The 144,179-nt window shown below is 43.9% G+C and overlaps 2 protein-coding genes and 7 pseudogenes across 6 annotated transcripts; 8 read left to right on the plus strand and 1 right to left on the minus strand.

Moving 5' to 3' along the window:
* The first annotated feature begins 7,931 nt into the window (after positions 1 to 7,931).
* Positions 7,932 to 12,835, plus strand: LOC147354571 (cationic amino acid transporter 3-like; annotated as a pseudogene).
* Positions 12,836 to 18,975: 6,140 nt separating this feature from the next.
* On the plus strand, positions 18,976 to 20,379 carry LOC147354572 (solute carrier family 2, facilitated glucose transporter member 3 pseudogene; annotated as a pseudogene). The gene has a single exon (XR_015145172.1). The product of XR_015145172.1 is annotated as a solute carrier family 2, facilitated glucose transporter member 3 pseudogene (transcript).
* An 11,171-nt stretch (positions 20,380 to 31,550) lies between these two features.
* On the plus strand, positions 31,551 to 40,960 carry LOC147354573 (cationic amino acid transporter 3-like; annotated as a pseudogene).
* Positions 40,961 to 55,269: 14,309 nt separating this feature from the next.
* LOC147354574 (cationic amino acid transporter 3-like) lies at positions 55,270 to 60,576 on the plus strand. 3 transcript variants are annotated; one of them, XM_086355155.1, is made up of 11 exons: positions 55,270 to 55,648; positions 56,165 to 56,323; positions 57,705 to 57,903; positions 58,106 to 58,195; positions 58,331 to 58,597; positions 58,765 to 58,904; positions 59,014 to 59,116; positions 59,317 to 59,513; positions 59,744 to 59,910; positions 60,168 to 60,276; positions 60,444 to 60,576. In XM_086355155.1, the coding sequence occupies exons 1-11, from the start codon at positions 55,270 to 55,272 to the stop codon at positions 60,563 to 60,565; spliced, it is 1,932 nt and encodes a 643-aa protein (XP_086211281.1). In that variant the 3' UTR covers positions 60,566 to 60,576. The 3 variants fall into 3 exon arrangements, with proteins under 3 accessions (XP_086211281.1, XP_086211282.1, XP_086211283.1); XM_086355156.1 differs by having other exon boundaries at positions 58,352 to 58,597; XM_086355157.1 differs by having other exon boundaries at positions 57,705 to 57,878; positions 58,102 to 58,195; positions 58,352 to 58,597.
* A 13,537-nt stretch (positions 60,577 to 74,113) lies between these two features.
* On the plus strand, positions 74,114 to 83,888 carry LOC147354575 (cationic amino acid transporter 3-like; annotated as a pseudogene).
* An 11,294-nt stretch (positions 83,889 to 95,182) lies between these two features.
* On the plus strand, positions 95,183 to 116,968 carry LOC147354576 (cationic amino acid transporter 3-like; annotated as a pseudogene).
* On the minus strand, positions 105,566 to 106,793 carry LOC147354577 (ATP synthase peripheral stalk subunit b, mitochondrial pseudogene; annotated as a pseudogene). Its single transcript, XR_015145173.1, has one exon. The product of XR_015145173.1 is annotated as an ATP synthase peripheral stalk subunit b, mitochondrial pseudogene (transcript).
* LOC147354578 (solute carrier family 2, facilitated glucose transporter member 3 pseudogene) lies at positions 108,944 to 110,509 on the plus strand (annotated as a pseudogene).
* Positions 116,969 to 123,269: 6,301 nt separating the features above from the next.
* LOC147354579 (cationic amino acid transporter 3-like) lies at positions 123,270 to 131,631 on the plus strand. The gene is given in 11 exon segments (XM_086349747.1): positions 123,270 to 124,372; positions 124,949 to 125,107; positions 126,329 to 126,515; positions 126,924 to 127,036; positions 127,207 to 127,429; positions 127,600 to 127,739; positions 127,840 to 127,942; positions 128,131 to 128,336; positions 128,522 to 128,688; positions 128,959 to 129,067; positions 129,232 to 131,631. Coding segments are annotated over 11 exon segments (1,908 nt in total). The 5' UTR covers positions 123,270 to 123,993; the 3' UTR covers positions 129,354 to 131,631.
* Positions 131,632 to 144,179: the final 12,548 nt, after the last annotated feature.

Genomic DNA, 144,179 nt, shown 5'->3' on the forward strand with positions numbered 1-144,179 from the left:
ACTCTATCTAGGTGTCTTTTAATTCTATTTGCTAAATCTCTCACCCCTGTTCTCTGCTTATGCTCTCTGCATTCTTATCTCTTCTTGTAACATTAGTGACACAAGGTAGGACCCCCTCTAATGGCCTTCTTTAAGCTTAATTATGTCTTTAAGGTGCTATCACCAAATACAGTCATATTCTAAGGTCCTCAGAGTCCGGACATCACATATGAATTTGAGAGCAAGGAGACACAGTCAGCCCACAAAATATTTGACTACCATTTTCTTCCCAGTAGCCAAACCAGTGTCTTGAAAACAGTGAGTGTCAGTATTATTAGATGACATATACAATGAAAGAATGTCATGTATATGTAATGTTTCAAGTATCCCAAGATGGAGAAAATTTTATTTACAAGATGCTATCAAAGGGAGTGTGCAATATTTGCTTGGGAAAAAATATTTAGTTAAACTACTTGGGATGGAAAATGAGTCTTTAAAGCCACGTCTAATCTATGAGTGGTTCTGGCCAGATCATTTTGCAGGAGAAACAAAATACAGGGAAAAATTGGGAAGGGGAAAGGAAGGTGGTGAAGGGGTTCTGTAAGGTGAGAATGTCTTCCCTTGATCTGGTCTCTCACTTTTGTATGAAAATCATGAAGTGACGGGTGTAGGTCTCATGGTAAGTTATAAAGGAGTTTTTTAAATTATTCTTATTGGCTGAATTGGTTAGCGCTGCAGTCCCTAACCTTTTTGGCACCCGGGACCAGTTTCATGGAAGACAGTTTTCCCTTGGGAGAGGATGGTTTGGAGATGACTCAAGCGGATTACACTAACTATGCACTTTATTTCTGTTATTATTACATTGCGATATACAAGGAAATAATTACACAATTTGCCATAAGGCAGAATCAGTGGGAGTCCTGAGCTTGTCTTCCTGCAACTAGACGGTCCCATCTAGGGCTGATGGGAGACAGTGACACCCTAAGTGTGTTGCTTATGTCCGGCTACTCCATAATCTCATTTTGATTGTTGTCACTGCTGAAAACTCTGCTTCCCAAAGATAGGATGTTGGAAATGGAAGCAGACTTTTCTCGGTGCGTTTGCAGCAATCTCAGGATATTCCACTTTGACTTTAACCCAGAACATATGGAAATTTGAAGTTGTCTCAAACATACTTTTAAGGGCACCATCATCTGTGATCTCAAGCAGTTGATCCTCTTCTAGCATGGACAAAGTCGATTCACCTGGCTTACTCACAGATGAGTCACAGATCCATTCCTTCCCGGTTCAGAGGTCTTCTGTGGTTGGGAGATAATGCTCAAACTCTTGAAAGCTGACATGGGTGATCGTGCACCAGCTGGAAGAAAGAAGGTCCTGGCTCAGTCTCTTTCAAAACCTCTGCTAATGTTTGAAACATGTCAAAAACCCCAATGCTCACTAGTCTCCCCTGTAATTCCAGTTTGGCTTTGAATGCAGCCACTTTACCTGCCTACTTCAACACACTTGTCATTCTCAGAAGTGACAGATTGAGTTTATTAAGCAGGTTGAGTATGTGACACAAGTAAGGAAGTTTTGCGACCCATTCTGTGACACTGAAATGTGTTAGCAGTGGTGACTGATTTTCTTAAAAAAATCTCTGGAGCAGCTCTCATAACTCAGAAATGCTGGCCTGTGATCTACCTTTAGCTTTCTCACTTCTGTGTATAAAAGAAGACGTGTGCTCTGTATGCATCTCCTCACAGAACCGTGTGAATAGATGTGAGTTAAGGGCATGAACATCAATTCGTTGATAATTTTAATCACATCCTGCAATACGTTAAGTTCAGGTGACGTTCTTTGGCTCGTCAGCATTTCTCTATGGAGGATACAGTGCAAAGATCTACATTCAGAAGCGACCTCTTTGACCCAAGTAATGAAACCAGAAATCGGTCCAGTCATGGCAGCTGCTCTGCCTGTGCATATATTAATACAAAATGACCAATTCAGTTTTCCTGATCTGTAAACATTCAAAGATTTGAGTAATTCTGCAACCATGGAGTTGGTTGGCAACAAAAGTGCACATAACATATCCTCATGCACATCTTCCTGAAAAATAAATTGCCCATAAACAAGCGTTTTGCCTTGTTATCAACATCGGTAGACTTGTCAACCAGGACTGCGTACCACAGCGACTTATTAATCCTCTCTAACAATTGTGCCTTGATAGTCTCTGCTGTTTCATCCATTCATCTTCTTATGGTGCCAGCCAAAAGAGGAACATGTGCCACCTTTTGAACTGCAGCCTCTCCTAAAAGTTCACAACAAATGCCCTTAACAGCTTGTGCTTGTGCTCAATTGTGTCCTACTCTTTTGCCACCCCATGGACCATAGCCCTCCGGGCTCCTCTGTCCATGGAATTTGCCAGGCAAGAAACCTGGAGTGGGTTGCCATTTCCTTCTCCAAGGGATCTTCCTGACCCAGGGATCAAACCCTTATCTCCTGCATTAACGGGTGGATTCTTTACCGCTGAGCCATCAGAGAAGCTCCATCCTTAGCAGCAGACAGGATCAACTCTTCACCATTGCTTAAGGGCTTCTTAGCTTTAGCAATGCAGTTAGCCACCAACAATGATGCTCTCAGTGTGGACATATTTAATGAAGTGGTGGGCTTCAATAATTGCTTTTGTTGTTCATGGTTGTTTTTTTTTTTTCTTTTGAAAAACTCCAAAGGCTTATCTTTTAATGTAGAGTGCTTAGTTTCCATGTGGTGAAGCAGTTTTGAAGCTTTCATGGCTTTGTTGGAGAGGACTATTATACAAAAAGGACTTGGAGAATGTGAATCACCTGTTGCAATAAACCCATAATTTGAGTAGGACTCTTGGCATTTTATCTTAAATGCAGCTTTCTTTTTGTTGGCAGTCTTATCATGCTGTCCCATCATTGGGTCATTCTCCCTTTTCAAAGAAGCTCTCCAGCAATGTTTGTTTATAACTCATTTTGGCTAGTGTTAGCTTGTGGACTTACCTAAACTGTGACAACTGTAAAACAAGTGCATAGTTCAGGAAAGAGGCATGGATGGAAGTGGTAAATAAAATAATGGGCAGGCCATGTGCAGACTAAAGTAAGTGTTGAGATCTGACTTAAAGCCTGCCACCAGATGCAGGTTAATTGTTACTTGCTACTGTCTGACAGAGTTTCGAGATGAGTCTGCAAGCAATTGATTTATTACATTATCTGTGCAGTCAGGCCTCTCTACTAATGATAAACTGTATTTACAGCCGCTCCCCAGTGCTAGGATCACCACCTCAGCTCCACCTCAGGTGATCAGCCATTAGATTCTCATAAGTAGCATGCAACCTAGGTCCCTCACAAGCACAGCTCACGGTAGTATTTGTGCTCCTATAAGAACCTAATGCTGCTGCTAATCTGACAGGAGGTGGAGCTCAGGCAGCAATTTGAGTGGTGGGGAGCAGCTGTAAATACAGACAATGCCTTGCTTGCTGGCCTGCCACTCACCTCCTGTTGTGCTCCTCAATTCCAAACAGGCTGTTAGTGATCTATGGCCAGGGGTATGGGGACTCCTGTCCTAAATGATTAAAGTTACAGGCTTGTTGGAAAAAACAAATGGGTTTCTTTAGGAAAGAAAGACAGGTTGAGACAACAAACAGGAGATGAAAAACCTTGTAATAATGTTGGTCTTTGCGGATGTCAATAGTCTTTCCCCCTTCTTCAGGCTATGAAACTCCAGGAGAGGGGAATTAGCGTCATAGGTTTACTCACCTTTATCTTCTTAGGAGTGGCCCTTCCCCAAGCAGGGAGTTTCTTACAGCCTGATTTTCCAGAATTTTCTGCTTTCAGTCAGATAAAGAAAGTTAAGAGAAGGCTTCTTTCTGTAACTGTTGCACCTCAGACATTTTCCTTTAAAATACTCTTCCCACCAACTCTAGGGATTTGAGTGGGTCCCCACACAGCCAACTAAAACTTTTCAGAATAGGTTAAGTCTTCCCTGGTGGCTCAGACAGTAGAGAATCAGCCTACAATGCCAGAGACCCGGGTTTGACCCCTGAATGGAGATGATCCCGTGAAGCAGCAAAGAGCGACCCACTCCAGTATTCTTGACTGGAGAATCCCATGGGCAGAGCAGCCTGGTGGGCTACAGTCTACAGGGTCATGAAGAGTCAGACTCGACTGAATGACTAAGTCACTTCATTCCATCTTGTGTGCTTGGTTTTTCAAAAGCTAATGAGCCAATTAGTACATTTAGATCCCATGTTGCTGGTTTGTGTCCACTAATTTTGCATTTGGGTCATTTGATACACATCATAATTTTGTCAACCCTTCACCAGTGGCCCCTTCACTGCACAACTCCCCTTCCCATTCCTGGGTTTTTCTTTCCTTGGGAAAAGCAGTGCTCCTTATTTCTAACATCCAGTTTCCCTTCCCTGTCTTCGTGATCAGCTCTTCCAGCAAACAGAGAACCTTGAGGAAGAGGATCAAGTCCCACTCCCCTTTATCTTCCTTCTTCCGTCCTTTAGTACAAGGCTGGATGCAGGCACCATGCTTGTTAAATGCTTTCATTGCTTGAATTAACACCAGAGATTTTAAGCTCCCCTTCTCCTGGCACCCAGCAGGGCTTAGGGATTCCCCACACTGGAGTGTCTCAGGCCACAGGCAGACTGTGCAAAGTCAAGTAGAAACACTGGAAGGGAGGAGGGTTGTGAGTGGGGTCCCTGGTTTTACAGCCCCTAGTTTTCAGGTTTTTTTTTTTTTTTTTGATGGTTCTTCTTGTTCATTTTTTTTTATTTATTATTTTATTGAAGAATAATTGCTTTACAGAATTTTGCTACTTTCTGCCAAACCTCAACATGAATCAGCCATAGGTATACATATTTCCCCTCCCTCTTGACTTTCCCTCCCATCTCCCTCCCCATCTCACCCCTTTAGGTTGACACAGAGCCCCTGTTTGAGTTTCCTGAGCCGTACAGCAAATTCCCGTTGACTGTCTGTTTTACATATGGTAATGTAGGTTTCCATGTTACTCTCTCCATACATCTCACCCTCTCCTCCCCTCTCCCCATGTCCATAAGTCTATTCTCTATGTCTGTTTCTCCATTGCTGCCCTGTAAATAAATTCTTCAGTACTGTTTTTCTAGATTCCATATATATGTGTTAGAATACAGTATTTATCTTTCTCTTTCTGACTCACTTCACTCTTTATAATAGGTTCTAGGTTCATCCACCTCATGAGAACTGATTCAAATGTGTTCCTTTTTGTGGCTGAGTAATATTCCATTGTGTATATGTACCACAACTTCTTTATCCATTCATCTGTGGATGGGCATCTAGGTTGCTTCCATGTTCTAGTTATTGTAAATTGTGCTGCAATGAACAATGGGATACATGTATCTTTTTCAACCCTGGTTTCCTCAGGGTAATATGCCTAGCAGTGGGAGTGCTGGTTCATATGGTGGTTTTGGAGAAGGTAATGGCACCCCACTCCAGTACTCTCGCCTAGAAAATCCCATGGACCGAGGAGCCTGGTGGGCTGCAGTCCATGGGGTCACGAAGAATCGGACATGACTGAGCAACTTCACTTTTACTTTTCACTTTCATGCACTGGAGAAGGAAATGACAATCCACTCCAGTGTTCTTGCCTGGAGAATCCCAGGGATGGGAGAGCCTGGTGGGCTGCCGTCTATGGGGTCACACAGAGTCAGACATGACTGAAGTGACTTAACAGCATGGTGGTTTTACTCCTAGTTTTTTAAGGAATCTCCACACCGTCTTCCACAGTAGCTGTATCAATTTACATTCCCACCAACAGTGCAAGAGCATTCCCTTTTCTCCACAACAGAGTTCTTGATGATCGAATAAACTTGTGTTCACGGAAACAATCAATAAAAAAAAAAATCTACTTAGAAATAGAAAAAGTTTTATTTGAGCCAAACTGAGCACTACAGTGAGGCAGGCAGCCTCTCTGAGAGCTCTGAGGAACTGCTCTGCTGAAGCGTGGTTTCCAGCACAGTCTTATGCCTCACGCAAACAGAGCTCACACATCAACATGACAGGGTACATTCCTCCTAAGTTTCAAAAGAGACAGACTTAGCACATAGACATCGAGACAGCAGGACCCTGGTGTCTGGGAAGGGAACATTATCTCCCAGGGAGTGTTAACATGGATGCCATGAGAAGGGAGTTACCCATCCTTATCTTCAAAACAGACGTTCTTTACCTCATTGGTTAAAGCAGATGAGCTGTGAGGGTTAGACAGGCTGTCTTAGTTTACACAAAGTTCAAGATGAACCATGTATAAGCCAAAATGACTTCCCCATACCTCAATATGTGAATGTTTTCTCTGTCACAAACAGGTAAAAACCTTAGAATCGTGTTATCTGGCATTCTACTTCTGAAGATATACCCAGAAGAATTGAAAGCACACTCTGGCAGAGATATTTGTACATTCATATTCACAGCAGAATTATTCATAATAACTAAAGCCTGAGAGCAACTCAAGTGCCCATTGATCAAGAAATAGTTAAGCCAATGTGGTATGTATAAATAACAGAGTATTATTCAGCATTACTAAAGGAGGGAATTCCAACACATGCTATAACATGGATGAAACTTGTGGACATTTTGCTAAGTGAAATAAGCCTGGCAAGAAATAACAAGTATTGAGTGCTTCCATTTAAATGAAGTACCTAGAGTGTTCAGATTCATAGAGACAGAAAGTAGAATGGTGATTGCCAGGAACTGTGGAGGAGAAAGGGAGAATTGTTGAATGAGTACAGAGTTGAAGTTTTGCAAGATGAAAAAGTTCTGGAGTTTGATTGTACTGTGCCTAACATTACTGAACTGGACACTTAAAAATGGTTAATTTTGTAAATTTTATAGCAATAGAAAAACCTCTCAGAACCTCCCCTGAGGGTAACCACAGAAGAGTAAGGGCTGATAGCTACACCGCAGATGCCCCCCGCCCGCCCAGCCCCATCTCCACCCCCACAACCCAGGGGTGAGGACTGACTTCTGTGCTCAGGACTCCCCACTTCAGTATTTAGAGATGTCTCAGCCCCAGCCCTGCACGCCTTAACCTCAGCCTCACTGACTGACCCAGTGCTCCAGGCTCTGCTCCAAGGATCCAGTAAGTCTCAGGTCACCCTGTTCTGTAGGAGACTGGGCGCTGAGTTCACATCCTCCCAAAGAGACCTCTGCAACCTCAGAGTTCAGGGGAGTCAGCCTGGCTTCAGCCTGAGGGTGGAGAGACCCATTTTCCAGATGAAAGCAGGAGCTGGGACCTCTTGTGTTTGTGAGAGAAGAGGTTGGGGTGGGAGAGACTGGATCAAATCTGGAGGTTGAGACTCATTTCAGACCAGCTTTAAAACAATATTAAAGATTCCCCTTATACAGGGTTTATGATATGTAGACCATTGATGTCAGTCTCCTGTATATTGTTGGCCTCCGTATCTGTAGGCTCCTCCTCTGTGGATGTGGGGACAATGTAAGGGACTCAAGAATCCTCAGATTTTGATTACCACAGAGATGATTGTATGGGGATTTATATTAAATTATCATGAGGCTTTCTACAACCAGCAACTCTGTGAAGCTGGCTCTATTATTTATCATTGTCAGCAATTTTTTTTAATAGTGGTAAAGTACACATGACATAAAATTTGCCATCTTAAGCATTTTTAAGTGTCCAATTCTGTAATGTGGAACATTTTGATATGACATCTTTTGCTCCCCTCAATCCTCTTACACTTTCAGTAAATTTAAAAGACGTTAATGATTTTATTCATGTTTGTAGAAACCAAAGCTCAGAGATCAGAACTTACTTGATGTGTTATTTTGCCTCCTGCTTCCTATAACTCCATTACTCCAAGAATTATACTTTCATGGCCAAGGAGAGATAGATATTATTTATGGCTTTGTGGCTTGTTTTCTCTGCGGACTGTAACCTCCTCAACTATGTCTAGGATGCTGCATCAGTATGTTGATCAATTTGGTGAAAAGCTGGTCCGCAGGCGTCCACTGGAGCTCAGGGCAGAAAGACCCAGAGCTTATCTTAACACCCTTGACCTAGTGGCCTTGGGTGTGGGCAGCACCCCTGGAGCTGGCGTGTACATCCTGACTGGTTAATTGGCCAAAGTGAGAGCTGGACCAGCGACTGTCATCTGCTTCCTGGTAGCTGCCCTGTCCTGTGTGATGTCTAGTCTCTGCTTTGCTGAGTTTGGAGCCCGGGTACCATGCTCTGGTACTGCGTATCTCTACATCTACATCACTGTGGGACATTGTGTGCCTTCATCATTGGCTGGACCCTCATCCTGTCCTATGTCTTGGTGAGATGGTGGGGAGGGGGAAGGTGCGTAGCTTAAGATCAGGAGATAGGAGGTGGGGTTTAGGTCTTCACTCATTCGTGAGAACTTTACTATTGACCTTGTGGGGTGAAGTGGATAATAATGGCAGGAAAATTCCAAAATGTCATTCTACTGAGCTCTATCTTGTTTTTCTTAAATGATGGACCAGGAACCCAGAGGAAAGAGAACTGTAGGGAGTGGGTGAGAAGGGAGGCGTGTCCAACAAGCTCATCCCTTTACCGTATTGAAGTCTTTGCTCAGCTGCTGGATTCATGGGATTTTCCTTTACATGTGGATTTAAAATTTCAACCCTCACCTTCCAGCCCTTCTGACCCCAAATTTCTGTTACATTTTTCCATGTGACATTGATCTCCTAGAATATTAATTAGTTGACTTATTTTGTGGATCATCTGGCTCTGCCCTCCCCAACCCATGAAAAGAGACTCTTTGAGATTAAGTATTTTGCTTGGAGTCCCCTCCCCTCAAAATATATCCTGTATTAGAAACCGATTTATGTTTGTCAATGAATATTCCTTCTTCTGTTGCTGCAGCCACCGCCTGTGTGTCCAGGGCCTGGAGCTATGTCTTTGACAACCTGATTGGGAACCACATCTCTCAGGTGTTACAGGAAACTTTCTCCCTGCAAGTGCCCTACTTCTTGGCCAGGTATCCAGATTTTTTTGCCCTGGGCCTAGTACTGCTGTTAATAGGTGAGAAGGAGTCCATGATAGGATGTGGAAAGTGGGGTATTGAGGGGAAGCTGTGGTGGGAAAGCCTTGGGATGGAAGAATGGTGGGGGATTAGGACTGAAAAGAAGCATCTGGGATATGAGAAACAGGAAGGCAAGACACAGACCATTCTTTCCCATTCTTGGTATTATTGACAATTTGGACTAGATTATTCATAGATTTAGAGGTGTGCATTTCAGATTTTTAAAATAATCTTTGTTGGGTATTTAGTAGCATCTCTGGGAACATTAGAATATTTCCAGACATTGCCACATGTCATATGGTGGACAAATCACCCCAACTGAGAATCATTTACTTAGACCATAATTTTATTCTCTGTACTGATACCAAAGATGTGATTGTTGTTGTTTTTTTAAATAAAAATATCTATTAAATTTTTATTTATTTATTCGGCTGCAATGGTAATTAGTTGTGGCACACAGACTCTCTGTGGCACACGGGCTCACAAAGTGCATGGGCTCAGTAGTTGGGACTCGAAGGCTTGGCTGCTTCCAGGCATGTGGGATATCAGTTCCCTGACAAGGGACTGAACCCACGGATTGCATTGCAAGGCGAATTCTTAAACACTAGGCCAAAAGAGAAGTCCCCAAAGATGTGTTTTTAATTGAGAGGAGATTAAAATAACATAAAATAAAACATTTTATTATTTTCCCCAGCTTTATTGAGATGCAAATACAACACAGTATAAATTTAAGGTGTACATGAGATGCTTTGGTAGGGTTGCCACAGTCAGAAATTGACCATCTGAAAGTGTACAATTCAGCGGGAGTTAGTACATTCATAATGCTGTGTAACCATCACCTCCATCTGGTTCCAAACATTTTCACCACCCCAAAGGACACATTGCACCCACTGAGCAGTCACTGTCCATCGGCCCATCACCACCAGTGCCCTAACTCCCAGATACCACTAGTCTGCCTTCTGTATCTATGGGTTTAGTATTTTATATGCTTCATGTTCCATCTTTCCTGCAGGAATGCAGGTTCTGGGAGCTCGTGAGTCAGCCCTGGTTAATAAAGTGTTCACCGGCATCAACATTCTGGTTCTCATCTTCATCATCGTCTCTGGCTTCATTAAGGGAGACCTGCACAACTGGAAGCTCACAGAACAGGACTACACATTGAACACGTCTGGATCCAGTGACACCTCCGGGTTAGGAGGGTTCTCTTGGTCATAGTAACGCTTGTGGGAGTGCTGATATGGGAATATGGTGGGGACTAGAGATAAATGGGCTGATGGATCCAGGTGACAAGGGTACTGGGGCCTGGGACTTGTGGTACTAAGGGAGGAGTCCAGTAGAGATGGCTGAACTCACCTCACCCACCTTCTCCTTCATTCCTTATTTCACTGTAGCTTGGGTCCTCTGGGTTCTGGAGGGTTTGTACCCTTTGATTATGAAGGGATTCTCCACGGAGCAGCTACATGTTTCTATGCATTTCTTGGCTTTGATTCCGTTGCTACTAGAGGTAACATGGTCATTGTGTGTCTCATCAGGGGTGTGGGCACAGTTTGGGCTGCCCTTGGGTGTAAGGGTCGGTAGAAGGTTAGACTATATTTGTATGTCAAGAGGGAATTTGATTCTGTGATTTCACCTCAGTGTGTTTTCCTGACCCAGAACTTCCACTCTCCCTGCAGGGGAAGAAGCTCTAAATTCTGATCGTTCCATCCCCTCGGGCATCATGATCACGCTCTTCATCTGTTTTTTGGCATATTTTGGTGTCTTGGCATCACTCACCCTCATGGTGCCCTACTACCTGATTCATCCTGACAGCCCCTTTCCACAGGCTTTTCTCCACGTTGGCTGGGATGCTGCCAGATATGTTGTAATCATTGGCGCCCTCTGTGCTCTTACATCCAGGTCAGTGTCTTGGTTTTCTCCCCGTCTACTGTCAGATGCTCCAGTATCCCAGCCCTTGGGATTGAGAGACAAGAGGGAAGGGCACCTTGCCCCATGTAGACTAGGGAGCAGATGCCCTGGTCTCTCCTGTTTCTTCATGTCCTCACATGTGTCCCCATTTCCTCTCCCAGCCTCCTGGGTATCATGTTCACCATGCCTTGACTGATCTGTGCAGTGGCAGAGGACGGGCTCCTTTTCCGGGGACTTGCCTGGATCCATGATTGCACAGGCACCCCTGTCATGGCCATCATGGCTTCTGGGAAACTTGCAGGTGAATAAACAAAACCCACTCCATCTTTGGTCAACTTCCTTACCTTGCATATGTCTAGTGGTTTCTCACTGTCTCTCCCACCTTGTTCCTGCCCTCATTCTAGGGATCCTGGCATTACTTTTTGAGTTCAGGGATCTTGTGGACCTTGTGTCAATCGGGACCCTGCTTGTTTACTCCCTAGTGGCTCTTTCTGGTCTTGTCCTCAGGTGAGACTCCACTACATCTTGACTGGGGGCCATGGACTCATGGGGATTGATGGGGAGGTAATCTTCTGCCTTCATGCTGTCTTCTAAATGTCCTGCTCTGCTTAATGCAAGACAGATGTGGAATAGGCTGTGTGATGTTGGATGAATAGGGGCTGCTGTTAATATTGCTTTAATACCTCTAATTAAGATACCAGCAAGATCAGAATTTAAGCAAGCAAGAGAAAACAGAGGAGAAAATTGAGATGAAGCCTGTTATTGAAGGAAGTCCTTTGGAATCCGTACCTGAAGGAGGAACCTCAAACATTCTGAAGAGTCTGTGTGACCCTATCAACACCATCCCCACCCAGAAATCTGGCCAGATTGTCTATGGATGTGCCTTCCTACTTGGTGAGCAGTGGGATTTCTCTCTGGTTATACTCTGAAACTGACAAGATAGAGTGGGATTCTGTGTCTTTGTTAGCTGAGGAGGAATCTTGGAGATATGATGGCTCTTCCTGCTGTGGGCAACCTGGGGAGGGGTGTGACCTGAGGTCCTGACGTCTTTGTCTTCTGGGTCCAACCTGTTCTTCTCCTTGACCCTTGCAGTTCTCCTGCTGATCATTCTGAGCCTGATCCTGGCCCAGTGGCCCAGCCAGGTGTTCTCTGGAGACCCTGTGCTCACAACAGTGGCTGTGCTGCTGCTGCTGCTCATCACTGGGGTCACGGTCATCATCTGGAGGCAGCCCCAGAGCCCTATTCACCTTTATTTTAAGGTAAGTGACCTTATGTGCCCAACTATCCACCTCGAGTGAATGAAGTCTGCATGCTTCATGGCCTAAACATCATTTGCTGGACCAGGGAAGAAGCGAAGTTGCTAAAACAAACAGACCCTTCCCTGATCCACACTCAGTGCTTTACATACACAATCTCAGTAAGCACTGAATGCACAGCCTGAGTAGGACTGGAGTCTTCCCACAACCATGGGGTAGGGTTTCCCTTTCAGATGTCTGTGGTGTGTTCAGGGATGAACTGACTCTGCCCACAGGTCCCTGTTCTGCCTGTCCTCCCACTGGTGAGCGTCTTTCTGAACATTTATCTGATGATGCAGTTGACCTCTGGAGCCTGGGCCCAGTTTGGTATCTGGATGGTGATTGGTAAGTGACTTTCTGGGATAAAGAGTGATTGAACCCAAATTGAACTCCCCCAAACTGTCTTTGATACCATGATAGAAGCACTGTTGGGCACTTGTAATTGGGGAGAGCACCTACTTTTCCTTCTCATTGTCTCATTTCCCTCCTAGGATTTGCCATATACTTTGGATATGGGATCCGACACAGCTTGGAGGAGAACGATGAGCCACAGCCACCAGCCTCCACCTCCCAGACTCTTGATAAAAACATATCAGGTCATGAATCATCTTAGCCACAGGAAGTAGATGCTGTGTGGAATCCCTCCATGCACTGGAGGATCTGCTGGTTCAAGGACACTGTGGGTCTCTATGGCCTGTGAAGATGAAATGCACTTACTGCTGTGTATTTATTGCTAGTGGACAAAATGACTTGAATGTTTTACAATTTCTAAGCAAGCTTTTAAAAGCATAATATACATCTTAAAAAGTGCATGCTTTGTTAGTGAGCAACAAGATGACTTTTCGCAAAGAAAGTATACCAGTATAACCAGCAACTAGAGGAGGAAATAAAATATTAACCTTCACATACAAAGCATGTTCCTATGCCTAATTTCAGCAAAAACACAGAGATTGAAACTTGGAAAGGAAATACAGGCAACTTATGCATTTTGTCAAGAGTTACACTTTACGTGTTAAGACAAAAAGAGGTTGGAAGTAAAAGCAAGGGAACAGATATATTGTGCAAACAGTAATACTAGGAAGCCAAGGTAGCTATGTTAATACCAAACAAAGTAGACTTTAAGAAAAAGAGAATAAGTACTTATAAATTAGATCATTTCATACTGATAAAAGGAAATGGTCATTTTTATCTCTTTCCCCAACTTTATTGAGTTATAGTGTAGTGTGGTGGTTTAGTTGCTAAGTCGCATTGGACTTGTGTGACCTCATGGACTGTAGCCCACCAGGCTTCTCTGTTCATGGGGATGCTTCAAGGCAATAATACTGGAATGGGTTGCCATTTCCACCTTCAAGGAATCCTCCTGCCCCAAGGATAGAACTCATGTCTCCTGCACTGCAGGTGGATTCTTAACTGACTGAGCCACCAGGGAAGCCAGTCACATGCTCTTAGAGTTACACAATAGAGTAGATGGGGGAAAGTTCTTTATTGAAAAAACTACTCCTATTTTGCCAGAGGAGAGGGAAGTGGATGGGAAGTAACGGTTGGTTGATAAAGGGTGACAGTTGCATAGAACTAAAAGGAACTGAAATTGGAGAAAGAAAATTAAAAGGTGCTGCTGCAGAATTAATGTTTAAATTGGGCTTACGGACATTGAGGACATTGGTAATAATGAAGTAGAGGACTGTTGGTGGGGATGAATAGCTGATGTAGAGTGAACGAGGGATGGAGGTCAAGATATTGAGTACAAGTTATTGGGGCTTCCCTGGTGGCTTAGAGGTTAAAAGCGTCTGACTGCAATGCAGGAGACCTGGGTTCGATCCCTGGGTTGGGAAGATCCCCTGGAGAAGGAAATGGCAACCCACTCCAGTACTCTTGCCTGGAGAATCCCATGGACGGAGGAGCCTGGTGGGCTACAGTCCACGGGGTCGCAAAGAGTCAGACACGACTGAGCGACTTCACTCAACAAGTTATTAGGTTAATTTAAAAACAGATGAGGGTGAACAGAATTAGTACTGCAGTATCTTACAAGTTCTGAGATAACAGGCTTAGAAAGCAGTTCATGGAGACTGATTCTTTTGAGCAAAGCTTTGATGGAAGAGGCTGACATCACCTGATTGCTGTTCTTCCCTTACTGCTGGGGGACAACCAGATATCCCGTGCTACCCAATGTGCTGTAACAGGCAACACAGAATACTGTCCATGAAAGAGTCTTGATGAGAAGTTGAATCAGAATGTACTCAAGTTTCTAGATCAACTGCTAGTTCATAGAAGACCTAACAGTTTCAGCCAAAAACATTATTAGCCAAAACCAGAATGTGGGCAATTTTCCAACAAGGAAAAATGATGCACTTTCTGTAACAATTAAATGATATGACCCAAAGTGGAGAGTTAATGTAGACATACCTTGGAGATTTGGTTCCAAACCACTGCAATAAGGAGAATTGGCAATAAAGAGAGTCACACAATTCTTTGTTTTTCCAGTGCATATAAGCTATTTTATACTACACTGTAGTCTGTTCAGTGTGCTATAGCACTGTCTAATTAAACAATGTATAGACCTTATTTTTAAAGATGTTATCGCTAAGAAATGCTTACCATCATCTGATGACTCAAGGTTGCCACAAAGCTTCAATTGTAAAGAAGTAAAAAATACAGTATTTGCAAAACACAACAAAGAAACTTATATCTGTAAATATGTATGTATCTTTATATTCAATTTATATGTAATTAATACATATAAGTATTAATATTCATAAAATGTGTATTTATGTAAAGTATTTGTATTAAAACAGTACAGAACTTTATAATTGGGTAAATTAATTAAAATGCAGTAAACGTGTACACTGATGGAGAAATGTTTTATAGATGTGTGTGGGTGTGGGTGTGGGTGTGGGTACATTCACTAAGTTGTGTCTGACTCTTTGAAACATGGACTGTAGCCCGCCAGGTTCCTCTGTCCATGGGATTCTCCAGGCAAGAACACTGGAGTGGGTTGCCATTCCCTTCTCCAGGGGATATTCCCAACCCAGCGATCAAACACACATCTCCTGGACTGGCGAGCGGATTCTTTACCACAGACACACATGGGAAGCCATTTTATAGATTATACATTTGATCCATCATCTCAGTTTCCTGTACAATCATTTGTATGTGTGGTTTGGGCAGCAGACTTTAAGCAGATGGGGATATATGTCATGAGTAACTTGATAGCTAGGGAAAGGATAATAATATTAAAACAATAATCATCTATAAAGCAGTGTGGAAAATTTGCCCAGTCCCAAGGGAAACCAACTAATCAGGTCATTGAAAGGATCAGTCTGTGTTACCTTCTGCAACCATTTTGCCCCTTGGAAAATTTTTTCTGTGTGTGTCTCAATGTCTTCTGAGGTAGTAATGTAAGTCAAAGAAGTCATGTGAGTAATAGTATAATGCCTTCTTATTTGGCCAGTAGAAAAATCTAGGGCAATTCTATTCTCTAAAACCTACTTTGGCTGAGGGTTTTAGCTATATCTGTTGTGCTACAATTCTTTCTGTGGTTTCTTCAGTTATTTGAGCAATGGTGGCTTATAGATTTCTAAGTATATTTCTGTTTACACATACCCTTGGGCTAGGAACCAAGATTCCCAAAGACTTTGCCACCACCTATCTCAGTATCCTGCTAACATGGATCTCTTGACTCTGTAATGGGGAGGTAACATAATGACCCAATTCCATATACCTACTTGCCAGTTATTGAGACATACCTTGGTTAGATGGATTAGTTCCAGTACTGCATATGAAGACAAAACCCAGGACAGCAGAAGGCAGATTTGGACAGATGGGGACCCTCATACACTCTTGTTGGGAATGTAAATTTGTGCAAACACTATAAAACACAATGTGGAGGTTTCTCAAAAAACTAAAAATAGAACTACCATCTGACCCAGCAAGTCCACTCCTGGGTATATATCCAATAAAAACAAAAACACTAATTTGAAAAGAGGCATGCCCTTCTATGTTCATAGCAGCGTTATTCACAATTGCCAACAAATGGAAGCAACCTAAGTATCCATCAACAGATGAATGGATAGGCCTTCCCAGGTGGTCCATTCACCTTCCAATGCAGGGTACACAGATATATGATGCCTAGTCCAGGAAAATCCTACATGCCATGGGGAAACTAAGCCTGTGAACCACAGCTACTGAACCCACATCCTGCAAATACTGAGGCCCTTGCAGCTAGAAACCATGCTCTGCAACAAGAAAAACCCCTGCAATGAGAAGCTTGTTCACTGCAACTAGAGAGTAGCCCCCACATGTTAAAACTAGAAAAAGCCCACGTGCAACAAGAAGACCCAGCGCAGCCAAAAGTAATATAAGTAAATAATTTTTAAAAAAGAAATCAGATGAATGGATAAAGAAGATGTCATATAAATATTTATATGTGTGTGTGTGTGTGTGTGTGTATATATGCATATGATGGTGTACTACACAGCCAAAAAAAGAACTAAAACTCTCCACAATAGCTTAATCTACTTCACTCCGTCTTGTGTGGTTGGCTTTAAAAAACAAAATGACAATAATGTAAATCAACTATACCTCAATTTTTAAAGAAGTTAATGTAAGAGTCAACCACTTATATTTAAGACCCATGTTGCTGATTTGTGCTCAGTGTTTTAGCATGTGGGTCACTTGATGGAGGTCAGAATCTAGTCAACCCTTTACCAGTACCAGCATCACCCCCTCACCACTCCACTTCCTGCTCCCGGCTTTTCCTTCTTGAGGAGCAGAGCTCCTGACCTCTCACATCAAGTATCACTTCTCTGTCTCTGTGCTCGGCTCTCCCAGCGACAGAACTCCTTCAGGAAGACCAAGTCACATCCCCTTTATCCTCTCCCATTAACTGTTCAAGACTCAACAAAGCGCAGTGCTTGTTCAATGTTTGTGTTGCTTGAATTCACATCAGACATGTTAAGCTGGGGTATAGCTGAGCTTGAAGGTCCCCACACTGGGGTGTCTCAGGTCAGGTGCAGACTGTGGGGAGTCGAGTCATGTAAGAGGACTGGGAGGGAGCAGGGTTGAGTGGGATCTCAAGTCTTATAGCTTGTATTTCTCAAGGTCCTTGATCTCAAGTGTCCACAGAAATGATCAATGAAAAGTACATAGCTGAAATAGGAAAGAGTTTTCTTTGAGCCAAACTGTGGCCCTCAAGGGAGACAGTGTCCCTAGAGCTCTGAGGAAATGCTCTGCTGAAGTGTGGTGTCCAGCACAGTCTTCTACTTCATCCAAGCAAAGGACATACATCAACATGACAGGGTGTATTCCTTCAAGGTTTCAGAAGAGACAGACTTCATACACGGACAGCAAGACGGTAGCTCCCTGGTGACTGGGAAGGGAGCCTTATCTCCCAGAGAGTGCTAACACTCATGCTATGAGGAGGGAGTTACTCATCCTTATCTTCAAAACAGTTGCTGTTTACCTGACTTGTTAAAGAAGACATTCTGTGAGGGTTTCATTCACACAGAGTTTAGGCTGAACCATGTATTATAAGTCAAAACGATGTCCCTATACCTCAATATATGAACATCTTCTCAATCACAAGCAGATAAAAATCTTAGAACTGTTTGATTCAGTGATTCTACTTTTGATGATGTAAGCAGAAGGATTGAATGCACACTCTGGAAGAGATATGTGCAAATTCCTGTTCACAGCATGTTTCACAACAACTAAAGCATGAGAGCAACACAAGTTTTCCATTGATCAAGAATGTATAAGCCAATATGGTAGGTACCCACAATAGACTATTGTTCACCATTAAAAAGAAAGGGAATTCTAACACAAGATACAATAGGGATGACCTTGCAGACATTTTACTAGGTAAAATAAACCTGACAGGAAAGGAGAGATATGGAATGACTCCACTTACAATGAAGTACCTGGAGTGGTCAGATTCATAGAGACAGAATGTAGAAGGGTAATTGCCAGGAAATGTGAAAGGGAAATGGGAATTACTATTGAATGGAACAGAACTGATGTTTTTGCAAGATGAAAAACTTCTGAAGTTCGCACAAAATTTGAAGGTACTTAACACAACTGACCTGCAGACTTAAAAATGGCTAAAATGGTCAATTTTGTGTTATGGGTATTTTACCACATGTAAAAAAACCTCTCAGAAACACCCCGCCGACCGCAGAAGAGTCAGGGCTGATAGTAACACTGCTCCCCGCCCACCCAGCCCCATCTCCACCCCAACAGCTCAGGGGTGAGGACTGTTTTCTGTGCTCAGGACTCCCTGCTTCAGTTCTTGGAGATGTCTCAGCTCCAGCCCTGCCTGGCTTAACCTCAGCCTCCCTGACTGATCCAGTGCTCCAGGCTCTGCTCCAAGGATCCAGTAAGTCTCAGGTCACCCTCTTCTGTGGGAGACTGGGCGTTGAGTTCACATCCTTCCAAAGAGACCCCTGCAATCCCAGAGCGCAGGAGGGTCAGCCTGGCTCCAGCCTGAGGGTGAAGAGACCCATTTTCCAGATGAAAGCAGAAGAAACTGAGAGCTGTTGTGTTTGTGTGAGAAGAGGTGGGGAGAGGGGAATTGGATCAAGTCTAGAGGTTGTGAGACTCTTCTTAGACTCTTTAATATAGAAATAATAGACTGAGGACCTGAAGGAAAACTTGCCGCCCAGAGAGGACATTTTGGAGGTTTTGCTGCCTGGAAGAGGGGTCTCTGGAGTCCCACTCTTAGATCTTAATCGAAGATTTGAAAAGAATTAAATTAGGGCCATGGGGACTGCAAAGGTCACCGCACCTCTGATCTTCACCATTTCAGTTGCTACCATAGGCTCGTTCCAGTTTGGCTACAACACTGGAGTCATCAACGCTCCTGAGGAGATCATAAAGGACTTTCTCAATTATGCTTTGGAAAAGCGGTCAGGAATCCCCCCGTCCAGCATGCTCCTCATATTCCTATGGTCCTTGTCCGTGGCCATTTTCTCCATGGGTGGTATGATCGGTTCCTTCTCCATCGGACTCTTTGTCAACCGATTTGGCAGGCGCAATTCAATGTTTATTGTCAACCTGTTGGCCATAGCTGGCGGCTGCCTTATGGGATTCTGCAAAATGGCAGAGTCGGTTGAAATGCTGATCGTGGGCCGACTGGTTATTGGCCTCTTCTGCGGACTCTGCACAGGATTCGTGCCCATGTACATTGACGAGATCTCACCTACTGCCCTGCGGGGCGCCTTTGGTACTCTCAACCAGCTGGGCATCGTTATTGGAATTCTGGTGGCCCAGATCTTTGGTCTAAACGTCATCTTGGGGACTAAAGATCTCTGGCCTCTGCTCCTGGGCTTCAGCATCATACCAACCATCATCCAGTGCGCTGCCCTTCCATTTTGCCCTGAAAGTCCTAGATTCTTGCTCATTAACAGAAAGCAGGAAGAGAAGGCAAAGGAGGTCCTCCAGAGATTATGGGGCACTGAGGATGTGGCTCAGGACATCCAGGAGATGCAGGAAGAGAGTGTGCGGATGTCGCGGGAGAAGCAAGTCGCAGTGCTAGAGCTCTTGCGTGCCCCCAACTACCGGAAACGCATCATTGTCTCCATCATGCTCCAGCTCTCCCAGCAGCTCTCTGGGATCAATGCAGTGATCTACTACTCGACAGGAATCTTCAAAGAGGCAGGTGTCCAGGAGCCAGTCCATGCCACTATCGGCACAGGTGTGGTCAACACCATCTTCACCGTGCTGTCTTTGTTCTTGGTGGAAAGGGCTGGGAGGAAGACTCTACACCTGATTGGCCTTGGAGGGATGGCTTTTTGTTCCATCTTCATTATGATTTCTTTGTTACTAAAGAATGATTATAGCTGGATGGACTGTATCTGTATTGGGGCCATCCTGATCTTCGTGGCCTTCTTTGAAATTGGCCCAGGTCCCATTCCCTGGTTTATTGTGGCTGAACTCTTCAGCCAGGGACCCCGCCCAGCTGCCATGGCAGTGGCTGGTTGTTCCAACTGGACCTTCAACTTTTTGGTTGGACTGCTCTTCCCCTTGGCCGCATTCTACTTAGGCGGCCACGTTTTCATCTTCTTCACCATCTTTCTCATTATCTTCTGGGTCTTCACCTTCTTCAAAGTTCCTGAGACCCATGGCAGGACTTTTGAGGAAATTACACGAGCCTTTGAAGGGTAGGTGCAGACAGGAACCCGTGGTGAGAAAGGCCCCATCATGGGGCATCCAGCCCATGAGGGACACCAATGCCTAAGACGTGCCTCCTACCCACCTCCCTCCCGTCACAAAAAGCAGCCTTGACCTCATCAGGTTGTAACCCAGGACCATTTCTGAATGCTGCTACTCAATTCCTTTCTCATCCACACACTCGATGGGTGCTCAGAGGATCCCAAGGCTGGGGTTAGTTGTTGTCATCAATGGCTTTTGAAAATTTCATTTCTTGGACATTCTCTTCAGCTCAGGAGAGACCAAGTAAACCTGCCTTCATTTCAGGAGGGATTGGCCACTTGGTATGTTGCAACCTGGCCAGCTCCTGCTCCCTTAGGTTCTAAAATTGCCTCAGGGCATTTTGGGGAGTGGGCTAGAAGGTACCATTCCTCCAACCTCAGACTCACCAGGAAGCAGGTACACTCAAGAGTAGGGGGCAGAGAGGGGTTCCATAAGAGCTCCTTCTTCTCTTCCACATAGCTCTACTGAGCAAATTAACTTGAGTTTTATTTATCTTCTGGTTTGATTTGCATAAATATTTATTTTTTTAATATAAAGTAATTTTACCAAATAATGAAAGCATAAGGAAATTGAGGTTAGAGGGAGGTGCTTCAGGAGAGGTTACAGGGTGGAAGACTTTATACTGAAGAGGTTAAGGTGTAATAAGAAGGGAAGGATTTAGGGAGAAAGGTCATGCATAATTGGAGGATGCATGATGGGGTGTGTGAAGTTTGCACGTTGCCTCTTAACAATTTCTATCCTCCCAATAAAAACTCTCAACTTTCTCAGAAAAGTCATGTGCCTGTATAAAGAAGCTATTGGTTTCCTTTGGAACTTTTTTCTTCATTTAAGATTATATGTAGTATTACTTGAAATCTAGGATTATTGCTAAGGTGGGCATTGTAGTTAATAGGGGTTTGTGGGTTCTAATTTTGGATGGAGTCCAGAGAAGGGATGGTTATTTCTACAAAGCCTCTCTCCCTTCACTGGACCAAGCAGCTTCCTTCTCTGTAGTGAACTCACTTTTAAAAAAAAAATATTCCTATCATCCATCTGGTGGGAGAGCCTCCCAAGTGAGTAACCAAAAATCTTGGTTCTTGGTAGAGGTTCATTATTTCTTCAGTTTGTTGTTTAGAGGATTTTAGATGTTGATTTTTATTTTGCTTTAAGCCATAGCTTTGAAAGAACTTAGAGATGTTTATAGCTAACTTGGAATTTGCAACCTCAGCGCCGAAGACGATTTTTTTTCCTGAACAATTATTATCCAGTTGACGTGTGTTATTACATGAGGGTCATCTCATGCTTGTTTATGTCAGCTTACCATGTGAAGTTACCCTTGTTACCACATTACATGGTGTTATGTCAGGTGCCCCCTGAGGGACTTGAACTTTCCTGTAGACCACATGTGACAGTCTGTGTGGATGTGCGGCAAGGCCCACACATGAGCGTGAACATTTGTGCACCATCACGAAGCAGTTGCTGGTTATCTTGTTAGGTTCCTAAGTCCCCTATTGGGTATAATGTGTTCAGACTCATCCGTGTATATGTAAACAACACTGCCTCTGCTGGGTGGAATCTGCATCAACGGTTTTCTTTGAAACTTCAGAGTTCCATCCCATCTGGCTGCCTTTCCTTGTTGGAGAGGACAGAGAGAACTCCCTAAATGTTGAGACTGAGAGTGGAGGACTCACTCTCCACTCAGACAGCAGGAGAAGACAGGAAAGAGTGTTAGACCAGGACATGATGCCTCCTGGGTACGCTGGAAGGGCGTCATGGGGGAGAGGGGGGCATTCTTAAGGGGACAATAAGCTTCTAGATCTGGGGTGGCCAGAGGGTTTGCTGAGATGGAGGGATTACATTTACCACAGCCCACGGCCACTTCCAGGATCATCCAGTATTTTTAGAAGTGGAGACTGGGCTCTTCATCCCTCCTTCATATGTTGTTTGATCTCCCTTAGCTTCTTTGGTGCTTACATATTTCAAGCCCTTCAGTCAAACCCTCGCCTATGACAGTATTTGGGTTCTAAGTTCTCACCATTCCCTCTGGTTGCTGAGGCTTTGGGTACAAAACTTGCAGTGCCTTGGGACAGGGCTTTGCCATGGCCGGGGACTGTCCTCCAGCTGCACCTCTGCTCCGACTCCTCAGACCAGCAGGTTGGCAGTGGTGCAGCATGGAATGTTTCCCAGTTCTCAGTGACCAGGTTGTGAATAATTTCCAAATGGACTTTTTATATTATTGTTGCTACAGTTCTTTGTTTTGAAATAAAATTCTGAATGTACATATATTACATCCCAGGCTTGGCTTTGTGTGCAGGGGTGGGGTTGGGGGGAACCTTCCTCTGTAACAATAAATCAGCTTTAAACGCCGTGTGGCTGCTCAGTTCTTGTTGTAACCTAAGTAAGTTTCTTATACGAGAGTTTTGTACAAATGAAAATAGCCATACTCGTTTATTATGCACAGATGAAATGGAAAAGCCTTAGTGCGTTGCCTTGCGTACTTAATAAATTATGTTGCTTGCTTTCAAAAAAAGAAAGAAAGAAAAAATAGTAACGATTCCCCTTATCCAGGGTTTGTGATGTAAATACTGATGTCAGTCTCCTGTATACTGTTGACCCTCTGTATCTGTGGACTCCTTCTCTGTGGACACGGGGATGATGTAAGGGACTTGAGGACCCCCAGATTGTTATACCTCAGAGATGACTGTATGGTGATTTATACTAAATTACAATCACGTTTGTTCCAACCCACAACTCTGTGAAGCTGGCTCTATTGTTTACCATGGCAGCAATTTAGGAAATAGTAGTAACATACCACAGAGCATAAAGTTTGCCCTCTTAAAAATGTTTGTGTCCATTTCAGTAATGTTGCACTCTTTAATGCAACATGTTTTGCCCCCCTCAATCCTCTTACACTTCCAATAACTTTGAAATGTATTAAAAGTTTCATTTGTGTTTGTAGAAACCAAAGCTTGGAGATGGAGAGCTTGCCCCGTATGTCCTTTTATCACCTGCCCCTCACAACTCCATTGTGCTATGGACTTGGACTCCAGGGCTGAGGGCAGATGACGTTCTTGATGGCTTTGTGCCTTGTTTCTTCTGCAGAACATAACCTCCTCATCTATGTCTGCTGCTGCTGCTGCTGCTAAGTCGCTTCAGCCATGTCCAACTCTGTTCGACCCCATAGGCGGCAGCCCACCAGGCTCCCCCGTCCCTGGGATTCTCCAGGCAAGAACACTGGAGTGGGTTGCCATTTCCTTCTCCAATGCATGAAAGTGAAAAGTGAAAGTGAAGTTGCTCAGTCGTGTCTGACTCTTAGCAACCCCATGGACTGCAGCCTACCAGGCTCCTCCGTCCATGGGATTTTCCAGGGAAGAGTACCAGAGTGGGGTGCCATTGCCTTCTCTGCATCTATGTCTAGGATGCTGCATTAATATGTTTGACAGTTTGCTCAGAAGCTGGTCGGCAGGCGGCCACTGGAACCCATAGAGGAGTCTGAGAGTCCCGAAGCTCATTTGAACACCCTTGACCTGGTGGCCTTGGGTGTAAGCAGAACCCTGGGAGCCAGCGTGTACATCCTCACTGGTGCAGTGGCCCTGTCTGTCACTGGACCAGCGACTGTCATCTCCTTCTTGGTGGCTGGCCTGTCTTGTGTGATGTCTGGGCTCTGCTATGCTGAGTTTGGGGCCCGGGTACTATGCTCTAGTACTGTGTATCTCTACAGCTATGTCACCGTGGGACAACTGTGTGCCTTCACCACTGACTGGAACCTCATACTGTCCTTAGCCATCGGTGGATCAGGGGAAGTTGTGGGTTTAAGATCAGGAAACAAGGAGGCAGGATTTAGTTCTTCACTCTTCACTCATTCATGAGAATCTTGTTATCCACCTTGTGGGGTAAAGAGGATAACAGTGGCAGGAAACTCCCACAATGTCATTCTATTCATCTCTATCCTGCTTTCTTTAAATGATGGGCCAATAACCCAGGGGTCAGGGAACTGTAGGGAGTGTGTGAGAAGGAGGCATGTCCCATGGGCTCATCCCTTCACCATTTTGAAGTCTTTGCTCGACAGCTGCCTTCGTGGAATTTTCCCTTATATCTGGTTTCAAAATTTCTAGTCTCACTTTCCAGCTCTCCTGGTCCCAATTTCCTGTGATATTTTCTTGCATAACATTGATCTCCTCCTCGCATATTAAATAGCTGACCTATTTTGTGAAGGCTTTCCAGGTGGTGCAATGGTAAAGAATCTGCCTGCCAATGCAGAAGACGAGACGTGGGTTCCATCCCTGGGTGGGAAGATTCCCTGGATTAGCAAATGGCAACCCACTCCAGCATTCTTGCCTGGGAAATCCCATGGACTGAGAAGCCTGGAGGGCTACAGTCCATGGGGTCGCAATGAATCAGACAAGACTGAGTGCGTGCACTCTCACACTCACACACACAATTTTGTGAATCATCTGGGTTTTCCCATCACAGCCCTTGAAAAGAATCTCTTTGCGATTAAGTATTTTGTTTGGGTTCCCTCCCCCAAAAAAGTATAGCCCATGGCCGTGTTAGGAATCTACTTATGTTTGTCAATGAATATTCCTTCTGCCACTGCAGGCACCACCACTGTAGCCCAGGCCTGGAGCTACACCTTTGACAGCCTCATTGGGAACCACATCTCTCAGGCATTACAGGAAACTTTCTCTCCATATATGCCCTCTTTCCTGGTCACGTACCCAGACTTTTTTACCCTGGGCCTTGTGCTGCTGATCACCAGTGAGTCAGGGGTCAGAGAAGAATGGGAAGAGCAGAGTGTTGAGGGGGAGCTGGGGTGGGAAAGGCTTGGGTGGCAGAATGGTGGGGGATTAGGGCTGGAATGGTCTCTGATGTGAGAGCAAGAGAGGCAAGACATAGACCATTGTTTCCCATTCTTGGCATCATTGCCAGTTTGGGTTGGATCATTCATAGGTATAGGGGTGTACGTTTCAACTTTTTTAGAAAATCATTGTTGGATGTTGAGTAGCATTTCTGACATTTACCCACTAGATACCAGTGATACCCACCTCCTAAACTGTGAAAATCATAATATCTGGAGACACTGTCAAATGTTCCTTAGAGGACAAAATCATTCCCAGGCTGAGATTCATTTACTTAGACCTATTAGTATCTCTTCTGTATTGAGACCAAATTGTGGTTTTAACTGAGGAGAAATTAGCATAGCACAAAATTAAATATTTTATTATTTTTCCCAGGTTTATTGAGATATGAATACAACACTGTACAAATTTAATGTATACAGGTAATGATTTGGTAGATGTATATATTGTGAGATGATTGTCATGTAAGAAATTAACCATCTGAAAGTGTACAATTCAGTGGTACTTAGTATATTCACAATGTTGGGCAACCACCTCCATTGAGTTCCAAATATATTTTTAAATAAAAACATTTGATTTCAAGGCCAAGCATGTTTCAAATCTGTAAGCAAGATCACCCAACTCAAAATAGCAAAAGAGTACCCCTATCAAGTGAGTTTCCAAACATTTTTATCACCTTAAAAGGAAATCCCATACCCACTGAGCAGACAGTTTCATCTGTCCAGCACCAATCCCTCAGCTCTTGGCAACTGTCTATGGATTTAGTTACCTTGGATGTCTCATATTACATCTTTCCCACAGGCATACTGGCTCTGGGAACTGGTGAGTCAGCCTGGGTTTACAAAGTGTTCACGGGCATCAACATTTTGGTTCTCAGCCTCATCATTGTCTCTGGCTTCATTAAGGGAGACCTGCACAACTAGAAGCTCACAGAAAAATATTAGCTTGCTCATTGCAAACAGCTACTCAGCCACAAAAAAAGAACCAAACTCTGCACACAGCTTCAGCCACTCCTTTACATCTTGTGTGGTTGAATTTTTTTTTTTAATTTTGACTATTTTAAACGGATTATACTTCCATTTTTTTGTCAGTTAGTGTAAAAGTCAAGTGGAACGTCCCAGGTAGCTCAGTGGTAGAGTTCATCTGCCAATGCAGGAGATGTTGATTCAATCCCTGGGCCAGGAAGATCCCCTAGAGAAGGAAATGGCAACCCATTTCAGTATTCCTGCCTGGAAAATTCCATGAACAGAGGAGCCTGGTGGGCTACAGTCCATTGGGTCACCAAGAGTCGGACACGACATAGCTACTAAACATCAACAACAAAGAGCCAACTACTACATTTAAGCCCCATTTTGAAGGTCTGTGCCCAGTGTTTTAGCACGTTTGATGCACGCCAGAATCTAGTAAACCCTTCAGCAGTACCCCATCCGCCCTTCACCCCGCCACTTCCTGCTCCAGGTTTTCCTTCGTGAGGAGCAGAGCTCCTGACCTCTGACATCACGTATCACTTCCCTGCCTGCGAGCTCAGCTCTCCCAGCAAACAAGGAGCTCTCCAAGAGCTCCTTGGAGAAAGGACAAAGTCACATCCTTTTTACCCCCTTCCATCCATTTGTGCAAGACTGGACACAGGCACCTTGCTTATCCAATGCTTATGTAGCTTGAATTAACATCGGAGACTTTAAGCCCCTCTTCTCCTGCTTGGGGTCCTGCTGGGTTGGGGGCCCCAACACTGGAGAGTGTGTGTGTGCTCAGTTGCTTCAGTCGTGCTCAGCTCTCAGTGATCCCATGAACTGTAGCCCACCAGGCTCCTTTGTCCGTGAGATTCTCCAAGCAAGAACACTGGAGTGGGTTGCCATGCCCTCTGTAGTTTCACCTTCAGTTCAGTTGCTCAGTCGTGTCCGACTCTCTGAGACCCCATGAACCACAGCACGCCAGGCCTCCCTGTCCGTCACCAACTTCCAGAGTTTACCCAAACTCATGTCCATTGAGTCAGTGATGCCATCCAACCATCTCATCCTCAGTCATCTCCTTCTCCTCCTGTCCTCAATCTTTCCCAGCATCAGGGTCTTTTCAAATGAGTCAGCTCTTCGCATCAAGTGGCCAAAGATTTGGAGTTTCAGCTTCAACATCAGTCCCTCCAATGAACACCCAGGATTGATCTCCTTTAGGATGGACTGGTTGGATCTCCTTGCAGTCCAAGAAATCTCAAGAGTCTTCTCCAACACCACAGTTCAAAAGCATCAATTCTTCGGTGCTCAGTTTTCTTTATAGTCCAACTCTTACATCCATACATGACCACTGGAAAAACCATAGCCTTGACTAGACAGACCTTTGTTGGCAAAGTAATGTCTCTGCTTTTGAATATGCTATCTAGGTTGGTCATAACTGTCCTTCCAAGGAGTAAGCGTCTTTTAATTTCATGGCTGCAATCACCATCTGCAGTGATTTCATCATGTGAAATGCCAGGCTAGATGAAGCACAAGCTGGACTCAAGACTTCCAGGAAAAAATATCAATAACCTCAAATACGCAGATGACACCACTCTTATGGCAGAAAGCAAAGAGGAACTAAAGAGCCTCTTGATGAAAGTGAAAGAGGAGAGTGAAAAAGTTGGCTTCAAATTCAACATTCAAAAAACTAAGATCATGGCATCCTGTCCCATCACTTCATGGGAAATAGATGGGGAAACAATGGAAACAGTGACAGACTTTATTTTCTTGGCCTTCAAATCTTGGCAGATGGTGACTGCAGCCATGAAATTAAAAGACGCTTGCTCCTTGGAAGAGAGGCTATGACCAACCTAGATGGCATATTCAAAAGCAAAGACATTACTTTGCCATAAAGGTCTGTCTAGTCAAAGTTATGGTTTTTCCAGTAGTCATGTATAGATGTGAGAGCTGGGCCACAAAGAAAGCTCAGTGTTGAAGAACTGGTGCTTTTGAACTGTGGTGTTAAAGAAGACTCTTGAGAGTCCCTTGGGCTGCAAGGAGATCCAACCAGTTCATCCTAAAGGAGATCAGTCCTGAATATTCATTAGAAGAACTGATGCTGAAGCTGAAGCTCCAATGCTTTGGCCACCTCATGCGAAGAACTGACTCACTGGGAAAGACTCTGATGCTGGGAAAAATTGAAGGCAGGAGGAGAAGGGGACAACAGAGGATGAGATGGTTGGATGGCATCACTGACTCAATGGACATGAGCTTGAGTAAACTCTGGGAGTTGGTGATGGACAGGGAGGCCTGGCATGCTGCAGTTCATGGGGTCTCAAAGAGTTGGACACAACTGAGCGACTGAACTGAACAGCTGAGATCATTTATAGTACTTATATGCATCATGACGTAGTCAGCTGGTCATGGGCTACTGTGTGCAGGACACCTGTAAGAGCTTCACCATGAAAGTCCTGGTTGCTGCTGCATGAGGGCCACATTGCAGCAACATTATGGTCATGTTATATGAGGTTACGTTATGGCTCCATTTACCAACGTTACTGTTATGGCTGCTGCATCAGCCAAGAGAGGGGCTGTGTCATGGCTGCCATGCCAGCCAGGAGAGAATAAATATGTCTGTAGTTTCTATGACTCCTCGCATCTCCTTCCAGCTTCTTAGCTTGTGCCTTACCTACCCTGGGTTCAGCGAAGAGTGTGAACAGTGAGACAACTGGTGTCATGAATAGGATCAGATAGACACCCTCCTCCAGGAGATCTTGCCGACCCAGGAAACAAACCCGAGTCTTTTGCCTCTCCTGCATTGCAGGCAGATTACCACTGAGCCACCAGGGAAGACCCCCACACACACTGGAGTGTTCTCAGGTCATGTGCAGACTGTGGGAAGCTGACTGGTATAAGAGGACTGGGAGGGAGCATGGTTTGAGTGGCATATCCCCAGATTTACAGTCCTTTATTCCTAATGTCTGTGATGATCAAAAGAATTCAAGTATGCATGAAAATAAACAATCTCTAATGAGAATACGAAAGTTTTATTTGAACCAAAATGAGTATTAAAGTCTGGGGGACAAACTCGGAAATAGCTCTGACTAACTGCTCCATTAAAGCATGGATTTCAGCACATTCTTATCCTCATCCAAACAAAGAACATACATCAATATAACAGGGCACATTCCTTCAAGGTTTCAAGAGACAGACTTAGTACATAGGGAGACTATAGGACCCTGGTGTCTGGGCAGGGAATCTTAGCTTTCAGGAGGCGTTAACATGAATGCCATAAAGGGAATTATCATCCTTATCTTCAAAACAGATGCTCTCTGCTTCAGTGGTTAAAGAAGATGTGCTGTGAGGGACTGACAGGCTGTCTTAGTTCACACACAGTTCAGACTGAACCATGTATAAGACAAATTGAATTCCCCATACCTCAATATGTGAACATTTTCTCTAGCACAAGCAGATAAAAATCCTAGAACTATATGATCCAGCAATTCTACTTCTGAGGCTATACCCAAGAGAATTGAAGACACACTGTGGAAGAGATATTTTTACACTCCTGTTCATAGTGGCATTTTTCACAATAAATAAGGCATGAAAGCAACCCAAGTGTTCATTGATCAAAAAAAAAAAATGGAAAAGCCAATGTGGTATGTGCCCACAATAGAGTATTCTTCAGCATTGAAAAAGAAGGGGATTCTAACACATGCTACAACATGCATGAACCTAGTAAACATTCTACCAAGTAAAATAAACCTTCCAGGAAAGGACAAATATTGATTGATTCTACTGAAATGAAGCCCCTAGAGTGGTCATAATCATAGAGACAGAAGGTAGAATAGTAATTACCAGGAACTGGGAAAGGAGAAAGGGGGGTTGTTGTTGAATGGGTAGAATTTCAGTTTTGCCAGAAGAAAAAGTCCTGGTTTGTTTGCACAAAAAGAGAATGTATTTAACTTGACTGAAAAGTGAAAGTCGCTCAGTCATGTCTGACTCTCAGCTATCCCATGGACTATACAGGCCAGATTCTCCAGGCCAGAATACTGGAGTGGGTAGCTATTCCCTTCCCAGGGAATCTTCCCAACCCAGGGATTGAACCCAGGTCTCCTGCATTGAAGGCATATTCTTTACCAGCTGAGCCATCAGGGAAGCCCTACGTGATTGATCCACACACTTAAAATGATTAAACTACTCAATTTTATATTATGTGGCTTTTAACACACACACATACACACACACACACACACACACACGCACACACACACACACAAACTATCTTGGAACCACCCCCTGAGGATAACCACAGAAGAGTCAGGGCTGATAGCCACACAGCAGATGCTCCCCGCCCACCCAGCCCCATCTCCACCCCAACAACCCAGGGGTAAGGACTGTCTTCTGTGCTCAGGACTCCCTGCTTCGGTTCTTGGAGATGTCTCAGCTCCAGCCCTGCATGGCTTAACCTCAGCCTCCCTGACTGACCCAGTGCTCCAGGCTCTGCCTCAAGGATCCAGTAAGTCTCGGATCACCCTCTTCTGTAGGAGACTGGGAGCTGAGTTCATATCCTCCCAAAGAGACCTCTGCAACCCCAGAGTGCAGGGGTCAGCCCAGTTCCAGCCTGAGGGTGGAGAGACCCCATTTTCTAGATGAAAACAGGAGCTGGGACCTGTCTGTGTTTGTGTGAGAAGAGGTGGGATTTGGGGGGTTAAATCAAGTCTGCAGGCTGTGACTCTTTTTTGACTGGCGCTCAAACAATAGTGAAGATTCCCCTTATACATGGTTTGTGATGTGAATATTGATGTTAGCCTCCTGTATACTGTTGACCCTCCATATCTGTGGGTTCCTCCTCTGTGGATACAGGGACGACATAAATGACTTGACAATCCTCAGGTTTTGGTGACTGTAGAGATGACTGTATGGTGATTTATACTAAGTTACCATGAGGTTTTCTACAACCCTCTGTGAAGCAACTCTGTGAAGTTGGCTCTATTATTTACCATGGCAGCAATTTAGGAAAACAGAAGTAAATACCACAAAGCATAAAATTTGCCATCTTAAAATATTTTAAGCATCCAGTTCAGTACTGTGGCACATTTTGCTGCAACATGTTTTCTTCTCCTAAATCCTCTTACACTTCCAGTAACTTTGAAACATATTAAAAGTCTTCCCTGAGTTTAACAATCCAAAGCTCAGACACAGAAGACTTGCTCAATGTGTCTTTTGACCAACTGCTCCTAATCACTCCATTGCTCTGTGGAATTGGACACCCAGGGCCAGTGGCAGATGGACCTTCTTGATGGCTTTGTGTCTTACTTTCTCAGCAGATTGTAACCTGTCAGCTACGTCTAGAATGCTGCATCAGTGTGTTCGCCAATTTAGTCAGAAGCTGGTCCACAGGCGGCCGCTGGAGGCCGGAGCAGAGTCTGAGAGTCCCGAAGCTCATCTGAACACCCTCAACCTGGTGGCCCTGGGTGTGGGAAGAACCCTGGGAGCTGGCGTGTACATCCTGGTTGCTGCAGTGGCCAAAGTGAGAGCTGGACCAGCGACTGTCATCTGCTTCCTGGTGGCCGGCCTGTCCTGTGTGTTGTCTGGGCTCTGCTATGCAGAGTTTGGGGCCCGGGTACCAGGCTCCAGTTCTGCATATCTCTACAGCTACATTACCATGGGACAACTCTGCGCCTTCATCACTGGCTGGAACCTCATCCTGTCCTTGGTCATCGGTGAGTGGATGGATCAGAGGAGAGTGTGGGGCTTAAGATCAGGTTCTAGGTGGTGGGGTTTAGGTCTTCACTCTTTCATGAGAATTTGATTATCCACCTTGTAGGGGGAAGTGGATAATTGTGGCAGGAAAACTCCACAACTTCATTGTTCTCAGCTCTCCCCTGCTTTCCTTAACTGATGGACCAAGAGCCCACAAGGAAAGGGGACTCTAGGCAGTGGCCAAGAGGGAGCCATGACCCACGGGCTCATCCCCTCACCATACTGAAGTCTCTGCTCAACTGTTTCTTTCATGAAATTTTCCTTTACATCCAGCTTTCAAATTTCAGTCCACACCTTCCAGCCCTCCTGGTCCCAACTTCCTGTTACGTTTTCTTACATAACATTAATCTCCTCCTAGCATATTAAATAGTTGATTTATTTTATGAATCGTCTGGGTCTTCCCATGCCAACTCATGAAAAGAAACTCTTTGAGGTCACGTATTTTGTTTGGGTTCCTCCAAAACAAAATATAGCCCATGGCCCATACTAGGAATTGGTTTATGTTTGTCAGTGAATGTTCCTTCTTCTGCCACTGCAGGCACCGCCTGTATAGCCTGGGGCTGGAGCTCCGCCTTGGACAGCCTGACTGGGAACCACATCTCTCAGGGGTTACAGGGAACTCTCTCTCTGCATGTGCCTTACTTCCTGCCCACCTATGCAGACTTTGTCGCCCTGGGCCTGGTGTTGCTGCTCACAGGTGAGAGAGGATGATGGGATGGGAAGAGTGGGGTGCAGAGCAGAAGCTGAGGTGAGAAAGGCTTGGGGTGGCAAAATGATGGAGAATGAGGACTGGAAAATAGGGTCTGTGATATGAAAGACAAGAAGGCAAGACATTCCCATTGTTGGTACCTCTGACTGTTGGGGATTGATCATTCATAGGTGTTCAGTTCAGTTCAGTTGCTCAGTCGTGTCCGACTCTTTGCGACCCCATGAATCGCAGCATGCTAGGCCTCCCTGTCCATCACCAACTCCCGGAGTTCACACAGACTCACGTCCATCGAGTCAGTGATGCCATCCAGCCATCTCATCCTCTGTCGTCCCCTTCTCTTCCTGCCCCCAATCCCTCCCAGCATCAGAGTCTTTTCCAATGAGTCAACTCTTCGTATGAGGTGCCCAAAGTACTGGAGTTTCAGCTTTAGCATCATTCCTTCCAAAGAAATCCCAGGGCTGACCTCTTTCAGAATGGACTGATTGGATCTCCTTGCAGTCCAAGGGACTCTCAAGAGTCTTCTCCAACACCATAGTTCAAAAGCATCAATTCCTCGGCGCTCAGCCTATTTCACAGTCCAACTCTCACATCCATATATGACCACAGGAAAAACCATAGCCTTGACTAGACAGACCTTTGTTGGCAAAGTAATGTCTCTGCTTTTGAATATGCTATCTAGGTTGTTCATAACTTTCCTTCCAAGGAGTAAGCATCTTTTAATTTCATGGCTGCAGTCACCATCTGCAGTGATTTTGGAGCCCAAAAAAATAAAGTCTGACACTGTTTCCACTGTTTCCCCATCTATTTCCCATGAAGTGATGGGACCAGATGCCATGATCTTCGTTTTCTGAATGTTGAGCTTTAAGCCAACTTTTTCACTCTCCACTTTCACTTTCATCAAGAGGCTTTTGAGTTCCTCTTCACTTTCTGGAATTTAGAAAGATGATAATGATAACCCTATATGTGAGACAGCAAAAGAGACACAGATGTATAGAACAGTCTTTTGGACTCTGTGGGAGAAGGCGAGGGTGGGATGATCTGAGAGAATAGCATTGAAACATATATATTATCATATGTGAAACAGATCGCCAGTCCAAGTTTGATGCATGAGACAGGGTACTCCAGGCTGGTGCACTGGGATGACCCAGAGGGATGAGATGGGGAGGGAGTGAGAAGGGGAGTTCAGGATAGAGAAAACATGTAAACCCATGGCTGATTCATATCAGTGTATGGCAAAAACCACTGCAATATTACAAAGTAATTAGCCTCCAACTAAAATAAATAATTTTTTTTTTAAAACCATAAACAGTATGAAAAGGCAAAAAGATAAGACACTGAAAGATGAACTCCCCGGGTCAGGAGATCAGTGGATAAATAAATCCAGAAAGAATGAAGGGACAGAGCCAAAGCAAAAACAACACCCAGTTGTGGATGTGACTGGTGATAGAAGCAAGATCCGATGCTGTAAACAGCAATATTGCACAGGAACCTGGAATGTTATGTCCGTGAATCAAGACAAATTGGAAGTCGTCAAACAGGAGATGGCAAGAGTGAACATCGACATTTTAGGAACCAGCGAACTAAAATGGACTGGAATGGGTGAATTTAACTCAGGTAACCATTATATCTAGTACTGTGGGCAAGAACCCCTTAGAAGAAATGAAGTAGCCATCATAGTCAACAAGAGTCTGAAATGCAGTACTTGGGTGAAATTTCAAAAACGACAGAATGATCTCTGCTCATTTCCAAGGCAAACCATTCCATATCATAGTAATCCAACTCTATGCCCCGACCAGTAATGCTGAAAAAGCTGAAGTCGAAAGGTTCTATGAAGTCTACAGGCCTTTTAGAAATAACACGCAAAAAAGATGTCCTTTTCATTATAGGGGACTGGAATGCAAAAGTAGGAAGTCAAGAAACACCTGGAGTAACAGGCAAATTTGGCCTTGGAGTACAGAATGAAGCAGGGCAAAGGCTAATAGAGTTTTGCCAAGAGAACTCACTGCTGGTCATAGCAAACACCATTTTCCAACAATACAAGTGAAGACTCCACATGGACATCACCAGGTAACCAACACCAAAATCAGATTGATTATATTCTTTGCAGCCAAAGATGGAGAAGCTCTATACAGTCAGCAAAAGCAAGACTGGGAACTGACTGTGGCTCAGATCATGAACTCCTTATTGCCAAATTTAGACTGAAATTGAAGAAAGTAGGGAAAAACCACTAGACCATTCAGGTATGACCTAAATTAATCCCTTACAATCATACAGTGGAAGTGAGAAATAGATTCAAGGTATTAGAACTGATAGACAGAGTGCCTGATGAACTATGGATGAAGGTTCATGACATTGTACAGGAGACAGGGATCAAGACCATCCCCAAGAAAAAGAAATGCAAAAAGGCAAAATGGCTGTCTGAGGAGGCCTTACAAATAGCTATGAAAAGAAGAGACATGAAAAGCAAAGGAGAAAAGGAGAGATATACCCATTTGAATGCAGAGTTCCAAAGAATAGCAAGGAGAGATAAGAAAGCCTTCCTCAGCTATCAATGCAAAGACATAGAGGAAAACAATAGAATGGGAAATATAGAGATCTCTTCAAGAAAATTAGAGATACCAAAGGAACATTTCATGATACCACACAGTATCTATAAAAATACTAAATCACCATGCTGTCCACCTGAAACTATTATGATATTATAAACCAACTACATTTCAATCATCAAACAACAAACTAGGCATCTATTTTCAGTGAGAAGCTCGTGAACTGCAACTAGAGAGTAGCTCTTGCTTGCAGCAGCTAGAGAAAGCCTTCATGCAGCAAGGAAGACCCAGTAGAGCCAACAATTAGTTAATTAATTAAACATTTAAGAAGAATTCTCCCACAAGAGGGAGCAGGAAGAGTGGAAAGTGCGTACTGACACAAAGAGAGAAAACCCCAGATTATACCACCACCATGGAACAGAATGCCCCAGCTGAAAGGAACCACCAAAGGTTTGAGGAGGTGTCTAATACTTCAACTGGGGCTTCCCTGATGGCTCAGCAGTAAAGAGTCTGTCTGCAATGCAAGAGGCCTGGATTCAATCCCTGGGTTGGGAAGATCTTCTGGAGAAGGAAATGACAACTCACTCCAGTATTCTGGCCTGGGAAATCCTATGAACTGAGGAGCCTGGTGGGCTGCAGTCTGTGGGGTTGCAAAACATCAAACACAACTGAATGACTTACACTCACTAGTAACATGTCACAGGGCATAAAATTTGCCATCTGAAAATTTTTTTGTGTGCCCAGTTCAGTAATGTGGCACATTTTTATGCAGCATGTTTTGCTTTCCTCAATCCTCTTAAACTTCCATTAACTTTGAAACATATTAAAAGTCTTTGTGTTTAAGAAATCAAAGCTCAGGGACTTCCCTGGTGGTTCACTGGTTAAGACTCTGCACTTTCATTGCAAGGGATGCAGGTTTGATCCCTGGTCAGGGAACTAAGATCCCACATGCCATGTAGTCAAAAAAATAATAATAATAAAAATAAATCAAAGCTCAGAGATGAAGAATGTGCCCAATGCATCACTTTGCCTCCTCCTCCCCATCACTCCATTGGTGGGTGAAATTGGATTCCCAGGGCCAAGGGGAGATGACACTCTTGATGGCTTTGTGTCTTGTTTCTTCTGCAGAACGTAACCTCCTCAACTGTGTCCTGGATGCTGCATCAGTATGTTCATCAATTTGTTCCAAAACTGGTCAGCAAGTGGATGCAGGACACCAGGGCAGAGGTTGAGAGACCTAGAGCCGATCTGAACACGCTTGATCTGGTGGTCTTGGGTGTGGGCAGAACCCTGGGAGCTGGCATGTACATCCTGGCTGGTGCAGTGGCCAGAGTGAGAGCTGGACCAACAACTGTCATCTCCTTCTTGGCGGCCAGCCTGTATGTGTGTTGTCTGGGATCTCTACTATGCAGAGTTTGGGGTCAGGTACCAGGCTCTGGTTATGAGTATCTCTACAGCTACATCAACCATGGGACAACTCTGTGCCTTCATCACTGGCTGGAACCTCATACTGTCCTTAGTCATCAGTGAGATGATGGGGTGGGGAAAGGTGTAGGGCTTAAGAACAGGTTCTAGGAAGTGGGGGTTAGGTCTTCAGTCATTCATGAGCACTTTTTCATTGACCTTCATTGTGGGGTTAAGTGGATAATAGTGGCAGAAAAACCCCACAAGTTTATTGTTCTCGGGTTTATATTGCTTTCCTTAAATGATGGACAGAGAACCCAGAGGAAAGGGAGCTGTAGGGAGCGGGAAAGAGGGAGGCATGACCCACAGGCTCATCCCCTCACTATACTGAAGTCTTTGTTCAGCTGTTACCTTCATGGAATTTTCCTTTACATCTGGACTTAAAATTTCAGTCCTCACCTTCCAGCCCTCCTGGTCCCAACTTCCTGTTATATTTTCTTGCATAACATTGATCTCCTCCTAGCATATTAAATAGTTGACCTATTTTGTGAATCATCTGAGTCTTTCCACCCTAACCCATGAAAAGAAACTCTGAGAATATTTTGTTTGGGTTCCCCTCTCCCCAAAATATATTCCACATTAGAAATCAATTTATGTTTATCAATGAATGTTCTTCTTCTGCCACTGCACTTATCACCTGTATAGCCAGGGCCTGGAGCTACAACTTTGACAGCCTGATTGGGAAACAACTCTCTCAGGCATTACAGGGAACTTTCTTTCCATATTCCCTCTTTTCTGGCCATGTACCCAGACTTTTTTGCCCTGGGCCTGGTGCTGTTCTTCACAGGTGAGACAGTGATAGGATGGGAAGAGTGGGGTGTGAAGGGGGAGATGGGATGGGAAAGGCTTGGGGTGGCAGAACAGTAGATGATTAAGCCATTAAAAAGAATACGTTTGAATCAGTTCTAATGAGGTGGATGAAACTGGAGCCTATTATACAGAGTGAAGTAAGCCAGAAAGAAAAACACCAATACAGTATACTAGCGCATATATATGGAATTTAGAAAGATGGTAACGATAACCCTGTATGCAAGACAGCAAAAGAGACACAGAGGTATAGAACAGTCTTTTGGACTCTGTGGGAGAGGGAGAGGGAGAGTGTGGGATGATTTGGGAGAATGGCATTGAAACATGTATAATATATAAGAAACGAATCGCCAGTCCAGGTTCGATGCAGGATGCAGGATGCTTGGGGCTGGTGCACTGGGATGACCCAGAGGGATGGTACGGGGAGGGAGGTGGGAGGGGGGTTCAGGATGTGGAGCACGTGTACACCCGTGGCGGGTTCATGTTGATGTATGGCAAAACCAATACAATGTTGTAAAGTAATTAACCTCCAAGTAAAATAAATAAATTTAAATTAAAAAAAAAAAAAGACCAGAAAGAAAGATCTGTGATATTAGAGACAGGAAGGCAAGAGAGAGGCCATTATTTCCCTTTCTTGGCATTACTGACAATTTGGGCTGGATCGTTCATAGTTGTAGAGGTGTGCATTTCAGGTTTAAAAAAAATAATTGTTGGATGTCGGGTAGCATCTCTGACATTTACTCACTAGATATCAGTGACATCCACCCACACTGTGAAAATCAGGATTCCTCAAGACATTGCCAAATGTCCCTTGGGGGGATGAAATCATTCCTAGCTGAGATTCACTTACTTAGATCTATTGGTTTCTTCTCGGTACGGAGACCAAAGATGTGTTTTCAAATGAGAGGAATTGGTTGGATAACATCACCGACTCAATGAACATGAGTTTGGGTAGGCTCCAGGAGTTGGTGATAGACAAGGAGGCCTGGTGTGCTGCAGTTCATGGGGTCACAAAGAGTCGGACACGACTGAGCAACTGAACTGAACATCACATAAAATTAAACATTTTCCCCAGCTTTACTGAGATACAAAAACAACACTGTCCAAATTTAAGGAGTACCCATGATTTAGTTGATGTATATGTTGTGAGATTATTGTCAGAGTAAGACATTAACCATCTTACAGTGTGTGACTCAGTGGGACTTAATACATTCACAATGGTGTGTAACCATTACCTCTGTCTAGTTTCAAACATGGTCATCACCCCAAAAGGAAACCCCGCACCCACTGAGCAGACACTGTCTGTCCATTGGCCATACCCCCACAACCCTCAGCCCCTGGCAACCACTGGTCTGCCTTCTGTGTCTATGGATTTAGTTATTTTGGGTGTCTCATATTCCATCTTTCCCACAGGAGTACTGGTTCTGAGAGCTTGTGAGTCGACCCTGCTTTACAAAGTGTTCACAGACATCAACATTTTGCTTCTCAGTTTCCTCATCCTCTCTGGCTTCATTAAGGGAGACCTACACATCTAGAAGCCCACAGGATAGGACTACAAATGGAACACATCTGAATCCACAGACACCTCTAGGTTAGGAGGGTTCTCTTGGCCATTGTAATGCCTGTGCGGTATGGTGCAGAGCTGGGAACATGGTGGGGACTAAAGACACCTGGGCTGATGGATCCTGGTGTCAGGGGTCTTGGAGCCCAGGACTTGTGGTATTAAGGGAGGAGTCCAATAGAGATGGCTGAACTCACCTCACCCACATTCTTCTTCATTCCTTCTCTCACCATAGGTTGGATGATCTTGGTTCTGAAGGGTTTGTGCCCTTTGGTTTTGATGGGATTCTTCAAGGAGCAGCAATGTCTTTATATGCGTTTCTTGGTTTTGATTCCATTGCCACTAGAGGTAACATGGTCATGGTGTGTCTTATCAGGGATTTGGGCACAGTTTTGGCTGCCCTTGGGCTTAGGGGTTGGGAGAAGGTTAGCTAGCTTTTGGACATAGAAGAGGAAATTTGACTTTGTGATTTCACCTCAGTATGTTTTCCTGACCCAATACTTCCTCCCACCTCACAGTGGGGGAAGCCCTGAATCCTCAGCATTCTATCCCCTTCAGCATCATGATAATGATCTTCATCTGCTTTTTGGCTTATTTTGGTGTCTGGGCAGCACTCACCCTCATGGAGCCCTAATACCAGATTCATCCTGAGAGTCCCTTTCCTCAGGCTTTTCTCCATGTTGGCTGGGGCCCTGCCAGATGTTTTGTGGCTGTTGGTACCCTCTGTGCTCTTACATCCAAGTCAGTGTCATGGTTTTCTCTCCATCAACTGTCAGATGCTGAGGTATCCCAGCCCTTGAGATTGAGAGACAAGAAAGAAGGACACCTTACCCCATGTGGGAGTGTGTGTCTTTTTTCAGTAGAGGAGACTTGTAGCTATGATGGCCTTTCCTGATGTGGGCAGCCTGGGGAGGAGTGTGACCCAAGATCCTGACATCTTTGTCTTCTGGGTCCAGACTGTTCTCCTCCACCTTGACCCTTGCAGTTCTCCTGCTGATCATCCTGAGCCTGATCCTGGCCCAGTGGCCAAGCCAGGTGTTCTCTGGAGACCCCATGCTCACAACAGTGGCTGTGCTGCTGCTGCTGCTCATCATTGGGGTCACGGCCATCATCTGGAGGCAGCCCCAGGACCCCTCTCCTCTTTATTTTAAGGTAAGTGACCTTATGTGCCCAAAATATCCACCTTGAGTGAAGAAGGTCTGTGTGCTTTTAGGTTTAAACATTCTTTGCTGGACCAGGGAAGAAGAGGAGTTACTAAAACCAATGGATGCACCCCTGATCTACACTCAGTGCTTTATATATCCAACCTCAGTAGGCACTGAAGGCAGAGCCTAAATAGAATGAAAGTCTTCCCACCCACGTAGGGTAAGGTCTCCCTCTCAGACATCTGCAGTGTGCTCAGGGATGAAATGACTTTGCCCACAGGTCCCTGCTTTGCCTGTCCTCCCACTGGTGAGCATCTTTGTGAATATTTACTTGATGATGCTGATGACTCCTAGGACCTGGACCCTATTTGGTATCTGGACAGCCATTGGTAAGAGGCTTCCTTGGAAAATAAGACCACCTGAATGATTGGAAAAAAAAAAAAAACATCACCCTACTACCTCTCCCCTAAACTGTGTGAGACACCATAATAGGAGTTCTATTGGCCATTTATAAGTGGGAAGAGGACCTACTTTCCCTTCTCATCATCTCATTTCCCTACTAGGATCTGTCATATACTTTGGATATGCGATCCGACACAGCTTGGAGGAGACCAATTAGCAACAACCACCAGCCTCCACCTCCCAGACTTGACAAAAACATCTGGTGCTGAATCATCTTAACCACAGGACATAGATGCTCTGTGGCATTCCTCCAAGCACTGGAGGGTCTGCTGGTTCAAGGACACTCTGAGCCTCTATGGAGTGTGAATATGGGGTGCATTTATAGCCATGAATTTTTTGCCAGTGGACAAAGTGACTTTGAAAGAGAAAGTCGCTGAGTCATGTCCAACTCTTTGCAACCCCATGGCATGGACTATATAGTTCATGGAATTATCAAGGCCAGAATACTGGAGTGGGTAGCCTTTCTCTTCTCCAGGAGATCTTCCAAACCAAGGAATCAAATGGAGGTCTCCTGCATTGCAGGTGGATTGACCATGAAGCCTCCTCTTGTAATTTTCCATCCACTCACTCACCTTTACTCTGCTGTTGGCTATGACTCCCTGATTTTGAGCCCAATCTCAATCCCCATAGGGCTTCCCTTGTGGCTCAGCTGGAAAAGAATATGCCTGCAATGCAGACTGGATTCAATCCCTGGGTTGGAAGATCCCCTGGAGAAAAGAAAGGCTACCCATTCCAGTATTCTGGCCTGGATAATTCCGTGGACTGACTTTAATGTTGTGCCTTTTTTTTTTTTTTTTTTTTTTTGGCCACAGCGAATGGCTTTTGGGAACTTAGTTCACCAACCAGAGAATGAACCCCAAGGCCACAACAATGAAATCTCCAAGTCCTAACTACTGGACCTCTAGGGAACTCCTAATGTTGTCCAATTTTTATGTAAACTTTCAAAAATATAGTATGTATACAGAAAAGTGCATGCTTCATAAGTGTGCAGTAAGATAAGTTTTCACCAAGAAAGTACCACAATGTAATCAGCAACCAGAAAAAGAAGTAAAGATATTAACCTGCACATTGGAAAACAACTCAGTTCAGTTCAGTCGCTCAGTTGTGTCCGACTCTCTGCAACCCTATGGCCTGCAGCACGCCAAGCCTCCCTGTCCATCACCAACTCTGGGAGTTTACTAAAACTCATGTCCATTGAGTCAGTGATGCCATCCAACCATCTCATCCTCTGTCATCCCCTTCTCCTCCTGCCCTCAATCTTTCCCAGCATCAGGGTCTTTTCAAATGAGTCAGCTCTTTGCATCAGGTGGCCAAAGTATTGAAGTTTCAGCTTCAGCATGAGTCCTTCCAATTAATATTCGGGACTGATTTCCTTTAGAATGGACTGGTTGGATCTCCTTGCTGTACAAGGAACTCTGAAGAGTCTTCTTAAACACCACAGTTCAAAAGCATCAATGCTTTGGCACTCAGCTTTCTTTATGGTCCAAGTCTCACATCAATACATGACTACTGGAAAAACCATAACTTTGACTAGACAGACCTTTGTGGATAAAGTAACATCTCTGCTTTTTAATATGCTGCCTAGGTTGGTCGTAACTTTTCTTCCAAGGAGCAAGCATATTTTAATTTCATGGCTGCAGTCATCTGACACGGGTGTACATGTGTTCCCCATCCTGAACCCCCGTCCCACCTGCCTCCCCATCCCCTCCCTCAGGGTCATCCCAGTGCACCAGTCCTGAACACCCTGTCACATGCATCAAACCTGGATTGATGATCTATTTCATCTATGATAATACACATATTTCAATGCTATCCTCTCAAATCATCCCACCCTCATCTTCTCCCACAGAGTCCAAAATCTGTTCTTTATATCTGTCTCTTTTGTTGTCTCACATATAGGGTCATTGTTACCATCTTTCTAAATTCCACACACAGAAATCCCTTGCATTCCTATACACTAATAATGAGAAAACAGAAAGAGAAATTAAGGAAACAATTCCATTCACCATTGCAATGGAAAGAATAAAATACTTAGGAATATATCTACCTAAAGAAACTAAAGACCTATATATAGAAAACTATAAAACACTGGTGAAAGAAATCAAAGAGGACACTAATAGATGGAGAAATATACCATGTTCATGGATTGGAAAAATCAATATAGTGAAAATGAGTATACTACCCAAAGCAATTTATAGATTCAATGCAATCCCTGTCAAGCTACCAATGGTATTCTTCACAGAGTTAAAGTTTAAAAATAAAATAAAAAAATAAATAAATTCCATATATATGCGTTAATATACTGTATTGGTGTTTTTCTTTCTGACTTACTTCACTCTGTATAATAGAATACAGTTTCATCCACCTCATTAGAACTGACTCATATGCATTCTTTTTAACAGCTGAGTAATATTCCATTGTGTATATGTGCCACAGCTTTCTTATCCATTTGTCTGCCAATGGATATCTAGCACCTGAGATTGCTTCCATGTCCTGGCTATTGTAAACAGTACTGTGATGAACACTGGGGTACACGTGTCTCTTTCAGTTCTGGTTTCCTCGGTGTGTTTGCCCAGGAGTGGGATTGCTGGGTCAAATGGCAGTTGTATTTCCAGGTTGTTAAGGAATCTCCACACTGTTCTCCAGAGTGGCTGTACTAGTTTGCATGCCCACCAATAGTGTAAAAGGGTTCTTTTTTTTCCACATCCTCTCCAGCATTTATTGTTTGTAGATTTTTTGATAGCAGCCATTCTGACCAGCATGAGATGGTACCTCATTGTGGTTTTGATTTGAATTTCTCTTATAATGAGTGATGTTGAGCATCTTTTCATGTGATCATTAGCCATCTGTATGTCTTCTTTGGAGAAATGTCTGCTTAGTTCTTTGGCCCATTTTTTGATTGGGTCCTTTATTCTTCTGGAATTGAGCTACAGGAGCTTCTTGTATATTTTTGAGATTAACTCTTTGTCAGTTGCTTCATTTGCTATTATTTTCTCCCTGAAGGCTTCTCTCTTCACTCTATTTTCTCCCTTCAGTCTGAAGGCTGTTTTTTCACCTTGCTTATAGTTTCCTTCGATGTGCAAAAGCTTTTAAGTTTAATTAGGTCCTGTTTGTTTATTTTTGCTTTTATTTCCATTACTCTGAGATGTGGGTCATAGCGGATCTTGCTGTGATTTATGTCAGAGAGTGTTTTGCCTATGTTTTCCTCTAGGAGTTTTATAGTTTCTGGTCTTATATTTAGATCTTTAATCCATTTTGAGTTTGTTTTTGTGTATTGAGCAGTTTCCCCAGCACCATTTGTTAAAGAGATTATCTTTTCTCCATTGTATATTCTTGCCTCCTGTGTCAAAGATCAGGTGTCCATAGGTGCGAGGATTTATATCTGGGCTTTTTATTTTGTTCCATTGATCTATATTTCTGACTTTGTGCCAGTACCATACTGTCTTGATAACTGTTGCTTTGTAGTATAGCCTGAAGTCAGGCAGGTTGATTCCTCCAGTTCCATTCTTCTTTCTCAAGATTGCCTTGGCTATTTGAGGTTTTTTGTATTTCCATACAAATTGTGAAATTATTTGTTTCAGTTCTCTGAAAAATACTGTTGGTAGCTTGATAGGGATTGAATTGAATCTATAGATTGCTTTGGGTAGTATGCTCATTTTCACTACATTAATTTTTCCAATCCATGAACATGGTATATTTCTCCATCTATTTGTGTCCTCCTTGATTTCTTTCATCAGTTTTTTATAGTTTTCTATTTATAGGTCTTTTGTTTCCTTAGGTAGATTTATTCCTAAGTATTTTATTCTTTTTATTGCAATGGTGAATGGAATTGTTTCCTTAATTTCACTTTCTGTTTTCTCATTGTTAGTGTATAGGAATACAAAGGATTTCTATATCCTGCAACTTTACTATATTCATTGATTAGCTCTACTAATTTTCTGGTGGAGTCTTAAGGGTTTTTTTCTATGTAGAGGATCATGTCATCTGCAAACAGTGAGAGTTTTACTTCTTTTCCAACCTGGATTCCTTTTATTTCTTTTTCTTCTGATTGCCGTGGCTAAAACTTCCAAAACAAGGCAAGAGCACCCTTGCCTTGTTCCTGACTTTAGGGGAAATGCTTTCAAATTTTCACCATTGAGGATAATGTTTGCTGTGAATTTATCATATATGGTTTTTATTATGTTGAGGTATGTTCCTTCTATGCCTGCTTTCTGGAGGGTTTTTATCATAAATGGATGTTGAATTTTGTCAAAGGTTTTCTATGCCTCTATTGAGATAATTCTGTGATTTTTATCTTTCCATTTGTTAATGTGGTGTATCACATTGATTGATTTGCAGTTATTGAAGAATCCTTGCATCCCTGGGATAAAGCCCACTTGGTCATGATGTATGATCTTTTTAATATGTTGTTGGATTCTGTTTGCTAGAATTTTGTTAACTTTTGCATCTATGTTCATCAGTAATATTGGCCTGTAGTTTTCTTTTCTTTCTTTCTTTTCTCTCTTTCTTTCTTTCTTTTTTTATTGCATCTTTGTCTGGTTTTGGTATTAGGGTGATGGTGGCCTCATAGAATGAGTTTGGAAGTTTACCTTCCTCTGCAATTTTCCAGAAGAGTTTGAGTAGGATAGGTGTTAGCTCTTTACTAAGGTTTTGGTAGAATTCAGCTGTGAAGCCGTCTGGCCCTGGGCTTTTGTTTACTGGCAGATTTCTGATTACAGTTTCAATTTCCATGCTTGTGATGGGTCTGTTAAGATTTTCTATTTCTTCTTGGTTCAGTTTTGGAAAGTTATACTTTTCTAAGAATTTGTCAATTTCTTGCAAGTTGTCCATTTTATTGGCATATAGTCGCTGATAGTAGTCTCTTATGATCTTTTGTATTTCTGTGTTGTCTGTTGTGATTTCTCCATTTTCATTTCTAATTTTGTTGATTTGATTCTTCTCCCTTTGTTTCTCGATGAGTCTGGCTAATGGTTTGTCTATTTTATTTATCTTCTCAAAGAACCAGATTTTAGCTTTGTTGATCTTTGCTATGTTCTCCTTTGTTTCTTTCTTCATTTATTTCTGCCCTAATTTTTAAGATTTCTTTCCTTCTACTAACCCTGGGGTTCTCCATTTCTTCCTTTTCTAGTTGCTTTAGGTGTAGAGTTAGATTATTTATTTGAATTTTCTCTTGTTTCTTGAGGTAAGCTTGTATTGCTATGAACCTTCCCCTTAGCACTGCTTTTACTGAATCCCATAGGTTTTGATTTGTTGTGTTTTCATTTTTGTTCATTTCTATGCATATTTTATTTCTTTTTTGATTTCTTCTATGATTTGCAGGTTATTCAGAAGCATGTTGTTTAGCCTCCATATGTCTGTATTTTTAATAGTTTGGTTTTTTTTTTTTTTCCTGTAGTTAACATCTAATCTTACCACATTGTGATCAGAAAAGATGCTTGGAACGATTTCAATTTTTTTGAATTTACCAAGGCTAGATTTATAGCCCAGAATGTGATCTATCCTGGAGAAAGTTCCATATGCACTTGAGAAAAAGGTGAAATTCATTATTTTGGGGTGAAATGTCCTATAGATACCAATTAGGTCTAACTGGTCCATTGTATCATTTAAAGTTTGTGTTTGCTTGCTAATTTTCTGTTTAATTGATCTATCCATAGCTGTGAGTGGGGTATTAAAGTCTCCCACTATTATTGTGTACTATTAATTTCCCCTTTCATACTTGTTAGCATTTGTCTTACATATTGAGGTGCTCCTATGTTGGCTGCATATATATTTATAATTGTTATATCTTCTTGGATTGATCCTTTGATCATTACGTAGTGTCCTTCTTTGTCTCTTTTCACAGCCTTTATTTCAAAGTCTATTTTATCTGATATGAGTATTGCTACTCCTGCTTTTTTTTTTTTTTTTTGGTCTCCATTTGCGTGAAATATCTTTTTGCCACCCTTCACTTTCAGTCTGTATGTGTCCCTTTGTTTGAGGTGGGTCTCTTGTAGACAGCATATATAGGGGTCTTCTTTTTGTATCCATTCAGCCAGTCTTTGTCTTTTGGTTGGGGCATTCGACCCATTTAAATTTGGGTAAATATTAATAAGTATGAGCCCATTGCCATTTTCTTTGTTGTTTTGGGTTCGAATTTATACATCCTTTCTGTGTTTCCTGTCCTGAGAAGATCCTTTAGCATTTGTTGGAGAGCTGGTTTGGTGGTGCTGAATTCTCTCAGCTTTTGCTTGTCTGTAAAGCTTTTGATTTCTCCTTCATATTTGAATGAGATCCTTGCTGGGTACAGTCATCTGGGTTGTAGGTTTTTCTCTTTTATCACTTTAATTATGTCTTGCCATTCCATTCTGGCCTGAAGAGTTTCTATTGAAAGACCAGCTGTTATCCTTATGGGAATCCCCTTGTGTGTTATTTGTTGTTTTTCCCTTGATGTTTTTAATATTTGGTCTTTGTGTTTGATCTTTGTTAATTTGATTTATATCTTTCTTGGGGTGTTTTGCCTTGGGTTTATCCTGTTTGGGACTCTCTCAGTTTCTTGGACTTGAGTGGCTATCTCCTTCCCCATTTTAGGGAAGTTTTCAACTATTATCTCCTCAAATATTTTCTCATGGCCTTTCTTTTTGTCTTCTTCTTCTGGGACTCCTATGATGTGAATGATGGGGTGTTTAACATTGTCCCAGAGGTCTCTGAGATTGTCCTCATTTCTTTTAATTCTTTTTTCTTTTTTCCTCTCAGCTTCATTTATTTCTACCATTCTGTCTTCCACTTCACTTATCCTATCTTCTTCCTCAGTTATTCTACTGTTGGTTCCCTCCAGAGTACTTTTGATCTCAGTTGTTACATTATTCGTTATTGATTGACTCTTTTTTATTTCTTCTAGGTCCTTGTTAAACATTTCTTGCATCTTCTCAATCCTTGTCTCCAGACTATTTATCTGTATCTCCATTTTGTTTTCAAATTTTTTGATCATTTTTACTATCATTATTCTGAATTCTTTTTCAAGTAGACTCCCTATCTCCTCCTCTTTTGTTTAGTTTGGTGGGCATTTATCATGTTCCTTTACCTGCTGAGAATTTCTCTGCCTTTTCATCTTGCTTAGATTGCTGTGTTTGGGGTGGCCTTTCTGTATGCTGGAAGTTTGTGGTTCCTTTTTGTTGTGGAGATTCCTTCCTGTGGGTGGGGTTGGATGAGTTGCTTGACAAGGTTTCCTGGTTAGGGAAGCTTGCGTCAGTGTTCTGGTGGGTGGAGCTGGATCTCTTCTCTCTGGAGTACAATGAAGTGTCCAGTAGTGAGTTTTGAGGTGTCTGTCAGTTTGGTGTGATTTTTGGCCACCTGTATTTTAATGCTTAATGTTATGTTCCTGTGTTGTTGGAGAATTAGCTTGATATGTCTTGCTCTGAAACTTTTTGGCTCTTGGGTAGAGCTTGGTTTCAGTGTAGGTATGGAGGCTTTTGGATGAGCTCTTGTCAATTAATGTTCCCTGGAGTCAGGAGTTTTCTGGTGTTCTCAAATTTTAGATTTAAGCCTCCTGCCTCTGGCTTTCAGTCTTATTCTTTCAGTAGCCTCAAGACTTCTCCATCCATATAGCATTGATGATAAACCATTTAGGTTAATGGTGAAAAGATTCTCCACAGTGAGGGACACCCAGAGAGGTTCACAGAGTTACATGGAGAAGAGACGAGGGAGGAGGGAGATAGAGGTGACCAGGAGGAGAAGAGGGGGAATCAAAGGTGGGGAGAGCAATCCAGCCAGTAATCACTTCCCTATGTGCTCTCCACAGTCTGTAACACCCAGAAAGGTTCACGGAGTTACCTAGAGAAGAGAAGAGGGAGGAAGATGATAAAGGTGACCAGGAGGAGAAGAGGGGGAGTCAAAAGGATAGAGACATATCTAGCCAGTAATCTATTTCCTAAGTGTTCTCCACAGCCCAGTACATCCAAAGAGTTTCACAGATTGGGTAGAGAACAGAAGGGTAGAGAACAGAAGGGTAGAGAACAGAAGGGGGAGGAAGGAGATAGAGGCGGCCTCCTTTCAAAGAGAATGAGCTGTCTTTCTGGGTGCCTGGTGTCCTCCGCCAGCGTTCAGAAGTTGTTTAGTGGAATTTGCTCAGCATTCAAATGATCTTTCGATGAATTTGTGGGGAAGAAAGTGGTCTCCCCGTTCTATTCCCCCACCATCTTAGGACCACTCCCTTCAATCTTAATTTGTAGTGAGATCTAAGAAGTAAGCAAGAGTGAACTATTTGTTATGTCAGTATTTCTTAAAACTGAAGTATAGTTGCTTTTCAATATTATGTTAGTTTCAGATTTACAGCATAGTGCTTTAGTATTTTCACAGATTAGACTCCATTAAAAGTTATTACAAGATAAGGGCTATAATTCCTGTGCTCTACAGTCTATCCTTCTTGCTTTTCTGCTATGTACACAGTATAATAGTTTATATCTCTGAAGCCTATATCCCTAATTTTATCCTTCCCACTTCCCTCTCATCACTGATACCCACCTGTTTGTTTTCAGAATCTTTGAGTTTGTTTCTCTTTTGCTGTATACATTCGTTTGTATTATTTTTTAGATTCCATATATAAGCAATACATGTAAAAATACTGAATTACCATGCTGTACACCTAAAATTAATATATTATAAATCAACTACACTTTAATCAGCAATCAATAAATTAGACATCTGTTCAGGAGTAAAAGCACCTTTGTGGGGGTGGGGGGCAAAGCTCCATGTGCCCAAGGAGCCCTGGAGGAGTCTTGTCCTTTTGTGCATATGGATCACAGGCCGACAGACCTCACTATGGGCTGCAGAACCTGCCCAGACCCCTCTTAGGGTTGTCGTAATGGTGGTGGTGTAACCTGAAGAGTAGTGACCTGGGAAGATTCTCATGCCTGAGAGAATTTGCAGAAGGTCCACTTTCCTGCAGGGAGGTTAAGAGGTTAACAGAATTTCTCCCCTTCCCCCTGCAGGGAAACATCCCCCCCACAGAAAAGGGAAATGATGAGTGAGTGCTCAGCTACCCTAGTTCTGCAGGATACCTGTTTCTCCACAGCAGCACTGCAGACCTGAAGCTGAACCTCCATGAGGAGGGAGAGGGAAAATATTTGGAAAGACGCAGATAAACATTTCAAAGGGCATGAAAAGGATTGCTTTTCTTAGGGAGTCCAGTTGCATGCCTCTGGGAGTTTCACAGCCGGGAATCTCCCTCCTGCGTCCATGAACACCCTCAATGCCCCAAGTGCTGGACTCACACCTCCTCCAGCCCTCCGGGGGCTCCTTATGGAACCCTTCCCCTGCCACACCCAGGGGAGCTCGGTACACAAGAAGCAACCTCAGCAACTGCGCCCCCGCCCCCGCCCCGCTCTGGGTGAGGGCGCCCGCAGACTGGAGCCGTAGCGCCACCTTCTGGAAATCCAGAGACAGGTTTCCAGGAGGCAGCCTGGTGAGTTGTCAGAGCAGAGAGACAGAAAAGCTTAAGAATTCTCCCACAAGGCCTTCCTCGTGGTTCGGTTTTGTGGGAGAGGGAGAGGGTGGGAAGAATTGGGAGAATGGCATTGAAACATGTAAAATATCATGTATGAAACGAGATGCCAGTCCAGGTTCAATGCACGATACTGGATGCTTGGGGCTAGTGCACTGGGACGACCCAGAGGGATGGTATGGGGAGGGAGGAGGGAGGAGGGTTCAGGATGGGGAACACATGTATACCTGTGGTGGATTCATTTTGATGTTTGGCAAAGCTAATACAATTATGTGGAGTTTGAAAATAAAATAAAATTAATAAAAAAAAAAAAAAAAGAATCCACCTGCCCAGGCAGGGGGCACGACTGTCTGGGACGATCCCACAGGATGTGGGGCAACTAAGCACAAGCCACAAGTACTGAGCCCTCGGGTGACAGTTACTGAAGTTCGTGCTCCCTAGATCCTGTGGTCCATAAGAGAAGCCGCCACAATGAGAAACCCGTGCCTGCAACTAGAGAGTAGCCCTCACTGGCTGCGATTGGAGAAAGCCAGCACAGAGCGACAAAGACCTACTGTGACCAAAAATAAATCAACTGATTTAAAAAAAGAAGAAGAAGACTGAGAAGGAGGAGGGTTGTGAGCTGGATCCCCTAGTTTTACGCTCCTTCTACTTCGGTGTCCTTGCTGATCAATGAATTCAACTGTCCAGGGAAATAATCAAGAAACACAACAGCAATGGAATAGTTTCATTTGACCCAAACTGAGGGCTATAGCTTGGGGGAAACCTCTCAGATAGCTCTGGGGAACTGCTCCACTGAAGCATGTTTTCCAGCAGTCTTACACCTCATCCAAACAAAGCTCACACAACGCAACAGGGTGCATTCCTTCAAGGTTTCAAAAGAGACAGACTTAGTGCCTAGATAGCGAGACACCAGCTCCCTGGTGTCTGGAAAGAGAACCTTATCTTCCAGGGAGTGTTAACATATTAACCATGAGAAGGGAGTTATTCATTCTTATCTTCAAAAAAGACGTTCTTTACCTCAGTGGTTAAAGCAGATGAGCTCTGAAAGTTGGACAGGCTGTCTTAGTTCACACACAGTTCAGGCTGAGCCATGGATAAACCAAAATGACATCCCCATTCCTCAATATGTGAACATCTCCATCACAGGATATAAAAATGTTAGAACCATGTGATCCAGCAATTCTGCTTCTAAGAATGTATGCAGAAGAATAGAAAGCACACACGGGAAGAGATATTTCTACATCCTTGTTCACAGGAGCATTATTCACAATAGCTAAAACATGCAAGCAGCCCAAGTACCCACTGATCAAAGAATCGCTAAATCCATGTGCTATGTGCATATACTAGAGTATTATTCAGCATTAAAAATGAGAGGAATATAACCCATGCTACAACATGGAGGAACCGAGTACACACTCTACTAAGCAAAATAAGCCTGACAGGAAGGGATAAAAATGTTTGATTCCACCGAAATGAGGTACCTGCAGTGTTCAGATTTAGAAAGAGAAAGTAGAAGAACAATCACCAGGAACTCAGAAAGGAGAAAGGAGGGATTGTTGTTGAATGGGTACAAAGTTGATATTTTGCAAGGGGAAAAAAGTTTTGGAGTTTGGTTCCAAAAATGCAAATGTACTTAATACTACTGAAATGGACACTTAAAGATCGTTAAAATACTCAATTTTATGAGTAATAACATAAAATTAAAAAAAAAAAAACCTCTCTGAACCACTCCTTGAGGGTAAACAGAAGATTCAAGGCTGATAGCTACACTGCAGAAGGTCCCCACCCGCCCAGCCCCATCTCCACCCCCAACAACCCAGGGGTGAGAACTGTCTTCTTTGCTCAGGACTCCCCACTTCGGTTCTTGCAGATGTCTCAGCTCCAGCCCCACATGACTTAACCTCAGCCTCCCTGACTGACCCAGTGCTCCAGGCTCTGCTCCAAGGATCCAGTAAGTCTCGGGTCACCCTCTTCTGTAGGAGACTGGGCACTGAGTCCACATCCTCCCAAAGAGACCTCTGCAATCCCAGAGTGCAGGGGGGTCAGCCCGGCTCCAGCCTGAGGGTGGAGAGACTCACTTGCCAGATGAAAACAGGATCTGGGAGCTGATTTGTTTACATAGAAGAGGTAGAGGGTTTGGATCAGTGCCTGGAGATTCCAAGGCTCATTTTCTTGACTGGTGCTCAAACAATATCAAAGATTTCCCTTGAACAGGGTTTATGCTGTGAGGACCACTGATGTCAGTCTCCTGTGTAGTGTTGACCCCTGAATCTGCAGGTTTCTCCTCTGTGGATAGCCAAGCGACTATAACGGTCTTGAGCATCCATGGATTTTGCTGACCTCAGAGGAGGGCTGTGTGAGGATTTGTGTTAAGTCACCATTGGTTTGCTAAGCCGGCAATTCTGTGAAATTGGCTCTATTATTTGATATTGACAGCAATTTTAAAATTTGGTGGTAAATTAAATATAGCTTAAAATTTGCCATCTTAACCATTTTTAAATATACAGTTCAGGGCTGTTATGTATATTTATATTGTGCAATCGATCTCCAGAACTCTTTTCATCCTAGAAAACTGAAACTGTCGCCATTTAACAATAACTCCCAGCTTTATTCTTCATCCCAGCTCCTGGCAAACCACCATTCTGCATTGTCTCTATGAAGTTGACTCTTCTCAATGCTTCATAGACATGGAATCATAGCATCTTTTTTTGTGACTGGCTTATGTCCCTTTGGAGAAGGAAATGGCAACCCACTCCAGTATTCTTGCCTGGAGAATCCCATGGACAGAGGAGCCTGGTGGGCTACAGTCCATTCGATCGCAAAGATTTAGACATGACTGAGCGATTGTCACTTGGCATAATGTCCTCAGTGTTCCTCCACACTATAGCATGCATCAGAATTTCCTGTCTCTTTTAGAGAACAGACTTGTGGACACAGAGGGGAAGGGAGAACGTGGGATGCATTCAAAGAGTAGCATTGAAACATATACATTACCATATGTAAAATAGATAGCTGGTTGGAATTTGCTGTGTGATGCAGGGAGCTCAACCTGGTGCTCTGTGACAACCTAGAGGGGTGGGATGGAGTAGGGGGATGGGAGGGAGGTTCAAGAGGGAGGGGACATATGTATACCTATGGCTGATTCATGTTGGTGTATGGCAGAAACCAAAACAACAATGCAAAGCAATTATCCTCCAATTAAAAATAAATTTAAAAAAAAGAATTCCCTGTCTAATCAAGGCTGAATAATACTCCACTGCATGTATAGACCACATTGTGTTTATCTGTCCCTTCATGGATGAACATCTGGGTTGCTTCCAACTTTCAGGTATTGTGAATAATGCTGCTAAGGAACACAGGTGTACAAATATTTTCAATTCTTTGGAGCATATACACAAAGTAGCATTACTGGATCATATGGTAAATATATTTTTAATTTTTGAGGAACCACATACTGCATCCATAGCTGTTGCCCCGCTTTTACATTCCTACTCACAGTGCAGAAGGGCTCAGCAGCAGCATTTGAGCAAGAACAAAACACAGTCCAGAGAAGTATATGACTAGTTCAAGAGTGCTAGAGTGTTGGCAGAACCAAGATCTTATTCACAGTTTCCTGGCTTTTTGAATGCTTGCTCTTAACCATAATGTAAACTTGGACTTTGGAGTATCAGGGATGGAAGACCCATGGCAGTAACTCGTATTCACTGGGTCAGCCTAGCCCTGCAGAGCCATGTATGCAGGAGACATTTCATGTCCCAAAGCAGCAGGCAGCAGTCCTGTCATTTCTGATTCAGAATGAAGGCTAGTCCCCCCCCCCCCGCCTCACCACCCCCCCCCCAGGCAGTTGGGAGGCCACTGTAGTTTGATGCTTTGACTGAGCTGGGCTAGAGTGTGTGCCTCCTGTCACATGTCATCTCATTCTGCCCCAGGTCAGAGAACAAAGATGGAATGCAGTTTGTGAAAATCAGAAAAGGAGAGCTGATAGATCTCAATTTAAAAATCAGTATTCTTATCTGTTCAACTCATACCAATTAAGCACCCACAGTGCGCCAGCTGTGTTGAAAGCTTTTGCTCTGTAGGGGCAGAAGACTTGGCTTTCTAGATTTATTGACTGCTCTAATAATTCATTTGCCATAAAACAAATGAACAAATTTAGTTTGGTATGTACAGGAGCCCCGTAAAAAACGTGAAGGCTCAAGGACACTCAGGCAATTGAAGCTTATATGCCCCCCTGAGCTAAGGAGAAAGGAGTGGGGATCTGGAGCTTCAAATGGGAAGAAGAGAACCCACAGGAGAATGAGAAGAGCAAGTGCTTGAGAAACAAATGTTTGCTGCTCCAGGCAGGTAAGTCTTTCTGAGATAAAAAGTTCTCTCTGGCAATGGCTTTCTTCCTGACATAGATCTCCATAATCTACATTATTTTGAGCAGTTAAGGGAGAGGCAAGGAGATTCTCCTGAGTCTACTAGGTCTTAACTGTCTTCAGCTCAAAACAGTCAACCCGTCAAAGGGGCATATTTGGGGAGACATAAGGAAACGGCACGGAGAAGGCAATGGCACCCCACTCCAGTACTCTTGCCTGGAAAATCCCATGGATGGAGGAGCCTGGTAAGCTGCAGTCCATGGAATCGCTAAGAGTCGGACACGACTGAGCGACTTCACTTTCACTTTCACTTTTCAATCCACTTCATGTCACTTCCCTTCAAGCAAACTTTCCAGTAATTTTGAATCATATTAAGAGTCTTCTTTATGGGCTTTCCTGGTGACTCAAATGGTACAGAATCCACCTACAGTTCAAGAGACCCAGGTTCAATCCCTAGGTCAGGAAGATTCTCTGGAGGAGGGAATGGCCACCCACTCTAGTATTCTTGCCTGGAGAATCCCATGGACAGAGGAGCCTGGCGGGCTACAGTCCATGGGGTTGCAAAGAGGTGGACATGACTGACTGACTAACACTTTCATGTATGTTTGAGAAACCAAAGCTCAGAGATGGAAAACTTGCCCAAAAGTGTCCTTTACCACCTGCCCCTCATCACTTCTATTCTCCATAGAACTGGACTCCCATGGTCAAGGGTAGATGGACATTCTTAATGCCTTTTTGTCTTGTTTTCTCAGCAGATCATAGTGTCCTCAACTATGTCTTGGATACTATGTCAGAAAGTTCGCCAATTTGGTCAGAAGCTAGTCCGCAAGCGTCCACTGAAAACTATAGAGGAGTCTGAGAGACCTGTGTCTCATCTGAACATCTTAAACCTGGTGATCTTGGGTGTAAGCAGGATGTTGAAAGCTGGCGTGTACATCCTGATTGGTGCAGTGGCCAAATACATAGCTGGACCAGGAACCATCATTTCATTCTTGGTGGTTGCCCTCTTCTCTATGTTGTCTGCTTTCTGCTATGCTGAATTTGGGGCCCTGGTCCCGCTCTCTGGTTCTGTATATCTCTACAGCTATGTCACCATGGGTCAACTCTATGCCTTCATCATTGGCTGGAACCTTATACTTCGCTTAGTCACTGGTGAGATGATGGGCCAGCGAATGGTGTGGGGTGTAAGATTGGGAAACTATGTAGAAGGATTGGGTTCTCAGTCATTCATGAGCACTTTATTATTGAGCTTGTGGAGAGAAGTTTGTAATAGTGTCAGGAAAACCCCACAACTTCATTCTACTCAGTTTTATCCTGTTTCTTTAAATGATGGACCATGAACCCAGAAGGAAAGACAACATTCTCTCATCATATTGAAGTCTTTGCTCAGTTTTTACCTTACTGGGACTTTCCTTTACCACTTGACTTAAAATTTCCTCCCCATCCTAGCCCTCCCAATCTCACTTACTGCTTTTCTTTCTTGCATAAATTACATTGATCTCCTCCTAACATATTAAAACAGTTGATATTTTGGTGAATCATTTGGGTCTGTTCTCCCCAAGTCATGAAAAGAAACTCTTTGAGATCGGGTATTTCATCTGTGTTTTTACATCCCACAGCACAGCAATTTATATTTATCCATGAACATTCCTTCTTCCGCCACCATAGGAACTGCCTGTTTGGCCAGGGCCTTGAGCTACATCTTTGACAGCCTGATTGGGAACTACATCTCTCAGACATTACAGGGAATGCTCTCTCTGCATGTGCCCCACTTCCTGGCCACATATGTAGACTTTTTTGCTCTGGGCCTGGTTCTGCTGCTCACAGGTGAGACAGGGGTCAGTGGTAACATGGAAAATGTGGGGTGTGGAGGAGGAGTTGGGGGGGGTAAGCTTGGGGTGGAATAATGCTGGAGGATTAGAGCTGGAAACAAGGGTCTGCCATATGAGAGACAGGAAGGCAAGACCTAGACCATATTTCCCACCCATGGCACTACTGATATGCTGATTTCTTTGGTGTGGGGGTTATCCTGTGCATTTTTGTTGTTGTTCAGTCTCTAAGTTGTGTCTGACTCTTTGCAACCCCATGGACTACAGCACACCAGGCTTCCCTGTCCTTCACTATCTACCTCAGTTTGCTCAAACTCACACCCATTGAGTTATGGATGCCATCCAACCATTCATCTTCTGTCATCCCCTTCTCTTCTTGTCTTCAATTGTTTTCAGCATCAGGGTCTTTTCCAATGAGTAAGCTCTCCAGCCAAAGTATTGGAGCTTCAGCTTCAGTATCAGTCCTTCCAGTGAATATTCAGGACTGATTTCCATTAAAATTGACTGGATTGATCTCCTTGCTGTCCAAGGGACTCTCAAGAGTCTTCTCCAGCATCACAGTTTGAAAGCATCAATTTTTCGGTGCTCAGCTTTCTTTATGGTCCAACTCTCACATCATAGATGACTACTGGAAAAATCATAGCTTTGACTATCCAGACCTTTGTTGGCAAAATGATGTCTCTGCTTTTTAATATGCTGTCTAGGTTTGTCATAGCTTTTCTTCCAAGGAGCAAGCATCTTTTAATTTTGTGGCTGCAATCATCATCCACAATGATTTTGGAGCTCAAGCATTTTAGTTTTTTGTTAAAATCATTCTCGAGTGTTGAGTTACTTCCCCGGCCTTTGCTCACTAGATACCTGTGATGTCCAAGGTCCAAACTGTGATAAATGGAATTTCTCCAGACAATGCTGATATCCCTTGGTGAATCAAATTACCCCCAGCTGAGAATCATTTACTTAGACTGACAAGTTTTCCTCTGTACTGAGACCAAAGTTTTTTTTTAAGTGAGAAAATTCACATAGCATAAAATTAAGCATTTTATTTTTCCTAGTTTATTGAGATATAATTAGCATACACAATTGTAGAAGTTTAAGGTGTTAGATGTGTATATTGTGAGACGGTTGCCACAATAATTAACCATCTTAAAGTGTACACTCAATGACATTTAGTACATTCACAATGTTGTGCAACTATCACCTCCATCTACTTCCGAACATGTTCATAATCCCAAAAGGAAAAACTGCTCCCTATACCCACTGAGCAGTCAATGTCTGTGTATTCACCACCTACAACCCACAGCCCTGGGAAATGATCTGTCTGCTTTCTGTGTCTTCTAATTTAATTATTTTGGATGTCTCCTATTTCATCTTTCCCACAGGTCTACAGGTTCTTGGAGCTCATGAGTCAATCCTGGTTACCAAAGTGTCTGTAGGAGTCAACCTTTTGGTTTTCATCTTCATCATCATCATTGGCTTCATTAAAGGGGACCTGCACAATTGGAAGCTCACGGAACAGGACTACACATTGGCCACAACTGGATCCAGATCTGGATCCAGAGATGTCTATGGCTTAGGGGGGTAATATAGGCCATAACATATGAGTAGAGGGTGTGCAGAGCTGGGAATATAGTGGGAACAAAAGAAACCTGGGCTGATGGACCCAGGTAGCAGGGTCCCTGGAGCCCAGAACCTGTGTGTGGTATGATGGAAGGAGTCCAGTAGAAATGGCTGAACTCACTCACCTCCCCCATGTTCTTCCTCATTCCTTCTCTCACCATAGGTTGGGCTTTCTGGGATCTGGAGGGTTTGCACCTTTTGGCTTTGAAGGAATTCTCCAGGGAGCAGCTACATGTTTCTACACTTTTTTTTGGTGTTGATGGCATTGTCATTAAAGGTAACATGGTCATCATGTGTCCCAACCAGGCTATGGGTACAGACTGGGCTGCCCTTGGGCACAGGAGTTGGGAGGTTGAGCTGCTTTTGATGGTACAAGAAAGAGAGGGAGTTTTGCTTTTGTTTTTCTAAGCCAGTACTCCACCACTGTTGCAGGGAAAGAAGCTGTAAATCCTCAACGTGCCATCCCCTTGAGCATCATGATCTCACTCTTGATCTGCTTTTTGGTGTATTTTGGTGTCTCAGTGGCACTCACCCTCATGGTGCCCTACTACCAGATTCAGCCTGAAAACCCTTTGCCACAGGCTCATCTCAATGCTTGGTGGGTCCCCGCCAAATATGTCGTGGCCGTTGGCACCCTCTGTACTCTTACATCCAGGTCAGTGTCATGGTTTTCTCCCTGTCTACTGTCAGATGCTTGGCTGTCTCAACCCTTAGGAATAAGACACAAGAAGGGAAGACATCTTATTCCTTGTAGACGAGAGGGCAGAAACCCAGTCTGTCCTGCTTCTCCACGTCCTTAGATAGTTCCATCTTCTCTTCCAGACTCCATACTGCCGTGTTCAGAATATCTCCTTTGATCTACACAATGGCAGAGGACAGACTCCTTTTCCGGGGACTTACCCGGATCTTTGTCTGCACAGGCACCCCCATCATGGCCATCATGTCTGCTGGAAATCTTACAGGTAAAAAATAAAAAATATCAAACCGATTCCTTTGACCAATTTCTTAACTTAAATATTTCTGGTGGTTTCTCACTCTCTCTCTTTCCCCCTTGTTGTGCCCTCCTTCTAGCAATCATGGCATTACTCTTCGACTTGACTGACCTTGTGTTCCTTGTGTCAATTGGGACCCTCCTTGCTTACTCGCTGGTGGCTTTTTCTGTCCTTGTCCTCAGGTAAGACCCCACTACCCCTTGACGTGGGGCCTTGGACTCTTGAAGATTAGTGTCGAGGTAATCATCTTCTGCCTTCATTCTGCCTTCTAAAAATCTTGCTCTGCTTAAGGCAGGAAAGAAGATGGATTGTTGGATCCAACATCTACATGGTGTTGGGTGAGCAGTGACTGCTAAGTATTGCCTTAATATCTCTAATTCAGGTACCAGCCAGACCAGAATTTAAGCAAGAATGAGAAAACAGAGGAGAAAATGGATATGCACGACCTTGATGAAATTACTTTGGAATCTGTACCTGAAGCTGGAATCTTGAACATTCTGAAGAGTCTGTGGTTCCCTACCAGCACCAGCCCCACCCAGAAATCTAGCCAGATTGTCTATGGATGTGCTTCCCTGCTTGGTGAGCATTGGGATTTCTCTTTTGGTAGTATTCTGAAATTGAGAGAATGGGGTGTAAATGTGTGTGTGTGGTTTTTTTGTTTTGTTTGTTTGTTTGTTTTTTGTTGTTAAGAAGTAATAAAGATATGATGCCCTTCTTGATTTGGGCAGCCTGGGGAGGGGTGTGACCCAAGGTCCTGATGTCTTTGACTTCTGAGTCCAGCCTGTTCTCCTTCACCTTGACTCCTGCAGTTCTCCTGCTGACCATCCTGAGCCTGATCCTGGCCCAGTGGCCCAGGCAGGTGTTCTCTGGAGACCCCATGCTCACGACAGTGGCTGTGCTGCTGCTGCTGCTCATCATTGGGGTCACGGTCATCATCTGGAGGCAGCCCCAGCACCCATCCCCTCTTATGTTCAGGGTAGGTGACCTTATGTGCCCAAACTGTCCACCTTTACTGAATGAGCCTGCATGCTTCATGGCCTAAACACCCTTTGCTGGACCAGGGAAGAAGGGGAGTTGCTAAAAGCAATGGACCCTTCCCTGATCCACACTCAGTGCTTTACATATACAACCTCAGTAGGTGCTGAACACACAGCCTCAACACTGGAATCTTCCTGCCCACAGGAGAGTAGGGTCTCCTTTCAGATGTCAGGGATGAACTGACTCTGCCCACAGGTCCCTGCTCTGCCTGTCCTTCCACTGGTGAACATCTTTGTGAACATTTACCTGATGATGCAGATGACCTCTAGGACCTGGGCCATATTTGGCATCTGGATGGCTACTGGTAAGTGACTTTCTGGGATAAAGAAAATATTTGAGTGACAAACCCAATCCTCTTCCTACTGCCTCTTCCCCTAAACTGTGTCAGATGCCATAATAGGAGGCCTACTGAGAATTTGTAAGTGATGAGAACACCGACTTTCCCTTCTCATCATCTCATCTCCCTACTAGGATCTGTCATATACTTTGGATATGGGATTCGACACAGCATGGAGGAGAACAATGAGCAACAGCCACCAGCCTCCATCTCTCAGACTCTTGATGAAAACATCCCAGGTGCTGAGTCAGCTTAACCACAGGAAATAGATGCTGTGTGGAATCTCTCCATGCACTGGAGGTACCTTCTGGTTCAAGGGGCACTGTGAGCCTCTATGGAATTTGAAGGTGGGAGGCATTTAGAGCCTGGTATTCATTGCCAGCAGACAAAATGATTTTTATGCTGTATAACTGTTATTGTTCAAATTATGCTATATATACAGAAAAGTACATGCTTCATAAGCTTGCTCCTTGGAAGAAAAGCTATGACAACTCAGACAGTGTATTTAAAAGCAGAGACATCTTTTGCCAACAAAGGTCCATATAGTCAAAGCTATGATTTTTCCAGTAGTCATGTACGGATGTGACATTTGGACCATAAAGAAGACTGAGAGCCAAAGAATTGATGCTTTCAAACTGTGATGCTGGAGAAGACTCTTGAATGTCCCTTGGACAGCAAGGAGATCTAACCAATCAATCCTAAAGAAAACCAACCCTGAATATTCATTGTGAGGACTGATGCTGAAGTTGAAGCTCCAATATTTTGGCCACCTGATGCAAGGAACTGACTTATTGGAAAATACCCTGACACTGGGGAAGATTGAGGGAAAGAGAAGGGGGTGACAGAGGATGAAGTATTTGGATGGCACCACTGACTCAGTGGTCATTAGGTTTAGCAAACTGAGGGAGATAGTGAAAGATGGAAGCCTGGCATGCTGTAGTCCACGGGGTCACAAGGAGTTGGACATGACTGAGAAACAGAATAACAACAACATAAGTGTGCAGCGAGATGAATTTTCCCAAAGAAATTACAACAGTGTAACTAGCAACCAGAGGAAGAAATAAAATATTAACCTGGCACATGAGAAACAACTTTCTGTGTCTATTTCCAATGAAAACACAGAGTTTGCCAGTTTTGGATGGAAACTTAGGCAACTGTATATTATGTTAAGAGTTGCACTTTAAATATTAGGACACAAATATTCTGGAAGCTCCTGGATGCTGGCATAAGTCCTTTTGAAAGAGGTCGCCATTACCACCATTACCCCTACAATAGTTTGCCCTCAGGCCAAACTACAGGGAAGGAACACAGCCCCACCCATAAGCAGAAAATTGGATGAAAGATTTCCTGAGCATGGCATTCCCCACCAGAGCAAGACCCAGTTTTCCCATAGCCAGTACCTCCCATCAGGAAGCTTCCACAAGCCTGCTATCTTCATCCATCCATCAAAGGACAGACAGAATGAAATTCACAATCACAGGAAACTAACCAAGCTGATCACATGGACAACAGCCTTGACTAACTCAGTGAAACTATGAGACCTGCCACGTAGGGCCACCAAGACAGATGGGTTGTCATGGAGAATTCTGAAAAATGTGGTCCACTGGAGAAGGGAATGGTGAACCACTGTAGCATTCCTGCCTTGAGAACCCCATGAACAGTATGAAAAGGCAAAATGATATGACACTGAAAGATGAAATCTCCAGGTCAGTAGGTGCCCATATGCTACTGGAGAAGAGCAGAGAAATAATTCCAGAAAGAATGAAGAGGCTGAACCAAAGCAAAAACAACATCCAGTTGTGGATGTGACTGGTGGTGAAAGTAAAGTCTGATGCTATAATAAGAACAATATTACATAGTAATCTGGAATTTTAGGTCCATGAATCAAGGTAAGTTGGATGTGGTCAAACAGGAGATGGCAACATCAACATTTTAGGAATCAGTGAACTAAAATGGACTGGAATGGGTGGATTTAATTCAGATGACTATTATATCTACTACTGTGGGCAAGAATCTCTTAGAAGAAATGGAGTAGCCCGCATAGTCAACAAAAGAGTCTGAAATGCAGTACTTGGGTACAATCTCAAAAACAACAGAATGATCTGTCTGTTTCCAAAGCAAACTCTTCAATATCATGGCAATCCAAGTCTATGCCCTAATCACTAATGCTGTAGAAGCTGAAGTTGAATGGTTTTATGAAGACCTGCAAGATCTTCTAGAACTAGAACTAACACCAAATAAAAGATGTCCTCTTCATCGTAGAGAACTGGATACAAAGTAGGAAGTCAAGAGATAACCTGGAGTAATAAGCAAGTTTGGTCTTGGAGTACAAAATGAAGCAGGGCAAAGGTTAACAGAGTTTGCCAAGACAATGCACTGTTCATAGAAAACATCCACTCTCAACAACACAAGAATGACTCTACTCATGGACATATCCAAATGGTCAATACCAAAATCAGACTGATTATATTCCTTGGAGTCAAAGATGGAGAAGCTCTATACAGTCAGCAAAAACAAGACTGGGAACTGACTATGGCTCAGATCATGAACTCTTAATTGCAAAATTCAGACTTAAATTGAAGAAAGTAGGGAAAACCACTAGGCCATTCAGGTATGACCTAAATCAAATCCCTTACAATTATACAGTGGAAGTGACAAAAGATTCAAGGGTTTAGATCTGATAGACAGAGTGCCTGATGAACTATGGACGGAGGTTCATGACACTGTACAGGAGGCAGTGATCAAGACCATCCCCAAGGAAAAGAAATGGAAAAAGGCAAAATGGTTATCTGAGGAAGGCTTACAAAGAGTTGAGAAAAGAAGAGAAGTGAAAGGCAAAGGAGAAAAGGAAATATATACCCATTGAATTCAGAGTTCCAAAGAATAACAGAGAAATAAGAAAGCCTTCCCCAGTGATCAATGCAAAAAAAGAAAGAAAAATAGAGGAAGACAATAGAATGGGAAAGACTAAAGATCTCTTCAAAAAACATAGAGATACCAAGGGAATATTTCATGCAAAGATGGGCACATTAAAGTACAGAAACAGTATGGACCTAACAGAAGCAGAAGGTAGAAGAAGAGGTGGCAAGAATACACAGAACTATACAAAACAGAGTTCTTAATGACCCCAGATAACCACGATGGTATGATCACTCACCTAGAGCCAGACATCCTGGAGTGTGAAGTCAAGTGGGCCTTAGGAAGCATCACTACAAACAAAGCTAGTGGAGATGATGGAATTCCAGTTGAGCTATTTCAAATCTTAAAAGATGATGCCGTGAAAGTGCTGCACTCAATATGCCAGAAAATTTGGAAAATTCAGCAGTGGCCATAGGACTGGAAAATGTCAGTTTTCATTCCAATCCCAAAGAAAGGCAATGCCAAAGAATATTCAAACTACTGCACAATTGCACTCATTTCACATGCTAGCAAAGTAATGTTCAAAATTCTCCAAGCCAGGCTTCAACAGTACATGAACCAAGAAGTCTCAGATGTTCCACCTGGATTTAGAAAAGGCAGAGGAACCAGAGAGCGAATTGCCAACATCTGTTGGATCATAGAAAAAGCAAGAGAATTCCAGAATAACATCTACTTCTGCTTCATTGATTATGCTAAAACCTTTGACTGTGGATCACAACAAACTGGAAAATTCTTAAAGAGATGGAAATATCAGACCACCTTACCTGCCTCCTGAAAAACCTGGACGCAGGTCGAGAAGCAACTGTTAGAACCGGACATGAAACACTGGACTGGTTCCAAATTGGGAAAGGAGTATGTCAAGGCTGTATACTGTCACCCTACTTATTTAACTTTTATGCAGCGTACATCATGCAAAATGCCAGGCTGGATGAAGCACAAACCAGAATCAAGATTGCCTGGAGAAATATCAGTAACCTCAGATGTACAGATGACACCACCCTTATGGCAGAAAGTGAAGAAGAACTAAAGAGCTCTTGATGAAGGCAAAAGAGGAGACTGGAAAAGCTGGCTTAAAGTCAACATTCAACAAATGAAGATTATGGCATCTGGGCCCATAACTTCATGGCAAATAGATGGGGAAACAATGGAAACGGTGATAGACTTTATTTTCTTGGGCTCCAAAATCACTGCAGGTTGTGACTGCAGCCATGAAATTAAAAGACACTTGCTCCTTGTAAGAAAAGCTATGACAAACCTAGACCACATATTATAAAGCAGAGATGTTACTTTGCTGACAAAGATCCATACAGTCAAAGCTATGGTTTTTCCAGTAGTCATGTTTGGATGTGAGAGTTGGACCACAAAGAAGGCTGAGCACTGAAGAATTGATGCTTTTGAACTGTGGTGTTGGAGAAGACTCTTGAGCGTCCCTTGGACAGCAAGGAGATCAAACCAGTCAATCCTAAAGGAAGTCAACCCTGAATATTTAATGGAAGGACTTATGCTGAAATTGAAGCTCTGATACTTTGGCCACCTGATGTGAACAATCAAGTCATTGGAAAAGACTCTGATGCTGGAAAAGACTGAAGGCAAGAGGAAAAGGTGGCAGCAGAGGATAAGATGGCTGGATGGCATCACTGACTCAATGGACATGAGTTTGAGCAAACTCTGGGAGATAGCGAGGGACTGGGAAGCCTGGCGAGCTGCAGTCCATGGGGTTGCAAAAAATCAGACATGACTGAGCGACTGAACAACAACATGTTGGAAATAAAAGAAAGGGAACAGACACATTGTGCAAACAGTAGCACAATGAAAGAAAGCTAGGGTATATTAATATCAAAGTAGATTTTGAGAAAAAGAGAATAATAACAGACAAAGTGGATCAGTTCATAATGATAAAGAGAAATGATCATTTTAATTCTTTTCTCCAAGAATTGAGATATCATTTAAGAAGACATAAATGATTACTTTTCCATCAAAGACCCTTCAGTTCAGTTCAGTTGCTCAGTTGTGTCCAACTCTTTGTGACGCATGGACTGCAGCATGCCAGGCCTCCCTGTCCATCACCAACTCCAGGAGCTTACTCAAACCCATGTCTATCGAGTCAGTGATGCCATCCGACCATCTCATCCTCTGTCATCCCCTTCTCCTCCTGCCTTTGATCTTTCCCAGCATAAGAGTGTTTTTCATTGAGTCACCTCTTGGCATCAGGTGGCCAAAATATTGGAGTTTCAGCTTCAGCATCAGTCCTTCCAATGAACACCCAGGACTGATCTCCTTTAGGATGGACTGGTTGGATCTCCTTGCAGTCCAAGGGACTCTCAAGAGTCTTCTCCAACACCACAATTCAAAAGCATCAATTTTGAAAGTATCAATTTAAAGACCCTTAGAATTACATGATAGAGTTGATGAGGAAAAGTTCTTAATTGAAACAAACAAACAGAACACCTGCATTGCTGTCAAAGGGGAATAAGATGAAAAGTAATGGTTGATTGATAAATGGTTACAGTTGAGTGGAACTAAAACAAAGTTAAGTTGCAGAGACAAGATTAAAAAGTTATTGCTTCAGAACAGAATGATTGAAATGGAGATTATGGACCTTGAAGATGTTGGTAATAATGAGTTATAAGGCTCTTTCTTAGGAACAACAATGGAAATAGACTGAAGGAGCTATGGCAGTCAAGGAACTGGATAGCAAAATTATTAGGTGAATTAAAAAGTAGACGGAGGAGGATTAACAGAATTAGAAATATCACTAACTTCCAAGTTCTACTGAAATTACTGGCTTAGGAAACAATTAGTGGAGACTGAAACTATCAGGTGAAACTTTGATGAAAAGATTGACATCACTTGGTTATTATTCCTCCCTTACTGCTGGGGGCCAACCAGATATCACGTGCTTCCCAGTGTGCTGTAACAGACAACACAGAACACTGCCCATAGTTTCGATAAAAAGTTGAATTAGAACATAACCAAGCCTCTAGATCAAATGCTAATTTACAGCAGACATGAGGGATAGATTCCAATTTCAACTGAAAATGCAATCAGCCAAACCCAGAATGTGGGTAATTCTCCAGGGGGAAAAAAAAAAAGCACACTTTTTGTAATAATTAAATGATATGACCCTATAGGCAGGCCTCAGAGATATTGCCGGTTTGATTTCAGACCACCACAGTAAAGACAATTGGAAATAAGGACAGTCACACAACTTTTTGGTTTCCCAGTGCATGTAAACATATGTTCACACTACACTTCAGGGTATTCAGTATACTGTCTTTTAAAAAAATGTACATACTTTAAAAGTACTTTATTGCTAAAAATGCGAATTATCATCTGTAACCCATGGTTGTCACAAACTTTCAACTTGCAAAATTGCAGCATCTGTGAGGCACAATAAAATGACATATGCCTGTACATGTGTATGTATGTATGTATATTTAAATATGTATGTGTATCATTAATACACATAAAATACGTACATATGATATATGTATTAAAATATGTGTGTTTAGGTCCATTGTTGATCTAAATATAGGCTATCTAACTGTCTTGTAATTTAATCTAAGATCATCTTGGTATAAAGAGTATGGGCTTCCCAGATGGCTCAGATGGTGAAGAATCTGCCAGCAATGCAGGAGACCCAATTGCATCCCTGAATTGGGAAGATACCCTGGAGAAAGAATTAGAAACCCACTCCAATATTTTTGCCTGGAGAATCTCATGGGCAGAGGAGCCTGACAAGCTACGTCCATGGGGTCGCAATGAGTCGGACACAACTGAGCAACTAACACACACAAGGAGTATAGTCATATTCTATATGACTTAGGATCCATCCTGATGACCTCATAGAATCTTCATTATCTCTTTAAGGCCCTACCCCTGAAAGGTTGTTGCTGAACCATGGAAGATGCCGGGAATTTTGGTCTCCAGAGGAGAGGAATTCCATCAGAGGCAAGTGACAAGGCTTGATAGCTCACGGCTTTTGTGTAATCAAGTTTTATTAAAGTATAAAAGAGATAGACAAAGCTTCTGACATACATATCAGAAGGGAGCAGAAAGAGTGCCCCCTGCTAGTCTTTAGCAGGAAGTTATATTGCTACTAGCAGACTGCTAATTAGAGCAATAAAATGTCTCAAAACTCAGAAAGTGGCACCATGTCCCTCACCCACAACACGCATTCTGAGATAACGTTGGCACAATGTGAGTCATCCTGGGCCATAAAACGATTGACATGAATCTTGAAGAAAGGCAGGTTTGCAAGCAAATATATAGTTTTATTAACATTGGTTAGGAGAACAATTGTATGAGTGAAACATACTGGTTTGTTGAGCCATTATCGGTTCTGAGTTTTACGGAACCAACTTGAAGAAAAAGTTTAAGGTAAATACATAGTTCATTAACATAGCTTAAGAAAAATATTTCCATAAGAAAAACGCATTGGTTAGCTCAAGGTTTGAGAAAAGTTAAGTTCAGGTAGAATCAGGTGTTGTCATGGCAACACAGAGTTTTAAAAGAAACCTCCTTTTAAATTTGTATAGGGAGGGGGGAAAGAATATCTGACACTTGTAGTGTGTTTCCTCCTGCCACTTAAGAGAGAGATTAAAAAATGTCTGACACTTTCAACCTATTTCCTATGTTTGGAGATCCCTGGCCTTCCTGCCTCTTACCTTCTCACCACCAAATAGAGTCATATTCCAAGGTCCTAGGGTTTAGTACTTCAATATATGAATTTGAAAGTGGGGAGATACATTCACTCCCATCACACTTTTGACTACCTAAAACCATCACACTTTTGACTACCTAAAACAGTGTCTGGAATACCATAAGTGCTCAGTTATATTTGATAAGCTACATAACAAAAGAATCACACATACATGTAATAATTTACATGACCCAAGATGGGGAAGTTCATTTACCAAAAATTATTAAAGGGAAACAACAGTATTTGATTGGGAAAAATAGTATTGTTAAACTACTTGGAGTGGAAAATTAGATTTTAATACCATGTCTGTGACAGGGCTTCCCTGGTGGCTCAACAGTAAAGAATCTGCCTGTCAATGCAAGAAATGTGGGTTTGACCCCTGGGTTGGGAAGATCCCCTGGAGGGGGAAATGGCAACCCACTCCAATATTATTGCCTGGAGAATCCCATGGACATTGGACTCTGGTGGGCTACAGTCCACGGGGTCGCAAAAGAGTCAGACATGACTTAGTGACTAAGTAACAGCAGACTATCACTAAAGCACCGGCAGTGATAAGCCCACACAATGCAGCTACAGAGTGCACGACAGCTAGAGAGCAGCCCCACTCACTGCAGCTGGAGAAAGACAGCGCACAGCAACAAAGTCCTAGTGCAACCAAAAACAAATCAGTTAACTACTGGGAAGTGTCGGGAGCCGCGTTAGGCATTACTGACAAAATGGAGGCACCGTCCCCAGCCCCCTCTCCTAATTCCGCAGGCATGGATCCCGGGATGAAAGAGTTAGGCCTTGTAATTCTGACTTGTCTTTTCCTCTCCTCGGCTGAGTTGACTGAAAAGGAATATTAAGGTGCTTATTGGTCTTGAGAGGAGCATGAGAAGGCACAAAGCCTTCTGAAGCATTGCTCAGAAAATAATTCATAAAGTTAATCATTGGCATTTGTTCAGGGACTTTTACAAAAGAGTGTTCCAGGATGAGCACATAGGCCGTAGCTTGAGGCCATGGGAGGGATTGATATCTGAAGCCTATTTGTGAGGAGAAAGTATATGGCAAAGGCCTTTACTGAATTTAGGGCTTAGAAATAATTAAAACAGTTAGAAGTTAAAGACTTAAGGAATGTTGTAAAGTTAGCATATTTTGCTATAGCTTATAGAAGTTAGGAATTTTTAGAGACACTATAGCTAGAAGCCTTTTTAAGAGATGGTGAGCTCAGGACGTTAGGGGCAAACAGGATTTAGGAAGATAAGTAGTAAACTGAGGAATGTAGCATGAGTTACAATGTAATCACAAGTTAACTATAGGACACATTAGAGGAGGTAGATAGTAGATGATAAGGCTGATTCCCAGAGAATCACTGAAGCAGAAACTCTGCTTGAAGAGCAACAATGATTTATGGAGATAATAAATCTGGGAGAGGGGGAACTGAAAATGTCAAACCTCTGGTCTAATGCTTTTGTAAAAGTATTTCTTATGGAGACATTTCCAGCCTCAAGTGAGAAGAAGCCTGAAGGGCTGCCTCCACTACTCAGACAGTGTGGTCCAGACACCTTATTTCATCTGGAAATATGTACAATTCAGGTTGTTTCTCTACAAAGATTTTTTTAGGTGGGGGGAGAAAAATCTTGTTTATTTTCCTTTAATTGGTCTACTTGTGAGAGTGCATGTTTTTTTAAGAAACATTTTATTTTAGAATAATTTTAGATTGTCAGGAAAAAAAAAAGTATAAAAGAGAATCTTAAACTTGGAATAAACAGGCAGTCCATAGAAAAATGAGAGGTTGTCTCATTAGCCGACACCATCATCTCTTCAGGTTGAATCCCTGGTTGCTGGAGTTGGACTCTGGCAGGGAAGGAGGAAGATTGTGAGCTGGGTCCCCTAGTTTTACACTGTTTCTACTTCGGTGTCCTTACTGATCAATGAGTTCAACTGTCCAGAGAAATAATCAAGAAACACGATAGAAATGGGAAAGTTTCATTTTACCCAAACTTCAGAGTCCCTTGGACTGCAAGGAGATCCAACCAGTCCATCCTAAAGGAAATCAGTCCTGAATATTCATTGGAAGGACTGATGCTGAAGCTGAAACTCCAATACTTCGGCCACCTGATGCAAAGAGCTAACTCATTTGAAAAGACCCTGATGCTGTGAAAGATTGAAGGCGGGAGGAGAAGGGGACAACAGAGGATGAGATGGTTGGATGGCATCACAGACTCAATGGACATGAGTTTGAGTAAACTCCAGGAGTTGGTGATGGACAGGGAGGCCTGGTGTGCTGCAGTCCATGGGGTTGCAAAGAGTCAGACATGACTGAACGACTGAACTGAGCTGAACTGAGGGCTATAGCTTGAGGTCACCCTCTCAGCTCTGGGGAACTGCTCCACTGAAGCACAGTCTTATACCTCATCCAAAAAAGCACATACATCAACACAACAGGATGTATTCCTTCAAGGTTTAAAAAGAGACAGACTTAGTGCTTAGACAGTGAGACAGCAGGACACTGGTGTCTGGGAAGGGAACCTTATCTTCCAGGGAGTGTTAACATGGATGCCATGAGAAGGGGGTTATTCATTCTTTTCTTCAAAACAGATGTTCTTTACCTCAGGGTTAAAGCAGATGTGCTGTGAGGGTTGGACAGACTGTCTTAGCTCACACGCAGTGCAGCCTGAACCATGGATAAGCCAAAATGACTTCCCCATTCCTCAATATGTGAACATCTTCTCCATCACAGGACATAAAAATCTTAGAACTTTACAATCCAGCAATTACACCTTTGAGGACATACCCAGAAGAATTGAAATACCACTGGGGAAGAGATACTTCTACATCCTTGTTCTTAGCAGCATTATTCAAAATAGTTAAAGCATGAAAGCCACCCAAGTACCCACTGATCAGAGAATGGCTAAATCCACGTGGTGTGTGCATATAGTACAGTATTATTCAGCATTAAAAGGGAGAGGAATGTAACCCATGCTGCAACTTGGAGAAACCTAGTACACATTCCACTAAGCAAAATAAGCCTGACAGGAAGGGATAAAAATGTTTGATTCCACTGAAATGAGGCACCTGGGGTGCTCAGATTTGAGACGAAAGTAGAAGAACAATTGCCAGGAACTCAGAAAGGAGAAAGGAGGAATTGTTGTTGAATGAGTACAAAGTTGATATTTGCAAGGGGAAAAAAGTTCTGGAGTTTGGTTGCAAAAAATGCAAATGTACTTAATACTACTGAAATGGACACTTAAAGATCGTTAAAATGCTCAATTTTATAAGTAATAGCATTTTAAAAAAAAAAAAAAACCTCTCCGAACCACTCCCTGAGGGTAAACAGAAGAGTCAAGGCTGATAGCTACACTGCAGAAGGTCCCCACCCTCCCAGCCCCATCTCCACCCCAAAAACCCAGGGGTGAGAACTGTTTTCTGTGCTCAGGACTCCCCACTTCGGTTCTTGCAGATGTCTCAGCTCCAGCCCCACATGACTTAACCTCAGCCTCCCTGACTGACCCAGTGCTCCAGGCTCTGCTCCAAGGATCCAGTAAGTCTCAGGTCAGCCTCTTTTGTGGGAGACTGGGCACTGAGTCCACATCCTCCCAAAGAGACCTCTGCAATCCCAGAGTGCAGGGGGGTCAGCCCGGCTCCAGCCTGAGGGTGGAGAGACTCACTTGCCAGATGAAAACAGGATCTGGGAGCTGATTTGTTTACATAGAAGAGATAGAGGGTTTGGATCAGTGCCTGGAGATTCCAAGGCTCATTTTCTTGACTGGTACTCAAACAATATCAGAGATTCCCCTTGAACAGGGTTTATGGTGTGAAACTCTCCATTTAACAATAACTCCCAGCTTTATCCTTCATCCCAGCTCCTGGCAAACCACCATTCTGCATTGTCTCTATGAAGTTGACTCTTCTCAATGCTTCATAGACATGGAATCATAGCATCTTTTTTTGTGACTGGCTTATGTCACTTTGGAGAAGGAAATGGCAACCCACTCCAGTATTCTTGCCTGGAGAATCCCATGACAGAGGAGCCTGGTGGGCTACAGTCCATGCGATCGCAAAGAGTTGGACACGACTGAGCAATTGTCACTTGGTGTAATGTCCTCAATGTTCCTCCACACTATAGCATGCATCAGAATTTCCTGTCTCTTTTAGAGAACAGACTTGTGGACACAGAGGGGAAGGGAGAACGTGGGATGAATTCAAAGAGTAGCATATATATATGAAATATATACATTACCATATGTAAAATAGATAGCTGGTTGGAATTTGCTGTGTGATGCAGGGAGCTCAACCCGGTGCTCTGTGACAACCTAGAGGGGTGGGATGGAGTAGGGGATGGGAGGGAGGGTCAAGAGGAAGGGGACATATGTATACCTGTGGCTGATTCATGTTGGTGTATGGCAGAAACCAACACAACAATGCAAAGTAATCATCCTCCAATTAAAAATAAATTTAAAAAAAAAAAGAATTCCCTGTCTAATCAAGGCTGAATAATACTCCACTGCATGTATAGACCACATTGTGTTTATCTGTTCCTTCATGGATGGACGTCTGGGTTGATTCCAACTTTCAGCTATTGTGAATAATGCTGCTAAGGAACACAGGTGTACAAATATGCCTTTGAACCCTATTTTCAATTCTTTGGGGTAAACACCAAATGTGGCATGACTGAATCATGTGGTAAATGTATTTTTCATTTTTGAGGAACCACCGTACTGCATCCATAGCTGCTGCCCCATTTTACATTCCTACTCACGGTGCAGAAGGGCTCAGCAGCAGCATTTGAGCAAGAACAAAATACAGTCCAGAGAAGTATATGACTTGTTCAAGAGTCCTGGAGTGTTGGCAGAACCAAGATCTTATTCACAGTTTCCTGGCTCTTTGAATGCTTGCTCTTAATTAAAATGTTAAAGTTGGACTTTGGAATATCAGGGGTGGAAGCCCCCTTCACAATCACTGGTGGTCACTGGGTCAGCCTAGCCCTGCAGAGCTGTGTAGGCAGGAGACCTTTCATGTCCCAAAGCAGCAGGAAACATAGTCCTGTCCCTTCTGATTCAGAATGAAGGCTAGTCCCCCCTCCCTCCAGGTAGTTGAGAGGGCACTCTGGTTTGACACTTTGATCTGGGCTACAATCTGTCCCTCCCCACAAATTCCATCTCCTTCTCCCCAAAGCAGAGTTCCTGATCCATGTCACTCTGCAAGAAACAAAACAGAAAGCTACCAGGATGAGAATCCATTGTGAAGAAATGTATGGAGTCTGAGTGCTCTGATCAAGCTCCTAAAAGAGTCACTTCACACATATCAAAGAGGGGAGGGAATAATGATGATAACTTGCTCTATTTTACAGAGGAAAATAGAACAAAGATGGAATGCAGTTTGTGCAAAATCAGACAAGAAGAGCTGGTTGATTTCAATTCAGAAATCAGCATTCATATCCATTCAACTCAATCCAATTAAGCACCTACTGTGTGCCATACTCTGTGTTGGAAGCTTTTGCTTCTGTAGGGGCAGAAGATGTTGCTTTCTAGATTTTTTTGGCTGGGCTAATAATTCATTTGCCATAAAATAGATGAACAAAGTTAGTTTGGTATGTACAGGACCCCCATAAAGAACACTGAGGCTCAAAGACAGTCAGGCAATTGAGGCTTATGTGCCCCCCTGAGCTAAGGAGAAGGGGTAGGGGTCTGGGTCTTCAAGGAGGAAGAAGAGAACCCACAGGAGGATGAGAAGAGCACGTGCTTGGTGAACAAATGCTTACCACTCCAGGGAGGGAAGTCTTCCTGAGATTAAAAGTTGTTCTCTGGTAATAGCTCTCTTCCTGGCATAGGTCTCCTAATCTAATTGTTTTGAGCAGTTAAGGGAGAGACAAGGAGCTTCTACTGAGTCTGCCGGGTCTTCACTCTCCTTAGCTCATAAACTACTCCCAAGCCAAAGTGGCACATTTGAGGAGATGTATTCTCCTCCCCCTCACTTCTTTTCAGGCAACTTTTCCAGTCTTAATATGACTCTTTGAATTATATTAAGAGTCTTCTTTATATTTGAAGGAACCAAATCTCAGAGAACTTTGCCCAATGTGTCTTTTCACCACCTACTCCCCATCACTCCCTTGCTCTGTAGAATTGGGCTGCAGGGCCAAGGATGGATGAAAATCACTGATGGTTTTATGTCTTATTTTCTCAGCAGCTTGTAACGTCCTCAACTATGTCTAGGATGCTGTATCAGTATGTTTGCCAGTTTGGTCAGAAGCTGGCCTGCAAGTGGCCACTGGAGCCCAGGAAAGAGTCTGAGAGACCCAGAGCTTATCTGACTACCCTGGGCTTAGTGGTCTTTGGTGTGGCCAGCACCCTGGGAGCTGGTGTGTACATCTTGGCTGGTGGAGTGACCACGTTTGTCGCTGGGCCAGTGATCATCATCTCCTTCTTGGTGGCTGGCCCTATCTTGTGTGTTGTCTGGGCTCTGCTATGCTGAGTTTGCAGCTTGGGTACCGTGCTCTGGTTCTGTGTATCTCTACGGCTACATCACCATGGGACAACTGTGTGCCTTCATCACCAGCTAGAACCTCATCCTGTATTTAATCATTGGTGAGATGATGGAGCGGGGGAAAGTTTGGGCCTTAAGATCAGGAAACTAGGAGGGGGTCCTTGCAGTCTTCACAAATTCATGAGCATACTGTTATTCACCTTGGGAAGCAAAAGGATAATAGCATCAGGAAAACTTCACACATCAGTCGACTCAGCTCTATTCTGCTTTCCTTAAATGATGGAACAAGAACCCACAGGACAGGGAACTGTAGGGAGTGGGTGAGAGGGAGGCATGTCCCATAGGCTCATCCCTTCACCATGGTGAAGTCTTTCTTCAGCTGTTGCCTTTGTGAGATTTTCCTTTACACTTGGATTTAAAATACCAACCTTCATTTCCCAGCCCTCCTGGTCCCACTTTCTTGTATTTTTTTTCTTGCATAACATTGATTTCTTCCTAGCATATTAAATAAGTGACCTGTTTTGTGAATCATCTGGGTATGCCCTCTGCACCCATGATAAGAAATTCTTTGAGAGTAGGTATTTTGTCTGTTTTTCTTTTCCCCAACATATATCCCAAGAACACAGCAGGGGATCAATTTATGTTTCTTAATGAATATTTCCTTTTCTGCTGCAGCCTCTGCCTGTGTGGCCAAGGCTTGGAGCAGCGCCTTTGACAGCCTGATTGGGAACTACATCTCTCAGGCATTTGAGGGAACTTTCTCTCGCTTGCCCCACTTCCTGGCCATGTACCCAGACTTTGTCACCCTGGTTCTGGTGCTGCTGATGCCTGGTGAGACAGGAGTCAAATGGGATGGGGTAAGTGGGGTGTAGAGGGAGCTGGGGTGGGAAAGGCTTGAGGTGGCAGAATGGCAGGGTATTTGGATTGGAAAGAAGGGTCTGCTAGAAAAGTAAGACATAGACCATTGTTTCCCACCACTGGCACTATTGAAAATTTGGGCTGGATCAGTCTTTGGTGTGGGTGGCAGTCCTGTGAATTGAAGGTTTGTTTGTTTTTTTTTTAAGTCATTGTATAGTTTTAGAGATGAAACCACGTACCTATGGTCTGCTGATCTATGACAAAGGAGACAAGAATATACAATGGAGAAGACAATCTCTTCAATAAGTGTTGCTGGGAAAACTGGACAGATATGTGTAAAAGAATGAAATTAGAAAACTCCCTAACACCATACACAAAAATAAACTCAAAATGGATTAAAGACCTGAATGTTAGACTGGACACTGTAACACTCTTAGAAGAAAACATAGGAAAAATATTCTTTGACATAAATCACAGCAATATCTTTTTTAATCCACCTCCTAGAGCAAGGAGAGACTTCCTAAATAAAAACAAAAATAAACAAATGGAACCTAGTTAAACTTAAACGTCTCCGCACAGCAAGAGAAACCATAAACATGGTGGAGAGACAGCCCTCAGAATGAATGGAAATATTTGCAAACAAAGCAACTGACAAGGGATTAATCTCAAAAATATATAAACAGCTTGTGGAGTTCAATATAAAAAAAAAAAACAATCAAAAAGTGGGTGGAAGGCCTAAATAGACATCTCTTCAAAGAAGACATAGAGATGGCTAAGAGGTACATAAAAAGATGCTAACATCACTGGTTATTGTTTAGTTGCTAAGTCCTCTCTGACTCTTTTGTGACTGTGGCCCACCATCCTCCTCTATCCATGGGATTTCCCAGGCGAGAATACCAGAGTGGACTGCCATTTCCTTCTCCAGTGGATCTTCCCAATCCAGGGATTGAACCCACTTCTCCTACATTGCAGGTGGATTCTTTACTGCTGAGCCACCATAAAAGCCCCACTGATTATGAGAAAAATACAAATCAAAACTACAATGAGATACCACCTCACACCAGTCAGAATGGCCATCATCAAAAAAATACAAACAATAAATGCTGGAGAGGGTGTGGAGAAAAGGGAATCCTCTTGCTTTGTTGGTGGGAATGTAAATTGATACAGTCACTATGGATAACAGTATGGAGGTTCCTTAAAAACTAAATTAATAGAACTATCATATGACCCAGCAATCCCACTACTAGGCAAATAGCTTGAGTAAGTGATAGTCGCTCAGTCATATTCAACTGTTTGCAATCCCATGGACTATAGCCCACCAGGCTCTTCTGTCTATGGAATTCTCCAGGCAAGAATACTGGAGTGGGTTGCCATTTCCTTCTCCAAGGCGAATACCTTGAGAGAACCATAATGCAAGAAGACTTGGATAACCCAATTTTCATTGCAGCACTATTTACAATAGACAGGGCATGGAAGCAACCTAAATGTCATCGGTAGAAGTAGAGAAAGGACATGTGGACACAGGGTGGGAAGCGGAGGGTGGAATGAACTGGGGGATTAGAATTGATGTGTATACACTACCATGTGCAAAGTAGAACCTGCTACAAAGCACAGCAAGCTCAGCTCAGTGCTCTGTGGTGACCTAGAGTGGTGGGATGGGGGTGGGATGGGAGGGAGGTTCAAGAAGAGGAGATCCTTGTATACCTATAACTGATTCACTTCGTTGTATAGTGGAAACTAGCAAAACATTGTAAAGCAATCATACTCCAATTTTTTTTTAAGTCATTGTGCACTCTTGAGTAGCATCCCTGGCCATTACTCACTAGATACCAGTGGTGTCCATTCCCCCCAAACTGTGACAATCAGGAGGTCTCCAGACATTGCCAAATGTCACTTGTGGGAGAAAAATCACCCCAGCTCAGAATCGTTCACTTAAACCAAGTTCCTTCCTCTGTGTTAAAATCAAATATGTTTTTATATCCATTTTTAAAGATTATTTTCCCTTCTAGACCATTTAAAGAGTATTGAGCAGATTTCCCTGTGCTATACAGTAGGTCCTTATTGGGTAATTTATTTTATATAAAGTAGTATGGGAGAGTTCTAATTTTTGATGTTAGGTCTTATCTGTCAATGTTTCCTCTGGTAACATTATCTGTGGATTTTTCTCTCAATTTTTTTCACTACTCCAGTAATTCATGGTTGCTTTAGAAAAAAAATAGAAAATACAGATATAAAAAAATTAAAAGTAACTGAAATTTTTGGCATCTACTGATTATAATCACTAGCATTTTGATATATTATTCATGTCCTTTTATAGATATGTGTATATAACCTATGTATTTACAAAATTAGAAATACACTACACCTATGTTGTTGTTTAGTCAGTCATGTCCAGATCTTTTTTGACCCCACAGACTGTAACCAGCCAGGCTCCTCTGTCCATAGAATTTTCCAGGCCAGGATACTGAAGTGGGTTGCCATTCCCTTCTCCAGGGCATCTTCCTGACCCAGGGACCAAATCCAAGTCTCCTGCATTGGTAGGTGATTCTTTACCACTGAGCCACTCAGGAAGCCCCTATATGTATCTATAGCTATTTATATATGCATACATGTGCAGTATGCATCATACTGTTTTAACCTATTATTAGATTATTTTCAAGTCAATAAATATACATTTATTTTATAACTTTGTCAAATCCAAAGAAATCAATGCTTTTATACTTGAGAGGAAATTCATATATGGCATAAAATAAACTCTTTTTCCAAGCTTTATTTAGATATAATTGACATACAACATTATATGTTTAAGGTGCACAACGTGATGATTTGATAGATATAAGAGAGGTGATTGCTACAGAAAGAAACTAACATTTTAAAAAGTACAATTCTGTGGCACTCAGTACACTCACAGTGTTACGCAACCATCACCTCCATCTAGTTCTAAACATGTTCATCACAACGAAAGGAAACCTTGTTCCCCCTTAAGCAGTCACTGTCTGTCTGTCCACCCTCCCTGCCAGCCAGCCCCTGGAAATTACTAGTCTGCTTCCTGTCCTGATTTAGTTATTCTGGATGCCTCATATTCCATCTTTCCCACAGGACTACTGATTCTGGGAGCTCGTGTGACACCTCTAGGTACCAAAGTGTTCACAGGCATCAACTTTGTGTTTCCAATCATCATGATCATCTCTGGCTTCATTAAAGGAGACCTGCACAACTGGCGGCTCACAGGGCTACTGACTGAACACATCTGGAGCTAATGATATCTATAGGTTAAGAGGGTTTTCTGGACATAGTAATGCTTGCTGGTTGGGGAGGATGCAGTGGAAATACAATTGAAACTTAAAGAGCTGGACTAATGGATCCAGGCAATGGGGATGCTGGAGCCCAGGACCTGTGCTATTAAAGGAGGATTCCAGTAGAGATGGCTGAACACACCTCACGCATGTTCTTCTTCATTCCTTTTCTCACCGTAGGGTGGGCCCTCTGGGTTCAGGAGGCTTTATGCCTTTTGGCTTTGATGGAATTCTCCATGGAGCAGCTCTATGTTTCTACGCATTTACTGTTTTTGATGCCATTGCCTCTACAGATAACATAGTCATCTGTGTCCCATCAGGGTTTGGGAGAAGGTTAACCTGCTTTGGGAGAAACTTAGCCTGCTTTGGAGGTGAAAAAGGAAGATGTATTTTGTCTCACAGCAATTTTCCTGATACATCTGTCCTGCAGGGAAAGAAACTCAACATCCTCATCGTTCCATCCCCCTGACCATGGTGATCTCCATCTTCATCTGCTTTTTGGCATATTCTGGTGTCTCGACAGCACTCACCCTCATGGTGCCCTACTACCAGATTTATCCTTACAACCCTTTGCCACAGGCTTTTCAGTATCTCGGGTGGGGCCCTGCCGGATATGCCATGGCTGTTCTCACCTTGTTCACACTTTTAAACACTTAAGTATCAAAGCTTTCTCCTCCTCCACTGTCAGATTTTAGGCACCCAGCCCTGGGTTGTTGTTGTTCAGTCACTAAGTCATGTCCAGCTCTCTGTGACCCTCATGGACTACAGCATGACAGGTTCCTCTGTCCTCCATCATCTCCCAAAGTTTGCTCAAACTCATGTCCATTGGGTCGGTGATGCCATCCAACCATCTCATCCTCTGTCATCCTCTTCTCCTCCTGCCCTCAATCAGGATCTTTTCCAATGAGTCAGCTATTCTAATCAGGTGGCCAAAGTATTGGAGCTTCAGCTTCAGCATCAGTCCTTCCAATGTATATTCAGGACTGATTTCCTTTAGGATGGACTGGTTGGATCTCCCTACTGTCCACGGGACTCTCAAGAGTCTTCTTCAGCACCACAGCTTGAAAGCATCAATTCTCCAGGGCTCAGCCTTCTTTACGGTCCAATTCTCACATTCGTATATGACTACTGGAAAAATGATAGCTTAGACTATACAAACCTTTGTCAACAAAGTGATATCTCTGCTTTTCAATATGCTGTCTAGGTTTGTCATAGCTTTCCTTCCAAGGAGCAAATGTCTTTTATTTCACAACTGCAGTCAACTTCCATATTAATTTTGGAGTCCCCCAAAATAAAATCTGCCACTGCTTCCACTTTTCCCCCCTTCTCTTTGCCATGAAATGATGGGACCAGATGCCATGATCTTAATTTTTTGAATGTTGAGTTTCAAGCCAGCCTTTTCACTCTCTTCTTTCACCCTCATCAAGAAGCTATGGCAAAACCAATACAATATTGTAAAGTAATTAGCCTCTAATTAAAATAAATTTTTTTTAAAAAGAAGCTCTTTAGTTCCTCTTCACTTTCTGCCTGTAGAGTGGTTGTTGTTGTTGTTCAGTAGCTCAGTCATGTCTGACTCTTTGTGACCCCATGGACTGCAGCACACCAAGCTTCCCTGTCCTTCACCATCTCCAGAAGCTTGCTCCAACTTATGTACATCAAGTGGGTGATACCATCCAACCATCTCCTCCTCTGTCATCCCCTTCTCCTCCTGCCTTCAATCCTTCCCAGCATCAGGGTCTTTTCTACTAAGCTGGCTCTTCACATCAGGTGGCCAAAGTATTGGAACTTCAGTTTCATCCTCAGTCCTTCTAATGAATATTCAGGGCTGATTTCCTTTAGGATTGACTTGTTTGATCTCCTTGCAGTCCAAGAGTGGTGTCATCTGCATATCTGAAGTTGTTGTTATCTCTCCTGGCAATCTTGATTCCAGCTTGTGATTTATCCAGCCCCGCATTTCATGTGATGTCCTCTGCTTAGAAGTTAAATAAGCAGAGTGACAATATACAGCCTCTGCATACTCCTTTCCCAATTTTAACCAGTCCATTGTTCCATGTCTAGTTCTAACTGTTGCTTCTTGACCTGCATGTAGGAGACAGGTAAGGTGGTCTATATAAGAATTTTCTATATATATAAGAATTTTCCACAGCTTGTTGTGACCCACACAGTCAAATGCTTTAGCTTAATCAATGAAACAGAAGTATATGTTTTTCTGGAACTTTCTTTCCTTCTCCATGATCTAATTAATATTGGCAATTTGATCTCTGGTTCCTCTGCCTCTTTGAAACTCAGCTTGTACATGTGGAATAAAGGACAGAAATGGTAAGGATCTAAGAGAAGCAGAAGAGATTAAGAAGAGGTGGCAAGAATACACCAAAGAACTCTACAAAAAATGTCTTAATGACCCAAATAACAATGATGGTGTAGTCACTCACCTAGAGTCAGACATCCTGGAGTGTGAGAGCAGGTGGGTCATGGGAAGCATCACTAGGAACAGAGCTAGTGGAGGTAATGGAATTACAGCTGAGTCCTTGGGACTATGAGACATAAGAGATAGATACCTTACCCTATGTATATGAGGAAACAGAAGCCCTAGGTGCCCTGCTTCTCCATATCCTCTTACTTGTTCCCACTTTCCTTTCCAGCCTCCTGGGTGTCATGTCCTCTACATCTTTGTTGACCTATGCAATGGCAAATGACAGGCTCCTTTTCCAGGGACTTGCCCAGATTTATGCTCTCACAGGCACCCACATCATGGCCATAATGGCTTCTGGAACTCTTACAGGTGAATAAACACCCTTTTTTGATCTTATTTCTTAACTTAGATATTTCCAGTGGCTTCTCACTCCCTCCTCCCACCCTCATTCTAGGAGTCATGGCATTATTCTCAGAACTTGCTGATCTTGTGGAACTCATGTCAGTCGGGACCCTGCCAGTTTACTCCCTGGTGGTTTTCTCTGTGCTTGCACTCACGTGAGACTCCACTACACCTTGGCTGGAGGTCTCAGACTCTTGGGGAAGATGGGGAGGTCATCATCTTCGACCTTCACGCTGCCTTCTAATGCCCTGCTCTGCTTAAGGCAGGAAAGAGGTTATTGTCTATTGTCTTCTAATGTCTGATGTTGAATGAATGGGGGTTGCTGTTAATATTGCTGTAATATCTCTAATGCAGGTACCAACCATATCAGAGTTTAAGCAAGAATGAGGAAACAGGACAAAACTCAGATGGAACCTGCAGTTGAAGGAAGTCCTTTGGATTCTGTACCTGAAGCAGGAAACTCAAAGATTCTACAGATGAATGGATAAGAAAGCTGTGGTACATATACACAATGGAGTACTACTCAGCCATTAAAAAGAATACATTTGAATCAGTTCTAATAAGGTGGATGAAACTGGAGCCTATTATACAGAGTGAAGTAAGCCAGAAAGAAAAACACCAATACCGTATACTAATGCATATATATGGAATTTAGGAAGACGGTAACGATAACCCTGTATGCGAGACAGCAAAAGAGACACAGATAAATAGAACAGTCTTTTGGACTCTGTGGGAGAGGGAGAGGGTGGGATGATTTGGGAGAATGGCATTGAAACACGTATAATATCATATATGAAATGAATTGCCAGTCCAGGTTCGATGCAGGATACAGGATGCTTGGGGCTAGTGCACTGGGATGACCCAGAGGGATGGTACGGGGAGGGAGGTGGGAGGGGGGTTCAGGATGGGGAACACGTGTACACCCATGTCAGATTCATGTTGATGTATGGCAAAACCAATACAATATTGTAAAGTAATTAGCCTCCAATTAAAATAAACACCAATACAGTATACTAATGCATATATATGGAATTTAGAAAGATGGTAATGATAACCCTGTATGTGAGACAGCAAAAGAGACACAGATGTATAGAACAGTATTTTGGACTCTGTGGGAGAGGAAGGTGGGGGATGATTTGGTAGAATGGCATTGAAACATATATAATATCATATAAGAAACAAATCGCCAGTCCAGGTTCGATGCAGGATCCAAGAACCTTGGGGCTGGTGCACTGGGATGACCCAGAGGGATGGTATGTGGAAGGAGGTGGGAGGGGGGTTCAGGATTGGGAACATGTGTACACCCGTGGCAGATTCATGTTGATGTATGGCAAAACCAATATAATATTGTAAAGTAATTAGCCTCTAATTAAAATAAATAAATTTACATTTAAAATTAATTAAAATAAAATAAAGAGTCTGTGGTTTCCTATCAGCACCACCCCAACCTGGAAATCTGGGCAGATTGTCTATGGATGTGCCTCCTTGCTTGGTGAGCAGTGGGGTTTCTCTTTGGTCATATTCTGAAATTGGCAAATAGGATGGGAACCTGTGTCTTTGGCTGTTGAGGAATCTTGGAGATATGAAGGTCCTTCCTGAGGTGGGCAACCTGGGGAGGGATGTGACCCAAGGTCCTGACATCTTTGTCTTTTGGGTCCAGCCTGTTCTCCTCCTCCTTGGCCCTCCCTCTTGACTCTTGACCCTTGAACTGGAGGAGTCTCCTGCTGATCATCCTGAGCCTGGTCCTAGCCCAGTGGCCCAGACGTGTGTTCTCTGGAGACTCCATGCTCAGAACAGTGGCTGTGCTGCTGCTGCTGCTCATCACTGCGGTCACTGTCATCATCTGGAGGCAGCCCCAGAGCTTCAGTCCTCTTATGTTCAGGGTACGTGACCTTATGTACCCAGAGTGTCCACCTTGAGTGGAGGAGGTCTGTGTGCTTTAGGTCTAAACATCTTTTGCTGGACCAAGGAAGAGGGGGAGTTGCTGAAACCAATGGACTCTCCCCTGATCCATACTCAGTGCTTTACATGCCCAATATAAGTAGGCACTAAACACACAGCTGTAATCAGACTGGAGTCTTCCTGCTCATGTAGGCTAGGCTCTCCCTTTCAGACATCTGGGGTGTGTTCAGAGACTGACTGACTTTGCCCACAGGTGCCTGCTTTCCCTGCCTTCCCACTAGTGAGCATCTTTGTGAACGTTCACTTGATGATGCAGATGACCTCTGGGGCCTGGGGCCTGTTTGGCATTTGGAATGTGATTGGTAAGTTTCTTTCTGGGATAAAGAGGCCATTTGAGTGACTGAATCCCACCATCTTCCTACCACCTCTCCCCTAAACTGTCTTAGCCACCATAACAGGAGGCCTTCTGGGCATTTGTAAGAGGGAAGAGTGCCTACTTTCCCTTTTCATTGTCTTATTTTCCTACTTCCTAGGGCTTGTCATATACTTTGGATATGTGATCGGACACAGCTTGGAGGAGAACAATGAGCAACAGCCACCAGCCTCCACCTCCCAGACTTGACAAAAACATCCATGGTGCTGAGTCATCTTAACCACAGAAAGTAAATGCTGTGTGGAATCCTTCCACACACCAGAAGTATCTGCTGGTTCAAGGAGTACTCTGAGCTTCTATGGACTGTGAAGCTGTATGCAGTTAGAGCCTTGTATTCATTGACAGAGAACAAAATGATTTTAATGCTGTATAATTTAAAAGCATAATATACATACGGAAAAGTCCATATTTCATAAGCATACAGCAAGATGAAATTTCACAAAACAATGTACAAGAATGTAAGCAGCACCTGGAAGAAGAATACAATATTAATCAGCACACGAAAAGCTCCTCCTTGTGCCTATTTCCAGCAAAAAGACAGATTGCCACATAGAAAGGAAATTCAGGTCACTGTATTATGTCATGAGTTGCACTTTATGGAGGAGGAAATGGTAGCCCACTCCAGTATTCCTGCCTGGGAAATCTCATGGACAGAGGAGCCCAGAGGGCTACAGTCCATGAGGTGGCAAAGAGCCATACACAACTTAGTGACTAAACAACAACAAGCCTTCACGATAGCAAGACAATACCTTGGGGCTTCCCTTAGTGGCTCAGTGGTAGTCCGTCTGCCAATGAAGGAGACACAGATCCAATCCCTGATCAAGGAAGGTCCTATACGTTGTAGAGCAACTAAACCTATGTGCCACAACTACTGAGCCTGTGCTCTAGAGCCCAAGAGCTGAAACCACTGAAGGCCATGCACCCTAGAGCTTGTGCTCAGCAACAAGAGAAGACACCACAATGAGAAGCTCCCCCACCACAACTAGAGAAAATCCAGCAGCAACCAAGACCCAGCACAGCAAAAAATAAATAATTTTTTTAAAAAACTCTTTTATCCTGCATGTTGATGTATGGCAAAACCAATACAATATTGTAAAGTAAAATAAATAAATAAATAAACATTAAAAAATGTTTATATGGTTCTAAAAAGCATTTTAAAAAAATAAAAAACTCTTTTAAAGAGTTGCACTTTAAATTCAGTTCAGTTCAGTTGTTCAGTCATGTCTGACTCTTTGCGACCCCATGGACTGTAGCACACCAGGCCTCCCTGTTCATCACCAACTCCCAGAGTTTACTCAAACTCATGTCCATTGAGTCAGTGATGCCATCCAGCCATCTCATCCTCTGTCATTCCCTTCTCCTCCCACCTTAAATTTTTCCCAGCATCAGGGTCTTTTCAAATGAGTCAGCTCTTCGCATCAGGTGGCCAAAGTATTGGAGTTTCAGCTTCAGCATCAGTTCTTCCAATGAATATTCAGGACTGATCTCCTTTAGGATGGACTGGTTGGATCTCCTTGCAGTCCAAGGGACTCACAAGAGTCTTCTCCAGCACCACAGTTCAAAAGCATCACTTCTTCGGTGCTTTAAATATCAGGATACAAATGTGTTGAAAGTAAAAGGAAGGGAACGGATACATGTGCAAACAGTAACATGAGAAAGCTAGGCTAGCTATATAACTATAAAAATAGACTTTGATAAAATAATAATAATCAAGTGGATTACTTCATAATGTTAAAGAGAAATGATCATTTTTATCTTCTCCCATAGCTTTATTAAGATGTAGTGTAACATGATGTAAATGGTCATTTTTCTTTCCTTTTCTGTAGCAAACTGTTAGAGTTACACAATAGAGTTGATGAGGAAAATTTCTTTAAAAAATTTTTTTTCTGCATTTCCAGTGGTCAAGAAGGGGGGCGGGACATGATGGTTAGTTGATAAATAGTTGGTTGGGACTAAAAGATAGCAATTGAGACTAAAAAAGACAGGAGATTTCCCGGTGGTCCAGTGGTTAAGAATCCATCTTCGAGTTTTTTAAGGAATCTCCACACAGGGGTTCAGGATGGGGAACACATATACACCCGTGGCGGATGCATGTTGATGTATGGCAAAACCAATACAATATTGTAAAAAATAATAATAATAATAAATACATTTTTTTTAATTTTATTTTATTTAACTTTACAATATTGTATTGGTTTTGCCATATATCAAAATGAATCTGCCACAGGTATACATGTGTTCCCCTTTCTGAGCCCTCCTCCCTCCTCCCTCCCCATACCATCCCTCTGGGTTGTCCCAGTGCACCAGCCCCAAGCATCCAGTATCGTGCATCGAACCTGGACTGGTGACTCGTTTCATATATGATATTATACATATTTCAATGCCATTCTCCCAAATCATCCCACCCTCTCCCTCTCCCTCTCCCACAGAGTCCAAAAGATATATATATAAAAAAAAAAAGAATCCGCCTTCCAATTCAAGGGATACAAGTTTGATCCCTGGTTGGAACTAAGATCCCACAAGCCACGCAGCGTGGCCAGGAAAAAAAAGTACATACCTTAATTTAAAAATACTTTATTGCTAAAAAATGCTAACCATGATCTGACAACCCACAGTTACCATGAATCTTCAATTTGCAAAAAATCCAGTGTCTGTGAAGCACAAGAAAATGACATATACCTTCACCTGTGTATGTATACATATTAAAATAAGTATGTGTATAATTAATATGTATAATACACAGATTAAAGTATGTGTGTTCATTATTTATATCTAAATTCAGTATATCTGGTTGTCTTGTAATATTATTTGCTAAACTTCTCACCCCTTGGTCTCTAAGTATGCACTCTGCATTCTAATATCCTCTTGGTATAAGAACATTAGTTCTATTTCCTTAGGGCCCACCCTTATGACCTTGTTTAACCTTAATTACCTCTTTTTAAAATAATTTTCTTCATTTGAAGTATGAGTTGTTCGTTGCTTCAGTCATGTCCAACTCTGTGACCACATGGACTGTAGCCCTCCAGTCTCCTCTGTCCATGGCAAGAATACTGGAGCGTGTTGCCATTCCTTCTCCAGGGGATCTTCCCAACCCAGAGATCAAACCCAGGTCGCTTGCATTGCAGGTAGGTTATTTAACTTCTGAACCACCAGGGAAGCCCTTTCTTCATTTAAGTCTCACCTTTATTTACTTTTGGCTATGTCGGGTCTTAGTTGTTGCACTCCAGCTCAGTAGTTGCCAGGTGGGCTTAGTCGAGACAAAGGATCAAACCCCCGTCCCCAGCTTCAGAAGGTGGACTCTTAACCACTGGACCAGTAGGGAAGTCCCTTCGTTTTCTCATTAAGCCCCTATCACCACATACAGTCACATTCCGAGGTCCTAGGGGTTAGGACTTCAACCTATGAATACAAAAGTGGGGAAGTACCTTCAGACCACAACACTTGACACCCTTTTGCTTCCCAGTAGCTAAAACAGGATCTGGAACACCGTAAGTGTTCAGCTATCTTTGATGAGCCATATAATGAAAGAATCACATGTACACACTGTTTTACCTGACTCAAGATGGAAAACTTTTTATTTACCAGAAATGACCAAAGGGATACCACAGTATTTGCTTTGGAGGGAAAATATTTTGTTAAACTACTTGGAATAGAAAGTGAAGTGAAAGTGAATGTCACTCAGTCGTGTCTGACTCTTTGTGACTCCACGGACTATACAGTCCATGGAATTCTCCAGGCCAGAATACTGGAGTGAGTAGCTTTTCCCTTTTCCAGGGGATCTTCCCAACCCAGGGATCAAACCCAGGTCTCTTGCATTGCAGGCAGATTCTATACCAGCTGAGCCACAAGGGAAGCCCATTATCAATGGTGATGCCTAGATCCTGTTCCAGGAGAAAAGACATGCAGAGAGAAATTGGGAAGAGGAGAGAGAAGAGAGGGGGAAGGGAGGTGGTGAAGGGTTCTGTGGGATGAAAACCTCTTCCTTTGACCTGGCCTCACTTTCATATGAAAATCATGACATGATGGATGTAGGTAGGCATCTCATGTAAAGCTGTGAAGGATTTTTAAAATGATTATCCTTGGTGTAGATTGATTAGGGGGATAAAACAGTTGGCAGAAGCAGGAGACAGAGCGAATCATGAACAATTTTACTCCACGGAAATTCATTAAAATGGGTGGTTCCCACAGTGCAGGGAGTCAGTGAGTGGTTGTAAGCAGGGCAGCAAGATGAGGAAGGGGTTTGGGAGATGACTGAGGGTCTGCTGTCTTTCCAGGGACAGTGGTACAACGTGGACACCCTCCAGGTTTCACACATTCCTCTCCCCCCACCCCATGCCTCCCTACTTTACTGGCCACTTGAGCCTGGAAAAGTCATCTAACCTTCCTTCTAACCCTCTAAAGGCTTGGCAAAGAAGTGGAGAAATAAGACACAGGATGGGTCCTTACATAACCACTTTCAGAGGTGAGGTGTTTGACGCTGTTGATGAATTTAAATAACAATCAAGGACTTAGCAGCAGCAGCAGCAAGGTAATTAAAAAGAAAAGAGGGACTTCACTGGCAGTCCAGTGGTTAGGACTCTGCACTTCAAACTGCAGAAAACTAAAAGCCTGCCAGCTATGTGGTACAGCCAAAAAAACATTTTTTTTTAATTTTAAATGTTAAAGATAAAAGCTATTTCTGTAACATCCTGTTTTTTAAAATAATAACTAGAATTATGACTGATGACAATTTACCATGACATACAAGATTTTCAGGATTTCATATAATTTTTAGAAACATACATTAATAACATTTATCCTTCTGCTATAACCTTAGAAGGTTTATCATCTCTTATTTCACAATGATACTCATGTAATTATATGTAAAAATATGCCTAATGAGTTTAATATCTTTATTTGAGATGCTTCAGGGGCTGTCTAAAAAGTCCCCAAATTAGCTAGAGGTCAAAAAATACTATGTTTAAAATTTGGTTAGAGCTCTTAAACATTTCATCAAAGAGGATTTTAGGTCTCTGTGAAACAATGATTATCCACCTACCCAAGTGACAATAAAATATTCCAAAAGCAAATACAAACAGTTACAATCGAGTATTACTATTATCAAAATTAGAAAACAAAATTCTAGATCTGCACAAGCTTACTTTTAATATTAAAATTCACTCAGTTAATTTGTTCTCATCTTAGCCAGTCCTGAAGCCAGGAAAGAAGTCCTTTTTCAAGCTCCATTTCCACAAACTTTCTATAATTTCCTTTATTACACTCCAATTTTGTCTCATGCTTCTCTGCTCTCTCTTTAATGTCATTTTGGGACAAAATTACCTTCTTCCCCCTTAACAAATGCATGTTCCTTCCTTATAACTTTTTAAAAATTTCCTTGAACACAAAGATGTTTTCCTTATTAATTTTGATAGTTCTAATTACACATATTTATCAGAATTCTTTACCCTTAGTAATCTTAATTTGTAGTGAAATCTAAGAAGTAAAAGCACCTGTGAACTGTTTGTTCTATCAGTATTTTTCAAAAGTGAAGTATAGAACTTCCCTGGCAGTCCAGTGGTTAAAACTCTGTCCTTCCAATGCAAGGAATGTGGATTCAATCCCTGTCTGGGAACTAAGATCCCGCGTGCTTTGAGGTGCCACCAAAAATAAATAAATGAAAAATAATAATTAATATAATGTATTAATTATAGTAATATAATTTATTTATAATTAATATAATTTATTTAATTATTATATTAGTTTCAGGTGTACAGCCTAGTGATTCAGTATTTTCACAGATTAGAATCCTTCAAAAGTTATTACAAGGTAAGGGCTATAGTTCTACAATCTATCCTTATTGCCTACCTATTTAATACATAGTATAATAGTTTGTATTTCTGAATCCCATATCCCTAATTTTCCCCTGTCCCTTTCCCGCTCCCCACTGGTACCCACTACATTGTTTTCTGAATCTGTGAGTCTGTTTCTCTTTTGCTATGTACATTCATTTGTGTTATTTTTTAGATTCCACATGTAAGTAATACCATACAGTATCACTAAATACTAAATCACCATGTTGTACACCTGAAATTAACATGATATTATAAATCAACTATACTTCAATCACCAAACAACAAATTAGACATCTATTCACAAGGAGAAGCCCGTGAACTGCAACTAGAGAGTAGCTCTTGCTTGCAGCAGCTAGAGAAAGCCTTCATGCAACAAGGAAGACTCAGCACAGCCAACAATTAATTAATTAATTAAAATTTGAAAAGAGTTCTCCCACAAGAGAGAGCAGGTAGCCTGGATAGAGTGTACTGACACAAAGAGAGAAAATTCCAGATTATACCACCACCATGGAACAGAATGCCCCAGATGAAAGTAACCACCAAAGACTTGAGGTGTCTACTACTCATCTCACATGCTAGCAAAGTGGTGTTCAAAATTCTCCAGGCCAGGCTTCAACAGTACATGAACCATGAATTTCCAGATGTTCAAGCTGGATGTAGAAAAGGCAGAGGAAGCAGAGATCAAATTACCAACATCCGCTAGATCATCGAAAAAGCAAGAGAGTTCCAGAACAACATCTACTTCTGCTTTATTGACTACGCCAAAGCCTTTGATGGTGTGGATCAAGACACACTGTGGAAAATTCTTAAAGAAATGGGAACACCAGATCACCTGACCTGCCTCCTGAGAAATCTGTATGCAAGTCAAGGAGCAACAGTTAGAACTGTACAGGGAAAAACAGACTGGTTCCAAATCGGGAAAGGAGTACGTCAAGGCTGTATATTGTCACCCTGCTTATTTAACTTAAATGCAGAGTACATCATGTGAAATGCTGGGCTGGATGAAACACAAGCTGGAATCAAGATTGCCAGGAGAAATATTGATAACCTCAGATATGCAGATGACATCACCCTTATGACAAAAATCGAAGAACTAAAGAGCCTCTTGATTAAAGTGAAAGAGGACTGTGAAAAAATTGTCTTAAAACGCATTCAGAAAACTAAGATCATGGCATCCTGTCCCATCATTTCATGGAAAACAGATGGAGAAACAATGGAAACAGTGAGAGACTGTATTGTTTGGGACTTCAAAATCACTGCAGATGGTGACTGCAGCCATGAAATTAAAAGATGCTTGCTCCTTGGAAGAAAAGCTATGACCAAACTAGACAGAATATTAAAAAGCAGAGACATTATTTTACCAACAAAGGTCCATCTAGTCAAAGATATGGTTTTTCCAGTGGTCATGTATGGATGTGAAAGTTGGCCTATAAGGAAAGCTGAGCACCGAAGAATTGATGCTTTTGAACTGTGGTGTTGGAGAAGACTCTTGAGAGTCCCTTGGACTGCAAAGCGATCCAACCTGTCAATCCTAAAGGAAATCAGTCCTGAATATTCACTGGAAGGACTGACGCTGAAGCTGAAACTCCAATACTTTGGCCACCTGATGAGATGAACTGACTCATTAGAAAAGACGCTGATCCTGGGAAAGATTGAAGGTGGGAGGATGAGGGGAAGACAGAGGGTGAAATGGTTGGATGGCATCACTGACTTAATGGACATGAATTTTAGTAAACTCAGGCAGTTGGTGATGGACAGGGAGGCCTGTCATACTGCAGTCCATGGGGTCACTAAGAGTTGGACACGACTGAGCAACTGAACTGAACTGAACTGAACTACTACTTCAATTGGATCTTCCCTGGTGGCTCACAGTAAACAATAAGCCTGCAATGCAGACCTGGATTTGATCCCTGGATCAGGAAGATCCTCTGGGGAGTGAAATGGCAACCCACTCCAGTATTCTTGCCTGGGAAATCCTGTGAACTGAGGAGCCTAGCGGGCTTCAGTCCATGGGGTTCCAAAGAGTCAGACATGACTGAGCACACACATGCTAATAGTCATAGTTTCACTGGTCCTCATCCTCTTGGGAGCAGCCTCTCCCTCAAAGACGGAATTTATTACAGCCTTATTTCCCAGAGTTCTCTGCTGTGAGTCAGATACGAGAAACTCTGAGAAGATGTTTTTTCTGCATTTGTTGCAGAAAAAACATCTCAGATGTTTTCCTTTAAAATTCTCTTCTCTGGGGATTTGAGTGGGTCCCCACACACCCAACTGAGATTGTCCACAACAGCTTAAGCCATTTCATCTTGTGGGGCTGGCTTTTCAGAAGTTAATGGGAGGGACTTCCCTGGTCTTCCTGTGGTTAAGAATCTGCCTTGCAATGTAGGGGCTGTGCATTCAATCCCTGGTCAGGGAACTAAGATCCCATCTGTCTCGGGGGAACTAAACCCACGCGCCTCGAAGCCCAAGCTCCGCAACAAGAGAAGCCACCGCAAGGAGAAGCTCCCCCACCACAGCTAGAGAGTAGCCCCCACTTGGCGCAACAAGAGAAAGCCTGCTCATAGCAAAGAAGACCCAGCAAGGCCAAAAATAATTAAGTAATTCGTTTAAAAAGGCAAAGTTAACGGGAGATTCGACTATGACATGCAAACCCCACGCTGGTGGTCTCTGGCCAGTGTTTTAGCCTGTGTGTCACTTGACGTATGTCAGAATCTTTTCCAACCCACACCCCACCTCATCTGTCCCCTCTGATTCCTGATTTTTTCCTTTTGTGAGATGTAGTGCTTTTTGCCTCTTACTACATGTTTCCCTTCTCTGCCTTGATGCTCAGTCTTCCAGAAAGCAGACTCCTTTAAGAAGCGGACCACGTCACACTCCCCTTTATCCTCTTTCATCCCTTTGTGCAAGGCTGGACACAAGCACAATGTGTATTCAATGCTTTTGTTGCTTGAATTAACATCAGAGATTTTAGGTTCCTCTTATCCCAACTGGGGTCCAGCTTGACTTGGGGCTCCCCACTGGAGTGTGTCAGGTCACGTGCAGACTGTGGGGAGTCAAGTGGTATAAGAGGAATGGGAAGGAGAAAGGTTGAGAGGGGTCCCCAGATTGATGATCAGTTACTTCCAGTGCCCAGGAAAACAATCAATACACACAATAGAAATGGAATAGTTTTGTTTCACCCAAGATGAGGACTATAGCTTGTGAGGTTGTCTCTCAGAGAGCTCTGAGGAACTGCTCTGCTGAAGCACGGTTTCCAGCACAGTCTTACACCTCATCCAAACAAAGCTCACACATCAACACGAGAGGGTATATTCCTTCTGGATTTCAAGAAAGACAGACCTAGTACATAGACACTGAGACAGCAGGACCCTGGTGTCTGTGAAGGGAACCTTATCTTCCAGCAAGTCTTAACATGGACACCATGAGAAGGGAGTTACTCATATTTATCTTCAAAACAGACATTCTTTACCTCAACGGTTAAAGTAGATGAGCTGTGAGGGTTGGACAGGCTGTCTTAGTTCACACACAGTTCAGACTGAATGGTTTATAAGCCACAATGACTTCCCCACACCTCAGTATGGCGAACTTTTTCTCCATCACAAGCAGGTAAAATCTTAGAATCATGTGTGTGTCTGTGTGTGTTAATCATGTCTGATGCTTTGCAATCCTGTGGACTATAGCCCACCAGGCTCCTCCGTCCATGGGATTCTCCAGGCAAGAATACTGGAGGGGGTTGCCATTTCCTTCTACTGGGGATCTTCCCGACCCAGGGATCAAACCCAGCTCTCCAGCATTGCAGGCAGAATCTTTACTGTTTGAGCCACCTGGGACGTTCTATACGATCTAGCAATTCTTTCTCTGAGACTATACCCAGAAGAATTGAAAGCACACCCTGAAGAAGATATCTGTACATGCATGTTCAAACAGTATTATTCACAATAGTTAAAACATGAAAGTAACCCTAGTCCCCTTGATCAAGAAATGGTTAAGCCAAAGTGTTACCAATAATCGAGTTTATTAGCATTAAAAAAGAAGGGAATATAATGCTACAACGTGGATAAACCTAGTGGACATGATACTAAGTAAAATAAACCTGATAGGAAAGAACAATTATTGAAGGATTCCACTTAAATGAGGTGCTTAGAGTGGTCAAATTCATTGAGATAGACAGTAGAATGGTGATTGCCAGGAATTAAGAGGAGGAGAAAGGGAAATTGTTTAATGAGTATATGATTTCAGTTTTGCATGATGAAAAGGTCCTGGACAAAATGTGAATGTACTTAACACAAATGAACTGGACACATAAAATGATTAAAGTGGTAAATTTCGAGTTATGGGTATTTTACCACCAAAAAAAAAAAAAAAAAACCCCTCTCAGGATCTCCCCTGAGGGTAACCACAGAAGAGTCAGGGCTGATAGTAACACTGCAGATGCTCCCTGCCCACCCGGCCCCATCTCCACCCCAACAATCCAGGGGTGAGGACTGTCTTCTGTGCTCAGGACTCCCCGCTTCTGTTCTTGGAGATGTCTCAGCTCCAGCCCTGCATGGCTTCACCTCACCCTCCCTGACTGACCCAGTGCTCCAGGCTCTGCCTCAAGGATCCAGTAAGTCTCAGGTCACCCCTATCTGTAGGACACTGGGTGCTGAGTTCACATCCTCCCAAAAAGGCTTCTGCAACCCCAGAGTGCAGGGGGTTCAGTCCGGCTCCAGCCTGAGGGCGGAGAGACCTGTTTTCCAGCTGAAAACAGGAGCTGGGGACTGTATGTGTAAGAAGAGGTAGGGTCTAGGGGGTTGGATCAAGTCAGGACATTTTGAGACTCTTTAATATTCAAACAATATTAAAGATTTCCCTTATACAAGGTTTATGGTGTGAATAGTGATGACAGCCCCTGTATACTGTTGTCCTCTGTATCTGAGAGTTCCTCCTCTGTAGATATGGGAATGATATAAGGGACTTGAGAATCCTCCAATTTTGGTAACTGCAGAGATGACTGTATGGTGATTTATATTAAATTATCATGGGATTTGCTATACCCAAAAACTCTGTGATGCTGGCTCTATTGTATATCATTGGCAGCGTTTTTAAAATGATGATAAAATATGAATGGGCTTCCCTGGTGACTCAGTGGTAAAGAATTCACCTGCAATGCAGGAGATGCAAGAGATGTGGGTTCAATCCTGGGGTTGAGAAGATCCCCTCGAGTAAGAAATGGCAACCTACTCCAGTATTCTTGCCTTGGAAATCTCATGGGCAGAGGAGCCTGGCAAGCTACAGTATGTGGGATCCCAAAGAGTCGGACATACGAGTGACTGAGCACACACACACACGCAAAATACACATAGCACAAAATTTGCCATCTGAAACATTTTTAAGTGTCCAGTTTAACAGTGTGGCACATTTTGATGCAACATATTTTGCTTCCCTCAATTCTCATACACTTCCAGTAATTTCAAAAGACATTAAAAGTTTTATTCATGTTTGTAGAAACCATAGCTCAGAGATGAAGAATTTGTCTGATGTGTTATTTTGCCCCCTGCACCCCTTAACTCCATTGTTCCAAGGAATTATACTCTCAGGGTCAAGAGCCAATGGACATTCTTGATGGCTTTGTGTTTTCTGCAGATCGGAGCCACTTCAATTATGTCTAGGATGCTGCGTCAGTATGTTCGCCAATTTGGCCAGAAACTTATCCACAAGCGGCCACTGGAGCCCAGACAGGAGTCTGAGAGAACCACAGCTTATCTGAACACCCTCAACCTGGTGGCCGTGGGTGTGGGCAGCACCCTGGGAGCTGGTGTGTACATCCTGACTGGTGAATTAGCCAAAGTGAGAGCTGGACCAGCAACTGTCGTCTTCTTCCTGGTGGCCGCCTTGTCTTGTGTGATGTCTAGTCTCTGCTTTACTGAGTTTGGGGCCCGGGTACCATGCTCTGGTACTGCGTATCTCTACAGCTATGTCACCATGGGTCAACTGTGTGCCTTCATCACTGGCTGGAACCTCATACTGTCCTATGTCATTGGTGAGGTGATGGATTGAGGGGAGAGTGTGGGGCTTCAGATCAGGAAAGTAGGAGGTAGGTTTCAGGTCTTCACTCATTCATGAGAGCGTTGTTTTTGACCTTGTGGAGTGAAATGGATAATAGTGGCAAGAAAATCCCACAACTTCATTGTACTTAAGTCTATCCTGTTTTTCTTAAATAATTGGACCAAGAACCCAGAGGAAAGGGAACTGTAGGGAGCGGGTGAGAGGGAGGCATGGCCCACAGGCTCATCCCCTCCCCTTAGTGAAGTCTTTGCTCAGCTGTTGCCTTCATGGTATTTTATTTACATCTGGACTTAAAATTTCAACCCACATCTTCCAGCTCTCCTGATCCCAACTTTCTGTTATATTTTCTTTTATAAAATTGATCTCCTCATAGCATATTAAACAGCTGACCTATTTTGTGAATCATCTGGGTCTGCCCTCTCCAATCCATGAAAAGAAACTCTTTGAGATTAAATATTTTGTTTGAGCCACCCCCCCCCAAATATACCATATCAAGAATAGATTTATGCTTGTCAATGAATATTCCTTCTTCTGTTGCTGCAGCCACAGCCAGTGTGGCCAGGGCATGGAGCTACATCTTTGACAACCTGATTGGGAACCACATCTCTCAGGTGTTACAAGAATCTTTCTCTGAATATGCCTTACTTCCTGGCCAGGTATCTAGATTTTTTTGCCCTGGGCCTGGTGCTGCTGGTCACAGGTGAGATAGGGGTCAGTGATAGGAAGCAGGGAGTAAGGTGTGGAAGGGGGAAGTGGGGAGGGAAAGGCTTGGGATTGAAGAATGCTAGGGGATTAGGACTGGAAAGGAGGATGTGTGACACAAAAGACTGGAAGGCAAGACATAGACCATTGTTTCCACAGTTGGCATTATTGACAGTCTGGGCTGGATCATTCAAAGGTGTGGAAGTGTGCACTTCAGGTTTAAACAAAAAAAAAAAGATTCTTGTTGGATGTTGAGTAGCATCTCTGAGAAAATCAGAATGTCTCCAGACATTTCCAAAAGTCAACAGGTGGACAAATCACCCCAACTGAGGATCAATTACTTAGACCTATAAGTTTCTTCTCTGTATTAAGACCAAATATGGGTTATCATTTTATAAAAAATATCTTTTAAAATTTTTGTTTATGTATTTGGCTGTGATGGAAATTAGATATGGTGCACAGACTCTCTACTTGTGCCACTCAGGCTCCAGTGTGCAAGGGCACAGGCTTGCTTGCTCTGCAGCATGTGGGATCTTAGTTCCCTGACTATGGATCAAACGCACATCCCCTGCATTGCAAGGCAGATTCTTAAACGCTGGGCCATCAGGGAAGTCCCCAAAGATGTGTTTTAATTGAGAGGAAATTAATATAACATAAAATTAAACATTTTATTATTTTTCCCAGCTGTATTGAAATATAAATACAACACTGTATAAATTTAAGGTTTACATGAGATGATTTGGTAGATGTATATATTGTGAGGTGATTGTCACCATAAGAATTTAACCATCTTAAAGTGTACAATTCAGTGGGACTTAGCTGTTGGGCAACCATCACCTCTATATAGTCCCAAACATGTTCATCACGCTAAAAGAAAACCCTGTACCACTGAACAGTCACTTCCATCTGTCCACTACCACCAACCGCCAGCCCCGGGCAACCACTAGTCTGCTTTCTGTTTCTATGGATTTGGCTATCTTGGATGTCTCATACGCCATCTTGCCCACAGGACTACAGGTTCTGGGAGCTCGTGAGTCAGCCCTGGTTAATAAAGTGTTCACCGGCATCAACATTTTGGTTCTCATCTTCATCATCGTCTCTGGCTTCATTAAGGGAGACCTGCACAACTGGAAGCTCACAGAACACGACTACACACTGAACACATCTGGATCCACTGACACCTCTAGGTTAGAAGGGTTCTCTTGGTCATTGTAATGCATGTGAGGTGCAGAACTGGGAATATGGTGGGGACTAAAGAGATCTTGGCTGATGGATCCAGATAACAGGGTCCTGGAGCCAGGACTTGTGATATGAAGGGAGAAGCCCAGTGGAGGTGGCTGAACTCACTTTACCCAACTTCTTCCTTATCCCTTCTCTCATCATAGCTTTGCCCCTCTGGGTTGTGGAGGGTTTGTGCCCTTTGACTTTGAAGGAATTCTCCATGGAGGAGCTACATGTTTCTACGCATTTCTTGGTTTTGATTTCATTGCCACTAGAGGTAACATGGTTATTGTGTGTTCCATCAGGGGTTTGGGGCCAGTTTGGCTGCCCTTGGCATTAGGAGTTGGGAGAAGGTGATCCTGGTTTTGAACATTGAGAAGGGAATGTAATTTTGTGATTTCACTCCAGTGTTTACTTGACCCAGTACTTCCCCCATCCTGCAGGGGGAGAAGCCCTAAATCCTCAGCGGTCCATCCCCATCAGCATCATGATCACGCTCTTCATCTGCTTTTTGGCATATTTTGGTGTCTCAGTGGCACTCACCCTCATGGTCCCCTACTACCAGATTCATCGTGACAGCCCCATCCCACAGGCTTTTCTCCACGTTGGCTGGGACCCTGCCAGATACGTCGTGGCTGTTGGTACCCTCTGTGCTCTTACATCCAGGTCAGTATCATGGCTTTCTCCCCATCTACTGTCAGATGCTCAGGTATCCCAGCCCTCAGCATTGAGAGACAAGAGGGAAGGACACCTTGCCCCATGTAGACTAGGGAACAGATGCCCTGGTCTCTCCTGCTTCTCCACATCCCCAACATGCTCCCATTTCCTCTTCCAGCTGCCTTGGTACCATGTTCACCACCCCTCCTGTGATCTGTGCAATGGCAGAAGACAGGCTCCTTTTCTGGGGCCTTGCCCAGATCCATGCCTGCACCTGTATTCCCATCATGGCCATCATGTCTGCTGGAAACCTTGCAGGTGGATAAATAAAACCCACTACTTCATTGTTTGACTTCCCTCCCTTGCATGTTTCCAGTGGTTTCTCACGCTCTCTCCCCACCCGTTCATGCCCTCTTTCTAGGGGTCATGGCATTACTCTTTGAGTTCAGGGATCTTGTGGACTTCGTGTCAATTGGGACTCTGTCTGTTTACTCCCTGGTGGCTTTTTCTGTGCTTTTCCTCAGGTGAGACTCCACTACACCTTGACTGGGGACCTTGGACTTGTGGGGATTAATGGGTTGTAATCATCTTCTGCCTTCATGCTACCTTCTAAATGTGTTTCTCTGCTTAATGCAGAACAGATGTAGAATAAGCTGTGTGATGTTGGATGAGCAGGGGCTGCTGTTAATACTGCCATAATGCCTCTAATTCAGGTACCAGTGAGATTAGAATTTAAGCAAGAAGGAGAAAACTGAGGTGAAGCCTGAAGTTGAAGGAAGTTCTTTCGACTCTGTACCTGAAGCAGGAAACTCAAATATTCTAAAGAGCCTGGGGTTTTCTACCAGCACCAACCCCACCCAGAAATCTGGCCAGATTGTCTATGGATGTGCCTCCCTGCTTGGTGAGCACTGGGGTTTCTCTTTGGTCATACTCCAAAACTGACAAGATGGGTGGGATTCTGTGTCTTTGGCAGTTAAGGAGGAGTCATGGAGATATGATAGCCCTTTCTGATGTCAGCAGTTTCATGGGTGGACTCAAGATCCTGACATCTTTGTCTTCTGGGTCCAGCCTGTTCTCCTCCTCCTTGACCCTTGCAGTTCTCCTGCTGATAATCCTGAGCCTGATCCTGGCCCAGTGGCCCAGACGTGTGTTCTCTGGAGACCCCACGCTCACAACAGTGGCTGTGCTGCTGCTGCTGCTCATCACTGGGGTCACGGTCATCATCTGGAGGCAGCCCCAGGACCCCACTGCTCTTTACTTCAAGGTAAGTGACCTTACATGTCCAAACTGTCCACCTTGAGTGAATGAAGTCTGCATGCTTTGAGGTCTAAACATCTTTGCTGGACAAAGGAAGAAGGAAATTTGCTAAAACAAATGGACCCTTCCCTGGCCCACACTCAGCACTTTACATATACAATCTCAGTAGGCACTGAACATACAGCCTGAATTGGACTGAATGTAGGGTAGGGTAGGGTCTCCCTTTCAGATGTCTGGGCTATGTTGAGAGATTAACTGACTCTACCCACAGGCCCCTGCTCTGCCTGTCCTCCCACTGGTGAGCATCTTTGTGAATGTTTACCTGATGATGCAGATGACCTCTGGGACCTGGGCCCAGTTTGGTATCTGGAATGTGATTGGTAAGTGGTTTTCTGGGATAAAGACTCCACTTGAGTGACTGAACCCAAGCTGAACTCCCCCAAACTGTCTTAATAGGAGACTTCTTGGGCCTCTGTAAATGAGGAGAGCACCTACTTTTCCTTCTCACTGTCTCATTTTCCTATTAGGATTTCTCATATACTTTGGATATGGGATCCGACACAGCCTGGCAGAGAACAACCATCAATAGCCACCAGCCTCCACCTCCAAGACTTGACAAAAACATATCAGGTCCTGAAGCATCTTAACCACAGGAAAGAGATGCTATGTGGAACCACTCCATACAATGGAGGATCTGCTGGTTCAAGAGACACTTTGAGCCTCGATGGAGTATGAAGGTGGAAGGCATTTACAGCTGCGTATTTTTGCCAGTGGACAAAATGACTTTGATGTTTTACAATTTGTAAGCAAATTTTTTAAAGCATAATATTCATATAGATTCCTGGGCTAGGAAGATCCACTGGAGAAGGGATAGGCTACCCATTCCAGTATTCTTGGGATTCCACAGTATTCTTGTGGCTCAGCTGGTAAAGATTCTGCCTGCAATGTGGGAGACCCGGGTTCAACCCCTGGGTTGGGAAGATTCCCTGGAGAAGAGAAAGGCTATCCACTCCAGCATTCTAGCCTGGAGAATTCTATGGACAGTCCATGGGTTTGCAAAGAGTCGGACATGACTGAGTCATTCCCTTTATTCATATAGAATAGTTCATGCATCAGAAGTGAGCAACAAGATGATTTTTCACAAAGAAAGTACAACAACATAACCAGCAACTAGAGGAAGAAATAAAATATTAACATGCACATAAGAAGCACCTTCTTGTACCTAATTCCAGCAAAAACACAGAGATTGAAATTTCAAAAGGAAACACACATAACTACATATTTTGTCTAGAGTTACACTTTACATTAAGTTCATTTCAGCTGCTCAGTCGTGTCCGACTCTTTGAGACCCCATGAATCGCAGCACACCAGGCCTTCCTGTCCATCACCAACTCCTGGAGTTCACCCAGACTCACGTCCATCGAGTCAGTGATGCCATCCAGCCATCTCATCTTCTGTCGTCCCCTTCTCCTCCTGCCCCCAACCCCTCCCAGCATCAGACTCTTTTCCAATGAGTCAGCTCTTCGCATGAGGTGGCCAAAGTACTGGAGTTTCAGCTTTAGCATCATTCCTTCCAAAGAAATCCCAGGGCTGATCTCCTTCAGAATGGACTGGTTGGATCCCCTTGCAGTTCAAGGGACTCTCGAGAGTCTTCTCCAACACCATAGTTCAAAAGCATCAATTCTTCGGTGCTCAGCCTTCTTCACAGTCCAACTCTCACATCCATACATGACCACAGGAAAAACCATAGCCTTGACCAGACGAACCTATGTTGGCAAAGTAATGTCTCTGCTTTTCAATATGCTATCTAGATTGGTCATAACTTTCCTTCCAAGGAGTAAGCGCCTTTTAATTTCATGGCTGCAGTCACCATCTGCAGTGATTTTGGAGCCCAAAAAAATAAAGTCTGACACTGTTTACACTGTTTCCCCAACCATTTCCCATGAAGTGATGGGACCGGATGCCATGATCTTCGTTTTCTGAATGTTGAGCTTTAAGCCAATTTTTCACTCTCCACTTTCACTTTCATCAAGAGGCTTTTTAGTTCCTCTTCACTTTCTGCCATAAGGGTGGTGTCACCTGCATATCTGAGGTTATTGATATTTCTCCCAGAAATCTTGATTCCAGCTTGTGCTTCTTCCAGTCCAGCGTTTCTCATGATGTACTCTGTATATAAGTTAAATACAGCCTTGACGTACTCCTTTTCCTATTTGGAACCAGTCTGTTGTTCCATGTCCAGTTCTAACTGTTGCTTCCTGACCTGCATACAAATTTCTCAAGAGGCAGATCAGGTGGTCTGGTATTCCCATCTCTTTCAGAATTTTCCACAGTTTATTGTGATCCGCACAAAGGCTTTGGCATAGTCAATAAAGCAGAAATAGATGTTTTTCTGGAACTCTTTTGCTTTTTCCATGATCCAGCGGAAGTTGGCCATTTGATCTCTGGTTCCTCTGCCTTTTCTAAAACAGGCTTGAACATCAGGAAGTTCATGGTTCATCAGGAAGCCTGGCTTGAAAATTTTGAGCATTACTTTACTAGCGTGTGAGATGAGTGCAATTGTGCAGTAGTTTGAGCATTCTTTGGCATTGCCTTTCTTTGGGATTGGAATGAAAACTGACCTTTTCCAGTCCTGCTGAGTTTTCCAAATTTGCTAGCATACAAATAGGTTGGAAGTAACAGTAAGGGACTTCCCTGGTGGCTCAGACAGTAAAGCATCTGCCTACAATGCGGGAGACCCAGTTTCAATCCCTGGGTGGGGAAGATCCCCTGGAGAAGGAAATGGCAATCCACTCCAGTATTCTTGCCCGGTAAATCCCATGGACGGAGGAGCCTGGTAGGCTACAGTCCATGGGGTCGCAAAGAGTCGGACATGATTGAAAGACTTCACTTTCAACAGTAAGGGAACAGATATAATGTGCAAATGTAATAGTAGAAAGCCAAGGCAGCTATATTAATATCAAACAAAGTAGACTTTAAGAAAAAGAGAATACTCACTGATAAATTGGATCATTTCATAATGATAAAGCAAAACAGTCATTTTTATCCCTCCCCAACTTTATTGAGTTATAGTGTAGTGGTGGTGGTTTGGTCCCTAAGTCGTGTCCAACTCCTTGTGACTCCATGGACTGTAGCCCTCCAGGCTCCTCTGTCCATGGGATTTTCCAGGCAAGAATACTGGAGTGGGTTGCCATTTCCTTCTCCAAGGAATCTTCCCCGATCCAGGGATCGAACTCATGTCTCCTGCATTGCAGGTGGATTCTTAACTGACTGAGCCACCAGGGAAGCCAGTCACATAATCTTAGAGTTACACAACAGAGTTGATGGGGGAAAGTTCTTTATTGAAAAAATACTTTGCCAGAGGAGAGGGAAGTGGGTGGGAAGTAATGGTTGGTTGATAAATGGCTAGAGTTGCATAGAACTAAAAGGAAGTGAAATTGGAGAGAAAAGATTAAAATGTGTTGCTGCAGAATTAATGTTTAAATTGGGCTTACGGACATTGAAGACATTGGTAACAATGAAGTAGAGGACTGTTGGTGGGAATGAACAGCTGATGTAGAGTGAACGAGGGATGGAGGTCAAGATATTGAGTACAAGTTATTAGATTAATTTAAAAACAGATAAGGATGAACAGAATTAGGACATACAGTATCTTACAAGTTCTGAGATAACAGGCTTAGAAAGCAGTTCATGGAGACTGATTCTTTTGAGCAAAGCTTTGATGGAAGAGGCTGACATCACCTGATTGCTGTTCTTCCCTTACTGCTGGGGGACAACCAGATATCCCGTGCTACCCAATGTGCTGTAACAGGCAACACAGAATACTGTCCATGAAAGAGTCTTGATGAGAAGTTGAATCAGAATGTATTCAAGCTTCTAGTTCAACTGCTAGTTCGTAGAAGACCTTAAGAGTTTCATCCAAAAACATTATTAGCCAAAACCAGAATGTGGACAATTCTCTAGCAAGGAAAAATGATGCACTTTCTGTAACAATTAAATGATATGACCCAAAGTGGAGAGTTAATGTAGACATACCTTGGAGATTTGGTTCCAAACCACTGCAATAAGGAGAATTGGCAATAAAGAGAGTCACACAATTCTTTGTTTTTCCAGTGCATATAAGCTATTTTATACTACACTGTAGTCTGTTCAGTGTGCTATAGCACTGTCTAATTAAACAATGTGTAGACCTTATTTTTAAAGATGTTATCGCTAAGAAATGCTTACCATCATCTGATGACTCAAGGTTGCCACAAAGCTTCAATTGTAAAGAAGTAAAAAATACAGTATTTGCAAAACACAACAAAGAAACTTATATCTGTAAATATGTATGTATCTTTATATTCAATTTATATGTAATTAATACATATAAGTATTAATATTCATAAAATGTGTATTTATGTAAAGTATTTGTATTAAAACAGTACAGAACTTTATAATTGGGTAAATTAATTAAAATGCAGTAAACGTGTACACTGATGGAGAAATGTTTTATAGATGTGTGTGGGTGTGGGTGTGGGTACATTCACTAAGTTGTGTCTGACTCTTTGAAACATGGACTGTAGCCCGCCAGGTTCCTCTGTCCATGGGATTCTCCAGGCAAGAACACTGGAGTGGGTTGCCGTTCCCTTCTCCAGGGGATCTTCCCAACCCAGCGATCAAACACACATCTCCTGGACTGGCGAGCGGATTCTTTACTACAGACCCACATGGGAAGCCATTTTATAGATTATACATTTGATCCATCATCTCAGTTTCCTGTACAATCATTTGTATGTGTGGTTTGGGCAGCAGACTTTAAGCAGATGGGGATATATGTCATGAGTAACTTGATAGCTAGGGAAAGGATAATAATATTAAAACAATAATCGTCTATAAAGCCATGTGGAAAATTTGCTTAGTCCCAAGGGGAACCAACTAATCAGGTCACTGAAAGGGTCAGTCTGTGTTACATTTTGCAACCATTTTGCCCCTTGGAAAATTTTTTCTATGTATGTCTCAATGTCTTCTGAGGTAGTAATGTAAGTCAAAGAAGTCATGTGAGTAATAGTATAATGTCTTCTTGTTTCGCCAGTAGAAAATCTAGGGCAATTCTATTCTCTAAAACCTACTTTGGCTGAGGGTTTTAGGTATATCTGTTGTGCTACAATTCTTTCTGTGGTTTCTTCAGTTATTTGAGCAATGGTGGCTTATAGATTTCTAAGTATATTTCTGTTTACACATGCCCTTGGGCTAGGAACCAAGATTCCCAAAGACTTTGCCACCAGCTATCTTGGTATCCTGCTAACATGGATCTCTTGACTCTGTAATGGGGAGGTAACATAATGACCCAATACCATAAACCTACTTGCCAGTTATTGAGACATACCTTGGTTAGATGGATTAGTTCCAGAACCACATATGAAGCCAAAACCCAGGAGAGCAGAAGGCAGATTTGGACATATGGGGACCCTCATACACTCTTGTTGGGAATGTAAATTTGTGCAAACACTATAAAACACAATATGGAGGTTTCTCAAAAAGCTAAAAATAGAACTACCATCTGACCCAGCAAGTCCACTCCTGGGTATATATCCAATAAAAACAAAAACACTAATTTGAAAAGAGGCATGTCCTTCTATGTTCATAGCAGCATCATTCACAATTGCCAACAAATGGAAGCAACCTAAGTATCCATCAACAGATGAATGGATAGGCCTTCCCAGGTGGTCCATTCACCTTCCAATGCAGGGTACACAGATATATGATGCCTAGTCCAGGAAAATCCTACGTGCCATGGGGAAACTAAGCCTGTGAACCACAGCTACTGAACCCACATCCTGCAAATACTGAGGCCCTTGCAGCTAGAAACCATGCTCTGCAACAAGAAAAACCCCTGCAATGAGAAGCTTGCTCACTGCAACTAGAGAGTAGTCCCCACTTGTTAAAACTAGAAAAAGCCCACGTGCAACAAGGAAGACCCAGCGCGGCCAAAAGTAATACAAGTAAATAATTTTTAAAAAAGAAATCAGATGAATGGATAAAGAAGATGTCATATAAATATTTATATATGTGTGTGTATATATACATATAATGATATACTACGCAGCTGGAAAAAGAACTAAAACTCTCCACAATAGCTTAATCTACTTCACTCCGTCTTGTGTGGTTGGCTTTATTTTTTTTGTTTGTTTGTCTCAACTGTCACTTTATTGTTAAGATGGCTGAATTAATTACAAATTTAAACTAAAATTTTGACTATTTTTAGCCAGGTACCAAATTTTATTCAAAGAAACTGTTTATTTAAAAGTGGTCACAGGACAACTCAAAATGTACAGCAAGATGAATTAGAGAAAGATCTTACTGGCCAATAGATTGTTTCAATTCTCTCATTGTATCAGACTCAAAACTTCTCATTTATAGGAAAGGTAAACTGTAACTTCAGTAGATAGCAATACAGAAAGATTTTATCACATTGACTGGTTTCCATTTAGTCAGTTAACTGTTTCTAGCTGTCTTAACAGGGATAGATGTGTTTACATAACTGGCTGAGCTTGAGCCTTCTTTGCGAGCAGCTTTAGATCTGCAATGCACTTGGCGATTGTTTCCTTCTCCTGCTGTGCAGAGATGCTCTGCACCACATGCTTCTCCACCCAGTTTATCATGTGCTCTTGTTCCTTCTGACGCATCATAATTCTGCACAGAGATGTGATAGTCCAGGCGATTTTTTACCTCCCTGTATACTCTATGCAGCTGTTCCCGGTAAGTAACCTCCACGGCCATAGCAATGTTATTCCTTTGAACATCAAAAAGGTAATGGCGCTTTTGAACCAGTGCCTGCTGTGACTTCTCCATATCAATAGCATCCTGGATTTGTTTGATGGACGCCTGTTTCACCTCTTCCAGTTGGGCAATTTTTTGCTCATTGAGTTTATCAGCAAATTCCCCAACAGACGCACCATGTTTTTTAACTATATAGACAAGGAACCCTATTGTTGATATGACAGAGAAGGTCTCTGGAGTTATCGCGTATATTTCTTTGGAGAGTAAACGTAAGATAAGCCCAGTTCCAAGCACATAGGGTCCTGTTACACCAGTTTTAGGATAAAGGAACTGAAAGAATTCCTCAGGGATCAGCCCAAAACGAACTTTTCCTCCATGTTCAGGAAGAGGTGGTGCAGGGGCAAGACTTGGCTGCCCTGTGTGAAAGATCCTTGTTGCCTGCAATACCCCTGGACGGAGGAGGGCTGCGTTCTTCAGAGATGGGGCTGCTGCGGCGGCGGCAGAAAGTACCACCCGGGACAGCATTGTCAGGTAGCGTTCACCCAGCAATCTTCCCGCCCCAGTGACCCTGACAGAAGAATCTGTCAGGGACAGACGCAAGATGGACTCTCACAAGTCTCGCGAGAAGAGCGTGGGGTTGGCTTTAAAAAACAAAATGACAATAATGTAAATCAACTATACCTCAATTTTTAAAGAAGTTAATGTAATAGTCAACCACTTATATTTAAGACCCATGTTGCTGGTTTGTGCTCAGTGTTTTAGCATGTGGGTCATCTCATGGAGGTCAGAATCTAGTCAACCCTTTACCAGTACCAGCATCACCCCCTCACCACTCCACTTCCTGCTCCTGGCTTTTCCTTCTTGAGGAGCAGAGCTCCTGACCTCTCACATCAAGTATCACTTCTCTGTCTCTGTGCTCGGCTCTCCCAGCGACAGAACTCCTTCAGGAAGACCAAGTCACATCCCCTTTATCCTCTCCCATTAACTGTTCAAGACTCAACAAAGCGCAGTGCTTGTCAATGTTTGTGTTGCTTGAATTCACATCAGACATGTTAAGCTGGGGCATAGCTGAGCTTGAAGGTCCCCACACTGGGGTGTCTCAGGTCAGGTGCAGACTGTGGGGAGTCGAGTCATGTAAGAGGACTGGGAGGGAGCAGGATTGAGTGGGATCTCAAGTCTTACAGCTCGTATTTTTCAAGGTCCTTGATCTCAAGTGTCCACAGAAATGATCAATGAAAAGTACATAACTGAAATAGGAAAGAATTTTCTTTGAGCCAAATTGAGGGCTGCAGCAAGGGAGACAGTGTCCCTATAGTTCTGAGGAACTGCTCTGCTGAAGCATGTCATCCAGCACATTCTTCTACCTCATCCAAGCAAAGGACATATATATCAACATGACAGGGTGTATTCCTTCAAGGTTTCAAAAGAGAAAGACTTCATACACAGCAAGATGGCAGCTCCCTGGTGACTGGGAAGGGAGCCTTATCTCCCAGAGAGTGCTGACACTCATGCCATGAGGAGGGAGTTACTCATCCTTATCTTCAAAACAGATGCTCTTTACCTCACTAGTTAAAGAAGACATTCTGTGAGGGTTCTGTTTACACAAAATTTAGGCTGAATCATGTATTATAAGTCAAAACAATGTCCCCATACCTCAATATGTGAACATCTTCTCCATCACAAGCAGATAAAAATCTTAGAACTGTTTGATTCAGTGATTCTACTTTTGATGATGTAAGCAGAAGGATTGAATGCACACTCTGGAAGAGATAAGTGCAAATTCCTGTTCACAGCATGTTTCACAATAACTAAAGCATGAGAGCAACACAAGTTTTCCATTGATCAAGAATGTATAAGCCAATACGGTAGGTACCCTCAATAGACTATTGTTTACCATTAAAAAGAAAGGGAATTCTAACACAAGATACAATAGGGATGACCTTGTGGACATTTAACTAGGTAAAATAAACCTGACAAGAAAGGAGAGATATGGAATGACTCCACTTACAATGAAGTACCTGGAGTGGTCAGATTCATAGAGACAGAATGTAGAAGGGTAATTGCCAGGAACTGTGAACGGGAAATGGGAATTACTATTGAATGGAACAGAACTGATGTTTTTGCAAGATGAAAAACTTCTGAAGTTTGCACAAAATTTGGAGGTACTTAACACAACTGACCTACAGACTTAAAAATGGCTAAAGTGGTCAATTTTGTGTTATGGGTATTTTACCACATGTAAAAAAAAACCTCTCAGAACCACCCCGCCGACCGCAGAAGAGTCAGGGCTGATAGTAACACTGCTCCCCGCCCACCGAGCCCCATCTCCACCCCAACAGCCCAGGGGTGAGGACTGTTTTCTGTGCTCAGGACTCCCTGCTTCAGTTCTTGGAGATGTCTCAGCTCCAGCCCTGCCTGGCTTAACCTCAGCCTCCCTGACTGATCCAGCGCTCCAGGCTCTGCTCCAAGGATCCAGTAAGTCTCGGGTCACCCTCTTCTGTGGGAGACTGGGCGTTGAGTTCACATCCTTCCAAAGAGACCCCTGCAATCCCAGAGCGCAGGAGGGTCAGCCTGGCTCCAGCCTGAGGGTGAAGAGACCCATTTTCCAGATGAAAGCAGAAGAAACTGAGAGCTGTTGTGTTTGTGTGAGAAGAGGTGGGGAGAGGGGAATTGCATCAAGTCTAGAGGTTGTGAGACTCTTCTTAGACTCTTTAATATAGAAATAATAGACTGAGGACCTGGATGAAAACTTGCCACCCAGAAAGGACATTTTGGAGGTTTTGCTGCCTGGAAGAGGGGTCTCTGGAGTCCCACTCCTAGATCTTAATCGAAGATTTGAAAAGAATTAAATTAGGGCCATGGGGACCGCAAAGGTCACCGCACCTCTGATCTTCACCATCTCAGTTGCTACCATAGGCTCGTTCCAGTTTGGCTACAACACTGGAGTCATCAATGCTCCTGAGGAGATCATAAAGGACTTTCTCAATTATGCTTTGGAAAAGTGGTCAGGAACCCTCCCGTCCAGCATGCTCCTCACATTCCTGTGGTCCTTGTCCGTGGCCATCTTCTCCGTGGGTGGTATGATCGGTTCCTTCTCCATCGGACTCTTTGTCAACCGGTTTGGCAGGCGCAATTCAATGTTTATTGTCAACCTGTTGGCCATAGCTGGCGGCTGCCTTATGGGATTCTGCAAAATGGCAGAGTCGGTTGAAATGCTGATCGTGGGCCGACTGGTTATTGGCCTCTTCTGCGGACTCTGCACAGGATTCGTGCCCATGTACATTGAAGAGATCTCACCTACTGCCCTGCGGGGCGCCTTTGGTACTCTCAACCAGCTGGGCATCGTTATTGGAATTCTGGTGGCCCAGATCTTTGGTCTAAACGTCATCTTGGGGACTAAAGATCTCTGGCCTCTGCTCCTGGTCTTCACCATCATACCAGCCATCATCCAGTGCGCTGCCCTTCCATTTTGCCCTGAAAGTCCTAGATTCTTGCTCATTAACAGAAAGCAGGAGGAGAAGGCAAAGGAGGTCCTCCAGAGATTATGGGGCACCGAGGATGTGGCTCAGGACATCCAGGAGATGAAGGATGAAAGTGTGCTGATGTCGCGGGAGAAGCAAGTCACAGTGCCAGAGCTCTTCCGTGCCCCCAACTACCGGAAACCCATCATTGCCTCCATCATGCTCCAGCTCTCCCAGCACCTCTCTGGGATCAATGCAGTGATCTACTACTCAACAGGAATCTTCAAAGATGCAGGTGTCCAGGAGCCAGTCTATGCCACTGTTGGCACAGGTGTGGTCAACACCATCTTCACCGTGGTGTCTTTGTTCTTGGTGGAAAGGGCTGGGAGGAGGACTCTACACCTGATTGGCCTTGGAGGGATGGCTTTTTGTTCCATCATCATTATGATTTCTTTGTTACTAAAGAATGATTATAGCTTGATGAACTGTATCTGTATTGGGGCCATCCTGGTCTTTATAGCCTTCTTTGAAATTGGCCCAGGCCCCATTCCCTGGTTTATTGTGGCTGAACTCTTCAGCCAGGGACCCCGCCCGGCTGCCATGGCAGTGGCTGGTTGTTCCAACTGGACCTCCAACTTTTTGGTTGGACTGACCTTCCCCTTGGCCGCATTCTACTTAGGCGCCCACGTTTTCATCTTCTTCACCATCTTCCTCATTATCTTCTGGGTCTTCACCTTCTTCAAAGTTCCTGAGACCCGTGGCAGGACTTTTGAGGAAATTACACGAGCCTTTGAAGGGTAGGTGCAGACAGGAACCCATGGTGAGAAAGGCCCCATCATGGAGCATCCAGCCCATGAGGGACACCAATGCCTAAGACGTGCCTCCTACCCACCTCCCTCCCGTCACAAAAAGCAGCCTTGACCTCATCAGGTTGTAACCCAGGACTATTTCTGAATGCTGCTACTCCATTCCTTTCTCATCCACACACTCGTTGGGCGCTCAGAAGATCCCAAGGCTGGGGTTAGTCGTTGTCGTCAATGGCTTTTGAAAATTTCATTTCTTGGACATTCTCTTCAGCTCAGGAGAGACCAAGTAAACCTACCTTCATTTCAGGAGGGATTGGCCACTTGGTATGTGACAACCTGGCCAGCTCCTGCTCCCTTAGGTTCTAAAATTGCCTCAGGGCATTTTGGGGAGTGGGCTAGAAGGTACCATTCCTCCAACCGCAGACTCACCAGGAAGCAGGTACACTCAAGAGTAGGGGGCAGAGAGGGGTTCCATAAGAGCTCCTTCTTGTCTTCCATACAGCTCTACTGAGAAAATAAACTTGAGTTTTATTTATCTTCTGGTTTTATTGCATAAATATTTATTTTTTTAATATAAAGTAATTTTACCAAATAATGAAAGCCTAAGGAAATTGAGGTTAGAGGGAGGTTCTTCAGGACAGGTTATAGGGTGGAAGATTTTATACTGAAGAGGTTAAGGTGCAATAAGAAGGGAAGGATTTAGGGAGAAAGGTCATGCATAATTGGAGGATGCATGATGGGGTGTGTGAAGTTTGCACGTTGCCTCTTAGCAATTTCTATCCTCCCGATAAAAACTCTCAACTTTCTCAGAAAAGTCATGTGCCTGTATAAAGAAGCTATTGGTTTCCTTTGGAACTTTTTTCTTCATTTAAGATTATATGTAGTATTACTTGAAATCTAGGATTATTGCTAGGGTGGGCATTGTAGTTAATAGGGGTTTATGGGTTCTAATTTTGGATGGAGTCCAGAGAAGGGATGGTTATTTCTACAAATCCTCTCTCCCCTCACTGGACCAAGCAGCTTCCTTCTCTGTACTGAACTCACTTTTTTAAAAAAAATATTCCTATCATCCATCTGGTGGGAGAGCCTCCCAAGTGAGCAACCAAAAATCTTGGTTCTTGGTAGAGGTTCATTATTTCTTCAGTTTGTTGTTTAGAGGATTTTAGATGTTGATTTTTACTTTGCTTTAAGCCATAGCTTTGAAAGAACTTAGAGATGTTTATAGCTAACTTGGAATTTGTAACCTCAGTGCCGGAAGACGATTTTTTTTCCTGAACAATTATTATTCGGTTGACGTGTGTTATTACATGAGGGTCATCTCATGCTTGTTTATGTCAGCTTACCATGTGAAGTTACCCTTGTTACCACGTTACATGGTGTTACGTCAGGTGCCCCCTGAGGGACTTGAACTTTCCTGTCGACCACACGTGACAGTCTGTGTGGATGTGCGGCAAGGCCCACACGTGAGCGTGAACATTTGTACACCGTCACGAAACAGTTGCTGGTTATCTTGTTAGGTTCCTAAGGCCCCTATTGGGTATAATGTGTTCAGACTCATCCGTGTATATGTAAACAACACTGCCTCTGCTGGGTGGAATCTGCATCAACGGTTTTCTTTGAAACTTCAGAGTTCCATCCCATCTGGCTGCCTTTCCTTGTTGGAGAGGACAGAGAGAACTCCCTAAATGTTGAGACTGAGAGTGGAGGACTCACTCTCCACTCAGACAGCAGGAGAAGACAGGAAAGAGTGTGAGATCAGGACATGATGCCTCCTGGGTGCACTGGAAGGGTGTCGTGGGGGAGAGGGGGGCATTCTTAAGGGGACAATAAGCTTCTAGATCTGGGGTGGCCAGAGGGTTTGCTGAGATGGAGGGATTACATTTACCACAGCCCACGGCCACTTCCAGGATCATCCAGTATTTTTAGAGGTGGAGACTGGGCTCTTCATCCCTCCTTCATATGTTGTTTGATCTCCCTTAGCTTCTTTGGTGCTTACATATTTCAAGCCCTTCAGTCAAACCCTCGCCTATGACAGTATTTGGGTTCTAAGTTCTCGCTATTCCCTCTGGTTGCTGAGGCTTTGGGTACAAAACTCGCAGTGCCTTGGGACAGGGCTTTGCCATGGCCGGGGACTGTCCTCCAGCCGCACCTCTGCTCCGACTCCTCAGACCAGCAGGTTGGCAGTGGTGCAGCATGGAATGTTTCTCAGTTCTCAGTGACCAGGTTGTGAATAATTTCCAAATGGATTTTTTCTATTATTGTTGCTACAGTTCTTTGTTTTGAAATAAAATTCTGAATGTACATATATAACATCACAGGCTTAGCTTTGTGTGGGGGGGTGGGGTTGGGGGGAACCTTCCTCTGTAACAATAAATCAGCTTTAAACACCGTGTGGCTGCTCAGTTCTTGTTGTAACCTAAGTAAGTTTCTTATACGAGAGTTTTGTACAAATGAAAATAGCCATACTCGTTTATTATGCGCAGATGAAATGGAAAAGCCTTAGTGCGTTGTCTTGCATACTTAATAAATTATGTTGCTTGCTTTCAAAAAAAGAAAGAAAGAAAAAATAGTAACGATTCCCCTTATCCAGGGTTTGTGATGTAAATACTGATGTCAGTCTCCTGTATACTGTTGACCCTCTGTATCTGCGGACTCCTTCTCTGTGGACACGGGGATGATGTAAGGGACTTGAGGACCCCCAGATTGTTATACCTCAGAGATGACTGTATGGTGATTTATACTAAATTACGATCAGATGTGCTCCAACCCACAACTCTGTGAAGCTGGCTGTATTGTTTACTATGGCAGCAATTTAGGAAATGATAGTAACAGACCACAGAGCATAAAGTTTGCCCTCTTAAAAATGTTTGTGTCCATTTCAGTAATATTGCACTCTTTGATGCAACATGTTTTGCCCCCCTCAATCCTCTTACACTTCCAATAACTTTGAAATGTATTAAAAGTTTCATTTGTGTTTGTAGAAACCAAAGCTCGGAGATGGAGAGCTTGCCCCGTATGTCCTTTTATCACCTGCCCCTCACAACTCCATTGCACTATGGACTTGGACTCCAGGGCTGAGGGCAGATGATGTTCTTGATGGCTTTGTGCCTTTGTGATGGTGTACCCTCTGCAGACCGTAACCTCCTCATCTATGTCTGCTGCTGCTGCTGCTGCTAAGTCGCTTCAGCCATGTCCAACTCTGTTCGACCCCATAGACTGCAGCCCACCAGGCTCCCCCGTCCCTGGGATTCTCCAGGCAAGAACACTGGAGTGGGTTGCCATTTCCTTCTCCAATGCATGAAAGTGAAAAGTGAAAGTGAAGTTGCTCAGTCATGTCTGACTCTTAGCAACCCCATGGACTGCAGCCTACCAGGCTCCTCTGTCCATGGGATATTCCAGACAAGAGTACCAGAGTGGGGTGCCATTGCTTTCTCCGCATCTATGTCTAGGATGCTGCATTAGTATGTTTGACAGTTTGCTCAGAAGCTGGTCGGCAGGCGGCCACTGGAACCCATAGAGGAGTCTGAGAGTCCCGAAGCTCATCTGAACACCCATGACCTGGTGGCCTTGGGTGTGAGCAGGACCCTGGGAGCCAGCGTGTACACCCTCACTGGTGCAGTGGCCCTGTCTGTCGCTGGACCAGCGACTGTCATCTCCTTCTTGCTGGCTGGCCTGTCTTGTGTGATGTCTGGGCTCTGCTATGCTGAGTTTGGGGCCCGGGTACCATGCTTTGGTACTGTGTATCTCTACAGCTACGTCACCGTGGGACAACTGTGTGCCTTCATCACTGGCTGGAACCTCATACTGTCCTTAGCCATAGGTGAAATGATGGATCAGGGGAAGTTGTGGGTTTAAGATCAGAAAACAAGGAGGCGGGATTTAGTTCTTCACTCCACTCATTCATGAGAACCTTGTTATCCACCTTGTGGGGTAAAGAGGATAACAGTGGCAGGAAACTCCCACAATGTCATTCTATTCATCTCTATCCTGCTTTCTTTAAATGATGGACCAAGAACCCAGGGGTCAGGGAACTGTAGGGAGTGTGTGAGAAGGAAGCATGTCCCATGGGCTCATCCCTTCACCATTTCGAAGTCTTTGCTCGACTGCTGCCTTCATAGAGTTTTCCCTTATATCTTGTTTTAAAATTTCTAGTCTCACTTTCCAGTTCTCCTGGTCCCAATTTCCTGTGATACTTTCTTGCATAACATTGATCTCCTAGCATATTAAATAGCTGACCTATTTTGTGAAGGCTTTCCAGGTGGTGCAGTGGTAAAGAATCTGCCTGCCAATGCAGAAGACGAGACATGGGTTCCATCCCTGGGTGGGAAGATTCCCTGGATTAGCAAATGGCAACCCACTCCAGTATTCTTGCCTGGGAAATCCCATGGACAGAGAAGCCTGGAGGGCTACAATCCATGGGGTTGCAATGAATCAGACAAGACTGAGTGCGCACGCACTCACACACACACACAATTTTGTGAATCATCTGGGTTTTCCCATCCCAACCCTTGAAAAGAATCTCTTTGCAATTAGGTATTTTGTTTGGGTTCCCTTCCCAAAAAAAAATATAGCCCATGGCCGTATTAGGAATCTACTTATGTTTGTCAATGAATATTCCTTCTGCCACTGCAGGCACCACCAGTGTAGCCCAGGCCTGGAGCTACACCTTTGACAGCCTCATTGGGAACCACATCTCTCAAGCGTTACAGGAAACTTTCTCTCCATATAAGCCCTCTTTCCTGGCCACGTACCCAGACTTTTTTACCCTGGGCCTGGTGCTGCTGATCACCAGTGAGTCAGGGGTCAGAGAAGAATGGGAAGAGCAGAGTGTCAGGGGGAGCTGGGGTGGGAAAGGCTTGGGTGGCAGAATGGTGGGGGATTAGGGCTGGAATGGTCTCTGATGTGAGAGCAAGAGAGGCAAGACATAGACCATTGTTTCCCATTCTTGGCATCATTGCCAGTTTGGGTTGGATCATTCATAGGTATAGGGGTGTGCGTTTCAACTTTTTTAGAAAATCATTGTTGGATGTTGAGTAACACTTCTGACATTTACCCACTAGATACCAGTGATACCCACCCCCTAAACTGTGAAAATCATAATATCTGGAGACATTGTCAAATGTTCCTTAGGGGACAAAATCATTCCCAGGCTGAGATTCATTTACGTAGACCTATTAGTATCTCTTCTGTATTGAGACCAAATTGTGGTTTTAATTGAGGGGAAATTAGCATAGCACAAAATTAAATATTTTATTATTTTTCCCAGGTTTATTGAGATATGAATACAACACTGTACAAATTTAAAGTATACAGGTAATGATTTGGTAGATGTATATATTGTGAGATGATTGTCATGTAAGAAATTAACCATCTGAAAGTGTACAATTCAGTGGTACTTAGTATATTCACAATGTTGGGCAACCACCTCCATTGAGTTCCAAATATATTTTTAAATAAAAACATTTGATTTCAAGGCCAAGCATGTTTCAAATCTGTAAGCAAGATCACCCAACTCAAAATAGCAAAAGAGTACCCCTATCAAGTGAGTTTCCAAACATTTTTATCACCTTAAAAGGAAATCCCATACCCACTGAGCAGACAGTTTCATCTGTCCAGCACCAATCCCTCAGCTCTTGGCAACTGTCTATGGATTTAGTTATCTTGGATGTCTCATATTACATCTTTCCCACAGGCGTACTGGCTCTGGGAACTGGTGAGTCAGCCTGGGTTTACAAAGTGCTCACGGGCATCAACATTTTGGTTCTCAGCCTCATCATCGTCTCTGGCTTCGTTAAGGGAGACCTGCACAACTGGAAGCTCACAGAACAGGACTATAAGCTGAATACATCTAGATCCAGAGGGACTAACCACCCACGTGTGCTTCTCTGGTGGCTCAGACAGTAAAGAATCTGTCTGCAATGCAGGAGACCCAAGTTCAATAGAGAAGATCTACAGAAGGGAATGGCAATCCACTCCAGTACTCTTGCTTGGAGAATCCCATGAAAAGAGGTTACAGTCCACAGAGTCCCAAAGGCAGACACGACTAAGTGACTAATACTTCCCACCCACGTGGGTCTCCCTTTTCAGACGTCAGGAGTATGTTCAAGGATGAACTGACTTTGCCCACAGGTTCCTGCTTTGCCTGTCCTCGCACTGGTGAGCACCTTTGTGAACATTTACTTGATGATGCAGAAGACCTCTTGGATCTGGATCCTGTTTGGCATCTGGATGGTGATTGTTAAGTGGCTTCCTTGGATAATGAGACAGTTTGAGTGACAAAACCCAACCATCTTCCTACAACCTCTCCCCTAAACTGTGTCAGATGCCATGATAGGAGGCCTATTGGGCGTTTGTAAACAAGGAGAGCGCCTACTTTTCCTTCTCATTGTCTCATCTCCCTACTAGGATCTGTCATATACTTTGGATATGGGATCCGACACAGCTTGGAGGAGAACAATGATCAATAGCCACAAGCCTCCACCTTCCAGACTCTTGACAAAAGCATTCCTGCTGCTGAGTCATCTTAACCACAGGACATAGATGCTGTGTGGCATTCCTCCATGCACTGAAGGGTCTGCTGGCTCAAAGATACTCTGAGCCTCTATGGAGTGTGAATGTGGGATGCATTTACAGCCATAAATATTTTGCCAGCGGACAAAACAACTTTGACCTTGTACTTCTTTTTGGCATAACTTTTGGAAACTTAGTTCCCAGATGAGAGAATGAACCCCCGGACCATAGCAAGGAAACCGCCAAGTCCTAACCCCTGGGCCTCTAGGGAATTCCCAATGCTGAACAATTTCTATGTAAACTTTTAAAAATAAAATATGCATAGAGGAAAGTGCATGCTTCGGAAGTGTGCAGCGAGATCAGTTTTCACCAGAAAGTACCATATTGTAATCAACAACCAGAGGAAGAAAGAAAATTATTAGCTTGCTCATTGCAAACAGTTACTCAGCCACAAAAAAAGAACCAAACTCTGCACACAGCTTCAGCCACTCCTTTACATGTTGTGTGGTTGAATTTTTTTTTTAATTTAGACTATTTTAAACGGATTATACTTCCATTTTTTTGTCAGTTAGTGTAAAAGTCAAGTGGAACATCCCAGGTAGCTCAGTGGTAAAGAGTTCACCTGCCAATGCAGGAGACGTTGATTCAATCCCTGGGCCAGGAAGATCCCCTAGAGAAGGAAATGGCAACCCATTTCGGTATTCCTGCCTGGAAAATTCCATGAACAGAGGAGCCTGGTGGGCTACAGTCCATTGGGTCACCAAGAGTCGGACACGACATAGCTACTAAACACCAACAACAAAAAGCCAACTACTACATTTAAGCCCCATTTTGAAGGTCTGTGCCCAGTGTTTTAGCACGTTTGATGCACGCCAGAATCTAGTAAACCCTTCAGCAGTACCCCCATCCGCCCTTCACCCCGCCACTTCCTGCTCCAGGTTTTCCTTCGTGAGGAGCAGAGCTCCTGACCTCTGACATCACGTATCACTTCCCTCCCTGCGAGCTCAGCTCTCCCAGCAAACAAGCAGCTCTCCAAGAGCTCCTTGGAGAAAGGACAAAGTCACATCCTTTTTATCCCCTTCCATCCATTTGTGCAAGACTGGACACAGGCACCTTGCTTATCCAATGCTTGTGTAGCTTGATTTAACATCAGAGATTTTAAGCCCCTCTTCTCCTGCTTGGGGTCCTGCTGGGTTGGGGGCCCCAACACTGGAGAGTGTGTGTGTGCTCAGTTGCTTCAGTCGTGCTCAGCTCTCAGTGACCCCATGAACTGTAGCCCGCCAGGCTCCTCTGTCCATGAGATTCTCCAGGCAAGAACACTGGAGTGGGCTGCCATGTCCTCTGTAGTTTCAGTTTCAGTTCAGTCTCTCAGTCATGTCCGACTCTCTGAGACCCCATGAACCGCAGCACGCCAGGCCTCCCTGTCCATCACCAACTCCCAGAGTTTACCCAAACTCATGTACATTGAGTCTGTGATGCCATCCAACTATCTCATCCTCTGTCGTCCCTTTCTCCTCCCACCTTCAATCTTTCCCAGCATCAGGGTCTTTTCAAATGAGTCAGCTCTTCGCATCAGGTGGCCAAAGTATTGGAGTTTCAGCTTCAACATCAGTCCTTCCAACGAACACCCAGGACTGATCTCCTTTAGGATGGACTGTTTGGATCTCCTTGCAGTCCAAGGGACTCTCAAGAGTCTTCTCCAACACCACAGTTCAAAAGCATCAATTCTTCTGTGCTCAGTTTTCTTTGTAGTCCAACTCTTACATCCATACACGACCACGGGAAAAACCATAGCCTTGACTAGACAGACCTTTGTTGGCAAAGTAATGTCTCTGCTTTTGAATATGCTGTCTAGGTTGGTCATAATTTTCCTTCCAAGGAGTAAGCATCTTTTAATTTCATGGCTGCAATCACCATCTGCAGTGATTTCATCATGTGAAATGCCAGGCTGGATGAAGCACAAGCTGGACTCAAGATTGCCAGGAAAAAATATCAATAACCTCAAATATGCAGATGACACCACTCTTATGGCAGAAAGTGAAGAGGAACTAAAGAGCCTCTTGATAAAAGTGAAAAAGGAGAGTGAAAAAGTTGGCTTCAAATTCAACATTCAAAAAACTAAGATCGTGGCATTCTGTCCCATCACTTCATGGCAAATAAATGGGGAAACAATGGAAACAGTGACAGACTTTATTTTCTTGGGCTTCAAAATCTTGGCAGGTGGTGACTGCAGCCATGAAATTAAAAGACGCTTGCTCCTTGGAAGAGAAGCTATGGCCAACCTAGACAGCATATTAAAAAGCAAAGACATTACTTTGCCAACAAAGGTCTGTCTAGTCAAAGCTACGGTTTTTCCCGTAGTCATGTACAGATGTGAGAGCTGGGCCACAAAGAAAGCTCAGCAGCGAAGAATTGGTGCTTTTGAACTGTGGTGTTAGAGAAGACTCTTGAGAGTCCCTTGGACTGCAAGGAGATCCAACCAGCTCATCCTAAAGGATATCAGTCCTGAATATTCATTAGAAGAACTGCTGCTGAAGCTGAAGCTCCAATACTTTGGCCACCTCATGCGAAGAACTGACTCATTGGAAAAGACTCTGATGCTGGGAAAAATTGAAGGCAGGAGTAGACGGTTACAACAGAGGATGAGATGGTTGGACAGCATCACTGACTCAATGGACATGAGCTTGAGTAAACTCTGGGAGTTGGTGATGGACAGGGAGGCCTGGTGTGCTGCGGTTCATGGGGTCGCAAAGAGTTGGACACAACTGAGTGACTGAACTGAACAGCTGAGATCACTTAAAGTACTTATATGCATCATGACATACTCAGCTGGTCATAGGCACCTGTAAGAGCTTCACCATGAAAGCCCTGGTTGCTTCTTCAGGAGGACCACATTGCAGCAACATCATGGTCATGTTATATGAGGTTATGTTATGGCTCCATTTTACCACATTATGGTTATAGCTGCTGCATCAGCCAGGAGAGAGGCCGTGTCATGGCTGCCATGCCAGCCAGGAAAGAATAAATGTGTCTGCAGTTTCTATGACTCCTCGCATCTCCTTCCAGCTTCTTAGCTCATGCCTTGCCTACCCTGGGTTTAGTGAACAGTGTGAACAGTGAGACAACTGATGTCATGAATAGGATCAGCAAGACACCCTCCTCCAGGCGATCTTGCCAACCCAGGAAACAAACCCGAGTCTCTTGCTTCTCCTGCATTGCAGGCAGATTCTTTACCACTGAGCCACCAGGGAAGACCCACACACACACTGGAGTGTTCTCAGGTCATGTGCAGATAATGGGAAGCTGAGTGGTGTAAGAGGACTGGGAGGGAGCATGGTTTGAGTGGCATATCCCCAGATTTATAGTCCTTTATTCCTAATGTCTATGATGATCAAAAGAATTCAAGTATGCATGAAAATAAACAATCTCTAATGAGAATAGGAATGTTTTACTTGAACCAAAATAAGTATTAGAGTCTGGGGGACAGACTCGGAAATAGCTCTGACTAACTGCTCCATTAAAGCATGGATTTCAGCACATTCTTATCCTCATCCAAACAAAGAACATACATCAATATAACAGGGCACATTCCTTCAAGGTTTCAAGAGACAGACTTAGTACATAGGGAGACTATAGGACCCTGGTGTCTGGGCAGGGAATCTTAGCTTTCAGGAGGCGTTAACATGAATGCCATAAGAAGGGAATTATTATCCTTGTCTTCAAAACAGATGCTCTCTACTTCAGTGGTTAAAGAAGATGTGCTGTGAGGGACTGACAGGCTGTCTTAGTTCACACACAGTTCAGACTGAGCCATGTATAAGACAAATTGAATTCCCCATACCTCAATATGTGAACATTTTCTCTATCACAAGCAGATAAAAATCCTAGAACTATATGATCCAGCAATTCTACTCCTGAGGCTATATCCAAGAGAATTGAAGACACACTCTGGAAGAGATATTTTTACACTCCTGTTCATAGCAGCATTTTTCACAATAAATAAAGCATGAAAGCAACCCAAGTGCTCATTGATCAAAAAAAAAAAAAATGGAAAAGCCAATGTGGTATGTGTCCACAATAGAGTATTCTTCAGCATTAAAAAAAAGAAGAGGATTCTAATACATGCTACAACATGCATGAACCTAGTAAACATTCTACCAAGTAAAATAAACCTTCCAGGAAAGGACAAATATTGATTGATTCTACTGAAATGAAGTCCCTAGAGTGGTCAGAATCATAAAGACAGAAAGTAGAATGGTAATTACCAGGAACTGGGAAAGGAGAAAGGGGGGTTGTTGTTGAATGGGTAGAATTTCAGTTTTGCCAGAAGAAAAAGTCCTGGTTTGTTTGCACAAAAAGTGAATGTATTTAACTTGACTGAAAAGTGAAAGTCTCTCAGTCATGTCTGACTCTCTGCTATCCCATGGACTGTATAGTCCATGGAATTCTCCAGGCCAGAATACTGGAGTGGGTAGCTATTCCCTTCTCCAGGGAATCTTCCCAACCCAGGGATTGAACCCAGGTCTCCTGCATTGAAGGCATATTCTTTACCAGCTGAGCCATCAGGGAAGCCCTACGTGATTGATCCACACACTTAAAATGATTAAACTAGTCAATTTTATATTATGTGTCTTTTAACACACACACACACACACACATCATCATCATCATCATCATCATCATCATCTTGGAACCACCCCCTGAGGATAACCACAGAAGAGTCAGGGCTGATAGCCACACAGCAGATGCTCCCCGCCCACCCAGCCCCATCTCCACCCCAACAACCCAGGGGTAAGGACTGTCTTCTGTGCTCAGGACTCCCTGCTTCGGTTCTTGGAGATGTCTCAGCTCCAGCCCTGCATGGCTTAACCTCAGGATCGCTGACTGACCCAGTGCTCCAGGCTCTGCTTCAAGGATCCAGTAAGTCTCAGATCACCCTCTTCTGTAGGAGACTGGGCGCTGAGTTCACATTCTCCCAAAGAGACCTCTGCAACCCCAGAGTGCAGGGGTCAGCCCGGTTCCAGCCTGAGGGTGGAGAGCCCCATTTTCTCGATGAAAACAAGAGCTGGGACCTGTCTGTGTTTGTGTGAGAAGAGGTAGGATTTGGGAGGTTAGATCAAATCTGCAGGCTGTGACTCTTTTTTGACTGGTGCTCAAACAATAGTGAAGATTCCCCTTATACATGGTTTGTGATGTGAATACTGATGTTAGTCTCCTGTATACTGTTGACCCTCCATATCTGTGGGTTCCTCCTCTGTGGATACAGGGACGACATAAATGACTTGACAATCCTCAGGTTTTGGTGACTGTAGAGATGACTGTATGGTGATTTATACTAAGTTACCATGAGGTTTGCTACAACCCTCTGTGAAGCAACTCTGTGAGGTTGGCTTTATTATTTACCATGGCAGCAATTTAGGAAAACAGAAGTAAATACCACAGAGCATAAAATTTGCCATCTTAAAATATTTTAAGCATCCAGTTCAGTACTGTGGCACATTTTGATGCAACATGTTTTCTTCTCCTAAATCCTCTTACACTTCCAGTAACTTTGAAACATATTAAAAATCTTCCCTGAGTTTAACAATCCAAAGCTCAGACACGGAAGACTTGCTCAATGTGTCTTTTGACCAACTGCTCCTAATCACTCCATTGCTCTGTGAAATTGGACTCCCAGGCCCAGTGGCGGATGGATCTTCTTGATGGCTTTGTGTCTTATTGCCGAGGACCAGCCCCGGCTGATCCAGGGTATTCGAAGGGGAGACGGAGTCGGCGACCTATTCAAATGGTAATTAGAGATATAAAGAGTAATAGAATGAGGATAGCTCAGTAGGAAAATTCAGTGGAGAAAAGAGGCTGAGTAGCTTGGTTTACGCGGAAAATCAATATAACCCGTGACACCAGGTTAGCTCTGACCACGGAGGCCGCAGGCGCCCTCTTGAATAGCGGAAGGTGCCCCACCTTAGACACCTTCTCGAGTGGGTCTTAGAAGCCCAGGCAAATAAGTGGTCGCAGAGGATATCCACGCTCCAGATGGAGACTTCAGCCGGAAGTTAAAGGAAAGAATGACATGGGGAGACCAAGCATTGGTGAGCAAGGCCCGTAGCTTTATTTTTAACAGGGGCTTTTATACCCTAAGTTACACATAGAGGATAATAGGGGATGCAAAGTCAGCAGTCTTTGATTCTTATCAAAAACCAGGGTTTCTTTCCTGCAAATTTATCGTATACAAATGGTTTAGGTGATTTACATCATCTTCTGGCCAGAAGGCCTACTAACATTTTATGACTTTTGACAAGAACTTATCAACAAAGACTTATTTTCTCTGAGTAATTATTTTAAGGTTTGGCGCCATCTTCCAAAGATAAAATTGCATTCCTATAGGGCGGATGTGTAATGGGTTTACAACAAAGGAAAGAATTTATTACCTTAAGGGTCTAAAGTTACTAACACCAAGGCCACTACTTATTTTTTCTATATACCAACTATTAATTAATACATATTCAAGGATACAATTCAGGGGATGTGAAAACTTGGCAACAAGCATTGACTCATCAATGAAATCCTTTACTAGTTTATTCTGACAGTTTTTAACTCTCTGAGAGGCTCTAAGCTATTTGAATATCTTAAGCTTCCCGTGCCTCTGGAGGCTAGGAGACTGTAAACAATCGTATGCATAGCTGCAGGAGTCCGGGTAAACTTGTCAGGCGAGTTAGAGAGCCATCTGAGGGGTTTGGATTTAAACACTCCTAATTGCCCAGGAACTTTATTAATTGGAGCTGTAAGTTAACTCTTTGACAGAGAGAGCGAGATGGTGGTAGGGGACAGCCCCCAGTAAAGTCAGAGGTGAGAGCACAAAGCAATAAAGTAGGCAGACTCTGGTTTTGGGGGGGAAAATGCTCGAGAATATCCGGGCGGACTCCTGAGGCTCGATCCCGCCTTTGCGTATGCCGAGCCTCCTTCCTCATGACCTTTGTCACGAGTGGAATGCCTCACCGGCTCCCGGCATCTTATTTTCTCAGCAGATTGTAACCTGTCAGCTATGTCTAGGATGCTGCATCAGTATGTTCGCCAATTTAGTCAGAAGCTGGTCCACAGGCGGCCGCTGGAGGTCGGAGCAGAGTCTGAGAGTCCCGAAGCTCATCTGAACACCCTTGACCTGGTGGCCTTGGGTGTGGGCAGAACCCTGGGAGCTGGCGTGTACATCCTGGTTGGTGCAGTGGCCAAAGTGAGAGCTGGACCAGCGACTGTCATCTGCTTCCTGATGGCTGGCCTGTCCTGTGTGTTGTCTGGGCTCTGCTATGCAGAGTTTGGGGCCCGGGTACCAGGCTCCAGTTCTGCATATCTCTACAGCTACATTACCATGGGACAACTCTGCGCCTTCATCACTGGCTGGAACCTCATCCTGTCCTTGGTCATCGGTGAGTGGATGGATTGGAGGACAGTGTGGGGCTTAAGATCAGGTTCTAGGAGGTGGGGTTTAGGTCTTCACTCTTTCATGAGAATTTGATTATCCACCTTTAGGGGGAAGTGGATAATTGTGGCAGGAAAACTCCACAACTTCATTGTTCTCAGCTCTCCCCTGCTTTCCTTAACTGATGGACCAAGAGCCCCCAAGGAAAGGGGACTCTAGGCAGTGGCCAAGAGGGAGGCATGACCCACGGGCTCATCCCCTCACCATACTGAAGTCTCTGCTCAACTGTTTCTTTCATGGAATTTTCCTTTACATCTGATTTAATATTTCAATCCACACCTTCCAGCCCTCCTGGTTCCAACTTCCTATTATGTTTTCTTACATAACATTAATCTCCTCCTAGCATATTAAATAGTTGATTTATTTTGTGAATCATCTGGGTCTTCCCATGCCAACTCATGAAAAGAAACTCTTTGAGGTCACGTATTTTGTTTGAGTTCCTCCAAAACAAAATATAGCCCATGGCCCATACTAGGAATTGGTTTATGTTTGTCAGTGAATGTTCCTTCTTCTGCCACTGCAGGCACCGCCTGTATAGCCCGGGGCTGGAGCTCCGCCTTGGACAGCCTGACTGGGAACCACATCTCTCAGGGGTTACAGGGAACTCTCTCTCTGCATGTGCCTTACTTCCTGCCCACCTATGCAGACTTTGTCGCCCTGGGCCTGGTGTTGCTGCTCACAGGTGAGAGGGGATGATGGGATGGGAAAAGTCGGGTGCAGAGCAGAAGCTGAGGTGAGAAAGGCTTGGGGTGGCAAAATGATGGAGAATGAGGACTGGAAAATAGGGTCTGTGATATGGAAGGCAAGACATTCCCATTGTTGGTACCTCTGACAGTTGGGGCTTGATCATTCATAGGTGTGGGGGTGTGCAATTTGGGTTTTTTAGAAAAACTCATCATTCATTGGATGTTGAGTAGCAACTCTGAACTTTACTCACTAGATACCAGTGACACACACCTCCTAAACTGTGAAAATCATGATGTCCCCAGACATTGTCAAATGTCACTTGGCATACAAAGTCAACCCCAGCTGAAAATCATTTATTGAGATCTTATTGAGAGTGGAACTATAAAGAAGGCTAAGTGCTGAAGAATTGATGCTTTTGAACTGTGGTGTTGGAGAAGACACTTGAGAGTCCCTTGGACTGCAAGGAGATCTAACCAGTCCATCCTAAAGGAGATAAGTCCTGGGTGTTCACTGGAGGACTGATGTTGAAGCTGAAACTCCAATACTTTGGCCACCTGATGTGAAGAGCTGACTCATTTGAAAAGACCCTGATGCTGGGAAAGATTGAAGGTGGGAGGAGAAGGGGACGACAGAGGATGAGATGGTTGGATAGCATCACCGACTCAATGGACATGAGTTTGGGTAAACTCTGGGAGTTGGTGATGGACAGGGAGGCCTGGCATGCTGCGGTTCATGGGGTCGCAAAGAGTTGGACACGACTGAGTGACTGAACTGAACTGATTGAGACCTTACAAAGATGTATTTTTAATTGAGAAGACAATAACATAGCATAAATTAAACAAACTATTTTCCCCAGCTTTATTTAGCTATAAATGCAACACTGTACAAATTTAAGCTGATGTTTGGTAGATTTGGATTTAACATGACAATTTGGTAGAGGTATATGTTGTGAGATGATTGTCACAGTAAGAAATTAATGACCTTAAAATGTACAGGTCAGTGGGACTTAGTACACTCACAATGTTAGGTAACAGTCACCTTCACCTGGTTCCAAATATGTTTGTCACCCGGAAAGGAAACACCGTACCCACTGAGCAGTCACTGTCCATTCGCCCACCACCACCACTAACTCCATAACCCCTGACAACCACTAGTCTGCTTTCTGTGACTATGGATTTAGCTGTTTTGGATGTCTCGTATTCCATCTTTCCCACAGGAGTACTGGTCCTGGGAGCTCGTGAGTCGACCCTGGTTAACAAAGTGTTCACAGTCATCAACATTTTGGTTCTCAGCTTTATCATCCTCTCTGGCTTCATTAAAGGAGACCTGCACAATTGGGAGCTCACAGAACAGGACTACAAACTGAACGCATCTGGATCCACTGACATTTATAGTTTGGAACGGTGCTCTTGGCCATAGCAATGCTTGGGGGAGGTGGTGCAGAGCCAGAAATATGAAGACTAAAAGACCAGGGCTTCCCTGGCGGCTCAGTGGTAAAGAATCTGCCTGCCAAGGCCAGAGACCTGAGTTCAATCCCTGGGTTGGGAAGATCCCCTAGAGAAGGAAATGGCAACCCACTCTGGCATTCTGGCCTGGGATATCCTATGGACAGAGGAGCTTAGAGAGCTACAGTCCAGGACGGTGAAAAAGAGTAGGACATGACTTAGTGACAAAACAACAGCAACAAAGAGACCTGGGCTGATGGATCCAAGTGATGAGGGTCCAGGATTCGTGGTATTAAGGGAGGAGTCCAGTAGAGATGGCTCAACACATCTCACCCATGTCCTTCCTCATTCCTTCTCTCATCATAGCTTGGACCCTCTGGGTTCTGGAGGGTTCATGCCCTTTGGCTTTGAAGGAATTCTCCATGGGGCAGCAACATGTTTCTACGCATTTCTTGGTTTTGATTCCATTGCCATGAGAGGTAACGTGGTCACGGTGTGTCCCATCAGAGGGTTGGGCACAGTTTGGGCTTCTCTTGGGTGTAGGGGTTGGTAGTAGGTTAGCCTGTTCTTGAAGATTCAAGAGGGAATTTGATTTTGTGCTTTCATCCCAGTATGTTTTCCTGACTCAGCATTTCCGCCCTTCCTGCAGGGGAAGAAGCCCTAAATCCTCAGCATTCCATCCCCTTCAGCATCATGATTTCTCTCTTCATCTGCTTTTTGGCATATTTTGGAGTCTCAGCGGCACTCACCCTCATGGTACCCTACTACCAGATTCAGCCCAAGAGTCCTTTGCCGCAGGCTTTTCTCCATGTAGGGTGGGGCCCTGCCAGATATGTGGTGGCTGTTGGCACCCTCTGTGCTCTTACATCCAGGTCAGTGTTGTGGTTTTCTACCCATCTACTGTCAGATGCTCAGGTATCCCAGCCCTTGGGATTGAGAGACAAGAGAGAAAGACATCTTACCCCATGTAGACCAGGGAGAGGATGCCCTGGCCTCTCCTGCTTCTCCATGTCCTCTCACACGTCCCCATTTCCTCTCCCAGCCTCCTGGGTACCATGTTCACCATGCCTTGGTTGATCTACGCAATGGCAAAGGATGGGCTCCTTTTCCAGGGACTTGCCTGAATCTATGATCGCACAGGCACCCCCGTCATGGCCATCATGGCTTCTGGAAACATTGCAGGTGAATAAAAAGAATCTACTCCTTCTCTGAATCAACTTCCCAAACTTGCAGCAGTTACTCACTCTCTCCCTTCCCCACCTTGTCTATGCCATCACTCCAGGGGTCATGGCATTACTCTTCGAGTTCATGGATCTTGTGGATCTTGTATCTGTTGGGACCCTGCTTGCTTATTCCCTGGTGATTTTTTCTGTGCTTGTCCTCAGGTGAGACCCCACTACACCTTGACTGGGGGCTTTGGGCTCTTGGAGATTGATGGGGAGGTGATTATCTTCTGCCTTCCTGCTGCTTTTTAAATGTCCTGGTCCACTTAGCTGGGAATAGATAGATTAGATTGTCCAATGTTGGATGAGTAGGAGCTGCTGTTATTATTGCTGTAATACCTCTAATTCAGATACCAGCCATATCAGATCTTAAGCAAGAAGGAGAAAACAGAAGACAAAATTGAGATGAAGTCTGAAATTGAAGGAAGTCCTTTGGGCTCTGGACCTGAAGCAGGAACCTCAAACATTCTAAAGAGTCTGTGGTTCCCTCCCAGCACCATCCCCACCCGGAAATCTGGGCAGATTGTCTATGGATGTGCTCCCTGATCGGTGAGCAGTGGGATTTCTTTTTGATGGCATTCTCATATTGGCAGGGTAGGGTGGAAATGTATCTTTTTCATTGATGAGGACACTTATCATGGCCCTTCCTGCTGTGGGCAGCCGGGGGAGGGGTGTGACCCCAGGTCCTGACATCTTTGTCTTCTGAGTCCAGCCTGTTCTCCTCCTCCTTGACCCTTGCAGTTCTCCTGCTGACCATCCTGAGCCTGCTCCTGGCCCAGTGGTCCAGCCAGGTGTTCTCTGGAGACCCCGGGCTCACAACAGTGGCTGTGCTGCTGCTGCTGCTCATCACTGGGGTCACGGTCATCATCTGGAGGCAGCCCCAGGACCCCACTTATCTTTATTTTAAGGTAGGTGATCTTATGTGCCCAAAATGTCCACCTTTAGTTTATGAAGTCTGCATGCTTTGAGGTCTAAACATCCTTTGCTGGACCAGGGAAGAAGGGGAGTTACTGAAACCACTGGACTCTTCCCTGATCCACACTCAGTGCTTTACAAATCCAATCTAAGAGGCACTGAACACATCCCCAGTAATAATGGAATCTCCCATCCACATGGAGTAGTGTCTCCCTTTCAGATGTCTGGGGTGTGTTCAGGGATGAACTGACTCTGCCCCACAGGTCCCTGCTCTGCCTGTCCTCCCACTGGTCAGCATCTTCGTGAACATTTACCTGATGATGCAGACGACCTCTGGGACCTGGGCCTTATTTGGCATCTGGGCAGCAATTGGTAAGAGGCTTCCTTGGAAAATAGGACCCCTTGAGTGACTGAACCTAATCCTTTTCCTACCACCTCTCCCTAAACTGTCAGATGCTATGACAGGAGGCCTATTGGGCACTTATACGGGGGGAGAGCACCTAAATTCCCTTCCTATCATCTCATTTCCCTACTAGGATCTGTCATATACTTTGGATATGGGATCCGACACAGCCTGGAGGAGAACAATGAGCAACAGCCACCAGCCTCCACCTCCCAGACTCTTGACAAAAACATCCTTGGTGCTGGGTCATCTTAACCGCAGGAAGTAGATGCTGTATGGAATCCCTCCATGCACTGAAGGATCTGCTGGTTCAAGGACACTCTGAGCCTCTACGGAGTATGAGTGTGGGATGCATTTACAGCCATGAATTTTTTGCCAACAGACAAAGCGACTTTAAATACTGCACATTTTTTGGCTGCAGAGCATAGCTTGTGGGCGCTTAGTTCCCCGACCAGAGAATGAACCCCAGGGCCACAGGACTGATATCACCAAGTCCTAACCACTGGACCTCTAGGGAATTCCTAAAGTCTTACAATTTTTATGTAAGTTTTTTAAAATATCATATGTATACAGAAAAATGCATGCTTCATAAGTGTGCAGCAAGATACATTTTCACCAGGAAATTATCACAATGTAATCAGCAACCAGAGGAAGAAATAAAAATACTAACCTGCACATAGGAAACAACTACTCAGCCGTTAAAAAAAGACCTAAAGTCTCCACCACAGCGTAGGCCACTCCATTACATCTTGTGTGGTTGGCTTTAAAAAAAAATTTTTAAGTATTTTACATCAACTATTTCAATTTTTTATATGTTAATCTAACAGTCCACCACTTCATCTAAGCTCCATTATGAAGGTGTATGCCCAGTGTTTCAGCATGTGGGTCACTTGATGCAGGTCAGAATCTAGTCAGCCCTTCAGCAGTACCCCCATCCCTGCTTCACCCTCCACTTCCTGTTCCAGGTTTTCTTTCATGAGGAGCAGAGCTCCTGACCTCCTAGATCAAGTGTCATTTCTCTGCCTATGTCCTCAGCTCTCCCAGCAAATGGAGCTCCTTGAAGAAGGGGACCAAGTCATATCCCTTTTATCCTCTTTGTGCAAGGCTGGATGCAGGCATGATGCTTGTTAAATGCTTTCGTTGCTTGAATTCACATCGGAGATGGTAAGCTTCCCTTCCCCTTGTTGGGGTCCAGCTGGGGTTGGGGTCCCCCCACACTGGAGTGTCTCAGATCATGTGAAGACTGTGGGGAGTCAAGTAGTATAAAAGAGACTAGGTGAGATCAGGGTTTAAGTGGGTTCCCCAGATTTATAGCCCTATTTTCCCAGAGTCCTTGATGATCATATGAATTCAAGTGTTTGTGAAAATAATCAATATAACGGGAATAAGCAAGAGTTTTATTTGAGCCAAAATGAGGACTATAGTCTGGGAGACAGACTCTCAGATAGCTCTGGGGAATTGTTCCACTGAAGCACAGTTTCCAGCATCATCTTATACTTCATCCAAACAAAGAACACACATCAACCTGACAGGGTGTATTCCATCAAGATTTCCAAAGAGACAGACTGAGTACATAGACAGTGAGGCAACGAACTGTATGCTGATGGCTGGGAAGGGAACCTTATCTTCCAGGGAGTGTTAACGTGGACGCCATGAGAAGGGAGTTATTCATTCTTATCTTCAAAACAGATGTTCTTTACCTCAGTGGTTAAAGAAGATGAGCTGTGAGGGTCTGACAGGCTGTTTTAATTCACACAAAGTTCCAGCTGAACCATGCATAAGTCAAATTGACTTCCTCATATTTCAATATGTCAACATTTTCTCCATCACAAGCAGGTAAAAATCTTAGATCCACATGATCCAGCAATTCTACCTTGGAGGGTGTACTCAGAAAAATTGAAACCACACTCTAGAAGAGGCATTTGTGCATCCATGTTCATAGCAGCATTTCTCACAATAAAACATGGAAGAAAACCAAGTGCCCATTGATCAAAGCATGGCTAAGCCCATGTGGTACATGCCCACAATAGAGTGTTATTAGCGTTAAAAAGGAAGGGGATTCTAACACATGCTACAACGTGGATCCTAGCGGACATTCTTCTAAGTAAAATAAGCCTGTCCAGAAAGGACATATACTGTCTCATTCCACTGAAATGAAGAACCTGGAGCTGTCAGAGTCATAGCGACAGAAAGTAGAAGAGTGACTGCCAGAAACTGGGAATGGAGAAAGGAGGGAATTTTGTTGAATCAGTACAGAGTTTCAATTTGCTGAATGGAAAAAGTCCTGGAGTTCGGTTGCACAAAAAGTGAATGTATTTAATGTGACTGAACTGCACACTTAAAATGATTAAACTAGTCAGTTTTATGTTATGTGTATTTTACCACACACACAAAATTTTGGAACCTCCCCTGAGTGTAACCACAGAGGAGTCAAGCTGATAGCAACTCTGCAGATGCTCCCCACCCATCCAGCCCCATCTCCACCCCAACAACCCAGGGGTTCAGGACTGTCTTCTGTGCTCAGGACTCCCCATTTTGGTTCTTGGAGGTGCCTCAGCTCCTACCCTGCATGGCTAAACTCGGCCTCCCTGATTGACCCAGTGCTCCAGGCTCTGCTCCAAGGATCCAATAAGTCTTGGGTCATGCTCTCCTGGAGGAGACTGGACGCTGAGTTCACATCCTCCCAAAGAGACCTCTGCAACCCCAGAGTGCAGGGGGTCAGCCCGGCCCCTGACTGAGGGTGGAGAGACCCGTTTTCCAGTGAAAGCAGGAGCTGGGAGCTGTGTATGTTTGTGTTGAGGGGAAACAGGTTAGGTGTGGGAGATGGGATCAAATCTGGATGCTCTTTTTTTGTCTGGAGTTCAAACAATATCAAAGATTGCCCACATAGAGGATTTATGATATGCGGGCCACTTCATTTCAGTCTCCTGTCAGCACCCCATAATTGGAGGCTCCTCCTCCTTGAATATGGAAGAGACCATCAGGGACTTGAGAACCTGTGGGTTTTGGTACCCATGGAGGAGGCCGTCATGGTGATTTATGTTAAACCACCTTGCAATACATTATACCCAGCAACTCTGTGAAGCTCGCTCTATTATTTATCATTGGCAGCAATTTTGTTAAATGGTTGTTAAAATACACATGACAAAATTTACTACCTTAACCGTTTCAGAGTTTTCAGTAAATCGTATTTACATTGTCGAGCAACCAACCTCTAGAAAACTTTTCATCTTATAAAACTGAAACTGTGTCCCCATTTGGCAATTACTTCCCATTCTCCTCTTCACCAAAGCCCCAGACCAACTACCACTCTACTTTCTGTCTCTACGAATTTGACTACTCTGGGTACTTCATAGAAGTGGTATCATATAATATTTGTGTGTGTGTGTGTGACTGTCTTATGTCACTTACCGTAATGTTCTCAAGACTCCTCAGTGTTGTAGCTTGAGTCAGAATTCCCAATCATTTCTTTTAAGGCCGCACAATATTCCGCTATACATACAGACCACACTCCTTCGTGGATGAACACTTGGTTTGCTTCCGTCTTTCAGCTATGGGGAACAATGCTGCTATGAACATATGTGTACAAATATTGTACACTGTTTTGAAATACTATTTCCATTTGTTTTGGGTATACATCCATAGAGGGAATGCTCGATAATTGCTGTGTCCAGCACAACGGGTGAGAAAGACCCGAGTAATGAAAAGACAGACACGTATAATTTGGCAAGCGGGGAGTCAGGGGCCCTGCTGCTCTCCATGGCAGGAAGACAAAATGACTCCTTTCAGCCCGCACTTTTATTGGCAGAAGTCCCGTGAGAGCACTTGGAAACAGCTATACTGGGGAGTTTGATCAGTGCACCATAAAGGGGGAGGCAAGTTAAGGCCCTGCTGTTGATCAGGAACATCTTGGTTTGTTTCCATGGAGACGGAGGCAGGGGCAGGCAGTGAAGCGGAGCAGAGAGTATGTCCCTTCGGCTCACTCACTAGGACAATCACAGGGTGCGATATGCTGCACCCTCCAGTCATGGGGCAGGTTCTGGTCTCTGCTCCGCCAGGCTGCAACATCACCCCCTTTTTGTCTTGACTGCAGGGCCATCGTGGTCAATAACGATGAGTCTCAGGGGACTATCTCCTTGATCTGAGGCTGAATCTGCAGACTATGAGAAGGAGTAAAGCACAAGCATTAGTACTCAGGTTCCCCGTAGACCTCCTCTGAAGCCTTTGATTACATTTAGTGGGTTATGTTTTTGGAAAAAATCTTCAATTTTAGTCAGAACTTCTGAGGCTGGGGTGGCCTGAAGGTGGGCTTGACTGGTTATGGTAACCTGTTCCTGGAGATGGGCGATGTCTAGTGACACATTGCTCCAAGCTCCTTGGAGGTGATTTTTTTTTTTTAACCAAATCCCAGGTATGTGTAGTCATTATATTTAAGGGGAGTAACACAGTAATGAGTAACATTCCAGTGGGAAACAAACTGTTGCTGGTTAAGTGTAGGCTCCGTATCTGTTCTCCCATCCCATCTCCCATAGCAGTGTGTTCTTAGTAGCAGCTAACTCAGATTCAAATCGGGTGTCAATTCTTAACTGAGTATTCCACACGTAGGAAGCATTTTGTACCTAGTCATTGACAAGGTGCTGTGTCTGCACGGTCGATACCAGGGCAGTGGTTGCAACAGCAGTAGCAGTCACTAGGACGACAAGGATATAATTCCTGCAATCAACATCCCCAAAAAGCATTTAAATGCAATGCACCAGGGAATCAAGTGTCTGGATAATTAAATGCACGCTGGGTATTGCCTCCCAAGGTTCGGTTAAGTTAACCGGAAGCCAGGCAGCGGGCATGCATTGAAGGACAAGCACAGAATTGCGCTGTATTACAGCATGATTTATGCAGTGATACAGTCTGCAAGATGTACGTGCCACATTCCATATATTATTTTCATTTTTAATGTAAGGATTCCCTACTAAGAACACTTGTGTGAAAGCCACATACAGTGACTCCTAAGGTCGTAAGAGTGTAGTTATCCTTGTTTTTAGACTAATTGCTAGCAGAAATATGGACTGGATAGAAGGGGAGAGCTACCTTTCAAATATGCGTGTGTAAAGGACTCGATTTTTTTAGTAGGCTAATGCTAAGTCACTTCAGTCGTGTCCGACTCTGTGCGACCCCATAGACAGCAGCCCACCAGGCTCCCCTGTCCCTGGGATTCTCCAGGCAAGAACACTGGAGTGGGCTGCCATTTCCTTCTCCAATGCATGAAAGTGAAAAGGGAAAGTGAAGTCGCTCAGTCCTGTCCGACTCTTAGCGACCCCATGGATTGCAGCCTACCAGGCTCCTCCGTCCATGGGATTTTCCAAGCAAGAGTACTGGAATGGGGTGCCATTGCCTTCTCCATTTTTAGTATCAATATATTATATCTTAGGAGCAGCCTTCATGCCGAACAATGGGACCGGAATTTTGAATAAATGCTTATGTTTTACTTTGCACAGGCACAGACTGCCGTTTCAGGGCTATGCAGTTGCGTCCAAGGGCTCGACTGTGAGGTCCTCAATCATAAAATGTAAGATTGGCAGCACGAATCTGATGAGGACAAGGGACCACACTGTCCTCCCAATGCAGCCCCTGTTCAGACGCATCCCATACTTTGTCTTCTAATGGGTGGATCCCAGGACAGAGGCTACAGGTCATGTGGTCCTGCCCTTTATAATACTTCCAGCCAATATCGTGTATATTTGAGCTGTTTGATTATCATGTGTGGGCACAATATTTATCCAAGTTTGAGTATGGACATTAAGGCAATTGGAGCCACTGCCTACACAAAGTGGCAAGGAGGAGGTCAATCCAGAATAATTATACAAGGCTCCTTCTTGTACTAAATCTGGCGGTGCCCCATTAGGATCAGGGAACCAGTGGGAATCATTGGCCCAAATTGGGGGGGAAGGGTAAATCCAGGTTAAGGGTCTAGCTGATGGAGGGTTTGGAACACAAGTCCAAAACAAATCAGCATCTGTCCTAGTTACTGCCCGGGAGACCAATGCCACCATAGCCAGCAGCACGGTCTCGGGGGTCTTAAGTGTTTGTGCAGGAGCATCTATTCGCTCTTCTGACTGAGTCTCTTCAGTTGTCCCCAGGTCACAGGAGGTGCCTGATGAGTGCGTAGCCTCTGGACTTTCTGGGTCACCCATCGCCATGCTCACTGTGGGATCCCACATCTCCCGTGGTGCAAATGGGGGGTTCGTGCACATGCTTGGTATCCAACAAGGGCCTTGATATGGTTGAGACACAAGCATATCCTCACCCCAGGTTGGTAGAGGGGGTCAGCCCTTCGCATGGACCACCTTCTGGCGCCTTCCACCAGACCTGTGGGTGTTGCACTGAAGGGGTATGTGAATGGTGTTTCTCACACAGGGTGGATTTTTGATTATCTGTTGTGAAAAATTTTAAGGTTGGGAGAGCCAGATGCAGACGTCCAGGTGGAGATTTCCCTGCTATTCCCCCTTTATGTTTTAAAAGTTGATTTTTAAGAAAATAATGTGCTCGTTCAACAGTAGCCTGGTCAGTCAAGTTATATGGGATGTCTGTAGAGTAACTAATAGACTGCTGCTACTGCTGCTAAGTCGCTTCAGTCGTGTCCGACTCTGTGCGACCCCATAGACGGCAGCCCACCAGGCTCCCCCGTCCCTGGGATTCTCCAGGCAAGAACACTGGAGTGGGTTGCCATTTCCTTCTCCAATGCATGAAAGTGAAAAGTGAAAGTGAAGTCACTCAGTCCTGTCCGACTCTTAGCGACCCCATGGATTGCAGCCTACCAGGCTCCTCTGTCCATGGGATTTTCCAGGCAAGAGTACTGGAGTGGGGTGCCTTTGCCTTCTCCGACTAATAGACTAGAGAGAGCAAAAGGTTTTAAGAGCTTTATTTATGTAAGCAGGCCTGTTGTTGGTTTTAAGTTTCTTTGGAATGCCCATATGAGCAAAAGCGGCTAATAAATGGCATTGGGCATGAATGGTGGTTTCACCAGGATGAGCAGAAGCCCAAAGCATGTGAGAATAAGTATCGCTAGAAATATGGAGGTAGCTAAGGCATCCAAACTCAGGAAAATGGGTCACATCCATCTGCCATATTTTATCTGGAGTAAGCCCTCCGGGGTGAACTCCAGGCGGTGGAGGTTGATAAGCACTGACTTGCTGACAGGAAGGACAGGCTTGAATAATTTGTGTTGCTTGGGGTTTAGTAATGTTAAACTGATGTCTAAGGGACCGGGCAGATTGCTGAAGAAGTTGATGAGACTGGTAAACCTGCTTAAAAATGGGCATTGTTAAAAGATCAGCCTGAGAATTGCCAAGGGAGGGGAGAGTGAGCTCGACTACGTGTAATAAAGAAAGAAAGGAAAGGAAAGAAACAGGAACTAATGGCTTTTTGAGGTTGGAGAAATAGGAATAATTCCTCAGAATTAACTTGTTTAATTTTTGTAGTCTCAATAGACTTGGTCATTCCAACAACATAGGCAGAGTCACTAACAATATTAATAGGGGTCTTATCTTTAGATACTGCTGCTGCTGCTAAGTCACTTCAGTTGTATCTGACTCTGTGCGACCCCGTAGACGGCAGGCTCGCCCGTCCCTGGGATTCTCCAGGCAAGAACACTGGAGTGGGTTGCCATTTCCTTCTCCAATGCATGAAAGTGAAAAGGGAAAGTGAAGTCGCTCAGTCGTGTCCGACTCTTCGAGACCCCATGGGCTGCAGCCCACCAGGCTCCTCCATCCATGGGATTTTCCAGGCAAGAGTACTGGAGTGGGGTGCCATTGCCTTCTCCTCTTAAATACAAGTATTGTAATTACTGCTACTAGCTCCACCCACTAAGCCGAGGTATGGGAAGTAACTAGAGTTTCTCGTTCGTCAGGACCAGTAATGTCTCCTTTGCCATTTTTGCCTGGAGAATCCCAGGGACGGGGAAGACTGGTGGGCTACCATCTATAGGGTCGCAGAGTCGGACATGACTGAAGTGACTTAGCAGCAGCCATTGTTAGAGCCATCTGTAGAGTAAGTAGGAGCACCTGGGATAAGTGTGGCCTTGGTGACTCTGGGCCACACAAAGGAAGTTAGGGAAATAAATTGTAATAATTTATGTGCAGGAGGGTGATTGTCTAAAATGCCCACAGAATCAGCAAGGGCAATCTGCCATGATAAGCAAGTTTACCAAAGTTGCTGTTGTTGAATTTTGTCAAATGGAACATGGAGAGTTTGAGGATTAAAGCCAGTCAACTGGTGAGTACATTTCCTTCCTTGCATAATTAAATTAGACCCGAGGGTAATGTATGTCAACAGGGTTTTGCCCTCCTGAGCATGTGGGAACAACCATTCTATGATGTCAAATGTGGGTTGTTCTTGGAATAGAACTCCTATAGGGGCTTCTGGAGAAGCTATAGCAATGAAGAGAATGGGATAATCATAGTGAATATGATTAAGTTGAGCATTTTGAATGGCAATATTTACTATATCAAGTTCCTTTTTAGTTTGTAGAGTCACAGTTTGAAGGGAAGAAAGGGCTGAGTCCCCTTTAAGAGTCTCAAAGAGGTGTTCAAGTGAGGCTGGTAGGAATGTCCAAGGCAGGGCACAACCAATTAATATCTCCTAAAAGCTTTTGAAAATCATTTAATGTTTTGTACTTTCTGGGGTGTAATGGTGGCATTCTGAAACCCGATAACCTAAATAGCAAAAGGGAGCTGTTTTTTGAATTTTTTCAGGGGCTACATGTAGTCCCCATCATATAAGGTCATGTTGAACTTGGTGAAAAAATGGGTTTAGGAGAGACTCCTCTGGGGCAGCTAAGAGTATGTCATCCACATAGTGAATGATGTTGGCTTGAGGATAGAGGGCTCAAGCTCACTCCAGAGTGCTAGCCACATACAGTTGGCAGAGCATAGAACTATTCATCACCCCGAGGCAACATTTTCCACTGGTACCATTTCATGGGAGCTTGTTGGTTAATACTGGGTACTGAAAATGCAAATTTCTCTCTGTCTTGTGGAGCTAAGGAGATTGTATAAAAACAATCTTTAAGATCCAGAATTACAGTGGGAATCTCAGATATACAGATGACACCACCCTTGTGGCAGAAAGTGAAAAAGAACTAAAGAGTAATGAAAGTGAAAGAGGAGAGTGAAAAAATTGGCTTAAAGCTCAACATTCAGAAAAATAAGATCATGGCATCTAGTCCCACCACTTCATGGCAAATAGGTGGGGAAACAGTGGCAGACTATATTTTTGGGGGCTCCAAAATCACTGCAGGTAGTGACTGCAGCCATGAAACTAAAAGACGCTTACTCCTTGGAAGGAAAGTTATGACCAACCTAGACAGCATATTAAAAAGCAGAGACATTACTTTGTCCACAAAGGTCCATCTAGTCAAGGCTATGGTTTTTCCAGTGGTCATGTATGGATGTGAGTTGGACTATAAAGAAAGCTGAGCACTGAAGAATTGATGATTTTGAACTGTGGTGTTGGAGAGGACTCTTGAGAGTCCAGTGGACTGTGAGGAGCTCCAACCAGTCCATCCTAAAGGATATCAGTCCTGAAAGTTCATTGGAAGGACTGATGCTGAAGCTGAAACTCCAATACTTTGGCCACCTGATGCAAAGAGCTGACTCATTTGAAAAGACCCTGATGCTGGGAAAGATTGAAGGTGGGAGGAGAAGGGGACGACAGAGGATGAGATGGTTAGATGGCATCACCAACTCAATGGACGTGAGTTTGAGTAGACTCCAGAAGTTAGTGATGGTCAGGGAAGCCTGGCATGCTGCAGTCCATGGGGTCGAAAAGAGTTGGATACAACTGAGCAACTAAACTGAACTGAACTGATCCTGAGGTATGGCCGAAGGGGATGGGAGTCCAGGCTGCAAGGCCCCCATGGGTTTCATTTCTGCATGAATAGCTCAAAGATCATGAAGCAATCTCCATTTGCCTGATTTTTTAGGGATTGTGAATACTGGAGTATTCCAAAGACTAGTACTCTCCTCTATATGTCCTGCTTGAAACTGTTCTTCTACTAAGGCTTGTAAAAGCATAAGTTTCTCCTTTGTTAGAGGCCATTGATCCACCCAAACAGATTTAGATGTAAGCCACATTAGAGGTATGGTGTGTGGTGGCAGACAAACTTCAATGGCCCTCATTAAAAATTTTTATAGCCTAGCCCTTTTCTGTCCAATTTGGGCTGAATAGGTAAAAGAGAAGGGTGTCCCTGTAAATTCTTTCCTAGCCCTTTTCCTGCTTGATGCCCCATTCTCACTGCCATATGATTTGTCTTTCCCTTGTTGGAGAGAACTAGGTGCCATCGGGTAAGCAGATCTCTGCCCCATAAATTACAGGGAATGTCTGCAATAAAAGGTTGGAAATGAGCGAGTTGTTTATCCAGCCCTAGGCAAGAAAGAACTGTTGCACTTTGAGCAAGTTGTTGGGGTTCTCCCAAGCCTGAGATTTTTCCCTGGGGTTCAGTCAAGGACCAATCATCTGGCCATTAATGAGAAGTAATGATGCAAATATCAGCCTCCAGTATCTGAGAGAAGGTTTTTCCTTGAATTTTAACCTTACAGGTGGGGCCCATCTGAGAGTATTTGTTGAGTAAAGCACACTACTTGATCATTTGTGATCCCCAATCCTTGTTCTCGTCTGGTGACAGGATTAGAATTGTTAGGGGCATGGCAAGGCAAGAGAAGGGAGTGAGCAATTCCCTGACCTTGAGGAATGACATGGAAGGAATGAGAGAGACCTTACTTTAATTTCTCCTCAATAGCCTGGGTCAATACGGCCAGGAAGGATTTGGAGGCCCTTAAGAATAAGGCCACTTCTGCCCAGAATGAGTACTGCAGTCCCCGGTGGAAGGGGGCCTCTGATCCCAGTAGGGATTGCTATAGGGGCGGTCTGATTCAATAATCTGAAGTTACTCGGATTGGGAGGTCCAACCCAGCACTTCCGCTGGCAGTGGCTGAGAAGGCTGGAGACGGGCTGAAGGGTGCGCTGGAGGTCCTCACCGCGTACGTCCCCATTGTTTGTGGGGCCTGGGGTGGCCCAGCTGGCCGGTTCCCGGCTGTAAAGGGGAACCGTTTCTATGGACTTTTGATCCGCATTGATTGGCCCCGTGATTGCCTTTCTGGAACCCGAGGACAGTCTTGGTGTTCTACTGTCACCGGTAGGCGGAGGCATTGTAACACCCGTTTGGGGCCGGGAAGCGCAATCGTTTTTCATATGTCCGGGCTTCCCACCTTGAAAGCATTTGGCAGGGGAAGAGCTAAAATTATTTTTAAAGGCAGCACGGATTGCGTGAGCTAGCATGGTTTGTTTGTGAGCCTGTGTACCCATATTTGACACGCTCGGACAAAATCAGCAAGGCTGCCATTTTGACGAACAGGGTGAAAGGCGGCCTTGCAATCTTCACTGGCATTTTCATGGGCTAATTGTTTTAACAACTCGTCCTCTGCTGTAGGACTAGGAATTTGAAGGCGGAGAGCAGATGAGAGCCGGTCTACAAATTCAGTGACGTCTTCCCCGGGTCTCTGTAATATTTTAACAAATGAGCCGGTAGGCTCGCCGGGGTCTGATCCTGTCCGCCACGCCCTTCGGCAGCATTTGGCAATCTGTTCATAAGCTCCCACCAGTGTACCGTCATAAGTCAACTGGGCTGCTGGACTGCTATATTGTCCTGTGCCTGTGAGCATTTCAAAAGGAAGATTACGTCCATTGGCCAAATTAATGCCGGCTTGCTCTTAGCACAACTCGGTATAAGAGGCAAAAAATTGTAAATATCAGGGACCACTGAAAGCAGCTTTGGCTAACATTTTAACATCCTAAGGAGACCGTCTCCCACGCAAACAAATTTCCAATAGTTTCTGTGTATGCGGGGAATTAGCCCCATTCAACCTAACACTAGATTTTAGTTTCTTTAAAACCTTGATGTCCAAAGTTTCGTCGGTTGCAGTAACCTGAGTGGGATTACTAGGGTCCGGCCTGTAACTGATAGGGAAAGCAAGATGGTCCTCATGACCAAAGCACCCATAGGAAGGGCAGAGGCCGTGGCCTGCTGAAACCAAGTCAGCGGCTAATCCTCCCGAGACATTTCTGGACCCAGTGGAGGCGGCGGTGGTGGAAAATCGCCCTCAGGCTTGGATGGTGAAGGGGCGGAAGGGTTAACGCGAGCCGCCACCCGAGCACACTGCCTTTTCACGTGGTTTCTCAGTCTGTAAAGGGTATAGAGTCATTCGCACTAACCCCAGGTCGCAAATACCGTCACGGGTATGCGGTCCCCACTCCTGTGTGCTGTTTTTAAATTTTCTCCCACTCGATCCCAATTTTCAATGTCTAGGATGCCTTCTTCCGGAAACCAAAATTTATATTTAACTACCTCTCAGCAACTGTGTCAATTGCTCCTCTTTCACCTGCGCTCCAGCAGTCCGGAGGAGGTGCCTGAAAAGCTGGAGATAAGGTTTCTCAGCTTTAGTCAAATCCTTCCCCATTGTTACCCTGACTTTGTAAGACAGCAAGGGACGTCCCACCCTTAGGAGTCTGAGGGCCTGGTCGTGATCCAGGTGTCTCACTTACCGCTCGCTGTCTTCATGTTCAGTGTTTCCCTCGGGAGGAATCCTTCCCGACTTCAAGTCCCTGTTCCAGCGCCACCTGCCGCGTCCAGCACAGCGGGTGGGAAAGACCCGTCTAATTAAAGGACAGACACGTATAATTTGGCAAGCAGAAGTCAGGGGGCCCTCCTGCTCTCCATGCAGGAAGACAAAATAACTCCTTTCAGCCCGCACTGAATAATGCCAATGATGGCAGAAGTCCTGTGAGATCATAAGGGAATAGCTATACTGGGGGGAGAAGGCAATGGCACCCCACTCCAGTACTCTTGCCTGGAAAATCCCATGGACGGAGGAGCCTGGTGGGCTGCGGTCCATGGGGTCGCTAAGAGTCAGACACGACTGAGCGACTTCACTTTCACTTTCCACTTTCATGCATTGGAGAAGGAAATGGCAACCCACTCCAGTGTTCTTGCCTGGAGAATCCCAGTGACGGGGGAGCCTGGTGGGCTGCCCTCTATGGGGTCGCACAGAGTTGGACACGACTGAAGTGACTTAGCAGCAGCAGCATACTGGGGAGTTTGATCAGCGGCACCATAAAGAGGGAGGCAAGTTAAGACTCTGCTGTTGATCAGGAACATCTTGTTTCCATGGAGACGGAGACAAGGGCAGGCAGTGAAGCGGAGCAGAGAGGTATCCTGCCCCCAAGAATGTCCCTTCAGCTTGCTTACTAGGATAATCAGGAGGGCGCAGTTTGCCGCAACCTCCAGTCATGGGGGCAGGTTCACAATATGATAGCTCTCGTTATCTTAGACCTAGTTTAATACAAACCTAACTGTTCTCTCTGCTTTTTCATCTTGTCATTTCTGTTTTTTTAAGCTTCTTATTTTATATAGGGGTATAGCCTGTTAACGATGTGGTGATAGTTTCAGGAAAATGGCAAAGGGACTCAGCCACACATATACACATATCTCTTCTCCCCAAAACTCCCCTTCACTGCCTGCCCCCGCCTCCATCTCCATGGAAACAAAACAAGATGTTCCTGATCAACAGCAGGGCCTTAACTTGCCTCCCTCTTTATGGTGCGCTGATCAAACTCCCCAGTATAGCTGTTTCCAAGTGCTTTCACGTGATTTCTACCAATAAAAGTGCGGGCTGAAAGGAGTCAATTTAACCTCCTGCCATGGAGAGCAGCAGGGCCCCCTGACTCCCTCCCATCCAGGCTCCCACATAACATGGAGCAGAGTTCCCTGTGCTATACAGTAGGCCCCACTGGATATCCATTTTAAAATACAGCCGTGTGTACATGTCCAGCCCAAACTCCCTGGCCATCCCTTCTCCCCCTAAGTTCATTCTCTAAGTCTGGGAGTTTCTTTGTTTTGTGAGTTCATGTGCATCACCATTTCTTTTTAGATTTCACGTATATGGGATATTATCGGAGAAGGCAATGGCACCCCACTGCAGTACTCTTGCCTGGAAAATCCCATGGACTGAGGAGCCTGGTAGGCTGCAGTCCATGGGGTCACTAAGAGTCGGACACGACTGAGTGACTTCACTTTCACTTTTCACTTTCATGCATTGGAGAAGGAAATGGCAACCCACTCCAGTGTTCTTGCCTGGAGAATCCCAGGGACGGGGGAGCCTGGTGGGCTGCCATCTATGGAGTCGCACAGAGTTGGACACGACTGAAGTGACTTAGCAGCAGCAGCAGCATATGGGATATTATATGGTATTTCTCCTTCTCTGTCTGACTTACTTCACTCAGTATGATCACCTCTAGGCCCATCTATGTTGCTGCAAATGACATTATTTCATTCTCTCTAATGGCTGAGTAGTATTCCATCGTATACATGTACCACAGCCTCTTTATCCATTCCTCTGTCGATGGACATGTCGGTTGCTTCCAGGCTTTGGCTATTGCAAACAGTGCTGAAACAAACACTGAGGTGTATGTATCCTTTCAGACCACTTTTTTCTCTGGATGTTCTCCCAGGAGTGGGATTGCTGGGTCATATGGTAGCTCTGATTTCAGTTGTTTAAGGAATTTCCATACTGTTCTCCATAGAGGCTGAACCTATTTATATTCCCACCAGCAGTGTAGGAGGGTTCCCTTCTCTCCACACCCTCTCCAGCATTTATTATTTCTGGGGTAAATCTATTTTTAATTTTTGGAGGAACACACAATACTTTATCCGCAGCAGCTGTAACAGTTTACATTCCTACTCACAATGCACAAAGCTTCATCAGCAGTACTTGAACAAGAAGGAAGCACAGGTGCAGAGAAGTAAATGACTTGTTCAAAGACACGGGGGTGTTTGAGGAGCCAAGATCTGAATCAGAGTTTCTTGGCTGTTTGAATGCTTGCTCTGAACAAAAATGTTAAACTTGGACTTTGGAGTATCAGGGGTGGAAGCCCCCTGATGGTGACTTGTGGTCCCTGGGTCAGCCTAGCCCTGCAGAGCAGTGTAGTGAGGGGACATCTTATGCCCCACAGCAGCAGGAAACAGAGTCTTGT

Source organism: Bos grunniens, chromosome 18, assembly GCF_055505025.1.
Source record: "Bos grunniens cultivar Pamir isolate PY7600 chromosome 18, Bosgru_T2T1.0, whole genome shotgun sequence".
NCBI classification, from domain to species: Eukaryota; Metazoa; Chordata; class Mammalia; order Artiodactyla; family Bovidae; genus Bos; species Bos grunniens.

What these genes read in the sequence shown, in the direction of transcription:
- LOC147354574 (XM_086355155.1), top strand. Translation starts at nt 55,270, where the DNA reads ATGTCTTGGATACTATGTCAGAAAGTTCGCCAATTTGGTCAGAAGCTA. An exon ending in TATACTTCGCTTAGTCACTG is followed by an intron (nt 55,649 to 56,164) that starts GTGAGATGATGG and finishes CCGCCACCATAG; the next exon opens with GAACTGCCTGTTTGGCCAGG. An exon ending in CCTGGTTCTGCTGCTCACAG is followed by an intron (nt 56,324 to 57,704) that starts GTGAGACAGGGG and finishes TCTTTCCCACAG; the next exon opens with GTCTACAGGTTCTTGGAGCT.